The 118,455-nt window shown below is 35.2% G+C and overlaps 6 protein-coding genes and 1 long non-coding RNA gene across 11 annotated transcripts; 4 read left to right on the top strand and 3 right to left on the bottom strand.

The window, feature by feature from the left end:
• Positions 1 to 16,839: 16,839 nt before the first annotated feature.
• On the bottom strand, positions 16,840 to 21,419 carry LOC129003226 (uncharacterized). Its single transcript, XR_008491629.1, has 4 exons — positions 21,220 to 21,419; positions 20,092 to 20,312; positions 18,339 to 18,477; positions 16,840 to 17,783 (listed from the first exon to the last, which is right to left on the bottom strand). It is a non-coding gene; the product is annotated as an uncharacterized LOC129003226 (long non-coding RNA).
• Positions 21,420 to 22,137: 718 nt separating this feature from the next.
• LOC129003942 (craniofacial development protein 1-like) lies at positions 22,138 to 32,418 on the top strand. 2 transcript variants are annotated; one of them, XM_054432290.1, is made up of 7 exons: positions 22,138 to 22,220; positions 25,938 to 26,031; positions 27,208 to 27,325; positions 27,909 to 28,024; positions 28,986 to 29,154; positions 29,611 to 29,850; positions 32,282 to 32,418. In XM_054432290.1, the coding sequence occupies exons 2-7, from the start codon at positions 25,968 to 25,970 to the stop codon at positions 32,373 to 32,375; spliced, it is 801 nt and encodes a 266-aa protein (XP_054288265.1). In that variant the 5' UTR covers positions 22,138 to 22,220; positions 25,938 to 25,967; the 3' UTR covers positions 32,376 to 32,418. The 2 variants fall into 2 exon arrangements, with proteins under 2 accessions (XP_054288265.1, XP_054288266.1); XM_054432291.1 differs by lacking the exon at positions 22,138 to 22,220 and adding an exon at positions 22,321 to 22,538.
• A 2,359-nt stretch (positions 32,419 to 34,777) lies between these two features.
• Positions 34,778 to 56,262, top strand: LOC129003924 (DIS3-like exonuclease 2). The gene is made up of 16 exons (XM_054432266.1): positions 34,778 to 35,369; positions 38,646 to 39,053; positions 39,782 to 39,884; positions 40,971 to 41,021; positions 42,782 to 42,883; positions 44,217 to 44,243; positions 45,301 to 45,539; positions 46,817 to 46,987; positions 47,153 to 47,345; positions 47,897 to 48,070; positions 49,431 to 49,675; positions 50,337 to 50,468; positions 51,655 to 51,808; positions 52,685 to 52,869; positions 53,551 to 53,737; positions 54,396 to 56,262. Exons 1-16 carry the CDS (start codon positions 35,200 to 35,202, stop codon positions 54,567 to 54,569), a joined length of 2,715 nt encoding a protein of 904 aa, XP_054288241.1. The 5' UTR covers positions 34,778 to 35,199; the 3' UTR covers positions 54,570 to 56,262.
• Positions 56,263 to 58,300: 2,038 nt separating this feature from the next.
• On the bottom strand, positions 58,301 to 64,340 carry LOC129004177 (zinc transporter ZIP9-like). Its single transcript, XM_054432637.1, has 6 exons — positions 64,133 to 64,340; positions 63,075 to 63,189; positions 61,849 to 61,989; positions 60,973 to 61,151; positions 60,694 to 60,828; positions 58,301 to 60,462 (listed from the first exon to the last, which is right to left on the bottom strand). Exons 1-6 carry the CDS (start codon positions 64,226 to 64,228, stop codon positions 60,259 to 60,261), a joined length of 870 nt encoding a protein of 289 aa, XP_054288612.1. The 5' UTR covers positions 64,229 to 64,340; the 3' UTR covers positions 58,301 to 60,258.
• Positions 64,341 to 67,975: 3,635 nt separating this feature from the next.
• LOC129002445 (dolichyl-diphosphooligosaccharide--protein glycosyltransferase 48 kDa subunit-like) lies at positions 67,976 to 76,646 on the top strand. Its single transcript, XM_054430246.1, has 8 exons — positions 67,976 to 68,162; positions 70,733 to 70,897; positions 71,226 to 71,362; positions 71,484 to 71,672; positions 72,209 to 72,343; positions 72,937 to 73,098; positions 75,089 to 75,319; positions 76,418 to 76,646. The coding sequence occupies exons 1-8, from the start codon at positions 68,015 to 68,017 to the stop codon at positions 76,571 to 76,573; spliced, it is 1,323 nt and encodes a 440-aa protein (XP_054286221.1). The 5' UTR covers positions 67,976 to 68,014; the 3' UTR covers positions 76,574 to 76,646.
• Positions 76,647 to 78,502: 1,856 nt separating this feature from the next.
• Positions 78,503 to 85,071, bottom strand: LOC129003980 (NECAP-like protein CG9132). Its single transcript, XM_054432343.1, has 4 exons — positions 84,644 to 85,071; positions 82,663 to 82,853; positions 81,543 to 81,739; positions 78,503 to 80,953 (listed from the first exon to the last, which is right to left on the bottom strand). Exons 1-4 carry the CDS (start codon positions 84,936 to 84,938, stop codon positions 80,911 to 80,913), a joined length of 726 nt encoding a protein of 241 aa, XP_054288318.1. The 5' UTR covers positions 84,939 to 85,071; the 3' UTR covers positions 78,503 to 80,910.
• A 1,432-nt stretch (positions 85,072 to 86,503) lies between these two features.
• On the top strand, positions 86,504 to 112,484 carry LOC129003192 (protein melted-like). Of its 4 annotated transcripts, none has more exons than XM_054431471.1 (19): positions 86,504 to 86,648; positions 88,483 to 88,571; positions 90,484 to 90,644; positions 91,420 to 91,564; positions 92,381 to 92,555; positions 93,269 to 93,432; positions 94,877 to 95,086; positions 95,552 to 95,718; positions 96,473 to 96,646; positions 96,854 to 96,981; positions 98,052 to 98,141; positions 98,921 to 99,008; positions 101,135 to 101,196; positions 101,963 to 102,064; positions 102,187 to 102,314; positions 106,426 to 106,561; positions 107,266 to 107,534; positions 107,788 to 108,057; positions 108,881 to 112,484. In XM_054431471.1, exons 2-19 carry the CDS (start codon positions 88,524 to 88,526, stop codon positions 109,121 to 109,123), a joined length of 2,760 nt encoding a protein of 919 aa, XP_054287446.1. In that variant the 5' UTR covers positions 86,504 to 86,648; positions 88,483 to 88,523; the 3' UTR covers positions 109,124 to 112,484. The 4 variants fall into 4 exon arrangements, with proteins under 4 accessions (XP_054287446.1, XP_054287445.1, XP_054287447.1 ...); XM_054431470.1 differs by having other exon boundaries at positions 88,478 to 88,571; XM_054431472.1 differs by lacking the exon at positions 101,963 to 102,064 and having other exon boundaries at positions 88,478 to 88,571.
• The last annotated feature ends 5,971 nt before the right edge of the window (positions 112,485 to 118,455 follow it).

Below are 118,455 nucleotides of genomic sequence, written 5' to 3'. Positions count from 1 at the left end.
AAAGTTTTAGAGACATTGGATGCCATGTACTAGAGGTAGGGGGTAGGGGAATAGAGGATTGTGGGTTTGTAATAAAGCCATTAGCTAATGAGCTGGTTGATTCCCCTAGCTGGCACCAACATAACATAATTTTTACATGTCGACATGTCGATTGTCTAGCAGAGCTGCCATACCGTTACTTCCGATTGTTTCTCTAGCACAGAGTGGGTAAAATATCTTTTGTCCTATTGGCAACGAGAGGGAAGCGCCCAGCGGAACAGAGGAATGAGGTCAAGGCTAGGGTCAAGGATCGATCGAGGTCGAGAAACAGGAAGGAAAGGACAGAAAAGAATCAGAAACTTTTTTTATTGCCGTAATTTGCAAGGTAGGTACCTACATGCAAAAATGCATATGACAAAGTCAACAATGAGGTTCAAGAATGGTTCAAGTTTAACCAAGAAAATAAAACTAGTTAAAACATAAAATAAATCAAAGTAACCAACAGCTTACTTCTCTGTGGCAATATGAGTTGAGGGGAATCGGAATAGAGGATTTCTCATTCTTGAGCAAGCACAAGCCGATTAAAGGATTGGATTGAAGCATTCTGTTTTCTATTCTGTTCTGTAGTTTTATGTCTCCTGCTCTCAGCTGCAGCTCTGCAGTCTGCACTGCATTGCCAATGGTGCGGCACACGGGAGATTTTACAGGTGCCATTATGACGTCATAATTAGTGCAGAAGTATTTTAGTTTATTTGACAAGGCTAAAGCTGGTTGAAATTGGCTAATTGCTAATTGACTTATGACTTAAAGGTGGCCATGGCTAGTGTCACCTGTCTGCCATGTTATCTTATGGAACGTCTGACGCTAAACAACCCTACTTGCGACGTTGCCAATTCTACCAGTCCGCAGCCTGGAGGCCTGGAGTTATAGGTGGCTGTGGCTTATTCAGTTTTACCGAATTTCTCGTAATTTTGTAAACATGAATTAATTGCTGTCATAATATCAAATTAGATTCTAAATAAATAAATAATCCTCCCTGCAAGTTAAAAAAGGCGTCACGAAATATCTGCATCCTCCTCATTGAAGTATGCATATAATTAAAAATGTTTTAGTTACATCTTAACCGTGGGGTCCCAGTTTATCGACATCCCAAAAGATCGACACTGAAATAGTCCCACTATGTCGACAACTCAAAATGTCGACAGTGTCGGTAATATGGAATGTCTGTAAAGTGGGATGTCGGTTATGTGGGATGTCTGTTATGTGGGACGGTTGTGTAAATTTTCCCACTTTATCGACACGCAAAATGTCGACAAGCAAAACAGATCGACAAAGAGCGGGAGATTCAAATTGAAGGTGAACAGCTCTTGCTGAACAGATCGGTTGAGTATAATGAGAGTCGTTCTTTTTTTTAACTCCGAACGACTTCTATTCACGGCGCTTGCAGCTTGCAGTCTCCTTCAAATTTGTCAATGCTATCTCAACTATCTTGTGTATATAATATGTGTTCTGCCGTTTGAAGGCTTAAAATAATTTGACATTTATTTGTCGCACTTGTATTATGATTTATTAACTGTTTATGATTTGTGTTATGATTTGTTAATTTTTTCGTGTAAGAAGGTAGTTAAAACTTGCTACCTTGGCCAAACTTTGCTAGAGGATGATTATGGTATCCATCAAAGTTTTTTCAATCATACTGTACTGTATATGTTTATATAATGACATAGTAGGGGTGTACATAGTTTTTTCATTTAACTTGCTAGCTTAATGTTAAAACAGATTAATCCAAATAACAAATTTACGTTGTTCATTGTTACACTTTGAAATATTAAATGAGTTGTAGTACATTTGTATCAGCAACTTACACCGGAAATGAGGAAATTAAAAAACTGCGTTAATTTGCCTAAACAAACTGCAGATGCTTTGATTCTTTTGTTAACCTTTCCATTGCCAATATGGCGATCCATAAAAAGCAATGACAACATAAAATTTTGCAATAATTTCTTTCCAAACTATTTTGTAGAGCTTAATAACAAATTATTTAGTATATTGAAGCATTATTATGCGCCTAATGGTTACGGAGAAAACTCAAACCGTTTTAAATTTAAAATCCCAATGATATTCTTATGGAGAATAAGTAAACTGTTTTAGTTAGCTTGTTTATGAACATCTTTTGATCAAAATTTGAAAATGCATTTATTTCATACTAAACTACCTACATGTAATAATATTAAAAAAAACCTTTAAAACCCTCCCTGTTACAACATACCTAAGTACTTGTTAAACTAATGCTATATTGAAATAGGGAATAATATTGTGATATTTTAAGGAGATAGTGTAAATCCAATCAAGCAAATGGAAATTCGTTTAGTCTGGAGGTTTGCTGCGGGGGGTATTTAAAATAAATCATAGAGTTGTTACAGTGTTTACAAACACACATCAGAACCACCTGTAAACTGTAATGGCTGCTTAAGAAACTTAAACACCTTATCTAAATGCAGTAGGTATAAAAAAATAGTATATGCCTACTGTATTAGGTTACTAGCCAGGTAAGCGGCAAGGTGTTTTATAGAAGGCGTAGCCGAGTACGGGATTTTCGTGCGACACAATTTATTTAGGACACAACATAAATTAGATTTTTTTTCTGAAAATAAAATAGGCCGCTGAAATTAGCTGTTTATTTCAACAGCTGACTAAGTACACTGTAATAGTATATTACGTTACTAGTCCTGAAAATAAGTGTGTTTACCGGACGAGTGTGGTCGTTCTCGTGCGAGACGAAGTCGAGTACGGGATTACCATACGAGTCCGGTACACACATTTTGGACGAGTTACGTACGTTAGTTTACGCCATACTAATAAATTTGTATGTTTTTGTTTATAACCATTCATTGCCACCTAAATACAGTATAATCAGCTGAGGAAGTTGTATACATCACGCTTAGGATAGGGAAGTTTAACATGGCGGGTTAGGTAAAAGTACATTACGTTACTTTTCCGTGTTTAGGCATGGCAAAGGGTAACTTCCCATCCTATGGATGGAATAGGAAAAGTACCTGTTTCTGTGTAGTAAGATGTAAAGAATTTTATTACACACAAGGTTAGGTGTTAAAATTAAGTTTTTAATCTTAGATCCATAACAGGCCTAGATATGTAAACTTGCAATTCTAACCACGTTCTCCTCCCGTTGTGAAGCTCGGTTACTATATAGACATACCACGAACAAAACAACCTGCTTATAGCAGCTCGTATTTTCTTAAAAATGTCAGATTATTTCTTTGTTAAATAAAATGAAAGAAACAAAGATTACCAAATTTGATTAAGTAAAATCCAAGAACAAGAAAACTAAAAAAGTTTTGTTATTATCCTTAAGAACTTGGGAACTTCTTATACATCCTCAACCGGTAGGCATGCAACAATAAACTAAATTATTTCTTTTTTAGCGAATTTCCCATATAGGGAATAAGCTATTACCGTAGTACTCATCGTAAGACCTGGACCCGGGACCGATTTACTTTTTTGTTTTGAGGTCCCTAGAGACCAAAAACACCATCCGTTCAAATTCATATATATACATATCGCGCTATTGGACACACATATAAATATAAATATTTATATTTATATATGTGTCCAATAGCGCGATAACTCGAGCAAAAATCATCCGATTTTGATGAAATTTGGTACAAACGTGTACCACGTTTATTCGAACGAGTTTGCGAACCAGCATGATCGGACTATGGGAACAGGGGTTTATGGGGTAAAAATAGGTTTTTCCCATTGTTGACCCTAAAAACTTAAAATTTAGCAATTTCTTTCCAAACCATTATGTAGAGCTTAAAAAAACAAATAATTTAGTATATTGAAGCGTTATTATGTGCCTAATGGTTACAGAGAAAACTCCAAAAATCTGTAAATTTTAAATTCCTATGTTATTCTTATGGAGAATAAGTAAACTGTTGTAGTTTGCTTGTTTATGAACATATTTTGATCAAATTTTGAAAATGCATTCATTTCATACTAAACAATTACATTTTACAACAAATACCTTTTTACCCTCCCTGTTGCAGCAAACTTAAGTACTCGTTAAACTAATGTTATTTAAATAGGGAATAAATGAGATATTTTAAAGGAGACATTTTAGTGTAAATCCAGTTAGGCAAATGGAAATTCGCTTAGTCTGCAGGTTTACTGCGGCGGGAGTATTTTACTCTAAAGTCATAAGTAATTTATTTATCTAGATTTACATAAGTTATGCATTGGTTACGTCAATTACAGAAATACATAAAATATATACAAAATTCCTTATCCTGCATGCCATACATAAGCTATTTGCAATTGGTTAACATTTTAAATTTTGTTTGGAAATTCACTCATTATGCCCATGTAAAAATCTTTACCTTATTCTTATTACCCTCATAAACTCATTTTCGCGTATTCCAATTGTGTTGGTTCGCGGACTCATTCGTTGTAGGTTTACACGACACGTTTTTACAAATTTCATCAGGATCGTATTATTTTTGCCATGAGGCCATGAGAGATTTTTTCGCATACGCGTATTACCTATATGGAACATTCACCAAAATGTTTTTTCGTCACTCCGTAACGAAAGTAACTATTTTCGATAACGGCTGACATCAATGAAAGTAATCATTTCGCAAGCTCAAATTTAGGGCGAGGGAAAATCGATCAGCTGATTTTCCCTCGCTCTAAATTTACTTTCCCTCGCTCTCAATTAGTTCTCCATTTATTCACTACGCGCGCTAGTGTTTTGTTACGGTATTTAATGATTAGAATCAGCTGTATGTATTGTTAAAAGATGTTTTATTCTTTTATTTTCATGTTTAAACAAAATTTATTGAGAAATATACGTAGGTTTTCTTTTAGAAGATTTTATTTTATTTTGATGTTCAATCAAATTAATTGAGAAATAGAATAGTTGTAATATTACTGAGGTCTGCTAATCTGTGTTTGTGTATTTTTGCGTCGTGATGAAAAGTATCGTTCATAACTCGTACCGAAAGTTATTATCCGGCACTTGCTCCATTATTCCCGACCTCGGCTTCGCCTCGTACGTGAAAATAGCTCTCACATACTCGGCTTCGCCTCGCAGGTGAAATTGGGGTTCCCTGTGTTCGGCTTCGCCTCACACAAAAACTTGAGCGCGCGACGGAAAATGCCACTTTCGGTCCTAGTAATATATACTATTACCTACTACCGTTTTAAATACGCCAGTTTTTTAAAGTAGCCATTTCAGTTTAGTTCTTAGAATTGAAAAGTTTCACTTAACAGCTGTTTACTTTCATATCAGCATAGTTTCATTTCACAACAGCATAGTTTTGCTCATAACAACACAGGCAACGGACCAATGAGGTTCAAGGATTGAGAGAAAAGAAGTAAAATTGTAATGCTTCGAACGTCAACTAATCAGCTGATCAGTTGACAATTTTAATTGTTGATCCAACTTTTTCCTGTTAATACCAGCGAACACAGAATAAAAAGTTGCATCCACATTCCATAAAGACCATAAAATGCACAGTTTTCCACTTTTCAAGTTTGTCGCCATTTTGGAAAATGGCCGCCATTTTGGAAATAATAGAATTTATATTTTTAACTAATTTTATGGTCTTTTTGGAATGTGGATGCAATTTTAAGACTTATTTGACTTATTTACTCTTCGCATTCTCGCTAAAGAGGCATAAGGCATAAGCCTACTTGTTTAGGAGCTATATGATGTAAAATGTACACCGGAAGTCTTTTTTCCATAGGCTGTAACTCTTAAACGAGTGGGTTTATCGAAAAAATATCAATAATAAAAAAGTTTTTAAATTGCATGTTCTATCCGAAAACATGATAAAATATAGGGTGTTCCATAAGAAATTTCAAAGTTTCCCGCCATTTTCAAAATATTAACTCATATTTTGAACTGCCACAAAAAATAAAGGAATGTCCCCCATTTAAAGTTTTCACTAATTCACCGTTTCCGATATCCCAATGGTGGCCTACTTGAGTTGATCACCCTGTATATGTGTATCCGATAACTCGAGCAAAAATGATCCCATTTTGATGAAATTTGGTAAAAACGTGTAAACCTACGTTTATTCTAACGAGTTCGCGAACCAGCATAATCGGACCATGGGAACAGGGGTTTACGGGGGGTTTTATGGGTAAAAAATGGGGGTTTTCAGTTTTTCCCCTAAAACAAAAAGTTTGCAATTTATTTTTAAACCGTTTTGTAGAGCTTAAAAAAGAAGGTATTTATAAATTAAAATAGGTTCAAAAATAAGCACAAAATGGATTTAAAATCTAAATAATTAATACGCTACATGAAACTTTGTCGGTTGAACTTCTCCGCCATTTCTTAACCGATTTTATCCATTGACGTCTCATTGGAAAGAGCGTGTCACGTAGATTTGCAAACTGGCCTTACATTTTTGAAAAAGTCTCTTGGGCTCTGCCCAAATGGCTGTTAAGGATCCCATGTTATCCTTTTGAAGAACATAATTGTTTACATTTTGATCAGCTGTATAATTTAATTGCTGTTATTTAGTTTTCAATTCAATGAAACGCATTGGGTACATTTACTGATTTTGTTGAAATTAAATATTTACTATTTAAATTTACATTCGTACATTACAATGTAAAAAACCGAGAAAGCCTGTACAGTTTGATTTATTTTTCTTGAGAAATCATTGAAGAAAGAACCGATTTGTTAACCATGGAAACATAGCAAAATCATAGAACGCCATCAACTAGAAGAAACAGAGATAAAAAAGTACTATCGTTATCAACCTATATAATGAGGAACACACAGCACCAATATGAAGATTTCCACAAACAATGAACAAGAATGTTAGACGAAGTGCTACTATTTTGTAGGAAACATGGACTTAACTTAATGATGATTGGCAAAGGAAACCCCTCTAAGTCTGAATTAAACTGGTACGGCAAGGACATTTATCATTAAATACAGTATATCTTACTAATATTATAAACTAGGTGAAACCCGTCGAAATCGACGGTTACTTACTTTCAAGGCTTACGCTAATTTATCTAACTGCGAAAAATTGAGTGAAATTATACATATTTCGAGCATTTAGCATTGTTTAAAGATTAGTAAGTGTAAAAACAATAATGATATTAATTGCGTTAGATATGGTCGATCATTTAATGAATACTTCTGTGCCAATGAATAACCCTCTAGCACAGTTTTGAGAAATTGGTTGTGAGGTTACTGTTAAAGCTGGAATTCCTTGACATGGGGGATGTCATAGTTAGTTGTCTCAGCCTTATCAGTTACATAAAGTTGTCAATATAATCTCTCTACGGATTGTTAGGAGCCTCCTCATTTATATGGTCGTGCAGCTTCATTGGCAACAAATAATGCGAATGACACAGTAATGTGGCATTTCCAAAAAGCAAAAATAATGATAATTGGCTGTTACGTAAATATTTACGTTTACATGCATTGTTAATCAACGTATCTTATAAAGGATGGTGTGATCTAGTTTAAAAGGAATATGACCTTTCTGTCATGACAGTAGCTGCTTGAATAGTATTTACTCAATGGGCTATTTTACAGCCAAAATCGACGTGTTATTTTCAATAATGTTACCAACCCAGTGGGCCACGGTCCGTAATATAGGCCACTGAAAATAATTTGTCAAGACAGGTACCATTTTAGGCAAGGTTTCTGTGTTTGGATGTTATTAGAAACGGTAAGAGTACAATAAAATTCTTCTGCAGATGAATTTTCTGTTGGAGAATTATGAGCCGAATTATAAATGTCACAATGCGAGTATGAGCATTTTGTAACTATATTATATGGGTAAGTTACATCGAATTTTTAGGCTGCTGCTCAGTGCACCTTAAAAATATATTTTAGAGATAAATTAAATGGTTTTTGTTGCTGAGTAGCGCTAGTAAACATGCATAACCCTTTTCGTTAGTAAATGAATACATCGAAGTAACCTCTCTGAAAAGTCTGCAATATATTGCAGTTTTAGCTTAATGACTTTCTAAATCATGCACATATCCTTATATACAGGGTGGCTGGTCATCAGTGTTACAAAATTTTTTGGGCGTAAGTACTAAGTAAATGCAGTGTAATGATGCATATAAAAGGTTCCAAGTCCAAAAATTAGCTTCCCAAAGAATTATTTTATGTTTTTCAAAAATAACTATGTTTTCAAGCTTAATACAGCTATTTCTCAATTACATGTAAATGGATTTGAGTAGACAATGTCATTTTCGTGTTCTACATTAAATTTTTAATAAGAATAATATAAAATGACGGAGTATCAGTTGTAAAAACTCCATTGTAAATAGATTCAAAGATAAATATTAAGATGTTTGAAAAAAATTTAAAAAACATTGGTCTATTGTATTTGTTCACACCCTGTATACAAGAAAGTGTCCGAATATGTTAAAAACTGCGCCATTTTATAAGCTTTCCAACCATATGCTACACTATTGAGGCTTAGATATTCTGTTGTTTGTTTTAGTGGTTTGAATACCAGAAAACAGGGAACTTTTTTACTGTTTTTACTGTTAAAGCTGAAACAAAAATACAACTTTTGCTTAATACATACCGGCTTTCTATGTTTTAAATGTTAAAGACACCTTGTTTTCTGGTATTCAAACCACTAAAAACAACAGAATATCTAAACCTCAATAGTGTAGCATATGGTTGGAAAGCTTATAAAATGGAGCAGTTTTTAACATATTCGGACACTTTCTTGTATACAGGGTGTGAACAAATACAATAGACCAATGTTTTTTAAAATTTTTTCAAACATCTTAATTTTTATCATCTATTTACAATGGAATTTTTACAACTGATACTCCGTCATTTTATATTATTCTTATTCAAAATTTAATGTAAAACACGAAAATGACATTGTCTACTCAAATCCATTTACAGGTAATTGAGAAATAGCTGTATTAAGCTTGAAAACATAGTTATTTTTGAAAAACATAAAATAATTCTTTGGGAAGCTAATTTTTGGACTTGGAACCTTGTATATGCATCATTATACTGCATTTACTTTGTACTTACGCCAAAAAAATTTTGTGACACTGATGACCAGCCACCCTGTATAATTCTGTAAGACAAAATCTTTACCAGAAAATTTTGGACGTCTGGTAAGTCGCAGAAAAGTGGGAGGGGTTTTAAATTAAAGGTCTTGAACCCAGGGACTCGGGAAAAATAGCAGAATTTCCATAAAGTTACCAGAAAACGAGATATAACGTAAAATGTTCTCCATAAGAATAGCATTAGAAGCCATTTTCTGCTAATTTTTTTTTACTACATACAGCTGATCGTGATTTATCATCAAGCCAGTACGCAATGTTAACATTTGGATTATACTTATTTGCCAGTAAGTTCAGCAATGTACTATATAAAACCAGGGATAACGTTACCTATAATAATTAAGACTTTTTAGTTACGTTATATAGAATATGGAAATATATTATTTTACTGTGAAACTTATCAAACTTGTGTTTAACAAGAAATAACCACATTGAATAAATAATTAACGAGCTACCTTAATAAACCAGTATTTATTCACAACCAATTATATGTTTGCTGCCTTTATAGTGTGGCCTTGCTTTAGCAGAGTTAAATCTATGTAGTGATTCGAATGATTTATTGAAAATAACATCAACAAAGACAAACAACAAACTGTTTTTGACACAAAAGATATGGCATATATACAGGGATATCTATTCTGACACATAGATAATATATTTCTTTGTTTGTTTAAATATTAGAATAATTTGTTTTATATTATTGAGCATTTTAGGGACTTATGTCTCTACAAGCCACTAGTTTCTACATAAATATTGTAAAATGTTTTATCCAGTTGCTGTAAACTACTATTATTTTAACAAAATATGGACACGGCTCAAAAGTGATAAAATGATTCTCAACAGATTTCATAATGAAACGTTATATTGAAAAACATGACATGATACAGAATAAAATCAATTTTAAAATCAGAAAATAATATTGCAAATACTTCTTTTGGACAGTTCAGTAACTCCCAATAAACGTGTGTTGTTTAAAATACAATAAATTTAAAAATTAACAGCTGTTTCGTTAAAAAGTATTATTCGACATGGCCAAAATGTAAACAAATCTGTGGAGGGATCTTAAAAGGTTTCTGGGGCAGAGCCCTAAGCTAATTTACTTCGTTTTTCTTTTGATAACTCATCTACAGACAAAGACCTTTCTTAGGACACCTCTACCTAGTTTCTACGCCCAGCCATTCTCTCAAATTAGTGGAGACAAAGTTTCCAATTAAATATTTAGATTCCCCCATGTTAATCTTATGGGAGAAAACCCAACTTTGATGGAAGATCCAGCCCGAACTAATAAAGATTTCAAAAAAATAAAAACACTTTGTAAAACTACAGATAAGGGCCATTCTTTTGACACTTTAATCATACAAATCGGTCCAAAAATGAGGGAGGAGTTCTGTTCACAAAAATCGGGAAACACTTTTCATACGAACTGAGCCTCGCAGTTAAAACGCACCCTCGAAAGGGGGGGGGGTCAACGTCCTAAGGTTGTTTAGGCCTAAATTAATATTTCGGTTGGAAATCAATAATTAATTACGTTATTAATATATGTCTCTGTTTGAAGTAAAGTAAAATATCAAATAATTTTTGATTTGTTATTTATACATATTTGAAATGATTATTACAGTACAAGTATTATTTTAATAACGTGCGAAAGTTCCGCATTAACCTATACCTAGACAATTTGAATCATAAAAGTACAGTACTAGGTTGACCGCAACTGTAGCCGTTGGGAGGCTCACATCGTTGGACGAGCCTTTATGATATCAATGGCATTTCCGGCATTTCCGCTCGGGCATTGTATACTGCTGGAGAGATAGACAGCAATTGAGATAAGACTTGTTTGATTTGTTTCGGCTTCTTTAATGTATGAAATGTAAAAATACACAAATTTTCAATTACCTCCACCTATTGAACTATTATTATCAATTGCATGCACCCAACGTTTTTCGTTTTAAATCTTAAGTATTTATACTCTCCACATATTTATAATTTATTTTCTAGTTTTTAATGTGTTTGGATGTTGAATCTATTAAGCATCTATATCAGATTAAGACAGAGGCATGTGATGGGAAATCTAAGGTTTATTTGAGTTTCTTTTCATATAATTATGTATTAGATTGAATGTATGGCCTACCTACTAACTATAAGTATACCAATCTACTAGCAGAGTACCCGTCCTTCTTATGGGGTTGGCATATAAGTATAAAATGCTTATTGTAGTTATACCATAGATAAAAGGAGTATAGACTATAATCAAGAGTTATACTCAAGCTTTGCGTATGCAATCGGGAGGACACAGTTTGATAAAATTTGCTTCTTTAAATTTACAGTTTACATAAACATAGCCATTATGTTCTACCACTTCACCTAAACAATAGAGAAAAAAATTATAAAAATCCACAAAATATCACAAATTATTCATGAAATTAGAAACGCAAGGATAACACGATCCTACTTTGACATTTCTCATTACTATCACAGTTTTTTTTTGCTGCTTAGTTCAAATGAGCTGTTCTCATAAATGCAAAATAAACGGTATCAGCAATTTGACACATACTTTCTCCCATTAGCTTGTCAACAACCTTTATCATAGGTAAGCAATGATAGTGGTAGGCCTATTTAATAGGTCAAATCTCAAAGGTTTCCATTATCCCATTACCCATTATCCATGATATTATATGGATTAGCCACTTTGCCGTTAATTAATGAATTAAGAATCAAGAATCATGAATTTTTATTTCCATAAAATGTGGTTACATTGCTGGAAAACGTCAGTCAACTATTAAAAACCATCACAGATACAAACCAAGTATGGAATGCGGATGACTCATCATGTCAAGAAAAACTTTATAATGTGATGAAATGGTGGGAGAAATTACAAGAAATTGGGCCTAAATATACCCACAAGCTCACAAAACCTGTTTGATTGTTGGATCTGAACCATCAACATTAGACCTATCCAACATATCAGGATTAAAGATTGTTACTGGGAGTAGTTATTTAGGAGGATTTATTGGATGTGACAAAACTGAAAAAGATGTCTTTAATAAGAAGGTAGAAAAGTGGAATAGTCATTTGGTAAGTCTGGCAAATGTAGCTGAAAAATACCCACAATCTGAACACACTGTTGCCACAAAATCAATACAAGCTAAATGGATTTTTTTTTCAAAGAGTTGTTGAAAGTGAAGACATTAATTTTCATCCAGTAAAAAACTCAATAGAACAAAACCTATTTCCTGCTTTATTTGGCTCTCACCTAAACCAAGATGAACAAAAAATATTACATCTGCAAGTAAAAAATGGAGGAATTGGTTTAGTGGATCCTACTGCTCAGGGAAAAGCATTGTTGCGAGCTTCAAAGAGATGTTGTAAATTCATCATAGACTCCCTAAAAACTAAGAGGAAAATAAGAATGCAAGAACATGAGGAACATTTGATTATCACAAAAAAAGACTTGAAAGAGGAGAGAAGATTAGGAGAAGAAAACATTTTGAAATCGACTATTCAAAATTTTCCTCTAAAACAACAAAAAATTATCTTGCGAGGAGCAAATACTAAAGCGAAACACAGTGGATGGCTGTCATGCATTCCTCTGAAAAAACTTAACTTAGATCTTTCTCCACTGGAGTTCAGAGATGCTCTTGCATTAAGATATGGGAAAACTCCTATACACCTCCACTCTTCATGTGATGGCTGTGGCAAAAACTTCAATATGGAACATCCCCTTAAATGTTGCACAGGTGGTTTGATAATAAGAAGACATAATGAGGTAAGGGGTACCCTTGGAAGCTTGATGGAGCTAGCATGGGGAAACTGTGTTCGAGAACCAATGATCTCTGAGCAAGGGTCATTTGATACTGCATTACTAAAAGCAGACTTGGCTTGTAGGGGTGTATGGGAGGTTCAGACGGAAGCATTATTTGATGTACGTGTCGTTGACACTGATGCTCCATCGTACTTGAACCTTCCATACAAAAAAGTGTTGGAGAATGCAGAAAGAGAGAAGAGCAAATATTTAACAATAACAGAAACCAGAAATGCATCTTCTACCCCACTAGTCACGTCTGTGGACGTAATGCTGGGCAAAGAGTTTCAGACCTTGCTCAGAGCAATGGCAGAACGCCTAACAGAAAAATGGAAGAAACCTTTTTGTGCGACGTTAAGGGCCAGCAGCATGTGTCTAAGGAGGACAAGGAAGAAGTGGAGGACCCTTAGAGAGTTTGAAGATGGGGCTGGAGTACCAGTTATTTATTAATTTAAATAGCAAATGTTTTATTATTTTTCCATATCAAAATTGTGAATTATATTATTTAGTATTAACAAAAAAATTACAGATGACTTAAATTAATTGATATATTTACATTCTTTCAAAATGTAAACATGGAAAATTTGGAAGGCCATGGGGCGTAGCCCAAGGGAAATGTGAAATTAAATTATATAATATTGCATTGTCATCCATTTGGGGAGCTATGTTTCAAATTTAAAGTCTCTAGCTCATCGGGAACTTTGTTTAAAATTAATATCAAAATTTGTAGGAAAGCGACTACCGAGCTGAGCTGGAGCTAATAAAAACAAGCCCATGCCCATGGGGCGTAGCACAAGGGAAATATGAAAATTAAATAATATTGCATTGTCATCCATTTGTGAGCTATGTTTCAAGTTTCAAGTCTCTATAGCTCATTGGGAACTTAGTATAAAATTGATTGCAAAATCTTTACCAGACAAGAAAGCGAGCTAATAAAAAACGTTTTAATATATAATTCTGAGAAATTTACAGACAAAACTCTAATTTTATTTATGAAGATTTATTGTTTGTTTGTTTACTCTATTACTGAATTATTAATTATAATTATAATTATTATGAATCTTTGATTCTCAATTCAATTCTCATTACTGTATAGATGTTTGCATTACCACAAAGTTCTTGGTTTTTGTTCTGTCACACTGTTCAATGCAAACACAAGGTTGCCTGCATATTCCAACCATGGTAAGTGTGTGTAACTTATTCAGTTATAGGCTAGTTTGACTAGCCAGAAAACTGACACTAACAATGACAGGTTTTTACTTTCCTGACCCTATTTTCACAAGGTCAGTTTGTGTGATGTATTTTCCAGGGTGGCTATTTCAGTGACATCCATATCCATGTTAATCAGACACAAGAAAAAAACACTGAAAATCTTCAAAAATATTGTTCAAAATGGTTCTTTGTGCTGGAAATATATAAACACCTTACCTACCCTATGTTAAAAAAATCTAAAATCGTATAACTCATTGAGCGAAGCTCTTATACGTTGACTCTTATGCATTTCGAAATATGCAATCTCCTCCTAGACGGCTGAAGTAATCATTTTCAAATTTTGCATGGTGATAAAGACCATATATCGGTGAGTGCTAACAACTATATGGCGTTAAAAAAACTCTCTAAGGAATCCCCCCCACTGGCTCTAAAAATTTGTATGTAATCTTTATGGACGCAGTATTTGACACAAAAACAAAGACACAAGATCAGCTGTTGACTTATTAAAGGACTTAACTGAAACGGCTACTTTAAAAAAGGTCGTAGGTAAAAGGAATTACTGTAACTGTTATCACCGATATTAGAACAGAAACGGTATGGTTCATAAACATAAAAAATGATGTCACTAGCTTTTTATTATAATAATAGTTGTTTTATTACAAATCCAGTTATTTTATTATAATAAAGCTTTTATTTGGAAGTCAACTATACTTTTTATACTAAATAAATTGTTGTTAATTTAATTCCCTCATCAGTAGATTGAAATATATATAAAAACTAGCTGACCCGGCGAACTTCGTATCGCCTAAGTTATAGGTTTCCCCTAAGACAGACCGATGGAAAGAAAGTACCGTTACGTTTAATTTTCAAGATGATCTCGTTCGCATCGCTCAATCACGTCCTGGTTGAAGTTCGTTCGCTACGCTCACTCACCTTTGGGTTGGAGCTCGTTCGCTGCGCTCACTTGCCTTTAGGTTGGAGCTCGTTCGCTACGCTAACTCGCCTCCAGGTTAGCTCGTTCGCTACGCTCACTCGCCTCCAGGTTGAAGTTCGTTCGCTACGCTCACTCACCTTTTGGTTGCAAATTAGCTGTTGTCATAAATGTAAAAGAAATAATAGTTCTGCACCCTGTTGGTAATCCTTGTAACTTTTATGCTATTGAACATCATAGAACAGAACCAACTTGTTTAATTGAAACAGCTGTTAAGATTCATTAATTCCATTTCTCATAAGGTTAACATGGGAAACTCCAGAGCCACTGGGGCGGAGCCCTTTTAAGAATTTCGAAACGGGAAATAGTTTACGTCCGATTCGCATACCTACAGAATTTACACACCAAATTTCATAACGATCGGTGAAGTCGTTCCGGAGGAGTTTGCAGACAAACACTGTGACACGAGAATTTTATATATTAGATAGTCACACAATGTCCACAAAATGTCAATATCAAGCAGCTGATTTGAATCCTATCTGGTGTTTTCTAGTTATGTTTAATTTTTTTACTCCTATTATGGATACTATAATAAAAAGTGTTCCAATAGTTACATGAATAACGAAACCCGGTTCTTATAAAAAAAAGTTGACCCATAAATTGAACTAGGTATATGTTGCTCGAAATCGAGCAATCGCAAAGAAGTACATAAAGGAGTTATTTAAAAACAAATAACTTGTTTAAGAACAAATATAATTTATAAATTCCGATGAGTCTAAAAGAGTCAACTCAAAGATTACGTAACTAATGATAATACTCACAATGTAACTTACCAGTTCAACATAATCAACATTTTTTGTAAATATTTTATCATGTTTCAAAACCTAATCTGGCTTTAGCATGGTGGAAGGAAAAAAAATAGGTGTGCTATTCCCTTCATATTCTGATGTCACTTGGATTGCAAACAAAAGATCACCTGATTATAACTGTCAAATTAGTATATATTTGTTTTGATTTGGTTGTTATTGTTTTTATAATGTGTGTTTTTATAAAAAAACATTAACAATCAAATCAAAACAATTACATACTAATTTGACAGTTACAATCAGGTGATCTTTTGTTTGCAATCCAAGTGACGTCAGAATATGACGGGAATAGCACACCTATGTTTTTTCCTTCCACCATAGGCTTTTAGTGTGTTGTAGAAATGTTTCCCACTTATAGCCACAATAGGTTGTCCATGTTGGTCTTTGTCAATGATAATGTAGTTTGCGTGGTATCACCCATTGTCGCCAGTACGTTTACAAATTTCAGTCTTTATTTTAATAGCACCAAATAACCATTAACTACCTGATTTTCTGCATAACCTCTCTGTCACAATTTTACAATTAACATATATTCTTCTTCTCACTTTAAATTTCTGACAACAGCTGGAGTTTCATAACAATATTTGTTTCCCATGTTAATCTTATGGAGAAATACGAAACTTTAAAGGGCCACAGGTCCTCACTCTCTAATTATTTCCCTAAAAAGAAAGTTTCTTGCACAACTTCACGTTATGCTCTTTCCAATGACACCAAAAACATGTCAATCGGTTCAGTAATTTCGGAGAAGTAATTGTCACATAAACCTGCTTGCGTACCTATTTAATAAGTATAGATACAAAATTAGGTACATCAATCTCCTTAAAACCAAATCACAAATCCTTCAATCACTCAAAAGTCACAATAAATCATTAATAAAAACACAAACATAAGCTGTTATAAACTTCAGAATATTGCTATGCCTTTTTAATAGTGTGTCATCAAAATATATAAAAAAAACAACATTTCATTTCATATAATTTTATTCATTTCAGTACATCAATACAGGAATAGCGATCTATACTATATAAAGTTGGAAATGATTAATTTACCAAGTATCGAAATATAAGAAGGTTTCTACTGACTTATACAATCCCCGCCCATAGAACAGGCACCCTGCTAGTTAAATATCAAGATATCTCTTTTTACCCAAGACAAGGTCAGTTAGTGAAAGTAATCATTTTAACAAAGATAATAATAGTTATTTGTGCAACTAGTGAGCAAAGTGATAAATTGACTCACTCGAGAGAAATACTTACTCACGAGCCGTAGGCGAGTGAGGAATGTTTTCTCGAGTGAGGCAATTGCACTTTGCACTCGAGCTGCACATTATATTTTTCCTACAGTTACCATAAAACAAATAAATTGGTAAAGAAACGTAACATATTTTTACACAGAAGTGAACTTATGACATTTAATGATACTGTACAACAGTAAAACAGCTGACCAGCTGATTTACAGCCAGTGCTGCCAACGTATTTCGCGCACATACGACCTTGTCTGCATGTTACGTGCTCACTATTTTGTGCCTTCACGTTGCAAATCTGGAGTGAGACAAAGTAATTAGAGTGAGACAATGTTAACATTGTCTCACTGATGAGCGAATTGGCCACTTTGCTTTCTCAAATCAGTGAGAGAACATGTACATTGTTAGGTAACTGTTGGAAAACAGTATTTTTTTACTAGGCAGAAGTACAAACAAATATTAAAAATGTAAGAAAACATCTTCATAAAAACAATAAAATTATCTTAATTTAATAATCTAAATGAGAAAAAAATTTAAATACTGATGTTCAAAATAAATGTTAAACTAATCAACATAATGGATCTAAACTGATTTGTCTCCACTTCTTCAGCCTCCTCTCCCCCAACCTCCATGCCTCCATCGCCATCCACCCTGTCATCAGGCCTGGATATAACAGAACAAAAATTAATATTAAAAACAGTATTCTGAACAGAACAAGAATCTTGTTATGCATACTTCTATCATTATTTAATGTAATCAGTGGCGTACTGAGGGGGGGGGGGGGTTTGCACCAGGCCCCACACCAACATAGGCCTCCAAATCAGGGCCGTATTCCCCTAACGGTGGACACTGCGATTGCCAAGGGCTTCGGCCTGGGAAGGGGACTCACTTGGGGCCTCAAAAGAATGCTTTTTCTCTTGGAAAATTTTCCCACAATCTGTTAGAATTAGGGGGTACAATAATCCAAGTTTGTCTTGTTTTCTATGATAGCCGAAAGCATCTGCAAAGATTGCGTGATCGAAATTTACGACTACCAGCGGGTAGTCGTAAAATATAGCCTACATTTCCTAAAAAACAAAAGCAAATTTTTGGGCACATCTCCAGTTAAAATGTTGGTTAAATACTAGTAATTCAGGAGGGTTATGCGACATAGGCTTGGGGACACGGCCCTGGATTTACGAGTATAAGTATTAAATTTAAGTAAATGGCAAAACTTACCATTAGTTAGTTCTCTTCAATCTTAGTCTTTACTTCGCCCCAACCTCCATCTTCTCTTCCTCTGACACCTCTCCCCTGTATTCTCCAATGTCGGAGGATATTAATTACAACGCCCCCATTTTACTGGTAGGCTTCAGTTCTGTACAGAAATATTGCAAAAAATAGTGTTATACAAATACTTTGAGTCCAACAAATAATACAAGTCTGTACACTCCTTTCTATATTTGTGATATTCAAATAGGTACAGCTAATAGGAAAATGTTTGAGCAAATCTGGGTCAAGTTAGTACAAATATTATAATTTGTAACAATAATTTGGTTTAGACAAAATAAATTGGTTTAACACGTTCGCTACCACAATTATATAAAATTTACGTTCGCATAGACCAGCGACGCAATTGTGCGTCGACTCGTTTCTCACAATAGACCATATTTGCGTCAGCTGATCATATTGAAATAGACTAACGACACACACTTGCGTCGGTGTTCAATGTTATTAATCAGCGTATTTCTTAGCAACGGTCTATTTTAAAGCCCTGATTTTATCGTATCAGTCTAGAGGGATATCTGCCGCGAATGTGCGTCGCTTGGTCTGTGGATATGACGATTGGTTACGTCACACAACAGTTGGCAACATTGTTGTTTACATTGTGCATTCCGCGACATCTCAGAACAGATGTAAACGTTATAACCTTTGCAGTTTTGGCGAGTGTTTGGAGTTTCTTTATTTGTTTGAGTAAAAGCTTGAAACAACCAAATTTACAACGATGCTTAAACGTGCGTTGCCTGGTCTATTGAAACGAAAATGTAGAATCTTTTTATCTGGATTTTATTAAATAGACTGATCGACGCATGTATGCGGCGTTTTAAAATTTGCTCAATACGATAAATAAAAACAATATTTAGCCTATTGCTTACTAATTCACTTAAGGTCAATATGAAGTCAATTAGTCCATTTAAACGATATTTCTGTTTTGGTCTGTTGGCAATGTTATTCCTATATCACTTGGTCTGTAAGCAACGTCATGATCATTCCTTTTGGTCTGTAGGAGTGAACCGACCGACGCATATGAGCGTCGCTCGGTAGCGAACGTGTTCAACATTAGTTCTTTGTTATTTCCCAATTTGCAAAAATGCAAGCTCTAGCCTAATTAAGACATTTCCAAACAACATGTTTCGAGATGTAATCCAAATGCATTTTAAGTAGGGGCCTAGTTTTGAATGTTTATAAAAAAACTATAAATTTGCATAAAGATTAATTATCCTTATGTTCCACCAAAAACTATTAATAATAGTTTATTTGTGTAGGTAACTAGTGGGCGAAGTGGCACTTTGCTACACATGAGAGAAATATTTACGCACGAGCCGTAGGCGAGTGTGGAAAGTTTGTCGAGTGCAGCAATGGCAGTTTGCACTTGTGTTACACATTATATTTTCCCTACAGTTACCATAAAACATATAAATAATTAGTTGTTCAAACTCTGTTCAACACAAAATGCAAATGATTCAGTTTGGATCAGTGTCTATGGTTGTCGATAATATGGAACCCACCCAAATATGGACAGTAGGCCTAGGACATAAAAATGTTCTTTCCATTTATGATAATCCAACCTAACATAACCGCCACAAAGCGCTGTATAGCCTATCTGTAGCCTCCGGATAACACTTACCAAAGTACCGATTTGAACTTTGAATAACTTAGTTAACAAACATAGCCTAGAATCTATCACAAAGGGGAAAGAATGTTGACTCACCTCACTTAAGTTATGGTTAAACCAAGGAACGTTATCACGGCAGTATGGTAATTGCCTCCAGGGTCCACAACTCTGGTCTCTCTTTCTCTCTCATCTGCTGTGATGTCGATGGCAATCTCTTCCAGAAAGGTTAGTCCTCTTAACTTATTGGTTCAAGACAATATTTAAAATAGAGACCAATTTGGGTTCAGGTCAAATTACAGCCTTTGCTCGAGGATCATCTATAAAATTAACATTGATGTCATCAGCAATGAATGATATAATCCAAGTCTAGTCTTACACCAAATACAAACAGCTCTAGAATATTTTACAGCACTTAAGTTTACGTCATACACTCATTCCAATGAATATATTTCTTTAATTCTTTCTTTCTTATTACTTGGCGACCATAGCCTACAAAGTAGGTATTTTAAGCCAAGTACGAATGGAAATGAGTGTAGGATCAGGATGATTGGCGCGATCTTGTAGTCTTGTTAGTGACTAAGGCCGACATTCCTTAGACACAGCTGTTAATTAATAGCCCATACAGCTAATGGCAACTAAGGGACCTACAGTTTATAGTGGAATCCGAACAACATTATTGCCTTGGTCTATATACGAATTGGTCTAATTATCTGGATAGTACTGCGGATAGTCGTAGTACTCACTCAAGCGGACGTTAATCCACACCAGGGAGTATCGCATCCACAGTGCATGCCTATAAATATCCACAATTCGTGACCTCCTAGTAGCTGGATTACAGGACGACGCCACCCGTCCCAGTCATATTGATTATTTCATTCGATAAACTTAGGCCTATATCAATTTTGGGTAATGTTAGGGTGAAACCTAACCTAACTAACGGAATGAAATATTCAAAATATTAAATAGGCTAGTCTAACTTATGTATTATCTTTCATTTGAATGAATAAAGGACATAAACTAAAGCGCAGCCGAATATTTTTACATAAACAAATTCTTAAAGTTGACACTGGGTCAATGGGAATAAGAGACAATCCTAATAGCCTAGGGATATGCCTATTCAAACATTTGCTACAATATTGCTTGATGATTCAGAATTAGCCTACGAATAAGCTGTATCTTAAGTTCTTGTTGGTGTCTTACTTTACCTTCTTGTTGGTGACTTACCTAAAGTGTCTGTTATCATGTTGATTAGCCTACATAACCTACCTATACAAATTATTTCACATTTTTTCCCTTAAAAACTATTGTTTGTAACACACGAGTCACCAATTTTCCTGTAAGCAAGGAAAGAAATAAAAAAGATAAATATTTACAATATAAAAGTTAGGTTAATAATAACTTAATGCTTAGTCAAAATGGCCAGCTTATCATTATTCATTGTCCGTCGGAATTCGGAATTAAATATTGCGACTCGTGAGTTGAGGAACTGAACGATGAATTAGAACAACTCCTTTTCAAGAGTAGCTCCGAAGAACGGGAGCTTGTCGATATACTGGGACTATTTCAGTGTCGACATAGTGAAACTATTTCATTGTCGACAATATGGGATGTCGACAATTTGTGGTGTCGATCATTTGCGACGTCGGTTATTTGGGATGTCGGTTAAGTGGGAATATTCCAGTGTCGACAAACTGGGAATAATTCAGTTTCGATCAATTTCTACGGTTGTCGATATTATGGAACCCACCCCATCTTAACGATTATCAAGATTAAAGTTTAAATCTTTCAAAAAGCTATTTTATCGTTCATCAGTTCGTCTATATATTTCAAATTGGGCGAAAAGTATTACCTTTATGACAAAGTACAAACACAAACTTCCCAGTGCAGTTCCCCTGACTCCACCTCGCTGTATCGCGGTGTTGTGTCAGCGCACGGCCGCCTTTAACTCCAGGCCGCGGCCTGTGTTACAGGTGGCCGTGGTCATGGCCGTGGTCAGCGTGGACCGGTGACGCAAGTGGTTAGTGACGTCATAACGGCACCTAACAAATCTCCCGTGTGCCGCACCAGCATTGACAATGCCATTATAAGGCCTACCAACTAAGACTAACTACCAACAAAACAAAACAAAACACACACAGACGACACGGACACAAAGAAGGAGGGGAGCTGGGGAGGAGGACATTAATTAATTCTGTGTCCGGAACTCAGTTGTCCAAGGCTGAAAGGTAGGAATTTAGTCCTTCAACTCATACATTTTTGCCTTTTGAGTATGTTATGAAGAAGCCAATTGGCATTAATTTGCTTAGCTATTTGTGCCCGATTAAGTTAACCGTGTTCACACTGTGTTTCTGTCACCTCCACCTGTGAAGCCGGCTTCGATCTTACCCTAGGTCTAGGTTTTTTCCTGACTCGGAAACTTAATTATTCTACAGTTTATTTATATTATATTATTATATATACAATAGATCCATCACATTTTACTCATAGGGAATCATTCATAACATTAAAATAAAGTTAGGTTGCAAGATAAACCTTAACCTAGGGTAAGTAAAAACAAATTAGCAACTTATAGGCCCTAAGTTACTCTTTTGCGTTCGCAAAACATTCTTTATGTAGCCTATATAGCTTAATAATACTAGGGTAAAGGTGGGCAACTTTTCACCAGCCCCTATTTTTTAGCCCTACGTTTTTTTAATAAAACTGATGACACTAACTTAGTCGTAGTGTATCGTTTGGACAAAGTAGGCATAACCTATTCATTGCTCATATTACTGAAATGAAATGAAATATCTTTATTGCAAATAAACATACATTGCAATCGTCAAAGTAACTTAAAATATAAAATAAGTAGCCTAGGCTAGCATATATCATACTTACTCATACTTCATACTTTTCTCTTCATCGTTGACCAGTATAACTGGATAGATGGCGTCAATACTATTTACACAAAACATATATTTACAGCAAAAAACTTTGAGAAATTTAATTCTTAGATCTTGATTAAAATTTGGCGGCAGGTCACTTCATTTTATTGAGGAGTGGTCGGCTTCTAGATACAAAATATATCATACAGCATATATCATACAGTGCAAACCATGCAAAAACACTGAGTTGAGTAAAAAGAACAAAACCATGCTTTCTACTCCACATTGAAAACATTCTGTTGATGCAAACAACCATCTACTTACACAATAGGCATACTTACCTTCAACCAAAGATTACATATGCTACACAAAATTTTGCGTATTAGCATATGTAATCTTTGCTTCAACTATTAAAATTTTCGCAGAAGGATACGCGTCCGGGTGGATTGGGCGTCCGGCAGTTATCGTCATAACCTAACCTAACCAACCAAACTTGCTGATAATAAAAATCGAGGGAAGGTTCAATTCTGTTCATAAAATAAAATTATAACTTAAATGCAAAAAATTCTAACAAGAGATGTAGCCTACAGTTAAGAAGAAATGGCATTCAAAGCAAAATCTTTGACAAAAAGTTACCGATGGGATTCGAACCAGGGACCTCTTGCATATCAGCAGAGCACTCTATCCACTTCACCACTAACACTGATGTCTGTTCATCGTATCGTTGTGGTGATAGATGGCGTTCCGGGCCCTCACAACCCGTTGTCGTCACTGCTGGACGCGTATCCTCTGTGTAAAATTTTCAAGACTGTCTGAACATTTATTAATAAGCAAAGTTTTTAGTTCCATTTTGAAGTTTTTACCTTCTAGTTTCTTGATGTAGGCTACTTCGGTAATTTACCTATTGAAAAAAATTTACTAGCTGAATGATTAGAAAGTTCACACCATGTAAATTCAAAAATTAATAATCCGATTTTGAGATAAGCTTGAATAATTTTTTTTATAATTAAAAATTAGATTGAGCTGTAAAAAATAAAAATCAGATGATCTTAGTCGATAACCAGACTTGCATGACTTTAATTCTACTCTTATCCATTATTCAACTTCGCCTTAAATTACGTGTTTTAATATGTGTGTTAGCACTGTAAGTTGGATAGCTTGAGTTAGTTTGTGTTAGCACTGGGGAGTGAGCTAGTCTAAGTTTAGTGGTTAGAGCGTGGGTCTTCGGTTCCTGAGGTCCCGGGTTTAAATCCCGCCAAATCACCAATGGATTTGATCTAAGTGATAATGCCGCAACCCCAAGGTCAAACCTGAAGTAATATGAAAAAATCCCAGGCTCGTGCCTAGCGTTATGACGAAAAAAAAAACTGTAAGTTTGAAACATAAATACAGCTAGTACCTATTACTTTTCAAATAAATCCAGGCTTAGAACTAAGTGAAAACAACACCATAGGCCTACTTAGATAAAACATATCTACTCCATAACACTTACTTACCTTAGCCAACTGCTGGTAATAATCTTTTTGTGCCAATAAGTTAAAGTAAGTTAAGCCTCCTGGTCCTTTTTTATCAAGGCCTAAAACTTACGCCTACAGAATTTTTGTGAACATAAACACTAAACTTAAGTTACATAAGTAAGTTAAAGGACCTAGGGATGTTGACTTGGGTCTCAAATGGAAAAGGTAACTTGATGTAGGCTAGATAAAGGTACTATTGAATCAGTTTTAAATTCTCTACTTTATTCTGAAATGGCGACCACATGAATATAGGTATTAACTATAGTTTGCTAGCAGAGTTGTAACTAACCTTGGTGAAAGCTAGGATAATTTTGAATTAAAATTGAGTTCTCAATGGCTTTGCAGAGAAGTCCGGGGTCCTAGTTGGCAGGGCTTGATATTAAATTATATGTTTTCTCATATGATTAATTTTTGTTAGGCTGTTTTACAGGTTAGGATTGGGTTTGTGGGGTATTACAGTTGGTAGTTTGTTTGCTAAGTTTTCTATTTACAATGTCTTAAGTTTCTAAGTTTGCGGTGGGTCATAAGAGCCTCCTGAGAGAAAAACCTTACTATAAGTTGAGCGAGTTTTTCGGAGGGACACTTATAACTTTATCTGGGAAGTTCTTGAAAAATTATCTAAATAGCCTACTGTTTAATGTACGTAAAAAGTGTTTGACACAGCTTATCCAGTACAAGCTGGTCACAAGCAAAGGAGGAGGTAATCGGTTAATTAAGTAGCCTAGGTGAGTTGGTGGCTCAGTTGGTAGCGTCACAAACTTTGGGCCCAAGGCAGCGATGTCGTGGGTTCGGATCCTGGTCACTGCCGCAAACATTTCATCAGTACAGTTCACCTTCGTACTGTACCGGCTCACCTCTTGCTTTGCTGGATACGTTCCACGCACTCGCACAGATCTGTGTTTTTTTATGTGGATGGGCAAATGCAAGGTTAAAAGAGGCCACCAAACTCTTAAAAAATATTGTGCTAGAATTCTGAATATGTAGCACTGGACTGCATTAAGTCCTTTGAAGGTAGTTAGAGAAAGTGTAGGTTATAGTTAACGAGGTAACTTATGTTATTTATGTGACATCCATACCTACTATGATATCTTGTAGTATAATTTTAAATAGATACAAATTAAAACCTCATTAACTGGACAATTTGTGGACCCAGAGGTTGTAGAGTTTATCAGGTTGTCAAGTTCAGAAAATTGAAATTTTTAATGGGTTTTCATAAATAAATACATAACAGACTATTTTTTACGTACATAAATGTTTTAACTTACCGTACTTAAACTCAAGGTCAGTGTGTGAATATTCAAAAATTAAAACTAAATTTACTGAAAAAATTACTTTTTTTGCGTGCATACTGTCAGCTGTTTACTGTCGAGTTACACAGACTGTCGACTTACCAGCTGTCAAGTTAATGAGGTGTTACTGTCTATCTAAAACTGTTACAAATCTATTATTTTTGCTTAGAACAACTGACGTAAGCAATAACCTATTGGTAAGTGACGATATTTTTCATCCTCTGAATTTTAAAATTCTCTATCATGCTAAATTATATTCTCTTTTGTTTAAGGATCAACAGATTCACTTGTAGAATAACAACATGGCCGAACAACGGGATCTACCTTCTGATTCTGATGAAAGTGATGTTGATTTTAAACCTGAAGGTACGAGGTACTTTTTATTTTATGTTATTTAGCCTATTTTATTTTACATTCCAATAGACAGCTCCATTTTGATATTTGGTACAATTCAGTGCAATAACAAACAAGACTTGCTTAAAGCTAGTTAGAAAATCTATAGCTATAAACTATTAACAGACAAATATTTATGCTAACTTATTTGTTAAGTATTTATCAGTTAAATGTCAGCAAAGAATTTTGTATTCATTTTACTCAGCAACCAATGTTTATATTCTATTACAGTTTAAATTTCAATAGCGTTATAAAAATATATTATGGAAGTGTTGCACTACGTTCAATGATATAAGCCAGTGTCACGTCGTCCAAAATATAATTTTTGAGCTTCTCATGACATGCAATATAGACTATTCGACTGTTGCGCGACGTCCAAATCCCATCATGTCCAAAAGTACAGTAACTCCAAGAAACATAGTCTTTCTACAAGCTTTGGACGTCATGGAATTGGTCCTTGTGCAACAGCGCACTTTATACTCTTAAAAACTCAGCAGTAGCACCACGTCCAAAGCTGCTGACAGTTGCAAGACGTCCAATAGCTTAGCTCTGTTGCACGACGTCCAGAGCTTTTGCATACGCAGCAAGGTTAGATTAGGTAAGTTAGGTTAAGTTAGTATGCACTACATACGGTAAAACGGTACTCATAGTGTGCAGAAGCTCTGGACGTCGTGGGACAAGTAAATGGCAGTGGTATTTGACATGGTGCAGTTAAAGAATATAAAGTGCGCTATTGCACAAAGACCAATCCCATGACTTCCAGAGCTTATAGAAAGAAAGACAATGTATTTTAGTTACTGTACTTTTGGACATGATGAGATTTGGACGTCGTGCAACAGTCAAATATTGTATAGAATATTGGACGTTGTGAGACAGCTCTTAAAGAATTATATTTTGGACATCGTGACACTGACTTAATTGGACGTCATGAAACTCGGAGGCCGTGCAATGCATCAATATTAACTTATTACATATCTTATTAGATAAAATTGTATTACTAGTATACACAATAAAAAAAAATATTTTAAATGTTGGCATTAATGTATACACAAGCAGTTATTACTTTAACTTACATAATCTAACTTACATAAATAGGGTGCTTGAAAAATTAGTTGATTACCTACTTACTTAACGATTCTATGTTTTAAGACGAGGAAAGTGTATCAGAAGAAGATTCTGATGGATGTGTTGAAGAAGCACCCCTAGAACAAGAAGAAGATGATGCGAAAATCCCTGGAAAAAGAAAAAAAAGACAAACAAAGCGGAGGTAAAGACACATTTTCTTAAGATTTTGTGATTGATTTTTAATCGTGTTTCATATTTTCATTGCCATTATTATTATTAGTTTACCTAAAGACAGCAACGCACACCTAGGTGCGTATGTTAAGCTGAATATGAACGAAGGGTGAATGTAGAATGGTGTTTGATGATCTGTGTAGCTTTGTTATGGACTAGATCAGCTGTTTCATAAGCCAGGACCATTTTGTTTAAAGCCCACAATGATCAGGAACAGCTGAGTCCAGTTTCAGAACATCAAAAAGCTACCGACTCTCCCGAGGATTGAACCGTCAACCTTTGATTGTAAGGCAAACACTATATTCACTGAGCTACCCAGACAGTTATTTTAATATTAGTAGAATGAAAAAAAATTTATGTTTTAAGACCATGTTGTTGGTGTTATTTTTTGCCACATACTTTCACATTTTTTAGGGTATAAAAGCATTGACTATACACAGAAATTTTTTTCTGTGTATAGTCAATGATAAAAGTCAAAATTACACCTAGACCTAATGAAGTTTTATAGAACTGATATCTCTGCAAAATTAATTACAATTTTGTTTTTTCTTTAGGAAAAAAATCAAGAAAAAGAAAGCTGATGAAACAGTAGACGAACCTGAAGAAAGCGAAGAAGTGAAAAAACTCTCTGCAGAAGAAGAGAAGAAGAAGGCCGATTCCCTCTGGAATGGTAATATTAGCAGGAACCAAAGAGGAATATTCAAATTTGATTTTAAATTTGTACTGTTTTGATTGTATATTTAGAGTTTTAGTTTGTTTTTCTAATAGAGAATTGTATAAAGTATTACTGTACCGTACATTTATGATCTCATAGTGCAACAGACATATTAAAGTTTTAGTTTTGCCTTAATCTATCTATATATTAATAGGCAAGCATGTTTCTTTAAAACCTTTTTTCTCAGCTTGTGTGCATCGTGGGGTAAATCTGTGCATACCGTTAGAAAGCTATTTTCCTGTAGGTGTGCAGAATCCCTTTATAAATTTAAATAGGCTCAAAGATAAGCACAAAAAATGAGTTTAAAAATTTGAAAAAATTAACATGGATCTTTTGCGTTGCCATGCTGGTGACGAAATAACAACAAAATATAAACAGAAAATCAAAACAAATGGAAGAAACTCCAATCACATGTTTTATTTACATTTTGGGGTGAAAATAGACAAGTGAGTACATCACATATTTTTGGTCGAGTTTCGACCACTGGACGACCTCTCGTATAGTTTAATAGTTTAATGTTCTTTTGTTGCTTAACATGACTTAATATTAGTCACTCCTTATGCTGCGGCAATGTGATTGCACTCAACTAAATAACTGCACATGTGACAATGATGAAAAATAACCTACCAATTTCTGAAATTTCTTTATTTATTTACATAATATCATTACATCATAAAATGACAGGACATTCTTCAATACAGTATGATACTTGAAGCTAAATAGTAATATTAAACATCAGAACAAAATAACTAAAAATAACTCTCACATGGTCGGCTTCACCTCGCACATGAAATTTGGTGTTGCGGTGTTTGGCTTTGTCTCAAACGTGAAATTTTATTTCGCACAAAAAAAATGCCACTTTCTGTATTGGTAATGAAACGTACTATTTCAGCCACTAAAATAGTATGTTTTCCAGATTTCATGAAAGACTGCAGTCCACCAGTTCGTAAGCCAGAGGCTCCGACAAACTCAAAAGTCGAAGTGAAGGAGACAAAACCAGTTCCTACCCAACCTCCTGTGATAGAAAAAGAAAACAAGGCTTTAGTTGTTACTGAAATTTTTGAATTTGCTGGAGAAAAAGTAACGTAAGTTTAATTGTTATTGAGTAGGTACTGGTATTAGTGATGAAAAAGTGATTTACTAGTAGACCTTCATTGTTCATTTTAAACCCACAGTTCTTCTTACCAATACCAATTAACCTGGAGAAGCTAATGGGTTTATTTCAACCTAAATATGGATAAAGGATAAATGCAGAATGGACTTAGATGTCTTTTGTAGCTTTGTTACTAACCAAGATCATCTGTTTCTTTAGCCAGGATCACTGAGACAATGGAATTGGCTTAATCTGGAACTTGCTAACCCATTTTTGGTGGCAGAACTGGCTGACCACCCTACTCTGGAATCGCCTAACACCAAAGCCTGCTAACTTGATCTGTCCCTAGACGGAACTCACTAATTAGGCTTTAGCGTGGGTTAGCGAGTTCTGCAGTTAGCCAATTCCACGTACCTGGACCAATCTCATATAATAACGCATATTACAGAGTGGAGAAGGAGCTGCCTGCTCAGGGCTCGGGCCGAGGCAGGGGCCGTGGAATGGTGAGAGGGGGTATGAGAGGAGGAGTAACACAGGGTCGCCCAGGTGGTTTGGCAGCCATTGTTGGACAGCTGGGCAAAAAGAACAAACTGAGCACATTGGAGAAGTCCAAACTGGACTGGGACAGGTTCAAAAAGGACGAAGGCATTGAGGCTGAGATTCAAACACACAATAAGGGAAAAGAAGGGTATGTAACTTTAAGTTGGTTATAGAGAAGGAAAACACAAGAGCACATTGTATAGTGTGTTGATTGTTGTATCGAGTTGTTATAGAGAAAGAGGGGTGAAATTTTAGAGTTAAGCTTACTTACCTGAGAAGATCAAAGTTTGGGGGTTTATAGATGTTCATTAAAATATCACATAACCTCACATTGATAAGAATCCTTCAGAGAGTATATTATAATAAAGAAAATAAATGTTAGTAGTCTTATTTTACTGTTTAGCGATTTTCCGTTTTTATTCAAAATACTTTGTGATCTTTAAGTTCCCCAAGGCCAAAAACATCATCCATCAAAATTCATATATAATACAGTGTGCTCAAAAATGGTGGAGACACAATTTACTTAGTGATACCTCGGGCCAAAATAAACAAAAAAGAATATAAACATTTGTTCTATCTCTGCATTTTTAGCGTTTCTATGTCTTTTTCAAAAACATTCACAACTCCTTAACAGTTTGAGCTACAGCGTTGAGATTCTGTGAAAATGTTCATCCTATTAGCTGCTAAATTTGTGCAAAATTTGAATAATAACTCTTGAACCATAAAAATGGTGACTTAGTTTAGATATTTGATGCCAAATACCATTATGGGTAATAAAAAACTAATACGATCAAGGACAATTTTTAAAATTTGATCACCTTAGTCGCTTGAAATAGATCTTCATGAAATAAATGGTTAAAGGGTTGGTCAACATTTATGTACGTAATTGCAAAAATTCATGATATTGACATAATTTTAGCTGTAGAAAAATATTAACTTTTTTACTCTTTTTTTTGTGTTGGGGGTGTTTAAGGGTCTTAATCTACCTCTTGCTACTTCAGTCTATTGACCTAGTACCTGGGGACCGAGCTTTGCTCAGGTAAAATCATTAGTTTAATATGAAAGCAGTCTTAGTATTGCAGATACATTAATCCAATCCCAAACTCCACACTGCTCGCCTTTACTACTTCGTTCACCACTTCCTACGTCGTGGGTCTGTTTCCTTCCCTTCCCATAGCATTTTAAGATTGCAGATACCTTAATCCAATCGTCATAAACTGTTCCCGCACTCCGGACTGCTCACCTTTACTACTTCCTTCACCACTTCCTACGTCGCAGACCTGTTTCCCTCCCTTTCCATAGCATTTTAGGATTGCAGATACCTTAATCCAATCGTCATAAACAGTTCCCGAACTCCGGACTGCTCACCTTTACTACTTCCTTCACCACTTCCGACGTCGCGGACCTTTTTCCCTCCCTTCTCATAGCATTTTAAGATTGCAGAAACCTTAATCTAATCGTCATAAACAGATCCCACACTCCAGACTACTCGCTTTGACTACTTCCTTCGCCACTTCCTACGTCGCGGCCCTGTTAACCTCCCTTCCCATATTATTTTAAGATTGCAGATATCTTAATCTAATCGTCGTAAACAGTTCCCACACTCCAGACTGCTCACCTTTAACTACTTCCTTCATCACTTCCTACGTCACGGACCTGTTTCCCTCCCTTCCCATATCATTTTAAGATTGCAGATACCTTAATCTAATCATCATAAACAGTTCCCACACTCCAGACTACTCGCCTTGACTACTTCCTTTACCACTTCCTACGTCACGGACCTGTTTCCCTCCCTTCCCATAGCATTTTAGGATTGCAGATAACTTAATCTAATCGTCGTAAACAGTTCCCACACTCCAGACTGCTCACCTTTAACTACTTCCTTCATCACTTCCTACGTCACGGACCTGTTTCCCTCCCTTTACATTGCATTTTAAAATTTCAGATACCGTAAACTAATCATCATAAACATATCCCACACTCCACACTGCTACCCTTGACTACTATGTATCGAGTTCAGTTTAATCTTTGCTTAATAGTAACAACTGATGTTTTTCCTTTTGTACTGTATTTTGTTTTGCTAGTATACTGTGGATAGAGAACTTCTGCGCATGCGCAAGCTAAGGTGCCCGTGGGTACAGAACGTCAAGTTATATCTTAAAATGTAAACAAAATTACAACAATGCCGGAATGTTTTCTCATAAGGCCCATGTTAAATTTTCAAATGTTTGTACTCATATTATGGCGAAAATAGATTTTTCCTGGCTATACCACTGGTCTAGAACTTATTTTTGACCCAGAACTTAGTTATTCCGTTAATATAAACGTTTTTATTTTGTTAGAGCCGATTCCCAGATCGAAGTAACAATTATTCAAACTTTACTCGTATTATATATAGGATTGTAGCACCCCTCAACTCAGTCTGACAGTCCTAGGATTTTGGCATATCCTAGGGGCTGTAAGGCCCCCAATTTCCCAAATATTTACTTACTCTTGCATACATTTTATTGCACTCTGCACACTCTGCATTAACCATTTCATTTTTGACATACTAAGTAACTTATTCTTTTTACTTACAGGTACTTAGAAAGACAAGACTTTTTGCAACGGACAGACCTTAGACAGTTTGAAATAGAAAAGCAACTCCGAACCACCAGCCGCAGCAACAGATGAACAATTTTAATGTTAAATGTATAAATAAACTTATCCTACTCATTCTCGCTTATTTTATACCTTGGAAGTTGTTCATTTTGAGTATGTGAAATGTAATGGAATATGCACAAAATGTGTACTTTTATCGATATAACATTATTAGTGCAAATTTAATAGAAATCAGGAGTTTTTATGGTCGTTAGATATAATAGAGATATATTTGATAGCTATTTGTATATGATTAGATATAGATTTGAGATCTACAAAAAGAGTTATTATGGGTTAGTTTTGATGATATTGTTGAGCTTATTTTTTCACATAATGGACAGTAGAATAGAATGATACAGTAATGATGGTACAGTAAAAAATGTCAGGGGCTCATTCCCCAAACTGAGCTCTAAAGAGGAATAAGGTTCAACATAGTTACCAATCAACTTAGACAAAATTTAAAAAAAATATATACATATTCATCTGCTATTAGAAACATCTACATGGTTGAATTGTGTGGTCTAGTCTGGCGGCTCTATCCTGACCAGAAGCTTGCAAAGGTGTGCTCATATAGGGGCGAAAATTAATCTGTTGGCGGGAGGGACAATTCTCTGACAAATCTAGGATCCATCATGTATAGTTATTTCACAATTAGTTCATTCAGTCTTTTACAATGGATTGGTTGAGTAAGTGAAAACCTACACTGTATAATTTTGTAAGTTTGAGCTAGTTTCAAATCGTCATGTATGAGCCAACAACATTCACAGGGTTGATTTACAAAATAGTCTAATGTGGGAAAAGCTTACAATTTATTTAACTGTATTTAAAACCGGCAATACACCGATACGTAAAGAAAATACAAATTTGATGGCATTAGAAAACGATATCCAACACAGTGCAAATTAATTTTTGCAAATTATTGCATTAATAATAATTTACTGAAACAAAAATAGTTCACAATTTACTTCTAAACAATGTAATACCTCGATAAACTCATAATCTCGTTTATTTTTTTTTTCAATTGCTAAAAGTTAGTTAACTTTACCTTTATGGTTATTATCCACTTTCTCCAATTCATTTAAAATGTCCAATAAGACGTTTTTTAACTGTTCCTAGACACCTACACTACAACTTTCTCAAATGATTTTTTGGTCTCCGAGTCTTCCTGTAGACACTATGCCTAGATTACTAGACACCCACCCTTGAAAAACTCGCTTAAACATCGTGACAGTGCAGTTTACTACTACACACCTCACCAAGATTACTAGACACCACGCCCAGATTACTAGACTCCGAGCTTAATTTACTAGACACAATACTTAGATTACTAGACACCATTACAAAGATTACTAGACATCACGCCTAGATTACGGTTAGGTCAATCTAGGTAATGGTATCTAGTAATCTGGGCGTGGTATCTAGAAATCTTGGTGAGGTGGTGTCTAGTTTAAGAAACTGCCCTGTCACGATGTTTATGAGAGTTTTTAGCGTGGTGTCTGGTAATCTAGGTGTGGTGCCAACAGGAAGCCTCGGCGACAAAAAAGTAATTTAAGAAAATTAGTGTTGGTAAGTTGGTGTCTAGGAACAGTTTAAACACGTCTTATAGAACGTTTTAGGTGAGTTAGGGAAAGTGATTGCCAAGCGGATTCACCATTTACACAGTTAAAAATACAGAATTTCAATTACAGATATATCGTTCCACAAGTTCCACACTTTTCTGGTTACATGAGTAATTCTGTTTGTTGTGTATATGCTCCATGATCGTCAACGGAATGGGCACACGGAAGGGACTAAGGCTAAAGGTGTAGAGCTGACGTCATATCTCTAGTGGTTAATGCCTTCTCTTGAGGCAACACGATTACCGTAACGAAACGATGGGATTTCAGCGGCGTTCGTGGCAAAGTTGGTAGCGTTTCGAATTGGTGTTCAGGAGGTCTGGGGTTCGAAACCCACTGGCAGCATTAACTTTTTGTCAACAAATTTTTCATATCAGCAAGTTTGGTTGGTTAGGTTAGGTTATGACAGTTTAATTTTATAATACTAAATTTTAAAATTAATTTTATAATTAAATAAAAATTATAAGTAATCATTAATTAGATTTTTATCTTATATAGTTTTATATTATCAGCAAGTCTGGTTGGTTAGGTTATGTTATGACAGTTTAATTTTAAAAATTAAAAATTTATTTTATAATTTTAAACAATATTTTATAATTAAAAAGTTAATTTTATAACAAAAAATAAAAAATAAAAAATTAATTTAAATTGTTTCAACTTAGCAGTCCTAGCGGCGAACGCTGACACTACAAGATATGTTAGCCTTAGTCCCTCCCGTGTGCCCCACCGATCATCAACCCGTCCTCGTAACTCATTTTTTAACTCTTTTTATTTTATATTGTAACCTCAAACCTATTTTTTCTTGTCCCAAATGAAATGTCAAAAATTGCACCATATTGTCTGTTTAGTTTCTGGTTTCTGGTTCTTCTGCTTCTGATTATATTATTCTATAACCCTAGCACCAGCAGTGTATTGTAATTGAAGTGAAGTGTAACATTTCATTGATACATTTTTACCAAGGTTTTTTGTTCAGGCTTTAGGCTGCATAACTGAGACTACGCGATTTGTTTGATCTGTTAACATTTTTGAGTGATTTCATAATCTTATCACTTGTTAATTAAAAAACATTTCAAACCCCTTTTGGGCTTACGATTGTACAAGTTCTGTGTTGCATCTTGGCAATTTTTGAAAGTTAAGATTGTACAGTTGGGCCTACAAATCAATTTTGAAAGATCGCTAGTTCAGATAGCTGGATCAAAGCTAACTAAGCTACTAAGCTAATAGTTAAGGTACAGTCTTCAATGGATTCAGACAGAAGTCAGGGAAGTGTCTTGGTTTGCAGTCCAAGCTCAAGTTTAATGAATCCTGGACTATGCTTTACTCCAACCACGTCTACTGCAGTTTCCAACTCCAACGGAGATCCTGAAAGTATGGAAAAACCAAAAAAGAAGAGGCCCAGGGCCAGGCAAAGGTAGGCCTATTGCTTAACCTCGATAAGTTAAAGCAAGCTGTAGTTAATTTTTGACGTGGATGTTTAAATAAGTAAGAATGTTTAACTTAGTTAGCCAATTCTAAATTATGTTTAAGCTCTTTAGCCTTGCATAGTGAGACCCTTGGGTACAGTTTCTTAACTGGGCTATGCTAATATCGAATGAAACTATTGAGTTTAAAATATTGATTACTAGGCGGTAATTATATCGACCTCCGGACCTCACGCGAAATTAAAAATTTCTTTTTTCAAAATGGTCGAAATTTCACGCTGATTTCAAAAATGATTGTCGTTTTTTTCGGAAACGTCCCGTTTTCCCGGAAAATGGGAAAAACGGGAAAAATATTTTTTGCTCAAAACCCATGTTGTGGGTACTCAAATTATGCGGAATTTCCTCCTGGACAAGAATATGTAAATTGTATTACGATCGGACCACTATTAAGTAAAATATCACCGAAAAACGGGAAAACGGGGAATTTTTTTTTCTGAAAACCCATGTTGTGGGTACTCAAATTGTGCGGAATTTCATCCTGAACAAGAATATGTAGTTTTTATTACGATCGCTTTTAAGTAAAACATCACCGGACAGGTTAACTAACCTAACATAACCTAACTTAGGTTTAAATTAGGTTAGGTTAGGTTAGGATAGGTTAGTTTAGGTTAGGTTAGGTTAAGTAAGGTTAGGTTAAGTTAGGTTAGGTTAGGTTAAGTTAGGTTAGGTCAGGTTAAGTTAGGTTAGGTTAGGTTGGTTTAGGTTAGGTTAGGTAAAGTTTGGTTATGTTAGGTTAGCTTAGGTTAGTTTACTTACAATACTTACCTATTCTAACCTAATCTAAACTAACCTATCCTAACCTAACCTAAGTTCGTAAGTTAGGTTAGGCTGGGTTAGTTATTCAATAACATGAGTATTGTAAGTAAACTAACCTAACTTAACTAAACCTAACCTAACCTAACCTAACTTAACCTAATCTAACCTATCAAAACTCAACCTAGGGTAACCTAAACCAACCTAACCTAACCTAACTTAACCCAACCTAACCTAACCTAACCTAAACTAGCCTATCCTAACCTAACCTAACCTAACCTAATCTAAACCTAAGTTAGGTTATGTTAGGTTAGTTAATCTGTCCGGTGATATTTTTCTTAAAAGCGATCGGTTAGGATAGGTTAGAATAGGTGAGTATTGTAAGTAAACTAACCTAAGCTAACCTAATCTAACCAAACTTAACCTAACCTAACCTAAACCAACCTAACCTAACCTAACTTAACCTGACCTAACTTAACCTAACCTTACTTAACCTAACCTAACCTAAACTAACCTATCCTAACCTAACCTAACTTAACCTAACCTAACTTAACCTAACCTTACTTAACCTAACCTAACCTAAACTAACCTATCCTAACCTAACCTAACTTAACCTAACCTAACCTAACTTAACCTAACCTTACTTAACCTAACCTAACCTAAACTAACCTATCCTAACCTAACCTAACCTAATTTAAACCTAAGTTAGGTTATGTTAGGTTAGTTAACCTGTCCGGTGATGTTTTACTTAAAAGCGATCGTAATAAAAACTACATATTCTTGTTCAGGATGAAATTCCGCACAATTTGAGTACCAACAACATGGGTTTTGAGCAAAAAAAAAAATTACCCGTTTTCCCGTTTTTCGGTGATATTTTACTTAATAGTGGTCCGATCGTAATACAATTTACATATTCTTGTCCAGGAGGAAATTCCGCATAATTTGAGTACCCACAACATGGGTTTTGAGCAAAAAATATTTTTCCCGTTTTTCCCATTTTCCGGGAAAACGGGACGTTTCCGAAAAAAACGACAATCATTTTTGAAATCAGCGTAAAATTTCGACCATTTTGAAAAAAGAAATTTTTAATTTCGCGTGAGGTCCGGAGGTCGATATAATTACCTAATAGGCTAATCGATATTTTTAAATATATAAAATTAATCTATCATAACCTAACCAACCAAACTTGTCGAATCGATAGTTTTAATTGATTAGCATAGCCCAGTTAAGAAACTGTACCCAGACCCTTAAGTTAGGATCTAGGTTCAAAGGCCTAAATTTCTAGATGAATTTGCAAAATGTGCGATTGTCCATTTAGGTACTTACTTACTTGAATACTTGGTTTCTTTATCTTTGACCTACAAAGTTGGATAGATTGCGTCTATTTACAATATGTAGCCTATTTAAACAAATTAAGTTAATACCGGTACGTAATGTAGCCTAGTAGTAAACTATTTTTTTGACATGCAGTCCTTCTGAGGCAATAATCTGTCAGTATGTGTTTCAGGGTACATATAACTTACTTAAGGGGATGGATTAGGTACTTTACCCAATGATCAATATTCACACTAGGCTGATAATGATCACACTAGGCTGTTTAGTACACGCTACTAACCAGCCGCTGGTAGGCCTTATATTGCTAGCAAGCAGCCTAGTCTGATCCAGAACCAACGACTGGTAAATACCGGCTGGTTTTTACTAGCAAAAATCAGAAGTTGAACATGTTTAACTTTTTAGCGCTGCCTATCCTGCGTTGGCAGTTAAAACGTGAACTGTTCGCTGGTGGCGGCTAGCAAATGTGAACGCCTAGTATCTCACAAGCGGCTGGTGAATTAAAACGTGTCTAGTTGGTTAATGCAGTGTTAGATTTGTTGTACCGTATTTTATACTTCTTTTTGTGAATATTGAATATGGTTGACACCAACAAGTGGTTGGGCAAATACATTGTAACATTTCTAGATTTAGCTACCTACTCCAAAAATATCCGTGCCTATGGGACGCTTTGTCTGCCGACAGAAACAGGAATGCTAAAACGCAGCTTAACTTATAATGAGTTAAACTTATTGCTGACTTGAAGAACGAGGACTAAAATTCAGACAATTTGTGACCTTTAACTTGTTAGATACCTACATTAAGAAAGGTTAGCTTAGGAAGATAAAGTTAGGTTATAAAATTAATCAAGTAGGAATATGTTTAATTAGGTACCGGTAGCCTATGTTAACTTACCTCCAGATTATTTTTGTTTACAATTAAAATGGATAGCCTACATTTAAAATAGTGGATTAAAGAGGTCAAAAAATAACAATTCCAAAGTCCTTAGACAAGCTTTTTTCTTAACTTAATAGTTAAACTTATGGAATGATTAATAGTTAAACAGTGTTTAGATTAACCTCAATTTTTTTAGAAGGGTTGTTAAATTAACTTTGCAATTTAATTTGTAATAATTATTTTAGGAACATGAATAAAGCTGTGAACTGTGACATAACAACAGGACCAAACTTTAATGGCATTCTAGCCAAAGCAGAGAAAGAACTTGCTGATTTAGTTGATGATATGAAAAGATGTTCTTTAACACAAGAAAATCGGAAGCCGAAAAAATCTAGGAATAGAAAAAAACAAGTTGGCGACAAAGACACAAAAGATGCTGAAGCAAGGCCATGTGATGATGTTGGAACAGAAGTTAAGAGACCTTCAACAGACGTAAACGTCCCGCACAATGTTCTTAGTCCCTCTTATGGAATAGACGTCACAGACAATGTTCCCAGTTCCAAAAAAGGCCCTAAAACGCCAAAAAATAGCTATACGCCTAGATCACCAAAATCGAATGAACAGTTTTTCCAAGACCACAAAAAATCAGCCCGGTAAGTATCTAGTGCAATATTTTTTTATTACTTACCCAATATATTTCTTCACCACGGCAAAGTGACACTAACAGTGGTAGATCTTCAAGTATCAAGCAAGTATTGACTATCTCAAATTAATTATCATCATTATCATCACTACTTTACTTATTTACTAACTTATTTGATACTTGATTCCCACTGGCTAAGCAGAGACACGTGGTCGTTAATGCTGTATTGATCTTTATTCATCAAAAATTGGTTGTGCTTTGCCTTATCCCATTTAACTGGCTGTGTAGCTGAGTGGTCATAGTTCTCGCCTGTAAATCAAAGGTTGCCTGAGAAAAGTCTGTAGCTTTTTGCTGGTTCAAAACTAGACCCAGTTGTCCCTTAGTCATTGGGCATTAAATAATGATCCTAGCTAATAAAACAGCTGATCTTAATCAGTACCGTAACAATAACAAAGCAACGCAGATCATTTCTCTTCACCCTTCATTAATTTTTAGCTTAAAATACACACCTAGATGTGGATTGCTGCCTTAAAATATTTAATGATATAGATTAGCCTATTGTTTTTTCTTACCCTGGGTCTTCTTAGTATGTTTGCTTATACACATTTTTTTAAATAAAAATGTTTTTGGTAGTTTTAGTTTAGTTCAAGAAGCATGCTCAGTGTGGCAAAGACGCTGTTAATAAAACTGATAAATTACTTTCCTGATAGAACATTAATAAAGTAATTATTATTAAAGGAAGAAGAAACCTCCCAGCGAAAATAAGAAGCAAGATGTTTTTGAAGACTATTTGTCCCCGATTGAAATCGAGGAAGGACTGAGAAACAAAACCATGATTACTGTGAGTTACCAACATTTATCTAAGAGTTTCTTAAATTTTATTTTTTTCCAAATCACATAAAAATTTTTCCTTTTTTACTTGGTGACTAATAGTACCGAAATGGTACTTTGAACTTACTGCTGTTGCCTTTCGATCCAACACTGCTTATTTGTTATGTACTGTAATTTATCTTTGACTTGTGTTTTTACAGCATGTATTCAACTTCTTTGACGTATCCTAATGCATGTACATGTCTAATGGAATAAAATATTGATTCTGATTCTGATTCTGATTCTGATTCTGATTCTGATTCTGATTCACTTAAAGTATAGAATAATATAATAAATCCAACAAAAAATATCAAAGAAAATTAGTGAAGAAAAGTCTTCTAATAGGACTTTGTCGCCCCACCAAGTACTCTTTGACTATGAGGTGTTCAAATCAATCAGTTGAGACTTAAGTCATCTATATAAAACATACTCCCTTAGTAGATTTGTCATCCTTATGGAACAGCTGAAGCCAATTTATTGTTAGTTCTGTACGTCCAACTGTAGAGGTTGTGTTTTGTTTATAATTTGTTTCTTGTTATTTCAGTCATTTAAAACCTCATTTTACCAAATAAAACGAATAAATCATAAACAATAACTGGTCTCCTATAACCAAATAGTAAAGCACAAATCATGAAAATAACCCTAAAATAATAGAAACAAAATTTTGTCTACCCCAGTGATCAGTGTGGAAAATTTTTAACGAATATTGAACATTTTCCACTTATTGCAATATTTAACCAAATGAGTAATTTTCTAGGAGTGTATATTTTAATATAATTTATTTACTTATTGAAAGAGGTGTGTTTGTAGAAATTTTTTGAGTTTGATATATTATATCAAACCATAAAAATAACTAAGTAGGCCTAAAAGTAAATAAATGATATTAAAATATACATTCCTAGAAAATTAGTTTTTTGTTTGTTTTTATACTTAGGCTACTTCATGAAATTCTTAAGAGCAAAGATCTTCAATAAAAATCTTAGTGTAAACTAACAGTTTTAATGAGTATTACATAAGTTTATATTGTACGTTACATTTTTTGTATATATTGTTGCAGGGCAGCATCAGAATCAACGCCAAATGCTTCAGAGATGCATACGTTTCCGAGGTTGGTTATCTAACATACATTAACCAACATGTTAATGTACACAATAAACATAATAAAACCAGTTTGTTATTAAATAGCAATCCAGATTGGGTCAAAATAAAACAATTGTTAAAAAAATATTGGTAATATTGGATATTGGTTGGTAAATAATATGGCTTGAGACTCTTTAATTATTTTTATAATTTCTAGTTTGGTGAAGGTAATTTAATTATGCACAGTGGTGCACACTAACTTTTACTCTTCAGTCGTCAACACAATACTCATCGGGATTTTTATTTCTACCTAAGCTGTCAAAATTTTACTAAATTAACTCTCTTACTTTCAGTGTTTCGCATTTTTCATTTTTTCGCATTTTGTTTTGTCATAAGAGCAAGCTCCCTGACTGCAAGCCCGGTACCTGTAATTAAACATACCCGGGCCCCATGATGTAGGCCAAAGCTAATGCACCAACCTTTGGCACATCATGGGAGGATGACTTAAGGTCATCAGGCTCACCGGCTGCCGAAGCAACCCATCGGAGAGAGGGTTTCCCCTCAATCCTAACCAGGGATACCGGCTACTTGTTTAAGCGTCACTCCACCTGGGCTCCCCCAGGTACGAAACCCAGAAGGACCATAATGGAATGCCCTGACGCATTTAGTGCAAGCAACACTTGGGACCTATCTAATCCCTGACAGGCAGAGCCCGCCATCAAAGTCAGGAAGAAGGGGACCACCAGCAAGCTGATGGGGGGAACCCCAACCACCTATTTACACCACTACCCGATCGAGACCTTACCCAGTTGCTGGGAAACCAGAGGTGACCAAGGCGATAGATCCCTGAACACCTCTAGCGGGCTTGAACCCAGCATTACTTTCAGTGTAGCAGCAAACCTAAGTAACTCATTGGAACGTTTGGGGGTGCAATCTTTGAAATAAAACACCATTTGGGGAATTAAATAAAACCCGGCCGACTACATGTTTACGGTTTGCTGGAATCTTGAGGACTCTGAGCAAGGAAAACTTTTGGATCGGTGGTTAAACGTGGAGGGAAAAGTGGCGTGATGGGTTGTAGCCAATCCGGGAGCTTTATTTGAAATCATACGATATGACGTCACAGTCGCCTGATTGCAGTCAGGACACAAATGCAAAACATATTGCCAACTCTTTATAACACAAATTTAAATATCGTAAAAATGGCAACATTATGGTACATTATTGTGTACACTACACTTATCTAACATAATGGTTTTTTTTAGAGGGAATAAATCTGACACATTTTTAAGGATCAGACTAATTGTAATTCGTTAAGTCTGCAGGTTTGCTGCTGTGGTGGTGTTTTATTTTTGGTTGAAACAATCAGTGGCGTAGTTGGCGTAGTAGTTAATTGAGAATGCCTGTCATTGTCTTAGAAAAACACAAGGTTATTAATATAGGAATGTTGGAAAAAGCATTTCCATACCTTGCTTTTTCCAAAGAACCTATATAGACCTGTAATCCACCCGAATCTTTTTTGCGGCAATGGTGAGTTTTCGCACATCAGAAAATTTATGACTACACCACTGATTTTCTTCCACAAAAAAAAAAAAAAAATCAGAGCTCAAGGTGTGGTCTGAAGTCCGGGTTGCTTATGTGTATTAGACTCTTGCCTCATGCACTATACCAGATTCATGATGTTAGATGTTTAATTAATTGTTTAAACAATATTACCATCAGTAAAACAGTTGCAAATTATGCTATTGATTGTAATTTTGTTTAGCTAACAATTGTATAATTTTGAAGGGAGAAGAAAAAGATATCATTATCGAAGGGTTGAAAAACAGGAATCGAGCGTTAGAAGGAGATGAAGTTGTTGTTCTTCTGAATCCACCGGAAAACTGGAAGGTAGGTCCTATCATGTATCTAAACTTTATAATTTTATTAGTTAATAGTTGTATTATAATAATCACTTTTTTTACTAAAATGTTGGTGCATCCGTTGTATTCAAGGAGTCAAACTTGCAGGTCTATTATGTATATACTGTAAAGAAGTGAAAATATAAAACTATAGTTCGGCCGCTTAGAAAGCGACCTCCTCCAGCATTGGTTTAGCATTAGCGCGCAGGTTGTTTTCTAAGCGGCCGAACTATAGTTTTATATTTTCACTTCTTTAGAAAACAACCTGCGCGCTAATGCTAAACCAATGCTGGAGGAGGTCGCTTTCTAAGCGGCCGAACTATAGTAAAGCCTACTGATTATTGTGATTGGAAAACTGAAAAAGTGAAAAGCCTACTGCTTTAAACTAGAACAAGATTTTTTATTTTGTTGTTATTGTTCCATATGTACTTAGTAGGCCCAATTATAATTAACATTATTCATATTCATATTCAAACATCTTTATTCGTAAATCATGTACATTGGTGGTACAGTGAATAGTGTCAGAATACTTAAAATAAAAATACTATTATTTATGGGAGGTGGAAAATTCATCAAAAGAATATAATGCTAGATTTATTAAATGCTCCTTTAGAATTTTCTTGAATTTAGATAGGTTCGTTTCTTTTTTTATGAATTCAGGGACAAATTTTAGAAAATCATTACCAGCATATGAGGGTTTTTTTTCAAAAAATTTTAATTTGTGAGGCTGGACAAACTCCCTTCTCCTCCTAAAATTATAAGAATGCACTGAATTTATTACTTGCTCAGATTCATTTTTTTTTTGCGATAAGAATTGTTTCATAAATATATTGCCCATAAACTGTAAAAATTTGTAATTTCTTAAAATGTTCTTTTGCCGAATCATCTCGTTTAAGCTTAAGCATAATTCTGATAGCTTCTTTTTGTCGCTTCAAAATACTATCCATATTTAATATTTTTATTGACCCATATAATGCTAAACCGAATGAAATATGGGAGTGAATGTGTGCAAAATATATACTTTTTAGGGTTTTCAAATTACAATAAAAGGACATTTTTGATAATGCGAACATTCCAGAGTTAGTTTTGGTTAAAACTTTCTGTGTGTGCTTATCCCAATTCAAATTTTCATCTATTGTTAATCCCAGAAAATTGATTTGATGTTCCTTTTGAATATTATTTGAGTTGTAAGTTATTGTTGGATTCATTCACAGCAGTATTAGATCAATTTTTATGAGCATCAATTAATAGTCAAAACTTTATAATTTTTATAAACTATAACAATTAACTTTATTTAATAAACTTTAATTATTTTTTTTTAGGTCAATCCTGAACAGCGTACTGGAAAAGTAAGTTACCTTCTACGCTTTAAAGTATCTTAAGCAATTACGTAGTGATTGGGAAACAGTGATTTTTTTTAATATAGTGTTATAGCCAAATTTTAATGTCATTACCAAAGTCAAATCTGAGAAGCATTCCTTTTAATTTTACTAATAAATATTTGGTGGGATTATCAACCTTATCTTAATTACACTGTAGAAACAAAAAAGAAAATTTTTGGAAAAGATATTTTAACCTGGATCAAAAAACACTGTTGGAGAAATACCTTAAAAAAAGACTTGAATTGTTTATGGTATCTCTTCCCAATTCAAACCTTTCTTGATTTAAAAAGGTGTAAAAGTTAAATTCTCAGATGTTTATGCACAGTGTTAAGCTTTTGTCTTTCTTGTGCCAGTGTGGATTTTTTTCCATTCAAATATAAGCCTATTATATTCTTGAGTGTGGCAGATTGCGTAGACAGTAAGAACCAAATATATTTTTTAAGCCTATTGTTCCTGAAAAATCTGTACATAGACGTTACATTCCTAACAAGGCAGGCCAAAACTTGTAAAATGGAAAAAATGTATTTCTTGTAAATTTTTGTATTCCTTTCTACTTTAAATAAACACAACAAAAGAGTAATTTTGTGAGACGATAATCTGCTGACGTTTTTACGATAAAAATAATGATTTGGATGTATTTGCGACCTATCCTTACAAATATCACATTTTAATGAACAAAATGTTTTTGTTACACAATATTTCATTAAAAAAAATATTGTATGGTAAATCCAAACAAGATTTATGTTCTAGAAAATTTGGAAGAAATAATAAGGTTGAGTTTATTTAGCACATAGTGGTCTGTCACTTACAAGTTCATGTTCATACCCTTCTGCAGAGTAAAATGGTCACAGTGGTTCCTACCAGCTGGTTGTACACCAACCAGTCCACAGAAGTGGCGGAAATATTCACCTCCTGTTCCCAACATCTACAAAAATTATGAATACACATCTGTAACTTGTCCTTCATCTCATATCCCTGATCCCCCGCCTGTTCGGGAAAGGTTAACCTCAAATCGTTTGTGCAGGTTGTTCTCATCAAGGAAGAGTTCCACTCTCGCACGACTGTCGGCAAGCTACAGTCTACTATTGAACCTAACAGCAGCTACGTAGTGTTTTCGCCCCGAGACTCCAGAGTGCCCAGAATCAAGATACCGCTGAGCGACCCCTCGCTCCCCGCAGGCTACAAACACAGCCCTGGGGCGTACACAGACACTATCTTTACGGCGCAGATCACGGCGTGGACTAACGTCAACATTGCAGAAGGGTCAGTTGTAATTTGTCGGAAAGAATTTGAAAATTTCATAAAGGATTTTAATTGGTTTAACAAGTTGTCGGACATTTGGTCAAAAACGTGGTATAGTCATACCAGAAACCCTGGGCCATTTCAAGCCGCGCAGGTTTGAAGGGTAAGCCCCACCTACCGGCGCGAACCACGTGATCTTTTCATTTCTGCGCAGGTTGTTTTGTTCTTGGGATGTCTATAGTTTATTATATCAATTAGAACCAGGAAAGAAAGTTAATTGAGGTTAGACATTCTTGATTTTCGGTAATAGCATAGACTTTAAGATACTGAAGTAGGAATATAATAAATAAACTATGTCTTCCGTCACTTTTATACTTACTGTAAATAATATTGGTACTGTGGTATTATCTGGAGGCCACCCTTATACAGCGCGCTGCGGCAGTTATGTTAGGTTGGGTTATTTATTTATTTATTTATTAAACATCATCACATTACATCAATTCTCTTGACAGGTGATTTGTCACAAAGTCTAATACTAATACTATACTACATTTTAAAATAAAATAGCTTACAAAAGAAATAAAGCATATAATAAGCTACAAACCTATGGGAGAAGCAATATCTTTCAAATATACTCATTTTCCAGATATTCCTCTAACGAGTATATCACACCAAGGTTATAAACACCAAACAAACATTCCCCCTTCCCACCCCTTGTTGGTTGGGGTGTTGTTATTGGCTGTCATTGCCCTTCCATGGGCCCACTGCATACCAAAGCAACTGGACTTTGACTTTCTCTTTCCCACCCCCCGTTTTTTGTCAACAAGGGCGATAAACCCTCAAGGCCGCACGCAACCCTCACTGATCACATAAAATCAATAACCCGTATTTGAGATACTTCCACCTGACAAAAAATCTAACAATTTAAAACTATTGAATATATTATCTATTTTTTAGCTATAAATCTAACTGAGTAGAGGTTACTTCCAGCACTTTTAAAAAACTAACGAATAAAATAGAACTAGCTAAATGACATTCCTTTATATTAAAGCTTTAATGTGTATTTTGTTGGTTTGGTCAATTAAATGCTCATCGTGTAAGCATAGCTTCCTCTAATACAAAGCCGAGGGCGGGGTTGGTTTGTCGCAAGGTCATGCCTATTTGTAAATTAAAGCAACGCAACAGCTGTTTTGTTTTGATGGAACAGCAGTGTTGCTACTTTTGTCTCGCCACGGGAGGCTATAGTGTAACTCAATAGGATTATGGAACGAATAAAGTTAAAAATTATTATTTTTCAGAAAAATCCTCAAGGAGGTTGGTAAAAGTGGAGATGTAGAAGCGGAAACCATGGCTATACTGTTGGAAAACAATTTGGACCCAACCCCCCACGATCCAATACTGAACATTTTCTTCCCGAGACTACCCTACACAATACCAGACGAAGAAATTGCAAAACGTGATGACCTCAGGTTTGGAATCACTATTTAGTGGATATATTTTTCTTTATGTTTGGTCAAACCTTTGGTTTTACCATAAAAACATGTCAACCTAAAATTAATTAATTATGATAGGCCTAGTCAGTATTGGTCATATAATCAGTAGTATTTTGATTGATATGTGATGTGAATTTCTAGGAAAGAGTGCATTTTCACCATAGACCCGGCGACAGCTAAGGATCTTGACGATGCAGTTTCTGCTAAGAAGCTGGAAAATGGTAATTTCGAAGTTGGAGTTCACATTTCCGATGTCAGTCACTTTTTACAGCCCAAGACGATGTTGGACCACAAAGTGAGCAAGAGAGCTACGACTATATATCTAGTCCAGAGGGTAAGTCCATTAATTACTAGTGATAAGATGAGTGATTAGAGTTAGCCTGTGAAGCATTGCAATAGCTCAAACATAATATGCAAATGTAAGAAAGTAGTGTGGCATATTCTAAAGTTTTCAATTGTTTTTCTGGAGTTAAAAAGTAACCACAAAAATTAAAATTCAACAGAAGGATTAACTGTAAACTACACAAATTCACATTTGAAACTGTTTGTAGAATAATACATTAGGCCTCACATTGATGGTAAATTTAACCACAGACAAATTAAATAGAATAAATATAGACTGTCAAAGGAAAGTTCCACGATGTGCCACTAGAACAAGCTCAGTGTTCGATTCGCTGCCGTCGTCGGCTCCTCGCTGAATAATACCAGCATACGCTGCAGCGGTGTGCGCCTTAAGTACACGGAACTCCTAGCGGTGGACACCAGAACATATGCTAACCGCAGCACTGTTGTCGGTCTATATTTAATTCTTTTTGTTAATGATATAATAAAAGTATAAATTCAGTAGTGCAGAAACAGGGTGGAATGACATAATTGTGTTTTCAGGTTTACCACATGTTGCCATTAGAGCTGTGTCAACTGTGTTCGCTCACGTCTGGTGAAGATAAACTGGCGTTCTCCGTCTTTGTGGAGCTCACTCCAGACGCTCAAGTCGTCACTCACCGGTTCGCTCGCTCAGTTATCCATTCTTGCACCAAGTTAGCGTACGAGCATGCTCAGGTGAGTGCATTTCGCTTTTTAATGGCAAGGAAAACCTAGAGTTTTTCTCTACAAAGACATGTTATTTAGCTTAATGAGCTTTAGTAGGCTATTTGTTGTTTTATAATGTTTTGGGATTCGTAGTTATTAAGTTTGGATTAAAAATTTTTAATTTTACATTAGAAAAGAAAAACTAACTAATGTAGTTTTACTGCTTGTTGTGCTATATACCTAAAATTAATTGCTGTAAAGTGGAATAAATACAGGGTGTCCCGGAACTCTCTACCAATATTTTAGGGCATTGCTCCTGGGTAAGAAACATAACTAAATATCATATTTAAACTGTCCAGAAGTCCTTAGTTACTAAAACAGAAGCCATTTTGTTTTTTCAGTTATTAATTTTTTTCTAAAGAATGGTTAAACATACGAAATGGAAACTTTGCACAAACATTTATGACAACTAGACAAAGCTACCAAAAAATTATCACGATTTTTCAAATTCATAAAACAAAATGGTGGCCATTTAAAATTTTTGTAAAATCAGTGGTTTTTGAGTTATTTAAGAAAGAAAATTTTAAATGGCCGCCATTTTGTTTTACGAATTAGAAAAATCTTCATAATTTTTTTGTAGCTTTGTCTAGTTGTCATAAATGTTTGTGCAAAGTTTCCATTTCGTATGTTTAACCGTTCTTTAGAAAAAAAATAATAACTGAAAAAAACAAAATGGTGGCTGTGTGAGTAACTAATGACTTCCGGACAATTTGAATATAATATTTAGGTACGTTTTTTACCCAGGATCAATGCCCTAAAATATTGGTAGAGAGTTCCGGGACACCCTGTATAAGTAAGTACATTTTTTTCGTCTAGGGAAGACTTATTTAAATATTTGAGCTTTTTTTCTCTGAAAGGGATAGATTTTAGCTATCTTACCCCCAAAAAATAGTCTTGAGGCTCATACACCCATAACAAGGTTACACAACTTAACTATTGTTTATCTAATCTATTTTTCCCCTGACTTATTTGTGTTTGTAATTATTTTTAAGGTATCTTTATCTTTTTGTAGCCTTAATTCTTACTGAGGTTCTTATCCTAGTCTCCAATAGATTTTGCCAAAATATTTGTTTCTCTCCCTGAAGACTTTACTCGCCTGCGAAATGTATTTGACACTAGATTGAGAACCTCAAGAACTAAGAACTTCAAAAATACAAATATTCCTCTAGTAAGTTACTTGAATTTTTCTTTTCTGAAAAATACCTCAATCAACTATGGGCTTCTCGTTGAATACAATTTTGTTTATAATTCAGTATCAGGGTTTGTGTTTTTGTACAGTGTGCAAACTAAAAAAACTGATATACCAGTCGTAATAGGATGACTTTTCTAGATGGTGATTGATGATCTAGACAAGACCTTTACGGCTGAAGATTTTCCGGAAGTGAGCAACGGATTCACTGCAGAAGACTGTGCAGAAAGGATCCGTATTCTGTACAAACTGTCGCAGATCATGCGTAAACGCAGATTTGACTCAGGAGCTCTGCGTATCGACCAACCTAAGCTGTGTTTTCATCTAGACGCAGAAACGCAAACACCTCTAAGCAGTTTTATATATCAGAATAAAGAGTCGCATAGGTAGGGTGAACAAAAATGCATCAATTGAATAAGTAGTTTTAGAATCAGTTTGTTTCCCCTGATGCACTAGAGTATTTTTATTTTACTATCAGAATTTTTTCACAAAAACAATAAAATACGGCTTATTTGTTAGCTTCTATCACTCATTTTTTGTATATACTTATAACACATTAACTTTATAGTATTTTTTTAAACTTATAAAAATGTATACAGTATGAACTATTTTTGTAGAAGAGATAACACAGTTCAAATTGTGATTAGGTTTTATTACTATACAAATAATATAAATAAAATCTTTATTTCTTTCTGAAAAATATAAAGTATACAATACAGTGCAGCTGTATTGTATATATTTTTCATTTTTTATGAAATACAAATAATATTGTCCATTAATTTATTAAATTAACTATACAAAGTGCAGCAAAGTACAGTGACCTTTTGGAAATTTCAACCGGCAGTTTCAGGGTTAAGCTGTTGACTTATCCTTTATTTTACTGTATCAAAAATTAAATCACGATAGATTTTGAAAAGGTGTTTTCCAATTCCTAAAGAATAAACAAAATCAAGAATATGCCTTTGAAATCAACCCTTTAACCATGGGAAGTTAAATTTCATCATATTCAACTCCAAGTTGTATAATCAACACTTTGCTTGTGTCCAGGTTGATTGAAGAATTCATGTTGTTAGCCAACATGACAGTAGCGGAACACATATACACAGCGTATCCTGACCTGGCTTTCCTCCGCCATCACTTACCTCCTAAACTAAACATGATGTTGGAACTGCAGAAAAGGTTAGTGTATCTCCCAGTGTATTTTAAGCTAAACTCCCCTTAAATACACTTTAAAGCTTTGAAGAGTTGTTGGGGAAGAGTTAGTTGAGCAAGTTTACTCGGAGAGTTAAGAGTCCAGGAGTTTATTTTACATAGTAAAATAACACATAACTTAACAATGGAATTCTGTGATGCAGGACTTCACCAGGGATTAGATTTAAGACAATTTGATACGTCTCAATGAAGTATATTTTTTACTTCCATGTTAAATTTGTTGCTAATTATTGAATATTAAAGAACGAACAGTAGTTCAATTTAGCATAGAATAAAGTGTACTTCTTGAATACTGTTTTATGTTCTTACATCAACCTTTTAAACATACTAAACTAAAAGTTCAAAATCATCGTAAGCCGAGACATTTTTATGTTACACATACTGCTGCAGTATCACAGGATGGTAAAAAAGTTGAACATCTATAGTATTCAACTATGCTCTCTAAGTATTGAATACTGACTAAAGCTGGTTTATTTATGTAAGTACGCTGTAGTATTAGTATTCAATGCTAAAAACAACGGCAAACATTTCAACTTTATACAAAATACTGTTACTGGTACTACTTTGCGTTGTAAAAACTAGTCATAAGTGTTTGTGTTTTCAATGTTTCGTGTTTGTAAATATGTGTGAACTATGACGACCTTCAGAGGAAGCGACAATGTTCTTGTGAACCGTGATGATGGCTCCATTGTGTGCCGAAACTAGTTGCCACAGCAACCATTTGGATTACCAACAATACAGGTATATTAAACCAAACCACTTATAGTGAATATGCAAGTATTCAACTAAAACAAGTGCATATTTTAACAATTTAACCACCTTCAAGAAAAAGCGTACAGCTGCTGGAAAGACCCTTCTACGCTGAAAAAGAATGACCCAAACATGATTTTTATATAATCTGTTTTTGTACAAACAACAAACAACCTGTAAATATCCTATGGTGTTGTACTGTTCTCAACGAACATGTAAATAAAGTATATTTCCTATCGAGAATGAGTGTAGAATGGAATTAAATGATCTATGAAGCTTCGTTGTGGCTGAAGACCAGCTGTTTTTCAGCCAGTACCTTTTATTGAACAGCAAGAAGAAGAAGTAAATGTTTCTAACAGGTGGATGACTTTAACCGACTGATTTAGTATTTGATATGTTAAAGGTTGGAGACGTATGGCATTCACCTGGATATATCTGATGCCGGGACGCTACACTCGTCCATGCTGAAGTACGGCTCGCCTGTGGAGGGAGAAGACGAGACGATCAGCTGGGCGAGGTACATCGTACTCAATCAGATGTGTGCCAAGCCTATGCTGGTGAGAATTGTTGCTTTCTGCTATGGGAGGTTTGCAGTCATGTTGTAAAAACTGAACAAATAATAAAAAATGTTAAGAATGAAATTAGCCGTTACTCAATTAATGTAAGCTTAAACAAAGAATTAATCAAGTTTAACCCTTCTTTAATCAATTCAAACTGAAATTTTAAAATACTTTACCCCCTTTTCAGTTTGTGCTATGAGAATTTGTACTGGCCTTTGAATCTGAAGGTCACTGGTTCGTGTCCGAGTGAGATCGTTTCCAGACCCAGATGCCCTTGTCATTGGGATATGAATTAATGATGCAATATAATAAAAAAAATTAGGTTAGATAGTAACAATACCAGGGTTTGGATCGTTCCTTTTCAAACCGTAAAAAATGCCATTGGTGCAGAAAATACACAAATTCACTTCAAAACATGGGGAAAAAATGGAAAGAAAAGTTTTCTATCTAATGCTTGTTTGTTGTCCACATCTGTATGAACTATCATCTTTGACTATTGATTCAGTATCCAAAAGTCACAATTTGATGCTAACAAACAAGTTTTATCTACACAACCCCCTCCCTCTCTTAAAGTTGCTCATTCATGTTTTATATTGAAAAAGATGTCCTCTTTTACTGTCAGGGTACTTTGTGTTTTTACTGAACTTTTTCACAGGGATCCCAACTGGAGAACAATCATAATAAGATTCAATTAATTCATTTCATAATTCGATTTTACCTCAACCCACATAGTCTAGTGTCACACCACGTAGTTCAATGATTTAATTATCCTCTTTAAAATCTTTCTATTACAAATAATCGGAAACAGAAGAGGATATGTTTTGTTTGAAACTAACTCTGTTCAATGTGATGTTACAACTGAGTATGTTACAGAGAGCGAACTACTTTTGCCCGTCCAAGGAGATACCAGAGTTGCACCACTACGCTCTCAACGCTCCGTACTACACTCACTTCACCTCGCCGATACGTCGCTACGCGGACGTGATGGTTCACAGACTATTGGCCGCATCGTTAGAGCTCACGCCTCCGCCTACTTGGTCTCATCTGGATAGTAAGAGGTGTGTAAAGGAGTCTTGGGGAATTTTATTCTCAATGCCTTTAGATTGCTAAAATGGGATTTTTGTGGCTCAACTATGTAATATTATTCCAAAAATGTTGACATTAGCTGAGATCTTTTTTTATTTATTTTTATTAAGATTTCAATTACAAAATAGAAAAGATTAGGCTACTTAATTCTTTAGTAGAGGCAAAAAATTAAACATCTACATGAATTATTGAATTAAGAAGACCCAATCAAACCAAAATGAATTTTTAGTAAATTTAAGTAAAAGCCAAGAGTTTTGAATAAATAGATAATTATTATTATGCATACCTACCAAATTTTTCATTTAACTTAAAGACGTTTTGGTGAATTATTTAATCAGCTCCTTTTCTAGTTGTTGGATCAATATCGGTATATAGTTGGTAAGCTTAGTGGTTGTAATGATCAGAAGGTCGCCGATTCCATCCTGAGAAAAGTTGTAGCTTTTTGATGGTTCCAAATTCTCAGCTACTATTTATTTTTGGGATTTTAATCAATTATCCTGACTAATAAACCAGCTGATCTGACTAATGAAACAGCTGGTTTTGCTTAAAATACACACCCAAGTGTGTGCCGTCTCAAAGAATTGGTAGTTGATGACTGTTTTATTAACTCATTTTTGCTTAACAATTCCTCATTGATGTTTCTGTGTTGATAGAATCGCCACGATCTGCAACCGACAGAAGCTGGCGGCCAAGGTGGCTGGTGATCAGAGCTCCCTGCTGTTTCTGGCCCTGTACCTGCGGGAACCTGTCGAGAGTCTGGCGGCTGTCATCGACGTCAAGGATAGATCAGCTGATGTCATCGTCAGAGACTTCGGGATTGTGTTGCGAGTCTACACTGATGTAAGTTATCATAGGCGTGACACAGTAGAATTTTGGTACCAAGTCTCTCATAGGGATTATCAAGTAAAACTCGTTATCAAGGCTAACTTCTTATTGGGGTTACAGTAAGATGAATTAAGGGTCTTAAGAGGAAAATACACTTGTTATTGGTTTCACTGTATTTTACCGAGAGCTCCACTGTATGTGGATTTATGAATTCAAATTCATTGTTTTGAGTCAATAAATACAGATGGCTTGACAATTTGATTTAAGAAATTATGAAAATTACAAATCTTTACAGACACCCCTTTTTTAAATCAAGCCCTCTTTCACTTTGCCTCGTGCAATTTATGGGGAATAAACTCAACCTAATAAGGAATGCTCCAAATCTGTAAATTTTACAAAAAATTTGAATTAAAAATTTTGTTGCTGACTTGGAGATTGGTGAAAGAGGGGAGGGTTATTCTCTTACATATCCAAAATAGTTTTAGGGATTTGGACCATTTTCCCTTATAAGTATTTGTGATTCTTTCACTCAAAATTGCTGATGCAGAAATGGAAAAAAATATGTATACAGCTTGTATAATAAGATGAGATGTTTGAAGGATTTAAAGTGAATGTCAGCTATAGCTAATTTACTTGTGTATTTGATCAATCAAGTGTTTTTCTCTTATTTCAGCCATTAAATGCCGAGATTGAACATGTGAGTGAAGCCAACAAGTCCCAATTGTACATACGATGGGAGGGGATAGAAAAAGTACAACTGATTCAGCTTTTCAGCGTCGTCCGAGTTTTGGTGTCACGAGATAAAAACGGACTCAAGCTGGCAGCTACTCTACTGCCTTCTGTTTAAATCTTTGACGATTTTGATTTTGATTAATCCTAGTTGATTTGTACAGATTTCAAAGCTGTAAATATCCTATGGATATTTGAATAATCAGATAAAATACGGTAGGTTATGGTTTGTTTTTGTTTTCATAGAGTGAACATTTATTTGAAAAATTAGGGAAGTTTAAGTTTTTGTGTACTTAAATTTACCAAAATTGTAGAATGAGGATAGTATCATAGTATCATATAATCATAGATTTAATATAATCATTTTATGATTTCACAACCTCTAGAATTAGTTTAGTATATCTGGCATACTCTTGCCCACACTATTATTTTATTTTGTAGATGTGTAAAAAGTCGTAGTTCCACTTGTAATAGTGTCTCTTTTAAGAGTGATCCTATATTTATTTATTTAATCCAAGCTAAATGCTTTTTCCTAAAAACATAACCTTTTAAGAGTGATAGTATTTGTTTATGATGGTGTGTTTTATTTTAAATTTCTTAAACCATATTTTTTTACGACAACTGCTTTCACTGTAACTAAGTAGATTTGTAAATATTAAAAATTGTATATCTTCTCTCTATAATTACGAGATTTTAACTGTAGGTGTGCATTGTTTTATTTGTACAAAGAGACTTTAGTTTTGTTTCCAAAAGTTTGGAATTATGTAGTAGTCACTCACTCATCTTTACTAATGTAGTGGGCTATTTGCAAGTGTTGTAGGCAGTGCTCGATTTGTGGGGGAACGCGGCAGAACAGAGGGTTCCGGTACCTCTCTTTCGGAAAGATAAAAATACTACTACTAACCACATTAAATAGGTTACTGTTCTGGCACCTCATTTTTTACAAATTGAGCACTTGGCTGTAGGTGTTAAAATGTAAAGTTTTAAATTTTCTTCTTTATTTGCAAAATATAGAATTTTTTTATTTATTGATCCTCACGAGCAAGTCATGGCTTACTCGTTTCAATGGGCGTTTACCTTGTGTTTTGTATTTTTCAATGAAAAATACAAAACATGCTGCAAAAGTGCAAAGTATTATACTGTATCTTATCTTGCTAGTTTAGGTTTTAAACATTGTCAATTCCAAGGTAATTTCTGTAAAAAAGTATTTGATCATTTTACTGTAAATAATGTAGTGAAAATGTGCAGTGCAGATTTTCATTTGAGAATTATAATTAACTATAAAGATATCTTAGATTGTACATTGACATCCTGTATATTATAAAAGGTTACAATGTAATTATATGAAGTTTTTTTGGTGAAGATTGTTTTAGGCCTGTGGTTTTTTAAACGATTGTGTAGTGGATAGGTTTATCAACAAGCTTACCTTGATTAGGAAAATGCATATAACACATAAATGGATAGAATTTTCAGAGCTACTGGCTCCTTCAGTAAAAGTTTTGGTTTTCTTAGTTCATAGTTTTGTGGTTAAATGAAAACCAAGCCTCTACTACTGAAGGAGCTGGTCACTCTGAAAATTCTATGTGTTTATTTGGTAAGCCTGCTGTTAAACCTATCCATAACAAAATTCATGAATTTATAAAATACATGATCAATGAATATGTAACTCCTTGGTACAGTAATTTTAAGATTTACATACAATTATGTCTTCTTGAATTATATTCCTCCTTCATATCTCAATAAGGTTGTGGTTTAAGTACTTGTAGAAAATGCTCAAACTTATTGTAAATATGTATAAAGTGTAAAACTGACTTTGTAAACATTATTTATCCATCAATGTTGTAATATCGGTTAAGTCTTGAATCTTACTGGCATGGATTGTTTGTTGTATTTGTGTGATATTTGTCATGAAATTTATCTTACTTGAAATCATCAAATCAATGTATTGTTAGTTTAGCTTTTGTTACCACTGATTTGTATCATTGAAATTCTTTGATATTCTTTCTATTAATATAATTTCTCTACAGTTACTTGATAAAGTGGGTTTCCTTGCACTGATTACAGCATGCAAAGTAGCTAATTGCTGTCATTACTTACTTTTACCGCACTCCAGTATTCCTACCAAACAACACAAAACTGTGTGCTTTTATTAGGCAGGTAATTTGTGTATGCTTGAAAATAAGTTGTCAACACTTAAAGATACGAGTACAATCAGCTGGTGCAGCACTTCCCATTTCGTTCACCGCTTGGATTTAACTAACCAAAAAACGTGTTGTATGGTGTGGTCAAATTAGTGTTGTTTAAGTGGCACTTTGCTGTACAAGAGAGAAATTTTTACGGACGAGCCGTAGGCGAGTGTGGAAAGTTTCTCAAGTGCAGCAAAGGCAGTTTCCACTCCTGTTACAGATATTTTTCCTACAGTTACTATAAAGCATATAAATAATTAGTCTTTCAAACACTGTACAACACTTTTTATGTTAGGTTAAATCCAAACATTGAACGAAATGGGAAACACTGAATAAGCTGTTCATAGTCGTAATATCTTTAAGTGTTGTTGTCTATTTTCGTATTACATGCCTAATAAAAGCACGCTGTTTTGTGTTGTTTGGTTGGAATACTGGTGTGCGGGGAAAAAACTGTGAGGCAAAAGTAAGTAGAGGCAGCAATTAGCAACTTTTTTTGCTATAATCAATGCAAGGAATGCCACTTTGTCAGGTGACTGTAGGAAATAACTATCATGATGTGCTAGATTGCATTTATCTAAAACAGGTGTTAATTACCATTAGTGAAATTCTAAGTAATTTAAACTATAGGTTCTTAGCAGAATGTTCTTGGCAATATGGAAGAACATTTTTTTTACACCCCTGGAACTCAGGGGCACTTCTACATTGCTGAGGGCATCTATTCTATTAATTTGGCGATTCTTTGTTGGGCAGCTACGTGGGCATTTCGAAAACCAAATACTATATCTTTACAAACCTGTTAATCAATCATATCCCCAAATTTGAAAATTTTTTTTAAGGTTGTATTACATTTTAATGTGTTTGTTATTTAATTAAGTTAAAAATTCTATTTATTGTCTTTGAAACATCTTTTTTAAATTAAAAAATCCCCTTTTTGTTAGTTCTGTCTACTTATTTCCACCAGTGTTACCTCGACCAATTCTTGTACAAATGCATCACATAAGCGTGATATCCAAATATTTTAACAATTTAGAAGGAAAAATAAACGATGATTGGCTAAGATAAGTTTATAATCAATGTTTGTCATAAAAGAAAAAAAACAAGTATTTTAACATTTTAAGAGGGTAAAAACTCACAAAAGGCGAAGATAGGCTTTAAACAATATACATTTTATAAGTAAGAGCTGTTCCTGTGTAAAGCTCCGTATAGCGCTCAAGCCGCAACAAAGGCCTACGCCCTACTAGGCCTCAGAGCTGCAAATGGTACAATTATGTTTAGCAAGTTGTGAGCTGCCTTGTTACAGCTTTTGCAAAAACTAAGGAGCTACATGCATAAATGGGCCATATTTAAAAAACGCTCCTCGTACTTTTCAAGAAAAAAATCTTGGCAGTGAAATTATTTCGAAATAATTAAAGATTGTGTGTACCATTAAAAAATCAATTAGAGAAAACACAATCATTAAAGTGGTTTGATAGAGGGAAGAAATTACAGTACCTAATTAAGGCGTACTTTATTTTATTTCTCTCCAGAGAGGACCAGATCAAAGTTACTGGACCACGCAATGTTTACTATCACTAACTAAATTTCCTTTGACATTTTATTGTTAACCGGCAATTAAAGAAAAGTATGTTTACTTCTACAAGGACATAAAAAATAACTACCAGTATCTCAAATAATTTTTTATTCTCAACAAAAAAATTATTTTAAATAGAATTAAAGTATCACAATTGAGTAATAATAGTGTACATTTTAGTCCAGCGATAGATTTTCATGTTTACAAAATGTTATAGGTATTGTTTGAGTAAAGATTGCAAAATTATTTCAATTTATTACTCACTCACTTTTACTATGTTTATAACGAATGGGTAATAACATAATTGCAATTTTGAAAAAATAGTAGAATTTTGTGCATAACCAGACCAAATATACGATACATTTACACTATGAGGCCTTAATTATAAAACCCTTTTCACCATATTAATATCTAATATATACAAACAAAACAAACATATACGTTATAGGAATATTTAAAAAACATTACAAAACAGCAGTATAAATATCTTAAATAATAAGGCTATAATTGGGAAATATACATTTCCAAGTAAAAGAACAATCAATGTATTCTAAGCTTTTAGCTACAAAATAATTATGAAAAATACAAACTAAGCAAAAAGACATAAAAAATGTATATCAATTAATTTTTAAATATAAAATTTATCTTTCCAGGTTACAGCCTCAAGTACGGCTTTATTAAAATTACATGAGAAATGCGTAGAGATGGCAAAATTTGTCTTGCACATTGTGAATTAATTTGCTACTTAAATTTAATTTAATTAACATTGTTATTTCCATCTAATTTCCTAAAGCTATACTTCCCACTTTGCACTTTTTGCTTTAATTTTCTTAGGAACATCAGTTTTCATTATTAGTTACACCGGGAAAGCCGTAAAACTTATAGAACCATAATGAACCATATTTATAAACACATAGTTAATGGAAAAACATAAAATAATGTAAAAGTTCTCAAATTGAGTTTTACTGAACTAATTTTGAGCATCGGAGGCCAAGACCCCGGCTCTGAGGGGAGTGAGCTGGTCTAGACGTAGAACTAGAGCATAGAACTTTAATCCCTGAGGTCCTGGGTTCAAATCCCACCAATTGCTTACAAACGTTATCTTGGAGATAAAAGCTGCAACCTCTAGGCCTAGTCTGAAGTAATGTGAAAAACAATTTCGGCCTATAGCCTAGTAAAAAACAAAAACCTTTTTACCTTTCATAGATAATTGCTCGTTGACTCACAATGCTTTGATAATAATCAATCACAACTTCTTTTTCAAAGCTTTTTGACAAATCAAATTTTAAAACTTATAGTTATATCCATTACAATATCCTTAACAATATATCATACAGAAATACCTAACTTTGTACATATGCAACAATTACAACTGATAAACAAGTTTTGTGATGTATAAATATATTTTACATACACTAATCAAATTTAATAAAATATTTTCCTACTCAAGAATCTTTTGAATAGTGATTTTGAAGGCCCAGTATAAAAAGTTGTTCAAACTATATGAAAGATTAAGAACAAAAACTAATTGTAAACGAATCATACCAAGAGTCATCTACTCTTGATTACACTTGAGTTCTTATCACATCTGTTAGCACTTACAGTTGATTAAACCTAACAGAACTGTACAAACATTTGATGCCTTTCAGACTAGTTGATAGACGAATACTGACGTTGAAAAACAACTCAACAAAATCTTAAAACTCAAGCCTTCAAACAGCAAATCAATAGTAAAAAATAGTCGATCCCTTCACCACCACTGGAAGGGTGCTTGAAATAATGCCTTGATTTTCTATAGGTTTCTAATGAAGTAAGGTTAAAGCGGATTTTTGTTTACTTTATTAAATCACTTTAGTTATATCTGTTGTTCGTCCACCTTTTTATTGACTAAATAAAGACCAAAATGTTTTATTCCCATTAATTTATCTGTTTTTATAAGATTGTATATTTTTAAAACCTGGCAGTGTTTAAAACCGTAGTGTGAACTTGTCACTGCTAACACATTTCTTCACTGGCTCCTCCATTCACATTTCACAAAATTATCACAGCCGCTAATGGTGATGTCCTTGAGTTAGGATCACAGGAAGAATCGTTCCCACTATAAGAGCGAACAGCTGATTGGGTTTGAAGGTCCCGTCTACGCGTGACGTCAGCTCAGGTAGAACGTGAACAGTCGCGACATACAAGAACGTCCCAGCACTGAAGAGCATTGCAATGCCTGTCGCATTCACAGAGTGCAGCGTTTCCTTACCTTCCTGTAAAATTAAGGTAATGTAAGTTAGGATTAGGGTTTAACTCTTTTTTTTAAAGCATCATTTAACTGTAATGCTTGTATATTTGTAGCTTTTTTTAGCAAGCTGACAAATTATCCTGGTAAAATAATTCAAGAATAAAAATTTGCATTAAGTTATTTTACAATAAAATATGATAGAGGGGGAAAAATGTCCCCTTCACGAAGCTAAATCCAATTATTGATCCACACTTACCTGACCGATGCCAAAGTATGTGACGAGCGCTAGAAGTGGAGCCGCCAACGAGAAGACCAGCAAATGTCGACGGATCCGCTTGCGATCGATACCTTCGTGCATCAGGAAAGTGACCAGCCCGAAAGCAGCTGGTGCCTTGAAAAAGTGGTTATGTTTTTAAATTTCTCTAGTATATTAATGCCAGAGGTAATAAAACATGACCTCTAAACAGATTTAATAACAAATTAAAACATTTCAGTCATTAGCTGCAAACCTCAATTGTCTACAAAAACAGTCTACCTTGTGAAGCATGATGGCGATGAAGACGATCATCTCAACATCGGTCTGCGTAGTAGTAGCTGCTGCGCCGAGAGCTACACCGTCCACTGCTGCGTGCACCACCAGACCAACTGTTGCCGTCACACTAGCCCGGTGTCCGTGACCCAGCGGTCCTGCGCCACTACCACCCACCTCGACGTCTACAAAGATACACTTGTAATTTACTGGTCTAATGTGAATGAGGATTAACTTTACAGTTAAAAAAATAAACATAGATTTAAACAATCAGATGTTAGCAATTGAAATTCTAGATGAGAAATGAGTTGATATTCTATTGTATGATCAGATTAAATGAGAACAATAAAAAATAATAGAGCACAAGTTTTTTTACTCCTTTTCACCTAGTCTCTTCAAAGAATAATATCCATCAACATGAAGTCAAGTCTGTATTCATAGTACGATTGGCACATCATTCAAATTTTTTTAGAAGAATAAGAATCCTCTATTGTCATTAGACACGAGAAGTTGCAAAGCTAAAACTAAAAAATAACAGGAATCTTGGGGTCGTGAGTATTGTCACAGTTAAACTGTACCTATGTATCATAGAACAACTAAAACTTGACATATATCACAGTGGGCTTTAGCTACCTAAAGTTTTACGTGGGATTACGACCTACCAAATTTAGAGCTTTAAAGCTTGACAGCTCTGAAATTAGAAACAATTGCCCCCAAAAGTAAGACAAGTTTTCTACCCCTGCAAATTCCCAATTCCCGCTGAATGTTCAATATTAGAACAGTGTGCCAACTTCACTAGGGCCGCCTAATCCATATCAAATATCCACGCAAACAATAGTCATTACTAACTCAAACGCATAACACATAGTAAAGAATACTAACCTCTGGAGTAGGCAGAGGAACATTGGTCGATAAGTAGCATCAGTATGAACCCAGCCACCAGGGAGAGACCTATCAGAGTGTGTAGATCGGCAATCTCTGTAGCCTCGGACATAGTGACCCCTTCTCCTGGTGCTGTGTGGGCTGGGGAAATAACACATAGATAATTAGAGCGCTACGGAACATACAAAGTAGGCCTACTTTGTTTCACAGTGAATAATACAAACCATTTACTATCAACAGTTTCACATTAGTGACTATATCTGTCTATAACAAAACATTACACAAGCGAGAATAGAATTGACTACAATATTGTGGTTTTCAAGACTGTGTTCTTACAGAATATTGTTAACTTTTAAGACAATTTTGTAGTTAAGTGTGAACACATATTGTCACAACTATGTAGGGCCTAACCTAGATTAACGTTGTGTTTATTTCTTCATCCACTACTGTTTTACCGGTTTTGTCACAGTATTTGGAAGGGTAATAAAAGAAAATTGAGAAGTGTGACTAGCTTGATGGATTTATCATAGAAACGTCCCCCATTAGTTAGTCAATCTATCTTTTTTGGTACTGTGTTCTGCAGGCAAAATTTCCTTAACTTTAACCTCTGCTTTAAACCTCCAAATTCCATTCCACTCCTTGCACACATTTACTCAGTCCAAACACAATTCTTCATTCACGTCTTAACTGGCGATAGACTTTCAATAGAGGTTGACTAGCGAGATCACAGAAATATAATTTAAGTTTATGGTTTTTGTTTGGCAGGTGTGTAAATTTTGTTCACAATGTTCACAAATAGTAGACAAAACTAATTGTCCACAGGGGTGTGGACCAACTAGAATAGAAGTGGATTAAATAAGGAATACAGCATTGGTGTCATATTAAATTTAGCTATCTTGGATGCGACGGGAGTTGATAGAGACTATTATTATACTATAAACAAGACAACCCTCCCATTACCACATTGCAATATTGTCTGATTAAAATAAAATTAAATGAGAGTTTACAATTAGTTAAGGCCTAAATTATAAAGTTAGGTTAAGGTATTCAGCAACGGCTATGTCATTTATCACTAAATATTTTAAACATCACGATCATAAATCATTGATAAGATTAGTTGGAAATAAAGTTATTAGTTTCTATGGGTAAAACTTATATTTAACAAAGAATTATTCATTTTTAGTCATTAAGGCATCTTTTAAATACAAAACTATAACATTAATTACCATGTGTTGCTTGACCAGAAGTGAAAAGAGAACGAATGCCTTCTGGTATGATGACAGCCAAAGCGGTGCCAACAAGAAGGCCAGCTCCAAAAACAGAAATCAGGTGTAGCTTTGCCTGGGAGGAAAAACAAATTATGGTTACAACAAAATATTTTAGAGCAAAAGAAGCAGCTCGTAGGATCATGTTAGAAAGTAGAAGGGATGTTATGATTATCATAACCACGGGTCACACTTGGTTGGCATCAATGACGAATTAAAAGAAGCTGCTACTATCAGCTTAATGTGATTACAACATTTGCAGCTTGCACCACCAGTCGGCGAGTATTTGTCAGCGGCTTGCGAAGTCGGACATGCTGACAGTTGATAATTCAACTTTTGGTAGCAAGGTAGCGGCGACTAGAAATCACATGATCACTCACACTCGCTGGTGCTAGCCAGCAGCATAGTGTGACCACCTCTAGAAGCATGCCAGCGGCTACCAAAGCAGCACATGGTTTCTTGTGAACTTCTTTAGCCTAGGGTTCCCTTTCAAAAGGTAAAAAACGCCTTTGGCGTAGAAATCACACAAAAGAGACCGATACCTAAGTATGAAGACTTGCTAAATAGTGAAAGAGAAACTCCCAATCTAGAATAACTAACTTGTAGAAGGCTAACTATCTCTGTCTTTAAGCTGAGGCAGAAAGCAGGCAAAAAGCTTTAAATTAACTTAAGTTTAGAGAAAAATTGATTCTTGATGCTTTTTGCCCTCAAAATATTGATGATTTTGTGATGAAGCTATCAAGTGTGCATCGATGTTTGATATCGATGTTACGATCGGCGGTGAACATCTATGATTCTCATTCCCTATCGATATCGATGGTGATATATAGATGCTCATCCCTATTTACTGATTTAGGCCTAGGCCTACTTATGGTTCGCCAGTCTTTAAACTTATTGTTAAGAAATAAGGAAGAATCGTATCTGTAATTGATATTCATACACAAAATTAATTTGGATCTAGAATACTTAGTTTTTAATTTATATGTTAAAATTGAGATAAAATGTAAATATAACCTTACCTCAGAGAGAGTCATAACCAAAGGAATAGATCCTGCGAAATAGCTTCCAGCTAACATGACGAAAGCAAGTAATACCAAAAATGGTGTTTCATCCATGATGATAGAAAACTTAAAAAGGTATGCTTAAAGTAACTAAAATCTAGCTAATTAAACCAATAATACGTGTACATCATTAACAACAGACAACAGTGGTCGTGGACGCAGCCATTTTTACGCACCATCGCTCAACTTTTGACATTTCTAAACATAGAGTATCGTACGTCGAAAGTCATTTCTTTGGTATATGTATTAAATTTATATATATATACATTTGTACATTTTACAAAATAGCTTTTGTATATCATAAATGAAATAAAATGAAAATACCATAAGACCAATTAACGCTATCTGGATTGATAATATCGATGGTTAGAAACACACGTATGATATGTCCATTTTACCAAACTTTCGAGAAACGCAAAAAGAAGTTTTGTTTCTAACATTATTTTAAAATCCTTAATTGTACTTAATATACTAGGGTAAAATATGAATGCCTATTTAATATATTTTATGTTTTAAGTAGTTGTTTACCGTTATTTAGTCTACTTTGAGAGAAATTAAATTATATTTTGGAAGAAGTCGGACATGTAACTCTTGTGCACTAAGCAAAACCTGGAACCACGGACATAAAACATCTGTGCATAACACAAAGTGTCTAAAAAGAGATTGTTTAAAATTAATAGTTAGGATAACTCCTGTTCTTTTTTGAACGTAAACAAGACTTCTATTTTACCATATGACACTTTCAATTACTAATCATTAATAGCAAGTACCCTGTTAGTAAAAATAAAACATGTGACTAAAACAGTAGAAAAAAAACGTAATATTAAATCTATAACAGAGATTAAAGGGCTGGTTTGCCAGTTTTACACAATTCATTGCAGAATAATTATGACATTTATTTTAGCATGAAAGTTAAAAAATAATTTTGAATTTATATTTTATAACCAATCAATCAGTAATCAATTAATTTACTGATTAATTTACAATCAATTTAATTTATTTTAATCAATTAATTGTCAAACTTCAGCCATTTCAATTTCAACCAATTAACTGTTTTTCTTTTGATATTGATTGTCCTATTTTGGATGGCAAGTTTGCCTAGGCTTGTTAGATCATAAATGTCATTACAGTATATTTTCGAATTTTAACATTGTAAGGTTTGGGTTTTTTCCTAGACATCTCAAGAAGTACACCCCATTCCTCAGTCGTGTAAATCTTTTTGTGTTTACGTGCTCTCTCAATTGTAGAGTGCATGGAATCTGCTTCAAAGTACGTGTGGCCAGGTTCCATGTACTTCATATCTACATTTTCTTTCAATGTTTGTCTTATTTACAATATACAACATTGCAGAGCCTATGAACTGATTTCTGTTTTGCCCTCCACATGTGTCAGAATAGGTTGTAACATGTTTGAAATGAGTAGGTAGGGTTTTCATGTATATTATAAGGCCTGTACGGATTTAACTTGAACCATTCATTCCATTCCTCTTGTCCCATACATGACAGAATCCATCTGAATTAGAATCTAAAATTGTGAAATTGTAAACAGAAAGTTTCCGTTTATAGTAAATTTTACAGTCCCCAGCAAATGGTACCATAAACACAGCTTGTAAATCAAAAGTAGCTGTTACTTGATCTTTTTCTTTAGAGTTCATGTCTTTCTTCTTCATGTCCATTGCTTCTGTTTTTCGCCTTGCATGTGTTTCGTAGTTCTCACCAAATTTAGTTTTATCTTCAGCAGCCCGATACTGAAGCACAATACTGGTTACATTTGGAACATTGATCTTTTTTAGGGACAAATGTTGTCAGGGGAGGATCATAGGATTTGAAAACTGAATGAAACACACCATTTTTTACAGGATTTACGTTTTCCTTTGTGCAAACTCGTCACATACTATATGTAAAGTTCAGAAACATTTAACTCTGGAGAGAGACAGAGTTTTTTTTAGTCCTTCCTACAATAGTGCGACTCCATCCTTGGAAACTGTCTATGTGTTTTTAACATGTTCTATTTCCTCAGGCTTTGAAGCATTTGGGACGAGCCTGCCTTTCCTACCATCTTCTCATAAAAATACTCTACTTGAAGATGTTTTTTCCAAAGCCAGTTAAATTATTTGAGTGCTTATCTGAAATAAGGCACAAAGGAACTTTTGACATACATTTCTGTGTTTCTTTTTAGCACTTCTGGCTTACCTGTAGGGGAGCATAGCAAAGCTGAAATATTTTCCACCTTTGTAAATAGTTTGTGATGAGCATTTCCATCTGTTTTCTGCTTTAAAATCTCCAACATTTTCAATCCTCGACTTTTAGGATCCATTTTTAAACAATCCTTTCTTTAAAAACTGATAAAGCCAACATAGAAGAATAAAATCTTACTGCACAACAGTTCCATGTCCAGATGTTTAACGAACTGTTGGAATTAAAGTACAAGCGTATTCTGCACAACAGTTTTATGTCCCGGACATGTGGCATGTGTGCATAAAAATAAATCTGGTATGTACTTACAATCAGCTGCTTGACCACAGAGGAATAAAATCTTACTGCACAACAGTTCCATGTCCAGTTGTGTAATACCCTGTGAGCAACACAACAACATATTCTTCTGCACAAGAGTTTTACGTCCGGACATAAGATGTGTGTGCACACAAACCAAGATACCCAGTAATAAAGCTACTATTACTCTGTAAAACTTAAGGACATAACACAGGTGTGCACTTTATAATGAGTCAATACTCAAGACTCTGTATTTTCTTTTGTTATTTATTTAAAATTTTTGGGTTATATTGGACATATAACGAGTGTGCAGTTGTAAAGATGAAGACTCCACCAATTCAGTGGTAGCGGTATCTCATTTTACAAAAAAAATGGACATACTACATGTGTGCTTCTAACCATCGATATACTCAAAATATTTCTGTACACAAATAGATAAAGCTGTAAAAAAGTACACTTACCACCTGAGAGGTGAGAAACCTAAATATAAATTCATTTGAATTTAGAAAAATGTCAGTACTTCCGTACGAACCGGGCACGGGCACCCCTATTGGTGCTACTACCGTTCTAAACATTGGTACCCCTATATTGGTGGTACTACCTGACGATACGGCTACTTTTCGTTCGTGGCATCTGAGGCAGTGGTGAGCAAAGCAATTAGATGTGACCGTCTAGGGAGCTCTTCTCTTCCTTTGGGAGATCAATCTCATGGGACAACCCATGCAACTGTTGGTGCTGTCGGTAAGGTTGTGGGCGATTCAGACTTTCTGTAATAGTATATTTCCTAAGACCTGGTTACGTAGGGTAGTTATTACAAACCTTTAAGCTCAAGAATGAAGGCAATCAAAGGTCGAATATCTTTGAACAAGTTGGAAGGATAAATAAATATAGGCAGTATGATCAAGTTATCCTCAACTAGTATTACTAATATTTTTTTACTTATCATTGGCAGTTTTTTTATTGTTTTAATCATCACTATCTGTAGAAATATCCATCGTGTATTATCTTCTAGTAAATCGTCTATACCGTTGGGAAGTATATAATAATTATTAAAAAATACTGAATGCACATCATATACTCACTACTTTTTTATATGACTATGGTTTAAATCCACTTTACAATCCGTTGACGTCACCATGACCTATGCACCTATGCATGTCCCTTTCCCTTATCGTAAAATTATTCCAGGTACTGTGCGTGGTTGGTTGGTGTGTTGTCGCACTCTGGTTCGTATATTTTTTTCTGTCGTCGTGTTTGATGTAGTGACGTTCGACTTGTGTTGTGTTGTGTTTTGGTTTTGAGTTTTGATTTGCCGACGCCTCTCTGAAGCCGAGCCGTAATCAATAAAATGGCCTCCAAGCAGTCAAGTTTATGTGTTTTCAATTTGGTTTTGTTCAGTGTTTTTTATTTAGCTAATTGTGAGGGAGAAACGCTAGTCCTTCTTGATAATTTAGCAATCAAGGAAACGCACTCCATATTCTTCAAGTCTCTAAAGGGTAAACGCATTTCGCTTTTAGGTTAAATATATCTTGGGTCTAGCTAGACTTAAAAGCCGGCCAATTTGTCATAAAATTTCAATGATGTATTAAATTTAGGCATTGGTTACAACTGGACTCAGTTGCATGCTAATGTAGAGAAGACATCTGCCCAAATATATTGCTTGGTATTTTCAGGGAAGGAAACTATTATTTTAGGTCGGTGCCCTCTAAGTTGCTAGGCCTAGGCCTATTTAGGCCTAAGGCCTATGATATTTCACATCCCGAAAAAATTTAGGTACAGTTCCGCAGAGAACCTCTTGATATATTATTCAATTTAAATACCGGATATTATCAATTTTAATACGGTTAGTTATACAGGGTGTCCCAAAATAAGTTAGTCCCCCCTTGGTTGATTTTTGAACTTGTGTGAACCTGGCAATAACTCCAGCCATAAGTAGTGCGCGCGCCCGAAAAATCTATTGCTGGCCGATTTGCGGCAAAATACGACCGCGTAACATGAAACCGATAATGTCACCAGATAGAGGACACTTTAACGGACACGACAGTATCAATATCATGTACCTGGCGAATAAGAAAGAGGGGGTAAAATCAGCAATAAGTAGTGCGCGCGCCCTCAAAAATCTATTAATGACCGATTTGCGGCCAAATACGGCCGCGTATCATAATACCGAAGATATCACCAGATAGAGGACACTCTAACGGACACGACAGTATCAATATCATGTACCTGGCGGATAAGAAAGAGGGGGTAAAATCAGCAATAAGTAGTGCGCGCGCCCTCATAAATCTATTGCTTGCCGATTTGCGGCAAAATACGGCCGCGTATCATAATACCGATTATGTCACCAGATAGAGGACACTTTAACGGACACGACAGTATCAAGATCATGTACCTGGCGGATAAGAAAGAGGGGGTAAAATAAGCAATAAGTAGTGCGCGCGCCCTCAAAAATCTATTAATGACCGATTTGCAGCCAAATACGGCCGCGTATCATAATACCGATGATATCACCAGATAGAGGACACTCTAACGGACACGACAGTATCAATATCATGTACCTGGCGGATAAGAAAGAGGGGGTAAAATCAGCAATAAGTAGTGCGCGCGCTCTCATAAATCTATTCTGTCGTGTCCGTTAGAGTGTCCTCTATCTGGTGACATAATCGGTATTATGATACGCGGCCGTATTTTGCCGCAAATCGGCCAGCAATAGATTTTTGAGGGCGCGCGCACTACTTATTGCTGACTTTACCCCCCCTTTCTTATCCGCCAGTTACATGATATTGATACTGTCGTGTCCGTTAGAGTGTCCTCTATCTGGTGATATCATCGGTATTATGATACGCGGCCGTATTTGGACGCAAATCGGTCATTAATAGATTTTTTGAGGGTGCACGCTCTACTTAGGCCTATTGCTGACTTTACCCCCCCTTTCTTATCCGCCAGTTACATGATATTGATACTGTCGTGTCCGTTAGAGTGTCCTCTATCTGGTGATATCATCGGTGTTATGATACGCGGCCGTATTTGGACGCAAATCGGTCATTAATAGATTTTTTGAGGGCGCGCGCTCTACTTATTGCTGACTTTACCCCCCTTTCTTATCCGCCAGGTACATGATATTGATACTGTCGTGTCCGTTAGAGTGTCCTCTATCGGGTGATATCATCAGTATTATGATACGCGGCCTTATTTGGCCGCAAATCGGTTATTAATAGATTTTTTGAGGGCGCGCGCTCTACTTATTGCTGACTTTACCCCCCCTTTCTTATCCGCCAGGTACATGATATTGATACTGTCGTGTCCGTTAGAGTGTTCTCTATCTGGTGATATCATCGGTATTATGATACGCGGCCGTATTTGGCCGCAAATCGGCCAGCAATAGATTTTTGAGGGCGCGCGCACTACTTATGGCTGGAGTTATTGCCAGGTTCACACCAATTTTTGAATGGCTGCATGGCCTATTAGTTTCGATACACGTTACTAGGGTAATGTTAAGTACTTTTTGGGGGTATTTTGAAATTTACCCCACCACCTAATACGGGCTGCTGGGGATAGGTCTAACTCACAATTTTTAAATAGCAACCACTATCAAGTTAGCACATCAAAAAGTTAAACTTAAAGGCCATTAGTTTGAAAGAATATCAGTGAAAACCAGAGGTCTCTACTTATCTCAACCCATTACAGAATGGTGGCCATTTTTATTTTTCATCAGCCTGAGAAAGCCCATGTAAAAATAAAATATACACCAATATCCCTATTAGCGTATTTATGGGTTGTACCAGGGAAACTAACTCATTATGAATGTAGCCTAACAAGAACTTTTTGATCAGTTAATTTTGCCCGGGACCTCAAAATGAGGTACGGTATTTTGAGGGCAGCTCAAAATTGTTCATTATAAAGCCCCATCAAGTGACACCTCATTTTGAAGGTCTTCAGTTTAAAAGAATCTCAGCAAAAACCTGTATTGTATAGTAACTTATGGCCTAGAGGTTATGCCTTGCTTTTTTGTTTTTAAAATATTTAGACTTCTAGGCTATACCTGTAATTTTATCTTTGATTTCAGATCGTGGTTACACTTTGACATTCAAATCAGCTGATGACGCAAATCTTGTACTGTCGAAATATGGAGAGTATTTGTACGACAATTTGATAATCTTCGCTCCCTCAGTTGAAGAGTTTGGAGGATCAGTCAGTGTTGAGGCCATCGCCGACTTCATTGATGGAGGAGGTAGGCCTAATTTCAGTTTGACAAATTTTTGATAAGGGTTATGCCACAATTTATTGATCAAATATCTGTCACGGACCATGGATAAAACTTTGTGAAGAATGTTACCTAATTCTTTTGTAAATCTAGTTTTATTTAGTTTTAAGTTGATTTTTAATTCAATTTGACCATTTCGCCTGTTTACAGCTATGCTGGTTCAATTGTACCTAAACATTAATGTGAAAATAAATCATTGACTTGATGTGACTTTTATTTAGGTACTTAACTAAGTTAGGTATATACAAAAAAAGTGTCCATATGTGCATTTAGCTTAGAAAAATCCTTTTTACAGGAAATCTGCTGGTTGCTGGTAACTCACTTTCTGGTGATATTTTGAGAGAATTGGCGTCCGAGTGTGGCTTTGAAATAGACGAGGAAGGCTCTTCAGTCATCGATCATCTGAATTATGACATCAATGATGACGGAAAGGTTAGTTATTTTATATATTAGGCCTACTTAATGAACCTCTAAACAAATATTATAGCCACTGATAAGAGAACGCAACCTTATAGTTGTTAAAATGTCTGAAATTATATAATGATTGTTACAGCACACACTGATCGTAGCGGAGCCGAAGAACTTGATAGACGCACCAGTGATCGTAGGTTCCCGTGACATCCCCCCGCTGCTGTACAAGGGTACAGGTCTGATCACGGACCAACGTAACCCTTTAGTCCTTCAACTGTTGACTGCGGACAGCACTGCATACTCTTATCCTGTGGACAAACCTATCAAACAGGTACTTATAATCTTAGACATTTTACAAAACCACAAATAATGAGAATTAACAGTGATGTTGATTGAGATATGTAATAATATGTAAAAGTTGCCAACATTCAAGGACGTTGTTTGTAAATTGTTTTATTAATAGAATTTTAGGTTTCCCCCTAAAATCCATAACAGGCCTTTTCTTATGTATTAGGTACCAATATTGGGTTTCAAGATTAGATTGCTAGTAAGATAAAATGAAAATTCCCAAAGTTTGTGAAAGGTTTATGACTAAGAATGAGTACAATCTTTACAAGTCATATTCAAGTCGAATTTGACCAAAGACACAGGCGGCATTTTGAATAAAGACATACAAACACTTTAAAGCAAAAAATGTCCAAACATTTCAAATTTTGATGAATATAAAGGGAACTAAACGTGTGTCTCTCGCAGAAGTCAAGAGACGCTAACCACTAGGCTATCAATACAATCTTGAGTGTGTTATTCATCCTTGAATATTACAATATTAAAGCTAACATTTATTATTCCTGTCTCTGTTGCATGCAGTACCCTCATGCCGTTGGAAAAGACACACTCCTCATTGCTGCTCTTCAGGCTCGTAACAACGCCAGAGTCGTTTTCTCAGGTTCTCTCTACTTCTTTTCAGATGAAGCATTCACCTCTCCAGTACAGAAGGCACAGGTAAACTTTTAATCTTTAGTTATCAAATATTATCTATTACTTAGCAATGCAGAGTGTTACATCAGTTAGTTTAGTATTCAAAATATTTAACAAGATACATTTTTTATTCTGTTTTGGTTATTATCAAGTCTTGATGTTAGCTAAGGCTCTGCATCTTTTTTCCTATTCCTCTTCGGTTATTCTTCTTCCACCTTCACACTTCTCCACTGCCTTCTTCACCTTATTTATCCTTTTAATTCTTCATTTCGTTTTCCTTCCCACTCACCAACCTTATTTTTCCAGAAATTCTCACTTCTCTCACTCTTGTAACGTCCAAACCATCTGTGCCTTGCCTTCCATCTATCTTACGCCCCTCAATCACCTCTATTGTGATCTAGGTCTATATATACGTAACTCTATCGTATCTTGTTAACTATTAGCTCTGGAAAATCTATTTCCTTGGAAACTCTTCATTTCATACTCCCCCTGTAACTATTAGCCTATACGTCTTACACACATGGATATTTTTGCTTTTATCAGTATCTCCCCATGCCCCAACCAGCTGTTTACTATATTATTTATTGGTTGTTTGCTAGTGATGTCTGTTTGTTCAGGGCGGTGGTAAAGCCTGGGAAGTGTCTGGCAACAGACAAGTAGCGGAAGCTCTCAGTCGGTGGTTATTGAAGGAGAACGGAGTTTTGAGAGTCAAGTCCGTCGCACATCGGCCCGTCGGAGAAAAGACTCCTCCCCCTGCCTACACCATACTGGACGATGTGGTAAGATCTACTGTCTTATGAACTACAGCTAATGTTTGTTTAAGATTAATCAATCCCATGATTTTTTTTTTAATCAATAAAAGAAAAACTACATAGTTATTTTGTAATTCTCTTTAATTTTTTAGCACAAGTTTTCAAAAAAGATATTTTTACTTTCTAATGGGATAGAGTCCCAGCTTGATTACCTGAGAAAATTAGAGACAGATCATAATTAGATACACAATAGTCAAAATATAACACTTACATTTTTTGCCTTAAAAAGCTATATTTGGGACCTGTTATTGCCTATCTATTTAATTTTTCCACGGACTCTAATTTTCTTATGTAAGCTAGCTAAACTCTATCTCTTCCCTATAAAAATACTGATCAGCTGTTAGGCTTTGCGCTTGAATACAAATATTTTGTGACATTTTAATGGTTTGAGTCTTATTTAAGATTTCATTTAAAAAACTCAAATGATCATGACCTTTCACTAAATTTTAGATAATGAAATCCATCAACTACCACCAACCAAGGAGTTCAAATGAATGAAAGATTCAAATTAATTATAGGTTTGAAATTCCATCTTTAGTTGTCAAGATTAAGTTTTGTAGTATGTAATCTAATCACTATCCATTTCCTTTCTTATCACAGTTTATGATACTGGATAAACTTTATCCAGTTACTTTGTTCTAAACATAGTTTTTCTATTAGTTACATTGTTATTACTAGGTTTCTTTTTGTACGTTTCTTATTACTTTCATAATCTGCTAGCATTTATGAGGTCATTAATCTCATCTGTACCACTTCCCACTCCCAGTTTGTGGTACTGGATAGTATCTATTAAGTAACTTTGTTCCAAATATAATTTTTAATATTATATATATAGTTATAAGGTAAACATTAAGTTTTGTTGTATCAAGGAATCCATCCCTCTGATCTTAGCGCTATTGTTTAAACTATGTTGGTGTTAGAACCTAGGTTTTCTGCTCCCTTGCTTACTAGGGATGAGCATCGATAATCAATCTTTAAAATCTTTATAAAACATCGATGTTATTCGTGTTGTATTAGTTAAATGTACTGAATTGTATTAGTTTCAGTGAATATTTCAATGATGGTCTGAACAAGAATTATTGTATTCATTCCATTGAAAGTGTGGGGGGAAATCAAATCCAAAACTATTAAAACTAAACTAGACTTAGGCAAGCGTATGGTGAAAGAGAAATGTGCAAGTGCTTTTCCCGAATGATGCTAAAAATCAAATCTTTTGTAATAAATTTTAATGGCAGAATTTGTACTCCTGCATAATCAATTAAGACTGATATTCTTGTAATGTTATAGAGAAACTGTCTAGTGTTATAACTATCTGTGTGTTATAGAATTTATAGCTAGTAGTTGGGTTAGTTAGTTGAGGTAAAAAGCAGACGAAATCGATGTTTTCACAACAATGTTATCCATACATTGATGGTTGACCTACTTTATCCCTAGTGAGTACGATCCCTCTCAAAATTATTCAGCATTTGCTATCCAACCACTGAAAATTGGGGTTTGAACTAAATATTGCAATGTGATTGTTTTTGTCAGTTTCAACTAGGCCCTATTTACATTATAGCTATTCCAAGTACCAGTATTATCAGCATTACCAATATAAATCCAAAAGCTTTAGGCCCAATTTTATCCCAAAATGAATGAGGGATGAGCGTGAAATGCCTTGTTTACCTTTGTTACTAACTAAGACAAGTTGGTGATGTTTTGTGGGCTTCACTCATTTTAATTTTTTCCTGGTGACTCCTGAAGAGTCTTCAGATTCATTGAAAACACACTCACATACACACAATCGTCCTGGAAAATCAAGTCCTTTCTTTCGCCAGGACCATGTAATAAAATCCTAATGAAACGGATTTTACGCCATTATGGCTCATTTTCAAACTATCAAAGTCACAGACTTTCTCTCAGAATTAAACTGGCAAGCACTGTAACCACTCAGTTATCCAGCATCTGTCGTCTGCAGGTATTCTCCCTCGAGCTGGAGAAGAAGCAAGGAAAGGTGTGGGTGCCTCATGATGCCAACGACGTCCAGCTGGAGTTTGTCCGCATTGACCCGTTTGTCCGCACTACGATGGTCCGCAAGGCTCCTGGCAAGTACGAGGCTGTGTTCAAGATCCCGGACGTCTACGGAGTGTATCAGTTCAAGGTCAACTACCACCGCATCGGCTACACCTCGTTGTATAGCTCGACTCAGGTGCGTTTAAATTGTATTTGATTTTCATTGGTCAATTTAAAATTAAGGTAGTTATCCTCACCAACCATTTTTCTCCATTCTTTTCTATTTGCTGCATTTTCTGTTGCCCCTAGATGATGATACTCATTCTTCTATCCCCATACTTTGTGCTCTAAATAGAAAACTCCTTCCCAGTGAGGATTAAAGGGTAACCAATATACTACTAGGGCCGCCAACTGATCGGAGTGAACACAGATGCAAACAAATAATCTTAGTTCTAAATGAATGATTACGTCATGACAAACTTTTAACAAACTATAGGCCTACAATACTTCATCATATTATGAGAACCTAATTCATTTTAAACCAGCCGTTCAAAGCAATCTTCTTGTGTCTTTCTTTATCCTTAATTTGATTTGAACAAGCTCTGGACTCTCTGTAACGCTACATAAGCGAAGCCGAGAGGAAATTCTTATTTGCCCAGGACTACAGCTTGATATAAAGTGCATACTTGGTGATCAAACAAGAATCCATTTATTTTTACATCTTCTCAACCACTTGCTCTATAGACTCCTATTCCTTATATTTGTTGTTTAATATTCTCCGTCATATTTATGTAAAATTGGTTAAACCTAACAATGTTTCTAATAGTCTATTTAGATTAACGTAAGTCCCAATAAACTATCTCAGTAAAAATGTCTAAGAGAAAATAAATTTATACATACTTCAATCTACAGGATGTTCAACTATTCTCTTTGTATAAAGAAGTGTCTCTACCCTCTACCTAAAGTCAGGACCACGTAAGTTTGAAGTTGGTGGCAGCCAATCACAAAACAAGGCTAGTGCGACGTTTTGACACACACCGGTTGACCGGTTGACAACACTTACTAAAATATACTAAGCAATATTTTCAAATCAGCTGGTATTATAAGATTTGGCAACACCGCACGGTTCGCATTGGTTCATTCAAAACCATATGGTAAATAGGCTCCTCCCTCAACTGCCAACTTATGTGGTCCCGACTTTAGTTCATATAGATGGAATGTCTACTTCAGTATCCAACAGTCAATGCTTATATGTATGGTTAAAAAAAATTGCTGTTGACTTTTGTGTGTTCAGGTCTCTGTGCGTCCTCTGGAACACACTCAGTACGAGAGGTTCATTGCCAGTGCGTACCCGTACTACGCTAGTGCGTTCTCTATGATGGGTGGAGTGTTCTTGTTTAGCATCGTCTTCCTTCACTACAGAGAAGACACTAAGACAAAGAGCGAGTGAAGACTGACTCTTACCAAAACAAAATTGTTTGATGTGATTAGTGTAGTTAAATAAAGACATTTTTTGTATTGAGGTTGTGTTTTCTGTTTTCTAGGGTTGTATACCATGAATAATGAAAAATATATAACTTTCTTTAAACTAAAAGGATTTTTAGTGAGGATAGCGATTTTATCTTATTAGAAATTAATCCGAACACGCAACATTACAATATTTTATTGTCGCTAACAGTATTTTCCTCCTTAATACTCTATTTTGTTTATACCGTTGAAGTTTTGGATTGGTTGTGCCAGTTCAGACTCACCATTTAGGTAAGCCCGCTATGCTCACTAAAAGTCCTAAAACTCTAGGCCTTTGTGCACTATGTTACATCCTTATACAACAAGGTCGACATTAGGGTTTGGATCATTCCCATACAAAATAATTACAGTGCATTTATATCCCTGCAGTGCCACCAGTATCAGTGCTATCTACGCCAGGGTTATGTGAAACATCTGTTATGGGCTAAGCCTCTTAAAGTAAAAAAAATTTGTGTGCAACAAAAAATGGGTAGAACACATATTTCTCCAGCACTTTTTTTTTCCTCGTGTCTACGCCAGTGGCATTTTTTAAATGATGTCAAACACTTTTAAGGGAAAGCGGTCCAAACCCATTAAAGTTTTGTGGATGTGCCGGGGATTGAACCCGTCCCTCCCGCACCGAAGTCCGAGACGCTAACCACTAGGCTAGCAACACACCCACTTGCTCGTTGATCCTTGTTGCTGACTCTTTACGTTAACGAACAACCTTAACCACAGTATAAACTTGTGGAAGAAACACCCAAAAAATATGTAATCAAAATTTGTACCAAAATGCCATAGGCCTCTTATTTGAAATTGTTTAAGAAAGTTCTTTATGTGAGGACTGTTTTATTTAGAACGAAGGGATATCAGTAGGGTCTTTGTTATTGTAGGTTGTGATTCCTTCCACCTTCGGTGTTAACTTTTTCAAGCATATTTTTTCTCCTCCTTCCACAACCTATAAGGACTACTACTGATGAAGAACTCCAAAAATTATGTGTTTATTCGTGTTTCGTAAGCAAGGTAAGCCTAATTATTACACAATTCAAAAATGGCATAACCTTAAAAAAAGGTTAGGTAGGCCTCGTAAAAAAAACCATAGTAACTATTACTCATGGATACAAACCTTTTGTCCAGGCTGACAAAGTCCTTCAGAAGACAAAATTAAATAACAGTGCTTTGTGCCTTCCATGTGTATGGACTACATACCTAAACCTTTTCTGTGAGCCAGCCAAAAGCAGCTATACCTTAATTTTCTATTCTAAAATCACACCTCTTCCAAATAGAGGTGTATTTGTATACAAATACAAAACAATTATGTTTTAGTTGTTTGACCATTGGGAATGAATAAAAATATAGGATTGAGGTTGGGTTCACGTTGCATCGGGTTGGTACGGTCAGGGAAACCCTGGAAAAGTCAGGGAATTTTGTTGGTCTGGAAAAGTCAGGGAATCATGAAAAAATTCTGGAATTTCTCCTGAAAAACTATCTTTTTACAGATATGCTAGATTATTTTGATCTAAACATCTTTTTGTCAGGGAAATGACTAGTGAAAAAAACGACATCTGCGCTGATGCACATTTTTATATCGATAGTTATCGGCACGGGGGAGGTATCGATTTGTATATAGTTTGAAACAAGTTTAGTATTTGGGAGTGATTAAATAAGTTAAATATTTACACTTTTTCTAATATTTCTTGATTTTGATTAGTCGATATCAACTTGCAAAAAGTAGCTTGGAAGTAGTTAGTATTTGGAAGAAATATAATTTCTGTCTGGAAAAGTCAGGGAATTTTATTTTCCAAATTCAGTACCAACCCTGATCAAGTTAAGAAAGTGTGGGAAGGTTAGGGTTAGGAAGAAAACAAGTCAATCATTTTGAATTATATATTTAGGCCTACGAATTTAGCCATATTGAAGTGGTCTATGCAAGAATCTGTCAAACTATCATCAATTCAAACACGTTTCATACAGTGGCTAAGTTTTGTGTCAAGAGTACCATTAGTGAGAGTAAGTACAACATAAACTAAATATTTTTCTAACTATAGATTATTTGTACACGTAATAAATAGTCACATTTCTTATAACTGCATTACTTTAACCCTATTAGCTATGTAAATATTTTATACTGGAATCTAAATCTTTTGGAATCTACTTGTCATACAACACCATCAATATTTTTAAGGAGATGAAGCTTTTCTTCTATAACGATTTTAAACCAAATTCAGAAGTATGATTACTGTTGGGGGAAAAAGTTTAGACACTTGAGTTTGGAGCTCTACAGAAAAGTAACCAAACTAACTTAGAAAAACACGTAGTATATATAAATTTTTGTTGTTTCATTCTACGTATTCCTGTGAAAACAAATTTTTTTTAGCTCATTTAGATTGAAACAACGAAAATTTATATATACTACGTGTTTTTCTAAGTTAGTTTGGTTACTTTTCTGTAGAGCTCCAAACTCGAGTGTCCAAACTTTTTTCCCCGACAGTAGGCCTATATTTAAGAGCTTCTCAACTCATGCAATTAGATTGAATTTGTACTGGTTTTTAGCTTTACACAATATTCGGATCATTGTACATGCTAGACAGTAGAACTTATATGATAACATAAACACTAGGCCTAAATATAATATTTTATAGGTACTCTGTTCAATTTATAGACAAAACTTATAACACAAAAATGTAGTGAATAATCTTTATACAATACAAATAATATTTTGTTTAGAGAAAAATAAGTAACCTAGAATGCTGTACCCAATCATTTACGTAGCTTCTTTTGAATATAAAAAATATACTTTTCATCTCTTGACTTTGTAAACAAACGCAACAAATTTAATCTTTTTAAACTTAGGAGTTCACCTTATCTACAAAAAGTGCACAGTAATACAAAATATAATAACAATAATATAGTTTTTAACTATGATCATATGAGATTTCATTTTTATGTACAAAACGTTCAACATTATGTAAAACAATAAGGGTAAAACACAGACAGCTAATCGTAAAAAATTAGCGCCATGCAATGCTGTGTGTATTTTTAAACCCTAAAACAAGGAACAATATATTTCTCTTGAAGTTATTAACATGTAACAGGAGTATAAAATTATATATTATAGTATTAAAACCGGAATAACATAGCAATGAATAAAAAACTTCTTCATTTCAAACACCATAATAGCAAAATTGATATGCATATAAGCTAAAAAGAACAATTGATTCCCGCAAATAAACTAAATATTAAAAGTATGGTATTCCTTAAGCTTTTTTAAGTTGAAAAATACATATATTGCATTCAGGTATTCTAAATTACATCATATTTAGTGTGCCAGCTTGTAAATTTAATTTTTTGTACACCAATATCTACGTAAGTAAAGATTTAAGTAATATTTTGTATGATTGATAAAAACTTGTACAACAAATAACAAAGCATTGATTACTTTAAGCATAGTTTATTCACTCTTAAACATCAGGGATAATCCAAACGGAAAAAATACACAGTTAAAATTTTACTCCACACATTAAGTAGGCCTACAAAACAAAAGATACATCTTTCATATTAACTTAGTAAATATGAAATCAGTAATTTAATCCCTAAGTATTAGTAAAATAATCCCTATTGCTACAACATGGAATGATGAAATTCAAGTGCAAAATCCAAAAAGAGATCACGATAAAATTTGGTAAAATTAAATTTAATGGAAAACAAAATTGTACGGTTTCTAAAAATCCTATAAGGCTTTTCACGTTACACACATGATTTTGTGTCAGGAAAGGTAATGTTTCCATTGATTTTGAAATCATTAACCCTACTACTAACCCATGATACTACCAATGCACGGAACTTAAGATAATACTCATATCATTTCATATCAGGAAAAAATCAAAAAGTATTTCCTCTAGTGAATAAAATAATATTTTATATAAAAAATAAAAATACTTAAATCTTGATTACACCTTTTAAAATCTTAAGACCAATCACCAACACGCGCTTAAAAACCAAATAGACGTTATAAAAAGAAGCCTAATTAAAACTAAAATAGTAACTCTTCAAAATATCTATGGATTACAGTTATAAAAAATCAACAAAACATGACAAAGCTTTTAATATGATAGTAAGTAGATATCTAGAAATCCTCATCATACACGATTTCTAATATGCTACATACACTTAATGCGATTCTCCACTATGTAATGATAAACTTTTAACATTTCAATACATATTATACAACAAGATAGCGCCAACATATCTACAATATGGGGCTGGTAGGCTAAATGAGGTTTAGAACTGCACCCAACTGGGGTTGCTTGGTGTAACTGGAGCCCTGGAAAAACACAAAGTGATTAATTCAAAATGATTTTTCTACAAATACATATTTTTACTTTCTCTCCCTATACATAGTAGGCTATATGGATAAAGTATTGATTGAGTTTTGGATGGAAATATCCGTTTGGGTCCCTCCTGAAACCAAAAAAGGTGACCTGGAAGTTTTCATTAAGAGTAAGTCTATGTGTGGATGTGTACAGAGAGCTACAGACCGGTATGTTCCGATTTTGATAAAATTTGGTAATGTGATTTTTAATGATTTTCCCATAAAATAACAAACAGATTTTATGTTAATCTGAAAAATATAGATAGAAAACTGATTGAATGATTTTAATAAAAATGTTGTAACAGCCCTTTTAACTCGTTACAAAATGGTATAACCCCCATTGCTGTAAACATTATGGTTCAATAGTTATTGCAACTTTTGTGATTTTCCCAACAAAAAATCCTAGTTACTCCCACCGCTTAACCATGATAAGGGTTGTTGTCAAGCTAACTGGTGAAAGTATGATTGTTGACTAATGCATAATGTGTTGTCTTGAACAAAAGGATATGCGGAAAGACTTGTAAAATCTAACAATACTTACGCTGATGTTGAATTGCCGGCGCTGGCGAATTCGCCCCAAGACTCAGGTTTGGCCGAGGCAGGTTGGTGACAGGGGGAAGAGTTGACGGAGGGTGCGGGAGGTGGAGCAATCTTAACCCCTCCTGGGGGAGGCGGCAATATACCAGCTGATGTCGGCCGTGTCTTTGGTTTGCTGGATACTTCACTCCCGTCCTTTTTCTAAACAAACATACAGTAAAGTGGTTATTGAAACAGGGATATAACTATAGTCCTCGCCACCCTAACTTAAGGCAGCCCAAGGCCGCACGCCGTATATCTAGTGCCCCCTTGGACTGCCTCAAGTTAGGGTGGCAAGGACTATAGTAGGGTTTTTATGCCAGACTTCTATTCAAACTGTTAAGGATTATGACCGTAGTAAAAATTACAAAAATTTTCTTTCCTGGGAAATCTTTTTTAAGAGGGTTTCAGCTGGCGTACTTGAGAAAATTAGAGTCCAGGGCTAACAAGTACACAAATAAAAGAGCGCTGATATTTGGTCCTAACAAATACCATTTTCAGAGAATGGATTTTATTAACCCCTGGATTTTTCCAATAGTACTAGGCCTATATGTTGAAGGTGAGCCTTCCCACATTGGACATTTTACGACTAAACCACTGCATGTTTAAGGTATATTTTCTGTACATTTTACTCAAGTACAACAACCTACATCATGCCATATCATGATAGCCTCTTTTCATACTGTAAGAGTAAAAGTATTGGGTTACTTTCATACTGTAAAAGTACTGGGATATTTGTCTAATGGATTCAAATTTTCAAATTGCAGAAAAAAAGATAGCGCTAACTTTTTTTCCTGCAATTAACCTAGCACAACGGTTAGTATCTAGCCTACAAGATATCAACCATTGCTCTTCATGTCCATTGACAAAATATATTGTAATTTATGTAAACTATTAAATGGTGAATACATTTCTAAATTGTCTCATAAGAAAACAATAATTTCTAACTCTGCAATAACTGCATCTTGTATAGAGTAGTAATTATCAATCCAAAAAAAGGCTAATCTTTGTTCTTCAAATTTGAGGCCAAAACAACATGCTCATTACAAAGTAGTAGGCTTGAGCTTAAAATATAAATAACTCACGGTAATCTTCATATTGATTTTTATCGTCTCTCCTTCCTTAAAACGCAAATCTAGTTCGGGTTTTGGCGTTTCTTTTTCTTTCTCAATTTCTTCTTCTTTCTTGACCCATTTAAAGTGATCTTGAAGGGCAACATTCAGGTCAAAACTGTCAGATCTGTCAGAAAACCCAACCCCAATAAATGCAGTTCGACCTGAAAAAAAAACATTTGAGAATGTATGATTAAAAATAACAATAAGTTCTTCTGAAATCGATAAGCTTATGATCTATTTTTGACATTCAACTATTACGACTTTGTGAGATTAAGATGCTAAACTAACCACTAGGTATGCTTAAATTAGGCCTACATACTATCTCATAGAACTTGTTGAGGTTTGGTTTAATTTTAAGTAGGCCTACCGGTACCGATAGCCTATGTAAATTTTACTAGAAAATTGGGAAAACCTTACCGGTACTTAATCATTAGCTTAGCCTACATTTAAAATGTCTGTTTATACTTTTAGTTGGTTAAATAAGTACAATGTCAATACCACTGCTGAAATAAGTAAGCCGATTAATTTTTTTCAAGTACCGGTAGTCTACATCATTGAAGTTTTTTCATAAACACTTTTGACAATCATATATATATTGATATTGACTCATTTATGAGTGAAGAAATTGGATGAATCTTAAGTACCGTACCTGGTATTTTATCTGGTATTTTTTGTCAATTTCGCTTTTATCCGTTCTTGACTGATGTGGGTACTTTCCCGTTAAAAGGGAACATTCATTATTATCGATTTGATTTCTTTTAATGTAGGCTATCGATATTTTTGATTTCCTTTATAACCCATTCCTTCTGTTTTGAGTTTTTTTAATATCTTCAAACACTGACAACTGATCTTCTTTATGCAAAAATAATATATTAAGTTATGTGGATTCAGAAATACAACTGTTCTAAACTAACCTAACATAATCAACCAAACTTGCTGTACCATTTCAAAATTTTGTTTGATAACAGAAAAGGCATGTGGGTAATATGAAACGGAATTTGGAAATGTTACAGCAAGTTTGGTTCGTTAGGTAAGGTTACTTTAGAACAGTTTTATTTCAATATAATATAAAATTTTAAATTGTTTGTTGATAAGTAACTTACTGAACAATATTTATTTATCGTAGTTGTCAGCTGATATTTCGTTCATTAATATCGGTATATCGGATCAAAAAATAAAATATTGATTAATCGAAAAGAAATCAAATCAATAAATAATGAATGCTCCCTTTAACAGGAAAGTACCCTGGTGAACCAACATGACCAGAGGCGCTCTTTCCCCCCCCCCCCCCAGGTCAGAACCAGAGCCAGCTGTAGGAAAGGTACAACCGCACAGGGCCCAACACCTCAGCTCGCTCCAAAATACAACACAATTTGTACAACTATGTCAAATAACATCCCCTCCAAAATAATAGAGGCGCAAGTGTGCTGCTGCGCAGAAATTGAATGATAAGTTAGGGGATGTCGCCACTCACAAGTGAGCGTTCAGGGTGGCAGAAAGGAGCTAGAGCACTCACCAGTGAGTGGCCCACAGCGAAGGGAACGTTTTAAACGGATAGGTAAAACCTGTAGGCTGTAGGCCTATTATTGTCATAGGGAGTGTGAGGAAAGAAATCTAAATAGCCTATGTTGTTTTGAGGTTTTCATATAGGTAGGCCTACTTTCTACAATGCGGTTTCAAAGAAAATATATTTGCCTCATTGGCCAACGAAATAAGCTGGCCTTATTTATTTTCTTCAGGATACAATACTCAGCCTAGGACCCCCTAGCTCAGTTCCTACTTGATGGAAAACATGTTTTAAAAATATGCTAGGTAGAATGGGAAAGTAAAAAATCAAGTAGGCAATAAAAAGAATTGGAAAGAACCATTGCATTTGTAGGCTAGCTTAATAAAGGAAACATTTTCTGATAATCTTTGTTTATAAAATCCAAATATGGATGAAGGAACGCACCATTATTGTCATCCACAATGCGAAGAACGAAGTAGCGCGACGAGTCTGATACTGCTTCAACTGCAAGGCCTGGATACTTGTCTATTGGGCACTTTGCAAATAACTCTCCAGAAGTCTTATCTTCCAGTTTCAATATGCAATCTGTGCCTTTTGTTACCAAACGCATTCTTCCTGTCCACTGAGGCTCAGCTAAATTCCAGTCAGCAGCTCTGTACGCTCTGTTGGTGGCCCTAGGTGGGAGTTTAAAAACAAAAACTTCATTTTTTACTAAGAGAACACTTTCGTATGCATCCATTCTTCAACGAATGTTTATAATATTAAATAAATCTGAAATGGCAAGTCCAGGAAATCTCAATTGAAATTTGACATCGACTGTCGACTCACTCTGCTGACTGATCAACTCACTGACAAGTGACAGTGACAAGAACAAGACAACTCAACTGACAAGCTGACGCTGGCTGGCTGGCAAATGACATTGGCAGCTGCAGACAGACCACATAGCAGCACAGCTGATAACAAAATTTCGTTGCAGAGAGGTGTTCGGTGGGGCACACGGAAGATTTCTCAGGTGCCGTTTGACGTCACTAACTGCTGACGTCACTAACTGCTGCGTCTGAAGAAACAATTTTATAATTTTCTATTATTAATAAACTGTCATAACCTAACCAAACGTGCTGATAATGGAAAAATCGAATAAAGGTTTACTAATCTAAAAAATAGTTTTGTTCATAAAACAAAATTATAATTGTCTAAAATTCAATTTTATAATTTTTTTATTATAAAATTAAACTGTCATAACCTAACCAAACTTGCTAATGTGAAAAAATTGTTGATAAAAAGATAGTGCCGCCGGCGGGATTTGAACCCGGAAAATTCGGATTATCAGCCAGCAACGCTATCCACTGCGCCACCGAGGCCGATGGCTCAAAACTGTATCGTTGCTGTATTGGTGTTCCCTCAAAGTGATGTCAGCAGTTGGTGACGTCAAACGGCACCTGAGAAATCTTCCGTGTGCCGTTTCGGAGAGGTGTTAAGAAAGTGTTATATATAAACATGGATAAAATAAATATTGACTTTTGATCGTAGATTGACTAATTCTTCAAAGAGCCTACTAATCCATGAGAGAGTATTTTGATGACAAATGGTTGAGTGCACATCATCTCCGTAGTCACCCACCAAGTTTTTTTTTTAATTTTTATCTATGAAACTTTAAAAAAAATTCCCTTGAAAGATACCTACAAGTTTTAATTTGTTGTTGTAAATAATTGATATTTATATTTAAAAATTGACGCAGTTTATCCAGCTATGCTGGTCATTACGCAGCTTTAGTAATGACTTTGGATATTGCAAGCAGTTTTTGCATTCAATAAATAATTGCGAAATCTAATACACATATGAATGTGAATTTCAAAATTTGAAAACTGATTTAATTAGTTTCAGTTCCATTTCAGTGCGTTGATGTGAAATAAGTGTTTCACCCTGTTTTAGAGAACTTTTTATGACGGATAAAACATACATATGGATTTTTTATATAATGTTTTATTATTATGTATTAAAAAATATATCGTAACCTTACCAATACATTTGGTTGTTTTAATGCGATTAAAATTTAAATAATTTAATTAATATGGATCTGTAAGGTCAATTCTTTTGTTAGAATTGAATCGTGTAATTAATAAAAATCTGTCGTATAAAAATTACACACTCGCATTCTTCAATCTTCCACATGATTTTTTTTTAGAAAGAGAAAGCCAAAATAAAAAACGTCATACATAATATACTTATTTTCTCCTCCCTCCCTGTGCCTGGGAGCTAAAGCTAAATAGGTGTGTAAGAATGTGAGTGAGAGTTAATAAATCACTTAAATTTCATGTGGCATTTTTGAAACATATGAGTGTCAGATAGAAAGTTTTGTTTACTTTTGGAATTTGTACGAGTACGAGTTCATTTCTCGTGGTGGGCTAAATTTGAAACTCAGTCTTGTGATTTAATCGTTTGTACAAACGTAAGTTATTTGTCAGTTCTTGAATTTAAGTATTTGCAAATTATTATTTGTTAAGTAACTTGGTTCTAAACTTATTTTCAATCTTTTGTAAGCTAAGTTAGGGCCTGCCTACTTAAATGACCCTGTCTTGGTCTATTATTTATTGTTGCTAGGCCTAGTTGAGATATTAGGCCTAGGTATACCTTTTACCAAATCCTACATTATAGAAGTAAAGGTCTAATAATAATATTATAGGCTACTAAAACACAGCAATGATCAAGTAGCCTAACATAGCAACGTAGGTGGTCATTTCAAAATATTTAGGCTAGATTATTCCTAGGCTTTCTAATTGTTTTTAATTAGAATAAGAATAAGAAAGTTTATTGCCATTGACCAAGTTGTACATAGGAATAGGCATTGTCAAATTACATTTAATAAAATATCACTAAACATGTTACTTTACTTACTTAGTTACTTACTTAGTCGTTAACTACATCCTAGTTGAGATTCTTTGTGATGCTTATTTACTATGCCCAACTCACTGCAAACATTCTAAAATTACATTTAAACTATTACTTTTCTCAGCACTCGTCATCAAAAGCCTGTGGTAAGTTAAGCCATAATCAGGTATAAGTTAACTCGTTTACTTGTAGGCCTAATTGTGTTTGTGGACTCACAGACATGTATAAAGTGTTTTTGGCCTATAGGGACACCAAAATTGAAAAATAAATTCCTTCTGGGCCTAGGTCTTACTGTGCTAACTTACCTAAGGTATATGATAATTAGTTTCTTCTTTAGCTAGGCCTACAGGAAAAATTTCCTACCGGTAATGATACTGTGGGGACTATATTTTTGGACCTTTTAAAATAAATTATGTTGAAAGCTAAACTTTATTTTTAATGGCTCTAGATCTACTGTGAAATGTCAAGAAATTATCTATGATGAAGAAAAAAGAGAGAGAGTTAAAGCCATGTTTACACCTGAGCTAGGAACACATTCCTAAAAGCCAAGAAACACGATTTTTTTAACAGAAACATTTTGATGTTGGAAACAGTTTTTTAGTGTTTGCAACATAAATTTTGTTTCCCACTGGAAGTTGGTAAAGACCAAAGGGTTGGATCAAATGTTCCTGTACTTCAACGCTGTTTACAACACTTCCTCGCTACCCCCCGTGCCTACTGGCCACCACGTGACTACGCCGCGTGCCCCCCCCCCCTCCCCCCAATGAGGACTGACCTGACCTGACCTGTTCTCGGGAACGGTGATTTAATTGTTTCCCAAAAACCAAAGAAAAGTACCTACACTGTCTGTTGTAAACTTTTCTTTTAGAAACGAGTGTTTTGACAAAAACTTTCAAACATTTTGTTAAAACTCCAGTGTAAACACGGCTGACAGAAACATCATTAGACTAAAAGAAATAAGTATTAGCCTACTTATTTCATTCTTGAAAAGACTTTTATTGTTTTGTAATGTATAAAGCATATTAACTTAAGTTAATATTAGTTAGTTAAAAAGTTTAACCAAAAATATGGGTTAATTCGTCCATTATATAATTTTCACGTCAATACGTAAATCGATTATTACACAAACATTGAGTTAGGCTACTCAATGTTTGTAAACTAAAGTTGTTTAATAAATTATTAAGTTACTTTCTGATTAAATTAGATAAGCTTAATTTATTGCTAACTTTAGATAACATCCAAATATTTTTAAATAATAGGCTATTCTTATGATTGAAGTATATAGGCTAGTTAACTTACTTGAAACAATCAATTACCGTAGTGAAATGTGTTATTGATATTATAGTATTATGGTTTACACATTAATCTAAGCTTTGTTGTTTTCAACAGGTGAGGACTGTTTTTAGATATATTATGGAACAGAAATCGATCAACCATGCATGAGCTATTTACTCAAGTTCTAAGCAAGAAAGATCTGTCTAAGGTAGGCATTATTTAGTCTAAGGTAGCCTAAAGTTTAAATTGTCAAAGAGACCTTATGTCAACAATACTTTACAATATTTATTGTATATTTATTGTTATAGTTACAGTTGTTTTAGTACTTTTGTGGACTATTAAAAACTATTATATCAACTATCATGATTTGCTGTAAAATGGTGTACCGTACCGTAACCGTTGAGAGGAAATAAATAAATTGTCAAGAATTTGAAAGTTCAAGAATCTGTTAACCCTCCGAGCGTCACTTGTCGATTTTTCGACACACGAACATCGTTTATGGCGAAGGCTCTATGACTGACTGAATCGGATTGAACTGGATCGAGTTAGGTATCGTTCTTTTTGTTAGATTCAGAGCTTTCTCCGGAGGTCTGTCTCTAAGTGCTATTCATTTTAGTTCCGAAAATATTGTAGCAGACAGCTGATGTGCGTATTTGTAAACAGCTTTGTTAACCTCGGACCGATGACTGATGTGTTTTATTACGTTTATCATTGTTTTAGTTTTAAAAATCAAAAGTAGTAATATACGTGGTGCATTATAAGAAGATTTAAGTGATTTTGAAGGGCTGGTTGATGATCCTGAAGAAGTAGGTAGTGATATTGATGTAAATTATCAGCCAGATTCCTAGCTATGGTTAGGCTATGCATTCTTAGCTAAACGCTATGTACTGAAATCAGTTTTTGCCCATAACTTATTTATTTGCAAATCTACTTCCTTATATCTATATATATAAAAGGCAAAGCCCTCACTGACTGACTGACTGACTGACTGACTGACTGACTCACTCACTCACTCATCACTAATTCTCCCACTTCCCACTTACCTAAGAGGCTGAAATTTGGTACACTGATTCTTTAGGCATTAAATAGGAAAACTAAGTGGTTTTTATTCTGATCGGACTCTCGGGCTCCGCCCCAGTGGCTCTGGAGTTTCCCATGGTAACCTAATGAGTACTCATATTTAAATGGAATTAATGAATCATAACAGCTGTTTCAATTAAACAAGTTGGTTGTGTTCTATTATGTTCAATAGCATTAAAGTTACAAGGATTACCAACAGAGTGCAGCACTATTATTTTTTTAATATTTGACAACAGCTAATTTGAAACCAAAAGGTGAGTGAGCGTAGCGAACGAGCTAACCTGAAAGCAATTGAGCGCAGCGAACGAGCTCCAACCGTAAAGGTGAGTGAGCGTAGCGAACGAACTGCAACAAGACGTGTGAGCGCAGCGAACGAGCTCCAACCTAAAGGTGAGTGAGCGTAGCGAACGAACTTCAACCAGGACGTGATTGAGCCACGCGAACGAGCTCACATATGAAGTTAAACGGGGCAAAGCCCGCGGGTACAGCTAGTTATTATATATTTGTAATCCTCATAAAATTTAGAACAAAGTGGCTATTTTCAAATATTTATAGGCCTATAATTTATACAATTTCATTGAGCGCGAACTTATTTTTTTTTTTGAAAATTTTCCAAAATATTTTTTTTTACCTACAAAATTTTTTTGAAACAAATGTTCCTTATGTTTTATGTATATAATATTGAAGCCCATGATTTTCCAAACAAAATGGTATATAGAACAGTAGAATTAACATTGTTTTAAGCTTCTCAGATCCGTTTTAATAAAACCTTGCAAAAGCGCCAAAAATAGGCGGACATTAAGGCCTAAACTATGGACACTCGGAGGGTTGGATCCTATTTAAATTAGGTTTACATCATTATTTTTATGAGATAAAGACACTACCTATATAACTTATCTGTTCCTGAGTTGTAGAAAGGGATGATAATGGTTTGATGACTATCCTGTTGTAAAATTATGTTGTAAATTAAATTGTTTTTATGTATCGTTTCTTGTCCAGTTACGTTTTAGTGTGCTTGATAAATTGTGACTACATTGCAGGCTGGAGATCTGTTTTCCTTGGCTGACCAATCTATAGTCAATGATTTGACGGAGGTAATCAATGCCATCGCTGAGATAACCAGTCTTCCAGACTACGTCAACAACAACAATGATCAGAGCGTCGTGGAGATCTGTATTACAAAGGCTACTTCGGCCATCAGGTGGGTGTATGTCCGTCGAATATAAATAGTTCGCCGATTCCTTACAGTATTTGAGAAAAAAGTTTCTATTAAATTTCTGAACGGGAAGAGTTAAAAAACAATATACCAGAGTCTCGGCAATCTAAATCCCATTGGTCCGATCATCCGCCTAATCCTTACCACCTGGGGCTAGGGTAAAAAGGCTAATAGGTTTATTTGAAAACTAAGCTATGTTCTGAAATAATAATCAGGGTGACCAGGCAATTGAGAAAACTGGGAATTGTAAGTTAATTTTGAATGGAATAATTTGTCTTTATTATTATCATCATCATCATCATCATCAATTGAGATGGGGACGCCGCTTAGGTGTGTATTTTAACCCATGAATTATAAGAATGAGTATAGAATGTAGTGAGATGATCTGTGTAGCTTTGCTACTAACTAAGATCAGCATATGGCCGAGGAACAGCTTTCTGTTAATTTGAACGATTTAGTAATCCATACAGCGTCTGGTCCCAACCAGTGATCATTAGTAGGACTCTGGTGAAAATCTTAACCAATCGTACTAGAATTATAGAAAAAAACACTCCACTGCCAAATTTTTACTAGGCCTAATTCAAACAGTGTTTCACTTATAATTAGTTTGGGTTTGCTTGACATTACTGCGTATATTAGGCTTACTTAAATCTTGACAAAATTTGTTTTTGAAAAAAGTTAGTGATCAGTTGTATTAGGTTCGGTACTACAGTATAATAATTTAATTGGATTTATTTATTAATGTATTTTCTTTCTCTAGGGAGACAGGATCCATTGAGCAACATGCCGATGCTTTGGTAGCTTTGTTAGAGTCATGTCTGAACTACAATTTGAAGCCATCAGCCAAAGACGAAGATCCACCTCATGCAAAAATCTCATCGGACATCATATCATGTATATTTTTAGTAAGTTCATTTTGCATTTCTTTAGTGTGGAGTAAATAATAAAATAAAACTTAAATACATTTTAAAGCTGCATATTATCCAATAAGGTTAATTAACGTATAACACAAGGTTTAAAATAGGTAGAATTTCACACTTAATCGGGTGGGCTACTTTATAGGTTCACCCAAAATTTTACTTTGAACACCTATCCCAGAAATTAAACTCAAGACTTTCTTAAAAAAAAAAACAAATTAGGCTATTCACAATATTTGAACGAAAATAAAAATATTAATTTTGAAAAATAAAAGTAGCTTGGAGATATTGAATCATTTCTTTTGATACAAACCCCAACTTGGAAAACACCTTATAATTCTACCTACCGCATCTCACAAATTTTACCAAGATCAAATAGGCTACTCTAACGTAGGTAGCCTACTTAAAATAACAGCCTTTTGTAGGTCAGAACAACAAATCAGTGTTTAACAAAAGCTCAATATAGCAAAACACTTTCTTTTTACAATAGAAACAAAGGCTTAACCTTTCTCAATGTTTACAACGGTAGAGTTACTTGAGCATAAATGGCCATGGGAGTAAGTAAGTAAGATTTACAAAGTTTCCAGAATTTTCAGTACACATTCAGTATATTTGCTGGTAAAAATGTGTTTTGCAGCATTGACACTTCTTCTAGAGAAAGTCAGAAGTCGAGCCTTGTATTCATTGTCACCAAGCTTGAATAGGCCTAGACAAATGAAAGTAATTATAGCCTACATGTTTGTCAAAGTTTAAACAGTTGTTCTTCAACCACATAAAATTTTACATAACTTTGAATGTTAACAGAATTACAACAAGAAAGAGGTGATGAAGAGGGCGTTGCCTGTCGCAGTCAAGTTCTTGCACAAAGGCAACCGCGAGTTGTCCCGCAACATGGCTCCATACCTTTCACTGGCAGCCATTGACAATGCTGACCTTCTGTCCAAACACATTCAGCTGATCATCGACTCCATCATATCAGGTCAGTTCATCCCAACTATACGGACCAGCTGTAGCCAATATTGTATGAAAATAGAACAAATAAAAAGGTTGAGTTACCTGCTATTGCCTTGTGGTCCAAGTGTTGTCCTTGGATTATGCACATAAATGGATGATTTCGGTGTGAACACCTTGCCCAAAAACACCAGACAACAAAAATGAAGTAAAATAGAACAGCTGAATGAGTCACTCAAGGAGTGTCCCTGTCAAGCTTCTATTTTATCCCTTTGTTTTTTACTGTAATTGAAGTGACATAAAATATGCTTTTTTTAGTGGGTTGTCCTTTCAGTTTCGCGGGGTCTTAAATTTTGCGTACTCAACAGAAATTTGTAATTTATCAGGTTACTGTGGGTGGCTTAATCAAACTATGTTATTTTTTTACTTGCAAAAGATTTTAGACGGGATGAAATCATGAAATGTCTACTTTACTAGTCAAAGGTTGTGGTCATGTAATGATGACCTCATGTAATGATGTCATGTAGCTGATAAATATAATAGACATTCGTTCTACAAAAAGTTGTTCAACATATTGCTAACATTGTTCCTGACAATGTCCTGAAATTGCTGTTACGGTTCTGGTTCGTAACTGTCTTCATTGCCCGTCATTGCTCAAAATACTCCTGGCATTTTCCTGTTATTGTTGTTGAGATTCTTCCTGATATTGTTCCTGACATCGTTGCTGATCACTGGTTGCAGGTAACTACCCACTATGCCGTGTGTTGCCTCAGATCTACGCAGTTGCCAAGGAGCCGATCCACGACCACGCGATGGCTCTTGTCTCACTCTTGCCGCAGTGTGATCTCTCTGATAAGTTGGCGCTTCTGCAACTCTTTGCGCACATTGCAGACAACAAGCCTTCGGTGAGTAAACGCCACAGTGTTCCTTTAGGCTTTGACTCCTCTATACCACCAATGTTAAATGTTTTTATTTGATTTGAATATCTATATATATAAAAGGCAAAGCCCTCACTGACTCACTGACTGACTCACTCACTCATCACTAATTCTCTTACTTCCCATTTACCTAGGAGGCTGAAATTTGGTACACTGATTCTTTAGGCATTAAATAGGAAAACTAAGTAGTTTTGATTCTGATCGGACTCTCGGGCTCCACCCCAGTGGCTCTGGAGTTTCCCATGTTAACCTTATGAGTACTCATATTTAAATGGAATTAATGAATCTTAACAGCTGTTTCAATTAAACAAGTTGGTTCTGTTCTATGATGTTCAATAGCATTAAAGGTACAAGGATTACCAACAGGGTGCAGCACTATTTTTTTAAATTTATGACAACAGCTAATTTGCAACCCAAAGGTGAGTGAGCGTAGCGAACGAGCTAACCTGAAGGCAAGTGAACGCAGCGAACGAGCTCCAACGTAAAGGTGAGTGAGAGTAGCGAACGAACTTCAACCAGGACGTGCGAACGAGCTCACTTATGAAGTTAAACGGGGCAAAGCCCGAGGGTACAGCTAGTTTAATATAAATAAAAGTACAAGGTCTGCACATTTCAAAGAATTATGTTTCATAGCTTAATAAAGTTGAATAGAGTTTCATCTCAATGCCTGTCACACCTAGGCAATGATTTTGCTTAGGTTGCTTTAGGTAAAACTAGAGCATCAATCAAGGTTAAACATTTTCCCTTCATTCTCTAAATATTTGAGAATGCCTTTTGCTATTTAACCTTGGCCTAACTTATTTGCAAATAAAATTAATGAATGTTCAAAACAGTATTGCACAATACTGGACACTAGAGTTGTGCAAGCCCTTTTAATATCAAGCTGAACCGAGCCTAGCCTAAAAGCTGGAGTGATTGAGCACCAAGTGAGAAAATCAATCTTGATCCAAGCTTTTCTATCAAGATCGCAGAATCTGTCTATGAATATGAAGAATTCATCTTAAAGAAGATTGAAAAAACAATGCTTTTGGCATCGATTCAGAATTGATGGCGGTTTGGGGGAAAATTCACTTTCAGTGGTCAAGACTTACGGCAGACTATAATGATTTCTAAAGAACTGTAGGAGATGTTCAGAATTTTACCACATTCACAGAAAACAATCATGATCTTTGTGTTAATACGAGAGATGTCCAGGGTAAAGCAACTCGTCTTTAATATAGCAGCCTAAGTTATTGCTCCGTTGTATTCAATTTTTTAAATTTTGCCAACATATTGATCGTAGCAAGATAAAGGGGTGTAAGCTACATATGGACTTACGCTCTTCGTCTTGCAAGCGATGATATATAGTCTATACTAAACAACATGTATAGTTTATTTTAACAAAGTTTATACATTCTTATCATGTTATCAGCTGCTAGAGGCTTCTCTACCCCAGCTGTGCGAATACCTGAGTCCCAGCACTACAGTGACAGCCACTCTAACAGTTCTACTACACCTGGCTAACAAGAGGGCACAGATGTTGGTGGACTACGTACCCAAGGTGAAGCAGGCTGCCGAGTGTCACACCAACGCTCTGTGTCTAGCCGCACAAGTAATCTCGGCCGTCGGGAAACTTAGCAAGGTAAGCGGCAGTGTGAGCTCATATAACTTTCCCCAAGGTGTTTTGTCAAGGAAAAGTTCTAGGTCGGGATTGTAATTTTGAGACTAAAGAGGTAGCAGCTAGTTGACCTATAAGAGTCCAGATAGGCAGTCCACACAGTGGACACAGACACAATATTTCGTCTCTTGAGAGAATTTGTGAAGTAATTTTTAGCAATAACCCACTCACACTCTTAGATTAGGTTGAATTGCTGGCAGCCATGAAATTATTTGTTAGCAGCCTCCCGCTTCTCAACTGGCTGGAGGCTGGGTCCATTTATTCTTATTCCTCAGACTTCCTCAGATAGTAGATTGAGCTATCTTATCTCGATCATTCTACTATACCTATAGGCCTACATAACATTCCTTTCATCGGTAGGCTAGAAAATAGTATTTGTCAGTTTTCAAGCATTATTCTCGTTTGTTTATGAGTTTTGGGGATTTCCAGGAAAGAGCGGAGGACGCGTTGAACTTTGTGCTGGAACATCTGTCCAAAGCCGACCGCACGCATCAGAGTATGTTGTTGAAGGAAGCAACGCTGTTGTGTTCCAGCTATCCTGTGTTGTTCACTGAGAAAATGCTCGCTCAGGTTTACAAAAACAAGAACACCTCCAGGTAAGTCGAATATGACTTAATGTTTTGGTGTTTCAGGATGTCCCATTTATACATCAAAGGACCCTAGGCCATAGTCCGGAACTGTTTAACAAATAATTTCAGGTTAAGCCCAGAGGCTTGTGGCATTATCACTTAGGCCTAGATATAATCAATACAACTTAAGACTTCGGGAACAGAAGTTCTACCAATAAATCAGCTCGCTCCCCGTTGTTGCCATTATACAGCTTCTAAAAATTACGATCTTTTATTAAAGTCCTCAACATTTCAGTTTGGAAAATATTCCTAGTAAAAATCTAAATAAATGTTAAACGTACGTCAGATTTTCATAACTTTATCCTTTATGCTAAAAAAGGATACTGTAGCCTTACTGTTGCTTTGATTGAATATGTCACTGAACTACTTGTTATATCTTTCTTTGTGTTTAAAAAAATCTAAAAAATATTCAGGATCAATATTTATTCATTATTTAGAACAACAACTCATAATTTCAACTAATTTAAAACAAAGTGGTGGATGCCAAAAGTTGGATTATTCACTTTCGAAGTGAGTTAAGAGATTCACTAGCGCAAGCGCTGACTTGCCAGCTTATTATTTGTCAACTAGTATCTTTAAACTGGCCCAGTGCAATTGAGTAAGAAGGCCTACTAATGGAAATCTAATAATTTACAATACATCCGTAGAAACAATATCTTTGTTTTACTTTAAGGTAAATGATAATCTTTGGCATTACATACTGTGACATTGTATTGGTTAGTTCTCAGGTGAACCAGACATCGGCAGGAGTGACCATTGTAAAGGTCGGCGGCCAAACTACTAACAACAACAACAACAGTAACACCAACAACAACAACCTCATCAACAATAATGTATTGACAATGGTTAAACCCAGCCTTACGTCTACAGCACACCACCATCTCAACATGACAAGGTATAATCTTGTATTGTGTAGTTTTGCTTTAGACATATTTTAATTTTTTCCCGTAAAATCACTAACACACTCATAATCAGGAGTCTACTGAACTGATGTTTCTTTCTTAGAACTTTTCAAAGGATTAAGAGCTATCTTTCATTATGAGAGATTTTTTCCACTCGTGTGATTTAGAAACACTAAATTCGAACATGTTGTGTGTTGCAGGGACTCGGGTGGAAGACAAGAGACCAGTAGAATAGTGATCACTCCCAGACCTAGGCTGGGTCCAGACAGCCGCAGCACCAGTAGGCTACACTCTGCAGCTCACCGCAGCATGACTCGGCTCAACATTGGTATGTCACTACTCTTCCACATCTGACGGCTCTAGTCCCGAACTGTGTATACATTCAGGCTAGTTCTAGTGGGTCGCGGCAGTATTTCTTAGGTAGATTTCCTTGCTGATTGGCGGGATTTGATCCCAGGAACTCTGGGATTGAAGTGACACACTCCTCCACTAGAAAAGCTTACTCACACTATTATACTGTTAGGTTTGGAGAGAAAGGGCTAATTGCCTGAGAATAGGTGTGAGAAAGGATAGGATAAGCAGGCTTACCTTAAGAAATGTAGGCATCCCACTTCATTCACTACAGAACACAGAAGAAAACACAAACAAAATAAAATAAAATAAACACTGGATATTTCGAGGCCACTGGCCCCTTTCTCAACATGGAGAGTCACATTCATTATACTGTTAGTAATTTTTTTCTTAGAAACAAAATATGCAGAGTGCCTAAGAGTGTTTTTGAAGCTGTACTCGGGCATCTTTTGAAATTGATTGTACCTTTCCAAGAATAGTTTGGGAGCTGTTTGCCTGTCCTACATCAGTCACCAATCTTTGATTATGTGAACAAGCTAATTTTGCTCTAAAAGTTTAAATAAATGGTATCAGCAAACTGACACATGCTTTATGCCATTGGGTTCGTACAGTTGTACCATTTTGTATCAAGTTCAAAGGCCCATAACATACTAAATTTTAATAAAAATCTATCTAGCCGTTTTAGTAAAAATCTAATCTTGCCATCATTTTATGGGTTTTAGTGGAATAATTCCCATTGAAAATCAGAATAAAAAATAAAAATGTAAAAGACACTTGGTTATCATGAACCAACGCACCTAATTTTATCAAAATCGGACCACAGGTGAAGTCTGTAGCTCTCTACACATCCACATACCGACACTCACAGACATCACTTTAAAAACCACCTTGGGTTCAAGATTACCCAAAACGGATATTTCCGCCAAAAAGACAAACTCGAAAACTTTGACAAAAACAATATTTTTTCCACATACTTTGTATAGGAGATGAATGTACAAAACATGTTTTTTGGCTCTGCAAAAATTCATCAAAATGTGTTTGTTACAGTAAACAACAGCAGGATCGGTCTTCACAAGAGTATGACGAGATTGAGTTCCAGTCAGCAGATCAATCAACCTTCACATCAGGTTACTACAGGTGTGTAATACGTCAAACTATTTTTGTATTGGCCATGTCAAAAGTAATAAGGCATAAAGTGTAATAGGTGGGTTTCTAAATATTTGCAGCAGTTGGAGCAAATTAGGTTATCAATTTGTTTAGATAGCTCAGCACCTTTTTGATGGTTCAGCACAGCTGCCCTTGATCATTGGACTTTTAAATAGGACTTGGCTAATGAAACAGCTGATCTTAGATGGTAAAAATACTAAGCTATCGTCTCAATTATTCAACACTGGCCTTTCACTCGTATTTACCTTAAAATATGTTGTCCTACTTTTTAACTTAGGGGTGTCAGCATTGTATAGATGTAGTATTCTCTAATCAATAGACATCTCTCCAATAGGTCTGGAGTACACAGTATAATTTCAAATAGTAGGTTACTTTCGTTGTGTAGTAGGTGATCCAGGAATTATAATCATTAATACGATTTCTTACCTTGAATCAAAGTAAAACTGTTTATAAACACTAGATAGAATCTACTGTGAAAATCTATTCTTACTGTTATTTCTTCTTTGAATGAATTCTAAAATTTATAGCCTAACTGATTTTCAGAACGGTTGATGTAAGTTTGTTTTGTCCTAGCACGTTAAGCTCTAGCCCGTGATCGTTTTGCATATTACTTCAGGCTAGATCTAAGGGGTTGCAGCATTATCACAAAGATACAATTCAGTGGTGATTGGCAGGATTTGAACCCAGGACTCCAGGGACCTAAGTCCCAAGATACAAGTGTTTACTAAGATATTAATATTGTGTTTCAGTGACAACAATCAACGGAGCAAGGCATTACAGTCTGGCCCCAAACAAAGTGTCTAGCGGAGGTGTCTCAGTTACCACCAAGGCAGCTAGGTAATTTGTTTCATGTTAATTACCCCTTGTTGGTAGAAGCTTCACAGTTCTTGACGTTTGGGTTATGAAACAATCAGCCACTGTTTGGTGGTATTTTCTTGATGGTCTCTGGAAAGGTCGAAAAGGCCTTGGATATTTTCTTCCCTGTCGGTTTAGGTCTGTTTTATCAACTATAGGCTTACAAATTCCACTGTAAGATAGGCCCTAGGTCCACATAGACTTTAAAGCTGATTTGGAAGACTTCTTGGTAGATTAGTGGTTTGCACATTAAAACATTTTGCCTAATGATTAGAAGACAGCTGATTCGATCGCAGTAAAGGTCAGTAGATTTTTTATGGTTCGCACCTGGAAGTAATAAATTGTCCTGCCTAAATGAACAGCTGATCTTAGCAACAATCCACACTGTACAATTCATCCTAAAGTATGTACACAAATTACATCATCGTCTTAGAGGAGTGATTCAGGTATCCTCTTCATGGAAACCGCAGGGGGCTCACGATTGCGTGGGTTCGTGGCCTGGGCGACCACGCGGACCCTAGCTCTCCCAGAGGGGAGGTAAATGCCCGGTGTTGGAACCGGCACTTCAGGTAGACCACAAGCTATGGACGACTGGACAAGCCAGCCTCTTTGGGTTTACCCAAAGTGAGAGTACCCAGTGACATTCCCTCCATTCAGGGTGGTGGGGGTGTTCAGCTCTGCTAGTGTTGATTAAGTTCATAGATCTTTCACCTGCCTGTAGCTTGTGGTTGTGACTGAGTCCTACCTGTCGTGTACGACTGGCATTTTGTGAGGCATATCCTCGACTTTGGAAGTAGCCTCGTCCTGGGAGGTGAAATACCTAGCCCCCAGAGGGGAGGTAAATGCTCCGTGTTAGTATCGGCATTTTCAAGTTGGCCACAGACATGGACGACTGGGCATCGGGTCCCAGTGACATTCCTTTATCCAGGATGGAGGGGTGTTTAGCTCTAGGAGAGATGGAAGTGCATCATATTCTCTAACCTACCTGTGTCTGTGGTTCTTTGGGCTTCGGCCTGCTTGTTGTGTGCGACCAGCATTCAGTGGGCAAATCCTCGACTTTGGAAGTAACCTTTCCTGGAGGTGAAAACGGGCAAGTACCCGCAGCTCACGGGGACACTCAAGGGCAACGTAACTTTCCGCAGTGTGAGGGCAACGGTTTGTAGGTACTTATGCAAACCAATCCCTGTCTCTGAGCACGGACGGTATGGTTATCTTGAGTGTGGGGGGTTCTTCCCGGAACCTCAATTGAGTCAAGGGTGTCGCCACCTCTGGTGGATAGGTTCATCCGGGTGGGTCCCACTTCTATACCTGCCTCCTTTTGGGAAACCCTGATGGCCTGGCAGTGATGTTGGGTCTGACGGGCAAACGAAGTAGATCGGGTGCTGGGTCCGAGCCCGCCAGGGGTATCTGGGGATCTATCGCTCTGGTTATCTCTGGTTTCCCAGCAATGGGTAAGGCCTCGATTGGGCAGCGGTGTAAATGGGAGGTTGGGGTTCCCCCCGTCAGCGTGCTGATGGTCCCCTTCCTCCTGGCTATCGATGGCGGGTTCTGCCTGTCAGGGATTAGATAGGTCCCGAGTGTTGCTTGCACTAAATGCGTCGGGGCGCTCTACCATGGACCTCTAGGTCCCGACCTAGTGGAACCCAGGTGGAGTGACGCTTAAACAAGCAGCCGGAATCCCTGGTTAGGATTGAGGGGCAACCCTCTTTCCGAAGGGTCTGCTTCGGCAGCCGGCGAGCCTGATGACCTTAAGTCATCCGCCCATGGTGTGCTAAAGGTTGATGCGTAAGCTTCGGCCTACATCATGGGGCCCGGGTATGTCCTAAAGGATAGGTACCGGGTATGCAGTCAGGGGGCTTCGGCTCTCATGACAACAATAAATGTAATAATGTAATAATAAAATAATCCTCTTCATGGACAGTAGTATAATGTTCACTCCTTAAATAAAAAATTATGATAGATTCACCAAAGCTGATACTTTTTACTGCCACTACACTTTTGTGTAGTGCTATGATACTTTTTCTGAAAATTAGTCTCAACTGATAGGCCTACTTGTAAATTATACAATATAATCACCTAATCGGACCAATGTGTTTCTGTTGTTGTAGCAATAACGTATCAGACTCCACAGTGACGGTCAGTACTGCACCGCCTCTTCATACTACATCAGGTTTGTATTTTGTTAGGCCTATGTTGATTGCATAATCACTTAAGTTGGTAAAAGTTGGCTGTATGAAGTACCTATTTATTTGACAAATGTAATTGTAAAACTTGCCTCTCTTCCCCACTAATTTTTGGCTAATATGATGTTTAGGCAAACCTCAGCTGTTATTTTAGAGGTAGGATCAATTGGAGGCAATAGATGTCTTTCCCTAATTGCTTTTTTGTGAACGGAATATAAATCTCAACCACAATGTTTGCTTACAAAATAACAAAATAAAAACTAAACATATGATTTATAAAACCAGTAGAAAAAATTTAACTTGAAGTAAACATTTTCTAACAGTAGTTAGTTAAGTAGCGTTTACACGAAGCTAGTTGACTAGCAGGTTACCTGCCGCAGGTAACTTGAAATACATTAGAGGCAAGTAACCTGCCTGCTCTACTGGCCTGGTGTTAACACAGCTTTATGTTATAATATTTTGTCACAGTAATAATATAATATTCAATAGTCCAAGTATCACTATTCCCACAATCTTCAGTAACATTGTAAGCCACATTTTTGGTCACCTTTGTCGACCTTCAATTCTTGGCTTAGTAAGCTAATCCTGAATATACATTTTTCCCTAACCCAAAGGACAAGATAGAGAAGTACTAAGTTGCATTGAAGTTACAGAAACTTAAGAACCTAAGTTTACCCGTAGCAGTCAAAAAGCTTGGTCCCTCCTGGGGTAATTCACAAGGAAAACATTATATCCATGGTACGATTGTTTCAGTGAGTACGACCCACACGCTTCCGCACAGCTCCAGTAGTTCACCTCTGTCCCAATCTGTAGTGTCTACTCTTCCGTCCACCAACGCTCTGCACTCCTTAGTAGGTGAGGTTTCACTGTCAACACTTACTTGTCCAAACTTAGGCAATGTACAGCCCTACAATTGTATCAGTTAAACAAATTTTTGGTATACACTTAATAACAACTGATATTTGTTTGTTTGACAGCTTCTACGACAGGAGCCGTTTCAGTAACACAAACTCTACCTGTGACTGTGATGAGTCATGTGGTCTGTCCGAGGAGAACCAATACTAGTGTGACACTCATCAACCAATCACAACACTCCATCACACAGGTCAGTATAACCATTTAGAGGGTCTGTATGGACGAGCTATATCCTTGTGTGTTAAATAAACATTATCAGCAAACTGACATATTTTCTCCCATAAGCTTGACATCAGAATTGTGTGCGGATGTCTCCAGACTTATTACCATAGACATAGACATAGACATAGACTTTATTTGCACAAAACATTCCATACATGTCATAACATTTAGAATAGGTGCGTTGTCAAAATTAAATCCATACATAAAATATTTAACATTAAAACTTTTAACTTAAAACTAAACACTAAAAAAAAATTTTCTAAATTGTAGTTCTGTAAAAATCTTCAATTGAGTAAAAAGCCTTGTCAATAAGAAAATTATCTATTGTATCTTTAAATTTGGTTTTGCTTAATGACTTATACAGGGTGTCTACCAACCGGGAAATCCGGGAAAACCGGGAATTGTACTTAATTTTTTACTGGCCATGAAATGTACGGGAATTGTCCTTAAATGCCAGACTATATCCTTAAATTTTTAATGGGCAATAATTTTATCGATCGCTAGTTGGTTAGGAGCACATATAAGGTTTATCAGATGTTTGTTTAGTTTACATTTTCATAAATTTATTACTAGGATAATTGTGCAATAAAAAACCATTAGAAGCTCAAACCCATTAATATTTTATCACCACAATCAAGTGTCAAGTCAAGTACTTCCAAGAACAGCAAGAACCGTGAAAGTAGCTTAGGCCATAAAAGTTTTATCACTTTTATTCCTTTACAACTTCCATTATTTATTACTTGGGTTATTATTATGAGATCCCAAACCTATTTAATCATGGAAATAATAGTTTTATTATAATAGCTGTTAAATTTAACTTCTTACTTTTATCTTCTTGAACATTCAATTTGCCGATGGCCATTGCCTACTGTCATAAAACTGTTTATGGTTTCATATTAAACTTGTAACTAATCTACAGTATTATTTTGTAAGTTAAAACATTTTTTTATGGATATTACTTTCAGTTGACAAAACCACAAGCATTGTTGTTTGCATTAATTGTAACGCAGACCTACTTGGTCTCAAATCATGTCATTGCATTTTCTGTATCTTTGTCTTATATTGTTGGCTGTTCAGGTTTCAATGTTTTTGTTTTCCATATTTATTTATTGTGATATATGCTTTAAGCAATCTAAATCTTATGAACTAGAATGATGATGGTGACTTTGCTTCTATTATAACCTCATTGTTTGTCACTCAGTTAATATAGCCCCCCCTAAATAATTAGGTCTACGCCTGGGTATTTTTATTCTTTGAAAGAGCTGTAGAATATACTAAGAAAATGTAATTGATTCCAATAACTTTGCAAATGAAAAGACAATAATCTTTCACTGTGCTTACTGGTAGCCGCTTACCATACCGATTTTGTACCGAGAACCGAGGTACAATAAATGTATTAAAGATTTGTTTCAAAAGTAGTCGAGAACTTAACGTTGTGCTGGGGCGAATCATGCCTAACTAATCTACATAGATCGGATATGATATGATAATGTTTCCATGACCGATCGAGATATTCAGGATTTTGTCGCTATTGCGGTAGATGATGATTGGGTTTCTCTGTTACACTAAGCTTTACCCGAAGTTAATGTTTGCTCATTTCAATAAATTTATATTTTGAAATTTAACTCTTGTCTATTATTACTTACTTTTCTCTCTGGTACAACTACAACGAAGAACAATATTAATACTGTTTGACAAATCAGGAAAATATATTCGGTAATCAGTGCGACAACGGTTACGACAAAGTGTCCTTAAATGTACGGGAATTGTCCATGAATTTTTTATCCAGAATGTAGTAGACACCCTGCTTATAGCATGGCGGAAGCACATTGTACAATCTCAGCCCAGCGTACAATGGAGATTTTTCATATAGGGTCAAACGGTGTCTGGGGAGTCTAAATATATTTTCATTTCGGGTTTCATACCTGTGATTAAAATGTATTGTTTCTGGTAGCTCATTTTTAACTGAATGTATGTAATTTAATAATTCTAGAATATACAAACCCGTTAATGTATGAATTCTTAAATTTTGAAAATGTTTCTTACAAGAACTGCGTGGATGAGAGTTGGTAATAATACGAATAATACGTTTTTGTAACCTGAATAAAGTTTTAATACCAGTAGCTTGACCCCATAAAATTATGCCATATCTTAACACTGACTCCACATAAGCATGATAAACTACTTTGAGTGTCTCAATAGAAACACAGTCCCTTAAATGTATGAATAAAGATGATATCGACCTAATTTTGTTACGTAAATAATTCAAATGTGAATCCCATTTAACTGCGTCATCTACGTAAACCCCTAAGAATTTATGAGCTTCAACTAAATTAAAGGAACAGTTTTCCATATTTTTGTGTCTAGTAGAAAATTTAATAATAACTTATTTGTTTTTTCAACATTAAGTTTTAACCCATTTTCTAAAAACCATTGCTCCATGTCCTTTACCACACTTTGCAGAGAAGAAAACATTTTAGCTAATATTATTTTTGATCAAAGCAGTAGTGTCATCGGCAAAAAGAATTAGTTCTTTATTAATAGCTTTTGGAAGATCATTAATGTAAATAAGAAAAAAAAAGTGGGCCCAATACTGAGCCTTGGGGAACACCTGTGGATATAATTTCCCATGGTGAATAATGTTTGTTGTTATCTTCTAAAATTAAAGTTCTTTGTTTTCTTTCAGAAAGGTAAGATTGTATTAAAGAAAAGCAACTTCCCCCAATCCCATAAACAATAAGTTTTAGCAACAGGAGTGAGTGATCCACACAATCAAAAGCCTTAGACAGGTCACAGAAAACACCTGCTGTGGCCTGAGACCTGTCCAAGGCCTCTGCAATCTCATTAACAAACTGAGTAAGAGCAGAAACTGTGCTTAAGTTTTTTCGGAAACCAAATTGTTTATTGTAAAATAAATTATTACTTTCAAAATAATTAACTAGTCTATAGCTTATTACTTTTTCAAATATTTTTGAAAAATTACTTAATACTGATACTGGACGGTAGTTATTAATATCTGATTTTGAACCTTTCTTAAAAACGGGAGAAATTTGGGAGTACTTGAGTTGATCCGGAAAAATACCATTCTTTAAACACTGATTTATAATAAGAGATAAGGGTTCGGAGATAATGTCAGCAGCAGATTTGATCAATTTAATTGGGATTTCGTCCCAGCCTACTGAAATTTTGTTCTTTAGAGAAAGGATGATCTTTTTTATTTCATCTTTATTAGTGGGGCTAAGATTGCACAATGTAACCCCACCATCACTGCAGTATGATTTTACAGACGAATAAACACCATTGACAGAAGCCTTTTTTACATTCAGATTAATAACTGTATTACAGAAAAAACTGTTAAAAAGCTTAGCTACATCATCAGGATTATCAACAGTGGTTTGGTTTGTATCATCTTTTAAAATAATTTTGTATCTTTGAGTACGGTTTAAACCCAGTTCATTGTTAACAATTTGCCAAGCTGCCTTAGACTTGTTTTCAGATTTTCTAATTAGGTTATTATTTGAGAGAATTTTTGAATTTTTTACAACTTTATTAAATATTTTTTTGTACCCAAAAATATTTTACCTACACCTGTGATCTGATTTTGATTTAATTTGGCATCTGGGTACTATTCCGAGGTATCTTTTCATTCCCCAATAAGTGGCTCAGTTCTAATATGCTCACTTTTATTCAATAATTGGTTATGACATTGACATTGAAATGGAATGTCTTATCCATTTTCTCCTGATCGCGGAGACAATGATGATGTCCACATGAAAGCGGGAGATGATTATGATATCTACAATAGTGAAAAATGTTCAGGAGTTTGCCCAATTCGCAAGAGACGATAATGATGTCCACAGGACCACGGGAAGTATTTAGGATTTTGCTACAATTGTGGAGAATAGTGTTAACATTTCTTTGAATGCGGCTTAAAAAAACCTCAAGGCGGGGTCAACAAATAATCTCAGGATCCCTTACCTCTAATAATTATTAGCTGACATAGTAACAATATTTAATTAGCCTGTAAGATATGATTTCTCCTTGACGCTGTGGTTGACACTTGTTGGTTTCTTTTACAGAGAATCAGTGTGTTTGAGCCCTACCCCATGCGAGACACTGTTCAGCATTTCTGTGAGAAACACCTGGACAAGATTAAAGCCTACATGGAGAAAGTATCAGTCAGGATACCACCGCCTGCCAAGTGCACTATTGAAGGTAAACAACAATCACTTCCGAGACACCTAACGTTTTGGACCACACACGACGTTTTGGACACACGTTTTGGACACACCTAACGTGAATGGAGTTAAATTATGGAGTTTGCAAGTGTTACTTGTGATTTTATTTATCACCAATGGTTAAAACATAACCTTTGCATATTCTTGACTTTCCGTTTATTTGTAAAGATCATGTTGAATTTTTGTCAGCTGACATTAAAATGTGACTCAAGTTTTGGAGCGGTGGTAAACAGTGGGTGGTAAATTTAAATGCTCACATTTTTTCAGTCCTTATAGATGACCAACATTGGAATGACCACATTTCCAAGGATATGGTTTTTTGATGTTGAAGCACCAGGTTGGAGTGTAGCAGTTTATAATCCTGCATTGTGTTTTGTTGAACACTTAGGCCTATAGTTGTGTTTTCATATAAACATGATTTATTTTCTTCAACAACGCCCAGTACAGCAACAGTTTTTGTGTATAACAACACTGTGACCAAACAGGCCGCTTGAGTTCCCCTCATCTACAGATGAACCGTAGTTTTTGCATCAACCAATTTGTCAGTTGGAGACTGCTATGAATTCTAATGACACCAGCGGCAAAAGCCTACGAAGATTACTGATGGGTTCATAAAATGCTACCACACTTTTACTCCACCCAAGAACAAATGTCCATTGAGAATAACTAATTTATTTACAGAGAGACGAGCCAAGAAGCTGGCCAAGCTACATTTCGCCTGTCAGGGTCGTGGAGAGCATTGTCTGTACAGCAGGACTTTCTTCACCATGAGGACACGCAACCCTCGAGTGTGGATACATCTCATGTTCCTCGCACTCCAGGCTCGGTCCCCCTCCGCGCTCAGCTCCAGGGACAGCTCCGTCTCCAGCCTCAAGAACTGCTGGGACATCCTCAAGTGTGAGAATAAGACGTTCCTTACACTTGTCACCTCTGCGTTCCCCTGCGCCAAGGTAGGTTCTTCAGTCTCCTGATTTGACAGTTTGACAAAAAATCCCATCTTAATATTTGTTTTTATAATTTAAATTGACTGTTTTTATTGTTGTATAATCAAACTGCAAACAGAAAGATGCACAATTGCGTTGTGATGAAAAGTTTCTTTCATAACTTGTACCAAAGAGCGTGCACTGGATAATGCAACTTTCATTACTTTTATTATAATATACTATTAAACATTTCATTGTGTTAACCATCAGTCTTTTTCAGGACCAGGAAGCAGTACTGAATGAGCTTAGACACACAGGGTTTTGTGACGTGTTCTCACACATCGTTCGCACCAACGCGGCCGGGGAGTCCACCAATGTCTGGGGCTGTTTTCTCTGCAACCATCCGGAGAGAGCGGTCGGCTTCCTACAGGACTCTCAGCCGGTCATTGAGGGACAGCTCAAGGAGAAAAAGGGACGGTGGAAGATCTTCCGAAGATGGCGGACTCGCTACTTTACTCTCAGCGGTGCTCATCTGTCCTACAAGGGCTCGGTGAGTGGCCTTCTAGGTTAGGTTATACTCAAATCCTTGTTCACCGTGCAGTAGGGAGTTTCCATAAGCCATGTATTTCAAATGGGAGTTTAAGCGATATTAAATGTGCTATAAATATCAGGATCTGCAAAAGGTTTCTATACTTTTTTAATATTTTCCTACACTTTTTATTGCTAAGTTTTGCTATATACCAGAGTCAAAGTACAAGTAAATCTCAATAATTATTGCTTAAACAAGGGTCGCTACGGCAGTAGACTCAACCCACATGACGATTAACATAATGTTTCCAGTAAAGTCGATAGCATGGATATCCTCCTTAAGACCTGTACTGCATGGAATGGACTAGACTATTAGGTTAAATGAAATCTTTCAGCCTTATATACTTGCATGGTGTTTTCCATCAGAGAATATTCTCCGTACTGTATAATCCTTACTTGAAGTGGAATGTCTTCTTCACACTAGAATTAGGAGGTCTTCCACACACAATACTTAAGTTAAAGTGCTTTCACAGATACTGGGCATTCTCTTACATTCAGAGAGGAGGAGATTGGGCCGTATTTGATTCTCCTTCTAACCATAATTCCACTTGTATTATGTCTAAACTGAACAAGTGACCTTATCTTGTCCAAAGCAAAACCTGTTATCAAGAGGGTTTGTAGAGTAGCATTTACTTAAAGTAGAAACAGTTAAACAGCTAAACTATACTTTGTGGCCAGGATGAAAGTATTTTTCAGGCCAAGAGTAAAGATTTGTGTGTCAGTTTCCTTATTAACATATTTATCTCTGTATTGGCTTACTGTTAAACATCTACTTTGCCCCACAGAAGGACGATAAAGAGGTGACGCCTATCGACGTTCACCAGATCAGGTCTGTCAAAGTGAGTCGAGGAGCTCGCAACATACCTAAGGCCTTCGAGATCTTCACTGGCGACCACTCGCTCATACTCAAGCCGAAGGGCGGCAAGAATGCGGAGGAGTGGGTACAATGTCTGTCTGTCGTGGTGGCACACTCGCAAGCTAAAGACGTTCCGACTAGAGGCTCGAGTCTGGTGCGAACATCCGTCTGATAAAGGTGGAATGAGTGTTCACTTGATTCGTATAAACGGATACGAATTTGCAGCTATAAGTGTTGTGGGTAGTGGTGTTTTGTTGTTTCTGGACCAAGGTAGGAAACGATTAGGTGAAATGAAAAGGAAACTATATTACTAGGTAAAATTTTTTGTTTGTAGTGTAACGTTTGTTCAAATAACAAAGGATGCCAGGTATAGGGCCTTCCTGTTGCGAAAGGTTTGTATTCATTAACGGCAGGTAGGCCCTATCCCCAACCGCCTTCAATGTTTGAACAAACTATAGTTTATGATATTAATTGTCTCTCGCATTGGTTCAGAAGTGGCAAAAAACAATTACTGTTCGTGTTGGTCATTGTGAACAAAGAGAATCCATTTGTAGTCCCTCCATTAATGCGTAAATGAATCCACAATACCTCTTGAAATACACCATAAAAATTGAGTGTGTGAAAATTGAATTGAATAAATTTAGGTTCTAGGGTTGATGCCTGAAGGGGTTGAACAGGAATCCAGTTGCCTTTGCCTTGGTTTACATAGGTATGATGTTTATGAAATTAAATCAATCCAATAAGTATTAGCGTTAGGTACCAGACACAAACACTATTCGTTCCCTTGAAATGACACATTGTATTGTGTTAAGTCTTTTGATATAGGCTAAGAATTACAGTTGTTCAAAATTATGAATAATTGGGTTGTAAAATTTGTCATCTTATTTATTAAACGTGTAACATTTTAGGACTGAGTATGGCACATCTAGAATTTGATGTTAATTGATAAGTCGATAGATAAATTGCTAGTATTATCTGTATTACCTTACTTAATATTCAAACCAAACTAAAATAAAATTATGGAATGTTTCATTATTCATTTAATAGTAAATTACAATCTTAGTTGTTTGTGCCTTATCCATGTGTGTGGCTATTCCATGTGACAATTTTTTAGATTGTTAACTTATTATTGTTACCTGTTTTTTTCTGATGTGTAGATGCATGAAAAATAGTTATTGTATTAGTGCAGTTTGTACAACCTCAGGCTGCTAAAATATTTATATTCAATGGAGAAAAAATACCAAGACTGGTGTAAATCAAGCCTTACGTATTTAAAATTTAACTGTTGTTGTACATAAACATTAAATATTTATACACCAATAGTATCTTTGTTTCTATTACGGTACAGTTAGAATATCCCTGCTGCAGCAAATCTGCAGGCTAAAAAAAATTTGATTTGCCTAAATGGATTTTCACTTAAATATTACCTTAAACGTGTCAGATTTATTCGCTGTTTGGATGATATTAATTTTAACGTGTTCTTAGGTTTTATACTACAGAGAAGGTAATAAAGTGTGTTTTTCACAAAATTTTAATACAAATTTTTACCCCATAAGAAAGAACCCGTTCCAAAATAGTCTGATCATGCTGGATTGTGAACTCGTTCAAATAAATGCATTCTTACACATTTTGTACCAAATTTAATGGAAATCTCATAATTTTTCTCATATTTGTACAAATTTAAACAGATTGTGTCTTTGGCCTCTGAGCACATCAAAACAAAAATAAATCTATCCCTGGTCTAGGTCTTACCATGAGACTTGTGGTAATAGGTAGCTTATTCCCTATATGGGAAATTTGGTAAAAATCAAGCCTTAATTCAGTGAGTTTATTTACAAGGCTGAAAACCAAAAGAATACAGTGTTACCAAAAGAAACATTTACATTCCAGGATTCCAGAAAGGGTTTTTATTAAGTCTTGTCAATTTATATCAATATAGTGCTTCCACAATATAGCCAATTGCAAAGTCATTAACTTAAATTTATAACTATGGTAGTACGTAAAATTTGTATTGCTACTAACAAATACTTGACAAATGAAGGCCTGTAAACAATGTGATAATCTTTAGTAGACGTAGGTCATTTTTTTAAGTGAATAAACATTTTTTATAGTAATTGAATTGATGTACGTGTGTGATATGTTTGTTTCATAAAGTAGAAACTAAACAAGCTTTGAGGTAGTGCTAAAAAGTTAACAGAGATTTCTAACATCAGGAGTCATGGAAAGGAAATATTTAAAGTTTTTACTCTACCTCATGCATTGTATTATAATTATATACTTGTAATTTTTATACAATAACCAGGGTTTTTTATATGTATTAGTACCGTAATATCTAAATAACAAAATTAATAGTTTTTTTGTAGATATAAATACTTTCTATACAATAAATTAATAGTTTAAATTTAGCGATGCTTTTTCATAATGCAAAGAACATAGGTTTTATTCTCATGAATAGTAAATATGACAAGCATTTTTATTTACTTCCAAAGAGTGTTAGACCAAAGTATCTTATTTCATTATTTCACATTGATTTCCCATCATTAAATGTTCTTTCTTCAATCAATACCATTCACAAAAATGATCCATCATCATCTTGATTTATAAACAGATACATGGTCAGTTTTATCTGTTTATTTCAATTGTAAATATTTGTGATATGTAAAGATTATATTAGAATTTAGCGATTTTGTAGTGATAAATTTAATTATCTAGTGCTTTTAGAAGGAATACAGTAGCGTAGTTATTTTTGTATGACGACCGTTTCAAAACATATCATAAATAACTTTCATACAATCATAAAATTAAAAATGTTGATTTTTACTTAGAGACTTTGGAATTTAAAGTTTTTTAAACACTATTGAAATTTGGTTTTCAAACAAATTTCACTGTCAGACGACACACTCCATTGTGAAATGGCATCCTTAGCTAGGGTGTAGTTGGGATTGGTTTTTCAATTTACTTTAGGCTAGACCTAGGGGTCGCGGCATTATCACTTGATAAAAATCCATTGTTGATTGGCGGGATTTGAACCCGGCACCTCAGGGACCAAAGTCCTGCGCTCTACCACTAGATAGCTTGTTCCTCTTTGCCAGATACTGGAATGCTGGATTAATCATAGAAAAACTTTGTATTAGCTCCCAGGGCAGCTCGTATTTCTGCATTGCAGCTTACCAATAATATCACTCCCTCCCTACCTTAAATGGACTAGTAGATTTAGTCTCACCCTAGGTGTTGAGGATGCCACTAGAGTAAAAAATCTGGCAGTGAATTTTATCTAGAAATTCTGTTGACAAAAAAAAAAACATAAAAACGTATGTATGGAGATTAAATACCATATAATCAGTACTTCTGGTACCTACTAAGCTTATTTAGTGCTTTCTTCTCATTTACCATATTACATATCATTACGATTAACGTAGTTTGTACTCATATTAATCCATGGGGTGAATATGGTGATATGCATACTTAACAATATTGATTATATATAATTATGGTTGTAGTACATATTAAATTAATTTACTCATACACTTTTAATCATTTACTTGCGCTCAATTAAATAGGCAATCTACTATGTGTATTTTGTAAATATTTTTTTCTTAAGTTTTATACATTGTGTTGGTAAATTTAAATTGTGTATGTCCTTCTTTCTGTTTTTGTTTGAAGATTTTATTTTTTGCAGCTATTAGTACAAAGTATTATATTTAGGATTTTTTTGTAAGGATAGCAGGCTTACCTGAATGGGAAAGAGTCTAATCTGGTACAAAGAGTAAAAAAACTGTACACTATATACATTACAATATTTGTTGAGACAGTATTGCCAACTGAAACTATGTTTTCAATGTGTACACATTGGCAACACACATTGGCTGTTTCAACAACTCCCTGGCCACCATTTTTAGACCTAAAGAAACTCTCTCTTCTTTAGTTGAAAAACACTTTCAGTGACAATTTTATGGGTTTCTTGGGACAGTTTGGACTCTTTCCCATTCAGGTAAGCCTACTATACTCACAAAGAATCCTAAAAACCTAGGCCCTTGCGCTCTATGTTGCATCCTAAAAGTATTATATTTAGTTAGGCTATCACTCCAAAAAAAGAGTGATTTGAATGTAAAAAAGAAGTAGGGTTTCTCATAACAACTATTATTTATATATATCTAAATTTCTGCTATCCAAAAATCTAATTACATATGATATTTCCCAAATAGCATATTAGTTGTCAAACCCTTTAGGATTTTTGATCTTGGAATAATAGCATATTTCATAGCAAGAGTAGAATGTGAGTCATCGTTGATTGAGAAATCTCGCCCTTTAAAGATGATCAAGAAAGAATATGTAATGACCGGGTCCGCGGAATTGGCTAACTCTGGAACTCGCTAACCCCATGTTAAACGCCCTATCTTCAAATTTGGTCGATGAGAGGAACTCGCTAACTTGTTCGGTTTCGGAATTGGCTAACTCCGGAACCCGCTAACCCACTCTAGAGCCGGGTTAGCGAATTCCGTCCTGGCATGGAAGTCGCTAACTCGGTCCCTCGGCGGAACTCGCTAACTCCCAATCAGAAGCCTCGCGAGCCGTCCAATGGGAGCCAAACACGAATATTTTTGGCCAGTGTTGCCGAAAGTGTAGTACCTATATCGTATCGGTACCATAATGTCGTATCCTACGATTATTAGGAGTAAGAGCAACGTAGTCGATAAAATAAATATATTTAGAAGTATGTTTAACATTATTCCTATGATTATTATTGTGGAAAATGCATTATAGTCTTACCATAGACTAACCAACACAAGTAAACTTTACATCCCATTGTAAACTTCGAAGCTCGTTTTTCGTGTCTAGTTCATGTCCGGTGACACTGATCGCTAGTGTCGACAAAAGTGTGTTTCTATTATTTTATAGTTAACTTCATGATTTGTTTTTTAATGTTTGGTTATATAACTATGGGACGTGTTATTAGTTTTGATTAGAACGTTTTATTTGGCTAAACGAGGTTTTAAATTACTGAAAACAAGAAACAATTGTAAACAAAACACGACCTCTAAAGACAGTGCACCGGACAGAACTAACAATAAAACTGTCTTCAGCTGATCCATTAGGATGAGAAATCTACTAAGGGAGTATGTTTTATCTATGATAGTAGCTTGTTGGTATGCAAAAAGATAAAAATGCACATTTAATTTGGATCTATTACATGTTATGAAATATCTATTTTCGTAGTCCGCCATTTGTTTCTTTTATTCGAATAAATACCATTTTGTAAATTTCTGCAGATAAAATTATTGAGTTCGTATTTTATATACTGGGCTTGTAACCTTGAATCATCTATAATATTTTAAAACGAAAGTGTGTTTTTTTATTTCACGATTCTGAATCAACCACTCGACGGATTTTCATGATTTTTGGGTTGAAAGAAAGATAATTTTGAGAACTAGGGAATGTCGAAGCCATAATTTTAGTTTAGGGTCCCAGTTTTTTAGAAATTAAGTTTTAATTTTTAAAAAGTCTAGCAGCCGACGCTAAGATTCTAAACTAGCTTTTGGCATAAAATAATTTGCTTAACATAACAGCTGTAAACATTCAGCTTTTGTGTCACAAATTCAGCATTTGGATAAAAATGTAAAGACATACTTAGGATTGACTTATTTATACCATGTGTAATGCTAATCATTGATACGTTCAATTCTTCTGTAAGAGGATGGCAGATTAATTAAATATACATAGTAAAATACTAGGATGTTCAAATTATTTTTTAAAGCAATCTTTGTAATCTTCGATTTGTTTTAGAGCAATATAATTTGTTTTAACTAACAGCTGGTTAAATATAAACTATGGAACTATGAGGTTATTTTATTTTTGTCATTGATTATAGGAAATAAGTAAGATTAGTAGAGATAATTAGACCACAGTTTAAACCAATATTAATTAAACCACAGTACAAATCGAGGCTCTGTACACGAGTCTTAATAAAAAAGGATAAATGCAAATTATTTTACTGCTCCACTTTTCAAGGAAAGATTAGAAAAATAACAATGTTTACATGTTTTAATTTTTCATGGTAGCTTTTTGTTTACAATTAATGTTTGTCTGCTTTAACTTTGTATGGATTAGGCCCGGAAATATTGATGTCATAAAAAGAAGATCAAGAATAATCAGGAATCACGATTTTAAATTACGACCACAACCTCAGCCGGGTTTTATACAAAGATAAACAGATGGATGACATAGATTGAACACAACGTCAACATTGACCTAGGATACTGCAATTAGACAAACCATCCTTAAAATCGTGTTCAGTTGTGGTTACGTTTGGGGGCACCTATATCAGCGCCCCCAAACGTGAAAATAATATCACTTTTATTTCAACTATGAATATATTGTAGTTTAAGTTAACTAATATGGGAAATTAAGATGTACATTTCTTCAATGAGGGTGTGTAATTATCAAGAATAGAACTGAAAACGGTATAGATAATAAACATTGACAATTACGTCATTAGCTTTACTAGCGTGTTTACTTTTTATATTCCTGCTACATGTGACCAGTTCTTATTTTCAAATGAATGTTATTTGAACCAAACAGCTGTTTCAAAACAAACTGTTATTGTTTTTACTTTTCTTTGTTTACGCATATTTATTTATCAATTAATGCAGTGAAATTCATATAAAGGATAGGTGTGACGATTCGTTTTGATGTTAGGACACCAAAGTTTGTGTACTGTGAATTTTATTGGATATTATCGTTTTGTTTTAGGTCGTTTCTATTCAGACCTACTGGAAATTGTGTATAGTAGTTGTATTGTGGTGATAATAATTATGGAAGAGGCAGGTATGCGCTATGGAAGGTGGTATCGTTGACTAGGTCTATACACTTCTCAATTTTGACTATTACTCTCTCTACAATATGCTACTTATAATCAGTGTGCGTCTGTGCGAATCGGCTGCAAATCTCACTTCAACGCTTTTCACATCGTAAAAATTGCAGAATTGCTGTTTTATTTTAAAATTAACGGATTTAAAATGCATATCGTATAGGCCTATGATGGAATAAAAACATATTTGGCCACACAACATTTGTTTACAAGATGATTTTTTACATTAAAACTGCAAGAAACTTTGTCTTTATATGTGTAAACTAGCTGATCTGAATTGTACACGGTTTTAACTGGCTACTGAATTCCCGTACGTAGGACGGGCTAACATCTCGTCTATTCTATAATATTAAAACGAAACTGGGTTTTTTTATTTCACGATTCTGAATCAACCGCTTGACGGATTTTCATGATTTTTGTGTTGAAAGAAAGATAATTTTGAGAACTAGGGAATGTCGAAGCCATAATTTTAGTTTAGGGTTTCAGTTTTTTAGAAATTAAGTTTTAATTTTTAAAAAGTCTAGCAGCCGACGCTAGCAATTTAAAGTATTTTCAATGGTGGTTTAACTAACAGCTGGTTTATAACTGTCATTGAAATGTTTATGTTACGAGTTGTTTGTTTACAAAAATATTGTTCGTTAGTGTTTGCCTACATACTATTTCACTTTAAAATGTAGATAGTTTACCCCTACCGTGAAGGATCTCCGTTATCAGGAAATGTGTTATTTTGAACTAAACATCTCAAACACTTGCGTTTACTCAAGTTTTGTCGTAAATGCAATCTGTGTAAGTATTTAGTTTATGCATTGCAAATTTCAACTCATCTATTTATTTGGGAAACATCTTTTCAGCAGTTTATTGCTTAATTATTTAAGATATAAGTGGTTTACGTGTTGATACCTACTTCTTTTTCTGTATGTTTGAATGTGAGTACGTCGGCATACTAAAATGTTGGTTAGTAATGAAAGCGTCAATCGGTGTAGTAGGTCTCTATAAAACTGCCAAATAAACTGCAGGGTGCAGCAGAAACCAAAGTCGACTCATACCATACCAACTATCCCCGTAGTACTGATGATTCAGAAACTTGGGCACTGACCAAAGAACCGAAAAACCTTAATGCTGGGTTAGATAATAAAGTACAGAGAAAATATACAGACCAGTTCAAGAAAACGGCCTGGAGGTCGAAATAAAAAAGATCAGAGAGCTACCGGTAAGAGAAATGTGTTAACACCCAAATATAGGGATGCTTTCCAGAAGTAAGTAAAGATTGGATGGACAGGCTGTGCATAAACTTTTAAAAAGTATATTCCAAGGAGTACCACACGATAGACAGCAATATCAAGTTATGAAATGCATCCTCAGACTGGGATCTAAATTTTGAAGAGGCAGGTGATAGAAGAGAATCCTCATAAAGGTTTCAGTGGTCACGGAGGTAAGATAAGGTACGGTAAGTACATAAGTAGTACAGTATGCAATAAATTGGAGGTAGCATGTAGCTACTCTACTCAAAACCAGTGTGAATCGGTCGCCAATCTCACTGCAATATTTTTCAAATCGACACAAATGCTGTTTTATGGTAAAATTATCGGATTTAAAATGCATATCGCCATATTTTAGGTCTTTATTCGAATGGAATAAATAGGTTGTCACGTTACTTTTGTTTATAAGGTAATCTTCCCCATTAAAATTGCCAGAATTTGTGTCTATGCGTGTAAACTAGATGTTCTGAATTATTCCGTTTTAGTTGACAACTCGATTCCCGTACGTAGGACGGGCCACCAGCTCGTAAATCATAATAAAATTTACACGTTAAACGTAATTAAAGAATTACATTGTAGTGGTAATGTATTTTTAAATAGAGCTATTGAATTTAAATAAATATTTATCAATACATTATAAAGTGGTAGGCCTAATGTATTCATGGATTGCATAAAAGTTAGTCTATGCATAAATACAACTTGTAAATTTCTTTTATCGTAGGCTATTAGTGTAGAACCGGGGTCATCCTCTTAATTTTGTTGAATTAATATTAATTTTACGTCTTTCAGTAGGCCTACTTTTTAAAAGTCTGGAGTTTTTCTCTAGGCTGATTCTAAATGGATGCAGGCGTTCTTGTTTGTTACAATTCTATGAATTGGTGGTCATAGCTAAAATTACTTAATCTTATTCAAAAACAAAGCTATTGTCTATTGTGAAGCTCAGTACTGGGCAACGGTGAACCGAGCAATGGCTTGGTATAGTTTATATCGATTGTGAAAGCAATATAAAGGAAACCCAACACTCAAATCAGGAAAATCCGTCAATTCGTTTATTAAGAATCGTGAATTAAAATTACCGTGTCACGTTTTATTATATGAATATTATATCTTTTACTATTTTTTACTAGTGGTGCTTAGGTGTACAATCTAAAAACGGTTTTATAACATGTAACATAAATCTGTTTTCCGTGTTTAAGAACTTGCGTGTATTTTAGCTTAGTTTCGTAGAGGTTTAATTATTTGGTACCAATTAAACTGAAATTTCAATATTTTTCATATTCTATTATTTTCTTTTATACTGATGGCATTTATATTTAAGATCGGAATCATAAACATTTAACTGGCCATTAATAAAAAAAACTAACATTTTATTAACTA

Source organism: Macrosteles quadrilineatus, unplaced genomic scaffold, assembly GCF_028750875.1.
Source record: "Macrosteles quadrilineatus isolate MER2022 unplaced genomic scaffold, UCM_ALF_1.0 Scaffold_9__3_contigs__length_116548681, whole genome shotgun sequence".
NCBI lineage: Eukaryota > Metazoa > Arthropoda > Insecta > Hemiptera > Cicadellidae > Macrosteles > Macrosteles quadrilineatus.
This window is presented reverse-complemented; position numbering and strand designations above follow the sequence as displayed.

Excerpts from the sequence above, each read along its gene's own strand:
- LOC129003942 (XM_054432290.1), top strand. The coding sequence starts at position 25,968 with ATGGCCGAACAACGGGATCTACCTTCTGATTCTGATGAAAGTGATGTT. Across the intron at positions 26,032-27,207 it reads TGTTGATTTTAAACCTGAAG|ACGAGGAAAGTGTATCAGAA; the intron begins GTACGAGGTACT and ends CTATGTTTTAAG. Across the intron at positions 28,025-28,985 it reads GGCCGATTCCCTCTGGAATG|ATTTCATGAAAGACTGCAGT; the intron begins GTAATATTAGCA and ends TATGTTTTCCAG.
- LOC129003924 (XM_054432266.1), top strand. The coding sequence starts at position 35,200 with ATGGATTCAGACAGAAGTCAGGGAAGTGTCTTGGTTTGCAGTCCAAGC. Across the intron at positions 39,054-39,781 it reads GACCACAAAAAATCAGCCCG|GAAGAAGAAACCTCCCAGCG; the intron begins GTAAGTATCTAG and ends TTATTATTAAAG. Across the intron at positions 52,870-53,550 it reads TCTCATCTGGATAGTAAGAG|AATCGCCACGATCTGCAACC; the intron begins GTGTGTAAAGGA and ends CTGTGTTGATAG.
- LOC129004177 (XM_054432637.1), bottom strand. The coding sequence starts at position 64,228 with ATGGATGAAACACCATTTTTGGTATTACTTGCTTTCGTCATGTTAGCT. Across the intron at positions 61,152-61,848 it reads TTCCTCTGCCTACTCCAGAG|ACGTCGAGGTGGGTGGTAGT; the intron begins GTTAGTATTCTT and ends GTATCTTTGTAG. Across the intron at positions 60,463-60,693 it reads CATACTTTGGCATCGGTCAG|GAAGGTAAGGAAACGCTGCA; the intron begins GTAAGTGTGGAT and ends TTAATTTTACAG.
- LOC129002445 (XM_054430246.1), top strand. The coding sequence starts at position 68,015 with ATGGCCTCCAAGCAGTCAAGTTTATGTGTTTTCAATTTGGTTTTGTTC. Across the intron at positions 70,898-71,225 it reads CGACTTCATTGATGGAGGAG|GAAATCTGCTGGTTGCTGGT; the intron begins GTAGGCCTAATT and ends TCCTTTTTACAG. Across the intron at positions 72,344-72,936 it reads CTCCAGTACAGAAGGCACAG|GGCGGTGGTAAAGCCTGGGA; the intron begins GTAAACTTTTAA and ends CTGTTTGTTCAG.
- LOC129003980 (XM_054432343.1), bottom strand. The coding sequence starts at position 84,938 with ATGGATGCATACGAAAGTGTTCTCTTAGTAAAAAATGAAGTTTTTGTT. Across the intron at positions 82,854-84,643 it reads CATTGTGGATGACAATAATG|GTCGAACTGCATTTATTGGG; the intron begins GTGCGTTCCTTC and ends TTTTTTTTTCAG. Across the intron at positions 81,740-82,662 it reads AAATCAATATGAAGATTACC|AAAAAGGACGGGAGTGAAGT; the intron begins GTGAGTTATTTA and ends ATGTTTGTTTAG.
- LOC129003192 (XM_054431471.1), top strand. The coding sequence starts at position 88,524 with ATGCATGAGCTATTTACTCAAGTTCTAAGCAAGAAAGATCTGTCTAAG. Across the intron at positions 95,719-96,472 it reads AAAAACAAGAACACCTCCAG|TTCTCAGGTGAACCAGACAT; the intron begins GTAAGTCGAATA and ends TGTATTGGTTAG. Across the intron at positions 98,142-98,920 it reads TTCACATCAGGTTACTACAG|TGACAACAATCAACGGAGCA; the intron begins GTGTGTAATACG and ends ATTGTGTTTCAG.